Raw genomic sequence first — 144,179 nt, forward strand, 5'->3', positions numbered from 1 at the left:
TAAGATCGCATAAAGGATGTCTACTATCCGCATTATTATTTAACATTGTTCTGAATTCTGGCCATTGAGGCAGGTAACAAAAAAGGAGGAAAATAAATACTTCACTGCAAAATTCCTAAACGTTTATCATGCAGCTGGGTTTAAGAAAACACTACTTGAAAGACCACGTCTTTCTTCCAGATCGACAGTAACTATGCGGACAATACATTGCAGGTGGTAAATATGTAATAGTGCAATAGAAGGAATAACGTTCAGAAGAAATGTGAAGGACCTAGACCCACAAAATCATAAAATTTTTATATATTCTGAATATAGTGTTCCAAAATTAGTTTATGGGTTTAACTCAAACCCAAACACAGTTCCACTACTTTTACTTGACCTAGTGAGTCTCAAGATTCATCTGAAAGGACAAATAAATGAGAATGTTGTCTATAAAAATGTTTGGACAGAGAAATGGGAATAGCGTATATAGATACAAAAATGTACTACGGAGGCCTAATCACCAAGATGTTGAATGGAAAGGAGTAATAGTAAATGGATGAAACATAATTTAGAACTCACTAATAAAAAAGTTTAATATATACTAAAGGACACAACAAAATTTCATGAGAAGATAATAGTGGATCAGGTATCAAATGGTGTTGAGAAAAACTAAAATTAAAAAATTAAAAAAAAATCAGGGGCTCCTGGGTGGCTCAGTTGGTTAAACATCTGACTCCTGGTTTTGCTCAGGTCATGATCTCTCGGTTTGTGAGTTCAAGCCCCACATCAGGCTCTGTGCTGTCAGCATGGAGCCTGCTTGGGATTCTCTCTTTCCTCTCTCTGCCCCTCCCCAACTTGTGCTATCTCCATCTCTCTCAAAATAAATAAATAAACTTAAAAAAATAAATCATATGAAATCTCATCTAATGTCACACACCAAAATAAAGTCCTAAAGAATTAATGGTTAAAATTTCATTATTAAAATATAAATGTTGAAGCAACTATAAAAGAATACTTGAATAATTGTGGAATGGGTGAGAGATTTTTCAACAGAAAAGTGATGGAATAAATAAGAAAAGTCATACATTTCACTATAAAAATTAAGGCTTTTGGGGTGTCTGGGTGGCTCAGTTTGTTAAGCATCTGACTCTTGGTTTCAGCTCAAGTTACGATCTCAAAGTTCATGAGTTCAAGCCCCACTTCAGGCTCTGTGCTGGCAGCAGGGAGCCTGCTTGGAATTCACTCTCCCCTTCTTTCTTTTTCCCTCCCCTGCTCACAAAAATAAATAAAACATTAAAATTTTTTTTAATTATTTATTTGAGAGGAGTGTGAGTGGAGAAGGGGCAGAGAGAGGGAGACACAGAATCTGAACAGGCTCCAGGCTCTGAGCTGTCAGTACAGAGTCCGATGTGGGGATCAAACCCATGAACTGTGAGATCATGACCTGAGCTGAAGTCGGCCACTTAACTGACTGAGCCACCCAGGTACCCCAATATTTTTTTTTTAAATTAAAGCTCTTGTGCATAACGTTATCACATAAAAAAATTACTATGAGAAAAGCATTTGTAACCTTGATAGAAAATAGAGCAAAGGCCATAAACAAGTGCCAGAATATATTGACAGATTTTTTAAAAATAATCTTGTAAACGCCATCATGAAGAAATGCAAATAAAAAGGATAATATTTAGGTCTACCAAATTATTACTGGTTTAAAAATAGTAATAGTTAATATTCATTAGTGCTATTAAATTTAAACATTATTATAAACTGGCATAATTCTTTTCTCTGTATTTCTTTCTATACATAGATATGTAGAAAATCAATAACTGCACTAACACAGAAGACTTAGCTGTAGTTATCCCTATGTCATGGGATTATTTTAATTTTATTTTTTATGATTTTTTGGGTTTTAGATTTTATGCTGTGTATACGTATACATACATATATAAACACAGAGAGATTTCTATATCAATATATAGATAGATACATACATACATGCATTATAAAACTACATATACAGATAATACAAATTCAGCTTGGGCGCTGGGGCCCAATATTGTTACCTGTAAAATAAGGAGATTTCACAAGATGCAAAATATTTTCTTTGGTTAAGTAAAATACCAAATCAGCATTGTTTCTGCATGTGTAGGAATTTATTTCCATACACACACACACACACACACACACACACACACACACACACACAAGAAATTGCACTAATTTTAAAAGTCAAAATAGAAGTAAATTAAGTAGCATCAATGCTGACAATGCCCATAAAAGACAATCCTAGTTTTAAAGAGCTGCACACAGCAGTGTTGGTGGCAGGAAATTGACTCTGACTGAGCAGAATGACAATGGTCACTCATGCAAATTTTAGAATACAATTGCCATACAATGAGTTCATGACAGTAGCTGAATTAAAATTTAGAAATTATTGGGCACCTAGGTGGCTCAGTTGGGTAAGCATCCGACTTGTGCTCAGGTCATGATCTCACGGTTCATGGGTTCGGGCCCTGTCTCTGGCTCTGTGCTAACAGCTCAGAGCCTGGAGCCTGCTTCAGATTCTGTGCCTCCCTCTCCCTCTGCACCTCCCCTGTTTGCACTGTCTGTCTCAAGAATAAATAAGCATAAATAATTTGTTTAAAAAATTTAGAAATTACCGAACGTGCTGCAAAATTCCTATTATGATTACTAAATAACATAGCCTGAATGTTTTATCCTGATTCATTTTGTGCTCACAGTTGATACCTAGGAAGCCTCAAAATTACAGAAATACAAATATGCAGTAATCTGGGGCCTCACTGTACTGGGTAAATTAACCTTAAAAGAACTGGGAGAGACATGCCTTCATGTTTTGCCTATGTAATCCTAACATTCACTCAGTTACCTGTTTTACAAGAACCTGGGACTAAGGTGAGGGGAAGGGAGGAAAAAAAGGCAGAAGATAAGATGACAGCTATTTCCTTATTCAATTGCCTAATTCCATATAGCTGTCAAAGGAAGTTTTCAATTAAGCCCTGTTTGCTGCATGAAATATTAATCTTAACAAATGCATTTTTTAAAATATACATTTATAATCTGTGTGTGTATATATCTGTCTTTGTGAAATTGAGTGTGTGTGTGTGTGTGTGTGTGTGTGTGTGTGTGTACGTATACCAATCCAAATCTATATCACAACATCTCATCTTGTTTGGCCATGCTAGGTGTGTCTGTACATTGCTTATGAAGGTTTGTCCCCAGCAGGTGTTAATCCAGTACCCATACAGCACCTGGACAGCTGTCCGTGACAGTAGGTACACATCATGAACAAAAACATTCCATATTGAGTCACATGCATTAAAAAAAAAAAAAAAAAAACAACAACTAGTTCTCTACTGCAGTGTTGTGCCACTTGTAATTATAAAGTGCCAACTGTACTTAGTTTCTGTGCATTCTCGCTGCTGGGCTTCATGTAATGCCATGCTGCACGTTCTATATTTTGTGTTCCAAATTCCTCGTTCTGATTTGGAGTTCCAAGTCATGAATTCTGGATGTGCCGCATGCACAATAAATGTTGTACATTTTACTATCTTGCTTTTTGTTTTTTTTTTTAAGTGAGCTTCAGCTAAAAGAACAAGCTAATTTGTATGAAAACAGATCACTTAGCAAAGTAAAATTAACTAAAGCTATAGTATCAAAAGATAGTTTTTTCTTCTCTCCCTTGTTTTTGTTCATGGTCCCCGGGATGCATTTTCTACTGGAGCTCAGCTAAATTCCTTTTTTTTTTCTTTTTCCCTCACCACTTTGGACCTCTGAACTAGTGTCAAAGGTTGGAAATGACTTTACCTTATTTCTTTTCAGTTGGAGAGGAGTCTGGCTTGAGCAGAAAGAATAGTCTCTAATTTTTACTTTGTGCAATAACCAGATTATACCTCATCTATTAAGGTCACCTACTACAAGAATTTAAATAATGGTCCACACTTATATCCCCTAAACAACCCAAGGATGCTTATAAGTAGATATTACTTGCTGATGTTGCCAATAATTGGCCATAAAAATATAGTTAAAGTTAAAGTACCCAGGCGAAGTCTTATAAAAGGAAGAAAACCCCCTCATTTGAGCTGGCTCCTCCCTTGTTAGGGTTTGGTTAGTTACCCAGCACAGGAAAAAACATAATGCAATTTATCCTCTTTCCTTCATTTCTTTTTCCTTTCTGCCCCCTTCCTTTTTCCCTTTTCCTCACTTCTTTCTCTCTTAGCCCTCCCTTCCTATCCTGAAGAGAGGATATGGTTCTACTAGGTTCATGATTTATTCATAGGCAATTTATTCATAAGAGGAAGGTAATTTTGAGATGAAAACATCTAAATCATTGGCTCCCATCTTTCCGGCCATGACGGAATGCACTCACCTCCAGTGAATAATCATCTAAACAGCTGCTACTCAAAATGAGCTTCAATTCCACCTCATCCCAGAGGCTAATTAAAACTCCCACGGCCCATCTTAGAAGGCCTGATAAGAGTCTACACAGCAGAGTAGCTCCTGGGTTTACTCTCATTTGCCTGATACAGGTTTAAAGAATGGCATTCTAGAATGGAGACATTATAAATGGAGTATCTTTAGTTGTGTAGAGGTCAGTCAGACTGATGGACAAGAAAGATGTGGGGGTGGCACAGTGGGAAAAAAAACAAAACAAAACAAAAACATAGAATCATTTGAAGCTTTGAGAGAATGTTCATTGAACAAACTGCATAGGCTTCACTCATTTCCATTTTGTGTAGAATTGGCTTCTCTTTAGGGACATATACTTTATGGGTCCCTTCTCCTAACTTCTTTGAGCGTAAAGTAATTCTTGTCATAATGGTATACTCTTTGGACCAATGCTTAAAAAGGAAATCCTCTGTCTTCCAACTTTAGTGTAAAATATAGTGAGCTTTGCAGCCAGGCCAGGCAAAATTGTTTTCTTCAGCACCAACTAAGTTAACGTGAAAATGTAATTATTGTGACTTCCAGATTTTTCTATTCCTACTGCAATCTGCTTTTCTTACTGGCTTCCTTTCATATTTTTTGGTACTGCTGGTGTTTTTGTTGACTCTTCTTGGCTACATAAGGTCTTTAGAAGAAAGAGGCATGGTCAATTAAAGATTGGGTGGTAGGAGATCAGAAGAAAATAATAACCCAAATCTTTATTCTATCAGAAAGCCATGTGCCTCTGTGTTAAGTACTTTGAAGAATCATATTCATTCTACAGTTTTTTTTAATTATACAAGTAAAAGTAAAATACTTAAAAGTATTTTAAAAACATTGGTTTATAGTAAAGTGATATTAATATTCTCAATATAATGATTTCCCTACAAGGATAAGTGAATAAAATTATTATTACTCAATATCCAAACATAATATGCTTATCTTTTTACCAGGCTAAATTACTTGCTAATCAACTCCAGGATTTAAATGTGCTAAAGTTTATTATCCTTTGTAAGCCATCAAAGATTGGAAGTTAGAATTACACAAAGTATTTGGCTTGTATTTAATTAAAGTCCAAATGTTTTCTTTCTGCCCCAAGAGGCTGTCCTCATTATCATTAGCAGAACGGTGTTAACATGAAATTTCCGTAAAGAGTTAGAGACAAGCCTAGAGGTGTCTGCTTGTGCATTTGTGGGCTTCTGTAACTGCACCCATGGTGTGGGCTTCTGTAACTGCATCCATGGTGTGGGCTTCTGTAACTGCACCCATGGGAGAGGGTCAGGACTATAAACAGAGTGCCAGGACAAGATGTGGCGAACCGATGATCTTGTCTAGACAGGGGTTCTACAGGACCTGTGTTCTAATCAATGATGTGGTAAAATGTTGAACAACCACCTCTCAGGGTGGCGGAGGAGGTGGATGGGGGGGGGATCCCTGATTTGTATGTACTGTTGGTTTGCCTATTTCCACATATAAATATTCCCATTCCCACAGTGACCAGTCTCAAGGCATCAATGTGACATGGCTGGATGTAGAATTGGGGAAAGATGCACACAATTGATGACTCCCATGAGCTGGTTCCAGCACAGCACTTATCAGTTCAGCTGAGAAATCCTGAGTATGTCATTCTTTCATATTTGGGTTTTACACCTCTAAAATGAAAACAGTCTTAGGTGTGCCCATTTTTATGAAGGCAAGATGAAGGAATAGATGTTAAATTATTTCATAGGTCCTCAGAGAAACATTGTAGTATTAATTGTGTCATGTAACTGTAAAAGTCTGTTTTAAATGATGGGGATTGAGTCCCCAGAGTTATTTATACATTTGTTCATTTATTAACCAATCTGGTGCAACCCTATGATCTTCCTTTTCTCTCAACCAAATGCATATTTAAAAATAGTAGTTCTAATAAATGTTTTATAAACATCCACCTTCCACTAACACTGATATTCACTTAGAACACCTGCAGTTGTTTCTTCCTAGAATATTTATTCCCTTGTGTTCTTATCTGTGCTCTGAAAAGCTTTATGTATATTATATACATTTCATGATCTTATAGCTTTTACATTTCACTGTCAGTTCCTACATGATTTTCTGTCTTCCCATAGACACTTCCATTTCCAATTATTAGGATTACTTTGCCATTAGGTATGTACCAAGAAAGCAGATTCTGTGTTCACACTTTTCTCCATGATGTTAAATCTATTATCTTATTATTACATTTTTTAGCCCAAAAATGACCTTCTTCCATTCCTCCGGACATCATAGTCTTCCCTTTTCTAAATTAGTTTGGCCCTTATTAACTACACCATTTATTTTGCAATAATTGTATTAAAGAATCATGGAGTCTCAAAATTAGAAAGAATTTAAATGGATATTTCTTCCTCCTAGATGTAATAGAAGCTTTATGGGAAAGTACTACACTGGTGAGGTCAGAGTATCCCCAGAAGAGACTGATGCCTAACAATAGGTCTCCCCAGGTAGATTTTGGTTACTCCTTTTTTGTCTCTGAAACATGACTTTGTTAGCACACAGAGAACAAATGTGCTTTTTAAAGTCAAGACTCACACTAGATTTAGAGACTGCTACATAATCCTGAATGCCAGTATGTTAATTCACACTGACAATACAACTATCACACACATCTGAGTACATCCTCTCCTTGTTGGTAGATATTCAGGAAAAGCTGTATCATCGTCAGCAGGATGAAGAAGGTTTGGTGAGGCCTGAACCAGAAAAACAATATTGGTATTATATTTCCATTGTCAAATCATCCTAGCCTGTGATGTCTTTGTACATTCGTTCCAAAAGATGGAGTTCCTATAGAAAGTAGGATCTGTGGGTTAGATCTCTCCTCCTCTTGATTGAGTTGGGATGAACTCTGCCAACTCATGCTTCTCTGAATCTTTTCTTGGGACTTTCATACTTAACCTGCCCCCTTCTGATTTCCTTAGATCAGTTCCATTTGTCAAGTACTGATCTTGTCTGAAGGCCATTCTTTCCATCATGGGAACTTTGAAAATTTCTGCTCTAACTCAGTCTGCACTGGTTTTATAGTTGGGTCAGAGAACAACCCTATTGCCCATTATTTCAAAGCTTCCCCTCATGGTGATTATAAAGGTTATTGCTATAAAATAACCACCCCTAAACTTAATGGCTCTACACAGCAATCATTTATTCTCATTCAGGTGAGGTTGGACATCTCCGTTTCAAGCTTCAGGTCCAACTGGGCTTGCCTCCTTGCTCTGGGCTGGGCTCAAGTCTGCTTCACATGTGCCCATTCTGGGGCCCAGGCTGAAGGGACACAAATATTCTGCGGCAGCAGCAGAGGCACAAGAAGAGAAGCCCAACTACACAAGCACATTTCAGGTCTCTGATGGTTAACACCTCTGCTAAAGTTCCATTAGTGAAGACAAGTCACATGGCTAGGCCCAAAATCAAGATTCAGCAAAGTGGGTGGGTACACTCTACCGACCAAGAGGCCAAACCATGCCATGTAGCTAAAGGTCCACAGAGGAGGGAAGTGTGCTCCTGTTATGAAGGTATGGGGATCTCTGTTCAAAAATGATCACGTAATCTGCCACAGTGGCTTCCGTATACCATATACTTACTTAAATAGTTGTAGGTAAAATTGTAAATCTTCACCTGTGCCATTTGTCTAACTAGATTATAACATCCTTAAAGGTTAAGGTTTTTTTATTTTTTTTGTTCTGTTTTTCAATTTCTGTTAATGTTTATTCATTTTTGAGAGACAAAGTGCAAGCGGGGGAGGGGCAGAGAGAGAGGGAGACACAGAATCTGAAGCAGACTCCCTGCTCCGAGCTGTCAGCACAGAGCCTTATTCAGGGCTTGAACTCACTATCCCTGAGATCATGACCCGAGCTGAAGTTGGATGCTTAACTAACTGAGCCATGCAGGCACCCCTAAAAGTTAAGGTTTTATGGAACAAAGCAAACCAAAAACAAAACAAAACAAAACAAAAACCACAAAAATATTCACACAGAGATTATTAAACTCTAAGAATTAAAACACCAGAATCAAACTAAACTAGGTATGGGATATTTGATAAATTATTCAGTGTATGTGAGTCAAAGCCCATAGGTGTATTATTTTGAATGTGTGCCTGACACAGTGTTGGTACCTAATAAATATTATTCTTTTCACATTCTACCATCTATAACCCTAAGATAATGTCTTGTTCATAGCAGCTTTTCATTAACTATTGACTCATTACCTATACCATCTCAGTTATGGCAAGTCACTTCCTAGCATCTGGAACAGCTTCAGAGCCATAGGGCTTATTAGCTTTTAACTATACAAACCAAATGCTTTTTCTAATTTTAAACATCGTATCATTGTTCCATCCATTTTGAATTATCCAGAGCAATTGTTCTCAGCTCTACTGTCTGCAGATGACTTTGGTCTTGCAAAATATCGTGTGGATCACCTACTCTGTCTGCTTCCATTCACCACGGCAAGAAAAATCCAACTAGAATTAATAGGCAGCCAGGCCCCATTCTCATTGGGAGCATCTGCTTCTTATTAAATATCATAAGTAATTTATTAATTCTTGCCAGAAACAAAAGTAAAGACATTGTCATACTAAAAGCATTACCAGCACAAAAGACCAGCCGGCAGAGCACCTGGAGGACTCTTGCAGACAGCCCCCAGGAGTGTCATCAATCTGGGGACGCAAGATGTCAGGTTTCTTCTGTTTTCTACTGAGGAAGACAAAGGCAGAGTGGGTCTGCACTGCACAGCCCACTCCCTTGCGTTGATTCATGTATAATATATACTAACGGGGGACGGGTTAGGAGGTGGTAGGATGACCACACAAACCCCAGGGCACATCATGCAGATCTCATAAAACCTGAAAGGATGTGGCAGAGGACTGGGGCCAACTTAACCATTCACAGGCATGAACTGAAACACAGAAGGAGCAGGTGACTAATTCAAGGTAACCTGGCCAACTGGTGACAAAACCAGGCCAAGAATCCAAATCCCCTAACACCTGGGTAGGGTTCTGTGCACAATGTCACAGAGAAGTGGACCCTTCCCTTTGAGAGCCAAACTGAGCAACTGAACAGTGATTTGTATGTTCTCTTTTAGCGGTTTGAGGTTCTGCAAAGTGTGCACCTTTCCTAATGCTTGGATTTTGGAAGGACACCAACATGCCTCTTCTATAATGATGATGACAAAATAATAGTGGCTAATATCTTTCTAGTCGTTGCTATGTGCCAGGAGCTATTTTAAGTGCTTTGCATGCATTTTTTTCAATTAACCCCCAATGAACAAAGTCAGTAGGTACTTTTAGAATGCCATTTCACAGATGATGAAACTGATCCTCAGAGTGATTAAATAATTGGCACAGGAAGTAGGTGTTGGAGCCAGGACAGAAGTCAGGCACAATGAACTCCAGTGTCTATTATTCATTCTCTATAAGGTATTGTCTTTAGCCACATTGCACTATGGATGTTTGTGGCTTTTGTGTTAGCTAATTTGTATGTCAGTTTCTGCCAGCATATTTTGCCTTCTTTGGTGTCGATGAAATATTTTCATGTACATAAATTAACTTTATGTATTGATTTGTTTTCTAAGCCACACCCCAAGCTATTGCATTTGCTTTTTTATGTTTAGCATTCTTTTGTTTATCCTCAAACTTGGGCATGACTAAAACCTAAGAGGGCTCACATTTAATTCTTCTTTTTGGAATGATGCCTGAATTGTCTGTCCATTCTCTCTGATGGCCTCCCTTTCCTACTACTCCTCCCCAAACACACTACTTTGAAACTATACCATCATATTTATATCATGAAGAGTCGAAACACTTTGGCTTTATGTATGAAGATGACAGATACAACCTAATTATAATGCACCAGCCTGAATGCAGACATCCATGCCTTAACTGAAATACAAAATGTGGTTAAGCTTTTAAGCTTTAAGTATTTGAGTGGATTACTTTCTTATGAGTAGTTCCTAAGTTCCTACTCACCTTCATTAAGCATCAGTACTGTATTCATCTGGGTCTAAAGGAGGAATGACTCAATGACTATTTCATTTCCCTACAGAGTGTCTATTGAGATCAGTTAAAGTAAAATCTCATTTCCTTTAGGACACTTAGACTGTCAGATGACTTTATGTACTTTTATCTGCCAGCAGTCCAGCCCTTGGTCTTTTCAACGTTGTATCTTCTGATACGTGAGCAGTGGTATCCCAGGATGTTTAGGTGTTTCGTTTTACTTTGTTTTGTTTCCAGCATGATTTTAATTTGAATTCTTATAATGGTCAATGATGCTCAACGTATTTTCTTGTACTTATTTGTTGCCATCTTTACTGAAATGTCTTTTAAGTCTTTTACCCATTTTTAATTGGGTGTTTATTTTCTTACTGTTAGCTTCTGAGTTTTTTAATAGATATATAAGTTTAAAGGCCCTTTGCCAAATATTTGATCTGCAGATTTTTTTTCCCCAAGCTATTCCTTGTTTATCCTTCTCTTAGTGGTATCTTGAAGAGAGAAAAATACCTTATTTTTATAAAGTTATAAAAATAACTTTTTTTTTTAAATGGAACATGCTGTTGGTGTCATGTCTAAGATGTCTAAGAACTCCTTACCTGACTCCAGGTCCCAAAGATTTTCTCTCTTATTTTCTTCTAAAAACCTTTTAGCTTTATGTTTTACACTATAATCCATTTTGAGTCGGTTTTTGTATAAAGTGTAAAGTGTACATCTAGGTTCATTATTTGCATGTATTTGCAAAAACATAGAGTTCTAGGCCTATTAATGTTATTTACTTTATATTCGGCTAGATTTGGGAGTTTTTGATGGACCAAAGGAATTGGTCCATTTGGCCTAAGATCAAATTTGGGTGCATAGAATTGTTTAAAGTGTTCCTTTTTCACCCTTTTAATGTCTGTGGGGTCTGTAGTGATATCTTTTCTTTCATTTTTGATATTGGTAGTTTGTGTTTCTCACTTCTTCCTTTGCCATTCTCGTTGGTGCTTTACCAGTTCTTTTGATCTTTTCAAAGAGCCAGCTTTTATTTTATTAATGTTCTCTTTTCCTATTTTTTATTTCATTGATTCCTGTTTTTATCTTTAGTACTTTTTTCTTCTGCTTGCTTTCAGTGTGTTTGCTCCCCTTTTTCTACTTTTTAAAAGTGTAAGATTAGATCACTGGTTTGAAATATTTTTCTTTTCAAATATAAAAATTACTGCTATAAATGTTCCTCAAGGCACTGTTTTAACTGCATCTCATAAATTTGGATATGTTATATTTTTATTTGTTCAGTTCAAAATATTTTCTAATTTCCTTGGAATTTCTGTTCATTACTGAGAGAAGAGTATTAAAGTTTATAACAGTAATTATGGATTTACTTATTTTTTTTCAATTCTGTCAGGTTTTGCTTCATCATTTGTTTTGAAGCTCTGTTGTTAAGTACATATACGTTTATGGTTGTTTTGTCTACTTAGTGAATTGAGCTGTTTTATCATTATGTGACAGTCCTCTTTTTCCTTGGCAGTTTTCTTTGTTCTGAAGTCTAATCTGATTTAGTAGAGCCACTTCGCTTTTATTTAACTAGTGCTTGGCATAGTGCATGGCACATCTTTTTTCATCCTTTTACTTTTAACCTACCTGTGTCACTATATTTTATTGAAATGAGATTTTTATAGTTATCTATTTTTTTAAATTCATCTTTCCTATCTATGTCTTTTAATTGATGCATTTAGTCCATTTGTATTTAATTATTGATATATTTGGATTTAGTTTTACCATCTTATTTATTTTCTATTCTTTCTGTTTTTAGTTCTGTTTCCCATTTCTTTTTTGTAGTTGTTGTCTTTGTCAAATGTGGAGAATTTTCAGCCATTATTTCTTCAAGTGTTTTTTTTTTTTTTATTGCTGCTTTTCTCCTTTCCTTCTTAATGATACAGATATTAAATCTTCAGTTATTGATCCACAGGTTCCTGAGGCTCTGTACATTTTTTTGGCAATCTTTTTCTCTCTGTTGTTCAGGCTGGATATTTTCTATTGACCTATACTAAAGTTTACCAACTTATTTCCTCTTATACCTCCTGTCTGCATTTGAGCCACCCAGTGAGTTTTTAAGTTTGTTATTTTGTTTCCCAACTCTAAAAATTTTGTTTCTTTTTCACATATCTTTCCTTTGTTGATATTTTCATTTTTCCATTGGTTTTAAGAAAGTTGGTAGTTGCTCTCTAGATCATTTGTATAATAGCTGCTTTAAAGGCTTCTAAATAGATAATTCCACTATTTATGCCATTGAGACATTGGCAACTATTGATTCTCTTTTCCCATGTAAGTTGAGATCGTTCTGGTTTCCTACATAAGCTGATAAATTGTGTATTATATTCTAGACATTTTGAATATTATGAAACTCTTGATCTTATCTATCCTATGAAAAATGTTGTAAGCTCAGGCTGCAAATTCCAACATAGGTGCTATAGGCTGTGGATCCAATGTCAGTTTGGTTGTCAGAGCCTTTGCAACACAAGCTCTGTCCCATGTGTGTGCCACCCAGCAGGCAGTTTGAGATGTAGACTGTGGTCTATTAATTCAGTTCTCAGAGTCTTTGGGGTAATGAATTAGATCAGATCCATGGCGAGCCCAGGGGTTCACAAACACCTGTATAGTGTTGCTTTCCCTGGTTCTTCTCTCTCTGCAATATCCCTATAACATTTGCTTCCCTGATGCTTCTTTTTCTGGACCTGCAGCCAGAAAGTTAGGGTTCTAGTTACCCTGATCTACTATGTATTCCTACTACTGTACCCATATTCAGGGGCCAAGTGGCAAGAGGACAGAGAATAAAGACAAAAGAGATTGGCTCCACAGTGCTGGAATCATAGCTCCTCTGAATGGAGATGAAGGTGCCCTTTCTTCAGTTTTGACTCCTATAGACTCACATTGCTGCAGACTGGGGATATTGGGAGAAATATAAATTATAAACTTATCATTGGCTTCATGGTATTTTGAGTTATGGACTTCTTCTCAATTTGTCTGCTTCTCTTTACTTTCAAGAAGTCTTAAATAGCTGCCTTATGTATTATATACAGGGAGTGGACAGGGTGGAGTATGTTTACTCCATATTATCTGATCATGAACCCCTCAATTCTATTTTAATGTATTTGTCAGTCATACAAATATATTAAACTCTTTTAAGGAATGGTTCCTTATGATTAATTTGGACTTGAAAACCATATACCACATGCCAAGCCTTATCCTAAACTCTAGGGATATAAAGATGAAGAAAAGTCTCCACCCTGGAAAAACTGATAAGCATTCAGTTCCCCTTTCCTATTTCCTTTCGAGAAACCACCTTCTCCCACTGTGAACGTTTTGGCTAAGATAGACAGTTAGATGCTCTGCCCCCCATCTACCAGGAGTGTATGAACATGAAGCAAATTGAGCCAATTGAACCCTTTTTTTCTGATTCTTGAGGCTTATGACACAAGAATGGAAAAGAGCCACTCATTTCCCTTGGCAGTGCCTGGATGCCTGGAACTGTCTATGTACTAGTCCTAGGTCTCTGTCCTTTAATACATTCTGGTGCTACCTAATATCCCCTCAGTAAATTCTCCATTTCATTTTCCTCTGCAAGGTTGGTTTCTTTTGTTTTCCACCAAAACTCCTAACAAATACTCAGTCTAAGAGAGAAGGCAAATTCATACAGAAATTATTGCAATCAAGTATTTAACCAGTGCTACAATAGAGGCTGATACCAAAGTTCTAAGAATATGGAGGTCATACTGAGTTACTTGAAGAAGGTTGTGAAAGATCTTGCAGAACAGATGTCCTTTAATTGAAAATAACATCACTGTTTCAAGGAAAGCGGTGTTAGTCCTGTATGTTTCTTGAGTGGCTGGTGATAGTCCCCTTTGACAAGCCATGCACTGGCATGTAGCAGCAAGATAAATGTTTAGGGAACTTTAAAGACATTTGTATTTAGTGGGTCCTTAAAAATTGAGATTAAGTCTCCAATGGTTGAAGTTCTTCTCACTGCTGGCAAAGAGCAACTTTATGGTTGAAAAGAAAAGAAAAGAAAAAGAAAAGAAAAGAAAAGAAAAGAAAAGAAAAGAAAAGAAAAGAAAAGAAAAGAAAGAAAAGGCATACGAAGCGCTCATACAGCATCTTAGACATCAAATAACTCCTACAAAACAGCATTTTGATGAGTTAAGTGTAAATGAATCAGAAACATACGGATTAAATTTCCCTTGAAATACACAGGGGCTTAAAAATTAAGGGAAAAAGTGCCTGGCAAAACGTGTTTTGAATTTTGCCAAGTCCTAAAGGTTTAAGAAGCAATTCAAGATGTTTTGCCAGGCCACTCAAAACATTGCTGGGTTGTCCCATCCCTTCAAGAACAAATCTAGATATTTTACTCCCTTTGGTCATCTGACTGCCAGTCCTTGGGGGATGGGACAAGGGTGGAGAGTTATAGCACATGTTTACTGCAGACTGCCTTTGTTTTCTCCTGCATACATTGTAATAGGAGCCCAGATATGTGTCCCTTTCACACACTTACCTTCCCTTTCTACAGTCTCTTCCAAAGTCAGGAAGAATGATTTGTTCCTTTGAGTTACCAAAGTATAACTTTGTGGAAAAGTATCCTTCCTATGTCTACTAACATTGTTAGCCTATCAAAATTCTGTGAAGCCTCCTGGTGCTAAATAAATAATGTGTGCTGCATTTCACTCAGAAATTTAATAATGAGGTCTGGGGGGAAATTGGAAATAGACAGCATAGGGGTGCCTGGGTGGCTTAGTCAGTTAAGTGTCTGACTCTCAATTTTGGCTCAGGTCATGATCTCATGGTTTGTGGGATCAAGCCCTACATTGGGCTCTGCTCTGACAGCACAGAGCCTGATTTGGGATTCTGTCTCTCTGTCTCTCTCTTCCCCTCCCCTGCTCACACATGCACTCACTCTCTCTCAAAATAAATAAATAAACATTTGAAAACATGTATTTGTAAAATAAAGGAATATTCAGCAGAAACCAGATATTTTAAAAATAAAAAAAATAGGATGCACCAAAAAGTATACTTTACTGTTGTATTTTTTATGTGTTCAACTGTGTATGATGCAAATTTTCAAATATACGTTAAAATTGAGACAACGGAATCATGAACCCCACATGTCCATCACCCAGCTTCAATAATTATTACCATTCTGCCATAAAGGAAGATTCTTAAATCTTGGGATTTGCAATATGATTTTTTTTGCATCAGTGAGCAATAAATAAATAAAACTGCACTTGTTGAGTATGAGGAATGTATAAAGTGCTGGGGCTCAAAGAAATATAAGAGAATGCTCATAACCTCAATACCTATATTCTAGCTAATGCAGATGCAAAAAGATAAGTGTTAGAAAAAAAATGATCCTCTTAAATATGTAGCATAAATATGTAGATCATAGGTATAAAAAACACTAAAGAGAGTGAATTTAATTATGAGGTCCACATTTACTGAACCCCAGGCACAGAGATGAGAATAGAAAAAAATCCCCACCTTTCAGAAGTTTGATGTTGTGGGGAAGACAGGTAACTTGTTTTGATATTATTAGTGACCACAAAGAGACATTCTCAAAGAGACATTTCAAGGATTGATTTAGAAGCACCTGAACCCCTCTTGCCAGGACTGAGTTACCCACTTTGGTTAACTATTTCAACTCTTGAATAGAATATAGTTGCTATCTTACCACCATGAAACATTCCCTAAAGGCCTGAGAAAAGTGTTGGGAGTTCTTAGATTTGGTGAGAGAAGGTCATCATAAGATTTCATTTCCATAATGGAAGTGGGTAGCCTTCAAGTGGTCACCCTTGAAAGAAGAGAGGCCAGCTTCACCTTAACTGTCCCAAGAGCTTGTCTCTTTTTGCTGCAGACACAAGTTAACTGAGCCTAAACTCTGCCCTCTGGGAGCAAATGCTTTGGGAACTGGTGTGGTTGAAAGCACAAGACCCCACAATTTGATCTTTATGCTACCATATAGCCAGTGTGACTAGTGGGCTTTATATCTCCTGCTTAATTGGGGTCCTTGGGCCAAAGTAACTAGTTATCTGAGTATTTAGAGACTGTGCAGATACTTGGATTAAAAAACACCCTTCTCTGTGCAAAGGGGTACCTGAACTACATTGTCATGGGCTGAATTCTGTCCACTCCCTCCAAATTTGTATGTCAGAGTCCTAATCCCCAGTACCTCAGAAATGTGACTGTATTTGGAGATAGGATCTTTAAAGGGGTAATTAAGTTAAAATAAGGTCATGAAGGTGGGCCCTAATCCACTATGACTGGTACCCTTATAAGAAGAGGAAATTTGGACACAGATGTGTGTAGAGAGAAGAATTTGTGAAGATAGGGAGAAGGCAGCCATCTTGAAGCCAAGGAGGGAGGCCTCAGAAGAAGCCAACCATGCTGACCTTGATTTGGGACTTCCTGTGAGAAAGTTCATTTCTGTTGTTTAAACCTCCCAGTCTGTGGTAGTTTGTATGGCCGCCCTAGCAAACTAATACATACATGATTTTTAAATCTCTTTGAAAATGTGAGGATAACATTTGAGTAAGGGTATTGAGGAGATATCTCACTCAACTAAATGAGAAGTGTCTGTGTGCTCCAGCTTACTATATACACCAGAAGGAGTGATCAGAGATGACAAGTTGGGGTCCTAGACTAACAGTTTTATCTTCTTTCATCTAGTCTGATAACATTCTGGCCAAATAAACAGATACGGTCAAATCCAATTAAGTATATTCAATATTTATATTTGAATATTTAGATTAAAAAATTAATGTATAAAAACCTATCAGCCTATGAAGCACTGTTGACATAAAAAATACCTTTTTGACAAACATGGCTGGTCTGCCAAAGCACTGTAGTATATTTTAAAACACGAGTCTAAAGCTGTCTTATATACAATGAATTAGTCCTGAGAAAGTTTTCATTACAATCCTTTGCTAGAAAACAAATTTTTATTTTTCAGTCTTATCTAATATGTGTGTGTGTGTGCATTCACCCCCTCTCCTTTATCAACAAAATAGGACATTTTTAGTCTTCGAAAATGAATCACAAGAAGCATACTATTGGAGTGTGTGTGTGTGTGTGTGTGTGTGTGTGTGTGTGTAAGTAGCTGCCATGCATGAAAAACATTAATAATTGTTTACTTTAGGTAAAAACAAAATAAGTGATATCATTTGGTTAATTTCAGCCTTAGAGTGTATAGATGAAAAGAGTCACCTTGAGATGAAGTTGCAAGGTCTTTAATAAAAAGGTTTCCTCACATCTTCCAAAACTAATTCTTGTTCTGTGAATACACAATTCATATGGTGGCCTCTAACTTTATATGTATGAAAATATATAAAAATATTCAAAAGAAAACAATATACAGCTTCATCATATGTTGCAGGTCTAGCTCTGACTCAATGCAGGGTTTTGCAATTGCACAAAAGAAATAGTAAATGAAAATGTGCTTTGTGAGACGTTAAGTGCTATATCAATATATAATTATTTAAATATTTTAAATAATGCTGTGCTGTGGGGTATCCTAGAGGTTATTCTAAGACTCAGGGTCTCTGAACAGAGGAGAGAGTTGCAAATTCCCATTAGTATGTAACAAGGGAACAATTAGGGACCCCTCCTGAGGCCTTAAAATTAAGATTTGCTTCAATGTCCCTTTACTGCTACTCCAAGAAACCACTCCCTCTAAAATAGATCCAGAACCTTAGAGACAATAAAATCTGAGTGGAGAGAAAGCCACATCCTCTGCTTCCCATCATCAGTTTTGTTAATAGAAGTGAGTCTTGAGATTAAAATCAGGATTCATTCCAGAACTATCTAGTCTTGTCCCAGTGACAGGAGGAATTCTGGGTAGGCTCTAGCTGGGATGAATAGCCAGCCTCTGGGGTTTGGATTCAGTGAGGTTTGGTGATGATTCTGTGAACCTCGAGTTCCATTTTATTTGTCATGTTTCTGTATAGCTATGTGGATAGACTGTGGCATGTAGAACAAAGAGAAGCTGCCAGCCCCATTAAATCTATTTCATGAATAAAGATATTTGCCTTCACTGTCCACTTTATATATATCAAGGGATATAGATTTGCTGGAATATACCAGGGATATCCTTTCCCCTCCCCTGCCAAAAAGGCTGAGACCAAAGAAGCCTAGGCTGGTATATAAAGATGCTCCCCAAAGGAGATCAGCCTCTTCTCTCCTTTCTAGCCCTCTAGTTCTGTGGGACCAGCAGGGAGAGGAAAGTGAGCCCAGAAGCAAAGTCAACAGCAAAATCTTTAGGATGAGTAGAATCACAGGAAAATTAAACTGTTCTTCATTGTATGGCTCTAGTATTATGAATTGACTAAAATTAGAAAAAAAGATTATTGATCCATTGGTGAAGATTTTTAATTGAACTTTGGAGATGGATTTAAAAGAGAGAGAGAGAGAAGTGGAATAGAGCCAAGAATAATTTGACAGCTTTAACCCTGATGGTAATCAACCCTCTAGAGTCATTAAGAAAGACAGGAGTGGGAGGTGAAACATCTGGAGAAATGTGAGCAGATAACGAATTGGGTGGGTTTTATAAAAGCTAAATGCTATCTGTAGGAAGTGAAGTTATAAAAAAATTTGAGGCAATAACCCCGAGGTCATACAGGGGTGAAGAGGGGAACCTGACTCCTGGGCAATTCTTCCAAGGAGATTGGCTACAGGAGGCACTAATTCTCCCAATCATATCCATGCAGTGGTCAGACATAGGTAGTCAAAAGCAAAAGACCCTATCTAAAAAGAGTCTTGTTATCCTGGCCTCCCCCACCCAACTCTGGTACACCCATCCTGGGCACTTCAGATCATGGCCAGCAGTGAGTAGGTGATGGTATCATGAAGAGAGCACAGACTTTCAAGTCCTGAGGGTTTTGATTCAAAAGATGCTTCTGTCACTCAACTATTTATGGGACCTATAGAGGTATTTCTGTTCTATTAGCCTCATTTTCCTCATTTGGGGAGTTTGGATAATTATGACCACTTTGCATATTTTTGTGAAGATTATATAACGTATCACATCTGACGTAGTATTTTGCACATAGTAGATGATGGCTGCATGTTGGTTCTCAAATGCCCTCATCACTCATTTCATCTGCAATTACCGATTTAGTGCTAATTGTGTGTCCTATGCCAGGCATTGCAGTACAAAGATGAAGACACAACATCTGTCCTGAATTAGGTCATAATTTTGAGAAAGATACACATAAACTGGTAAGTATAATATGCTAAGTAGAAGTGATAGAAATTAGCAGAAGGTTAAGGGACAGAGATAAGGTGTGTATAACTAGGCCCTTGATGGGGAAGATCAGGAAAACTTTCTGAAAGAGGTGGTACCTGTGGTTTGTCCTATAGGATTCGTAAGAGTTAAAGAGGAGGCAAGCCAGGTGTTCCAAGCAGACAGCATGAGTAAGAGTCAGGAGTCAAGGAGCAGCATGGCTCACATGTAGAACTCCCACATCATGGTGTGGCTGGAACCTAAAATATAAAGCAGAGAGCAGTAAAAGAAGAGGGTGTGAAGGAGGCAGGGAGCCAGATCATGAACTACTTGGCATGACATGGCGCGTGGAGATCACCCCCACCCTGGATGCTTTGGCCCCTTCTCGTTCCATTGGTCGTATAGGGTGTATTCTGACTTAGAGAAACCGACTGCCACGAATTATAGTATATGAGCAAATCAAAAAGGTCAAGTAGGGTGGTTGGGCAAAAAAGACCTGCATTGTATCTGGTAGTGTTACCTTGAATGACTTCCGTAGTTATTCCTAGCATGTCTTTCTAGCTTGCAATGCCATGCAACTAGGTGAACTTGCAAATAGTTTTTCACAAAAAGGGCTGGGTTCCAGAACAGCACAAACTCAGCCAGTCAGACCTTATGTATAGGCCAGTATTTCAATGGAGAGCCTGTAACAGTCTTGGCAAGCCCAACCTGTAATGATGACATGATGTACCATGCCAGATCAAACAACGCTTTATAGCCTCTTCCCACCCTGTGAGTTCCTGGAGGAACCCTGAGGGGGGTCAGCGTCATCCCTGGGCCTCCAACACTGTGTCTCCAGGGAGGGAACATTTTCAAACAGCATTGCAGTCCATCTGATCACTTCTCCCTGGGACCAACTGCCATCACTAAAGCCATTCAGAAGTCCTCAACCTCTAAGTCCATAGAACAGCTGACCAACACAATTCAACATTGTTCTCTATGGTATTTCCAGAGCTTTCTATGGATTCTGAGCCGCAGCCTTGAGGGACAACCTCTAAGTCCTGCCAGAATCCATGAGACGTAGTTCTCTTCCTCTGCACTTGAGTAACATTCTGTGGTTGAACATAAGAGAATAAGTGGAATCACTTTGTACAATTATTTTGCAAGATCATTTTCTTATCTGATTTCAGAAATCAGTCATCAAAGTCATAGGATCTGCTAACCTGTATCCTAATGGGGCCAGTCAAGAAATTTAGATATGTGTTATGCATTGTGTAGATACGAGACAGTAACAAATAGCATCACTTTTAGTTGATGAAAGAATATATGCTCCACCAGGAATATTCTGCCTTTTTAATTAAAGCCTCTGAATTGGATCTAAAATAATACTGTGCTGGCCCAAAAGTACTGTTCTATGGGTTTGCTTCCAGCTGTCCTCCAGTTTGTGACAACCTCTCCCCAGCCCCAGCAGCACGTGAGTTACATAGACTTGATCAATCTTCTCCATGTATTTCCTCTGCCATCACTTTTGAACACCATCTGTGTTTCTTGACCTCTCAGTGACAAGCTATATTTGTCACCTTAGCCGACATTTTCCAAACTTGTCTTTTGAATAAATGATACTGATGCACAAGGGTTCCTCTACCGTCCTCCTGTCTTCCCATTCTAGAAATATTTCCTCCTAGGAAGACCCAGAGAGGTTTTCACTGACATGTCATGGAGCTCTGACTCACCCAATCTGAAAATAATTGTAAAAGGGACTGTAAGGCAAGACTAAATTGGAAATTTAAAAGAAACCATTTTAAATGAGAAATGGTGACCTATTAGATAGGGCTTTCAAGAGACATCAACATGATGCACTGGGGCGTAAGGGGGAGCCCTGGGAAGCATATATAGTCATGAGGAGACAGCCGTTTTTATAAGAGAACAGAGATTTTTCAGATAAGGTTTATCATGAAGTTTATCACACCATTCTACAGGGATTTTATAGGAAAGAACGATGATGAGTCCCTTTTCCACAAAAAAAGGACTCCTAGTTTAAGTTCACAAAATAGCAGTCCTGAATGAGAGGATAGAATAAAGTCCACAGTTGACAGAAAGGGGGCAGAAATCAAGAAATGACTTTTTCTCATTCATATCTGCTTATAGGGGAATATTGATTGGATAAGACATTCTGATAAAGCACATGTGCAAACAGAGAAGCAATTTAGATCCCAAAAGTTGACATCGTTGGTTCTCTTGAGTGATGCTGACACTCAGGCCCTGAGGTTACGTCGGTGCAGAAACTCACCCAGGGTTACATAATGAATTCACAGCACTGGTACCCAGCTCTCTCCTCCATCCTACAGGATGCCTGTCTTAGGCCATTTTATGAAGAGACCTTGAGTCATCACTCACAACTACAGATCATTGAAAAAACCGACCATTAGTTTGCTCCAGATTATCTAATATTTGTGTTTATCAACATACACTAAATGAGTCCTTTGATTGTTGGCCAGTCATTCACCATATATATTCCATGTTGACCAAAATACTTACATGGTTTCTGTAAACTGATCATCATTGGCACATTAAAAATAATAGTATGATGATAATTTAAAATTTTTATGGTATCTATTATTGTTCTTTTATAAATTGTACTATATTTAAACAAAATAGAAAATGGTGTATTAAACTTAAAATCCCAACTCTTTTATTTAGTTTAATTTTTCGTTTTTTTTTTTTAACGTTTTATTTATTTTTGAGACAGAGAGAGACAGAGCATGAACAGGGGAGGGGCAGAGAGAGAGGGAGACACAGAATCTGAAACGGGCTCCAGGCTCCGAGCTGTCAACACAGAGCCCGACGCGGGGCTCAAACTCACGGACTGTGAGATCATGACCGGAGCCGAAGTCGGACGCTTAACTGACTGAGCCACCCAGGCGCCCCTACTTAGCTTAATTTTTCTTTAATTCCAGTATAACAAATATACTGAAATATAGTGTTATATTTGCTTCAGGTGTACAATATAGTGATTCAGCAATTCTATACATTACTCAGTGCTCATCACAGTAAATGTACTCTTAGTCCCCTTCACCTGTTTCACCCAGCCCCCACGCTCACCTTCCCTCTGCTTGTTCTTTATATTTAAGAGTCTTTTTTCATTTGTCTCTTTTTATCTTTGTTCATTTATTTTATTTCTTAAATTCCACATTTGAGTGAAATTGTATGGTATCTGTCTTTATCTAACTGACTTATTTCACTTAGAATTAAACCCTCTACATCCATCCATATTGTCCCAAATGGCAAGAGTTCATTCCTTTTTTATGGCTAAATAGTATTCCATTGAATATTCCACTCCTTCTTTATCTGTTTATCTATTAGTGGACACTTGTGTTGCTTCCATAATTTGGCTGTTGTAAATAATGCTGCAATAAACATAGGGGTGCACGTATCTTTTCAAATTATTTTTCATATTCTTTGGGTAAATACCCAGTAGTGGAATTACTGGAAAATATTGGTAATTTAATTTTTTTTAATTTTTCATTTTTAGGAACCTCCATTGTGTTTTCCAAAGTGACTGCACCAGTTTACATTCTTCCCAACAGTGGAAAAGGGTTCCTTGCCAACACTTGTTCCTTGTTTTTCATTTTAGACATTGCAACAGGTGTGAGGTGGTATCTCATTGTAGTTTAGATTTGCATTTCCCTGATGATGACTGATGTTGAGCATATTTTCACGTGTCTATTGGCCATCTGTATGTCTTCTTCGGAGAAATGTCTGTTCATGTCTTCTGCCCATTTTTAATTGTATTATTTGTGTTTTTTGGAGTTGAGTTGTGTAAGTTCTTTTTTTTTTTTTTCAAATTTTTTTTTTCCAACGTTTTTATTTTATTTGTGGGACAGAGAGAGACAGAGCATGAACGGGGGAGGGGCAGAGAGAGAGGGAGACACAGAATCGGAAACAGGCTCCAGGTTCTGAGCCATCAGCCCAGAGCCTGACGCGGGGCTCGAACCCACGGACCGCGAGATTGTGACCTGGATGAAGTCGGACGCGTAACCGACTGCGCCACCCAGGCGCCCCAAGTTGTGTAAGTTCTTTATATAGTTTGGATCCTAGACCTTTAGCAGATATGTCATTTGCAAATATCTTTGCCCATTGTCTTTTTGTTGGGCAAATATCTTTGCCCATAGGTTGTCTTTTTGTTTTGTTGAATGTTTCCTTCATTGTGTAGAAGCTTCTAATTTTGATGTAGTCCCAGTAGTTTATTATTACTTTTGTTTTCTTTGCCTCAGAAGACATATCTAGAAAAATGTTGCTGTGGCCAATGTCAGAGAAATTATTGCCTGTGTTCTCTTCTAGAATTTGTATGATTTCAGCCCTCACATTTGGGTCTGTAATCCATTAAATCCCATCTCTTTACATCAATTATTTATTTATTTATTTGAAAGAGAGAGTTCTAGCAAGGGAGGGGCAGAGAGAGAGAGAGAGAGAGAGAGAGAGAGAATGAATCCCAAGCAGGCTCCATATCCAGGGCAAAGCCTGACATGGGGCTCAATCCCATGAGGCATGAGATCATGACCTGAGCCAAAATCAAGAGTCAGACACTTAACTGACTGAGCCACCCAGGTGCCACACCAACTCTTTACATTAATTTAAATCACATTCTGATCCTACAGGCATGATTTGTGTCCATTTTGTTATAATGAGCATGTCCATATTATCTTGTAGTTTTCACTTAATATAAAATAAGTGAAATTACTTTATTTTGAAAGTTTTCTAGGACTCTCCAAGGATTCCTGTAAAGTATGATTTTTTAAAAACAATTCCAATAGCATCAGATACAGAACTTAAAGCAGACAAGTGAGAGCTTCCTGTCATGGCCACAGTACAAACCCCACCCACCAGCAAACCACGTGATACACAGATCTGAGGCCACATGGGGTGGGCCTAATCCCTGAGGTCTGCCCCAGTTTTCAGCTCTCATCACTGCATGATGTCCAATGTGCTCAAATAAGGCCTGGCCTCAACAAGAAAAATAAATAGGATCAGCCCTCACATTGGGCCAATAGTTTATCCCATGCAGGGTTTGTTCTAATATCAAACCATGATCGTGATGGTGATATCCATAATAAAGCTAATAGTACAAGCAAGTCTCATTTATTGTGCCAAGGATTTCCCTAAATAATATTCAAAAGAAGTGTAGTGTCGTTCATATCTGGAAGCCCGAACCTAGATACTTCAAAGGTGTTAACAGGCTTTCTTGTAAAACTCACGCAGGACCCCTGTGTTCTAAAATGGACTTAACTGGCTGAACATTTTGTATGTTCCAGTGTTAGAACAACAAAAATCCCCAGCCCTGAGCAAATGAGGCGTTTTCACCTCCTTCCTAACGTTTTTAACTCTTTGTGGGCAGAAACTTCCACTCCCACTCACCAAGCCACAGAGGATAAGCTCTGCCGTCCCACCACCCAGGGCCCAGGGTGTGCACCTGGCTGGCGGAGGGTGGAGGCAGCCATGCCGTGCTCCATAGTAGGGCTGAATGCGGGTGCGGTGCAGGGAAGGCTGGGGAAGGGTGGTGCGGCCTTTCTAACACACAGCCTGTGCAAGCCGTCTGCCTTATAGGATGCAAATGCCTATGAGAGACGGAGTCCCAGGCCCCCTGACAAAGTGTCCTGCACCTGCAAAGAACAGTTCTGCAGGCCGTTGCCGGGGGCCCAGCCCTGCTCCCTACTAGCATGCGCCACTTTATTCAGCCTCTCTGGGCCTCTCTTTATCTGTAACATGGAGCTAAGAATAACAACAACAGCAATAACAACAGCAACAACAATGCCTTTCTCCAAGGGCTGTTAGGACGTTTAAATACAATCCTGCATATAAAGCTCTCACAGCACAGCCTGACATATAGCATGCATTTGATAAACATTAGCTATTTTTATAAACATTCAAATTTAAAAAAGCATTTAGCAGAGCTCCTGGCTCATAGTAAGCTTATGTAAGTGTTAGTTTTGTTTCTCTGCTTGATGTTAGTGTTTTCTCTGCCCTCACTGTCTCCTCCTTAGGTATCATGAGAGAGGGTGGAGTAATGTAAACAGTGCAGACTTTGAAGTCAGACCAACCTGAGTTCAAACTCCAGCTTGGCCACTTACTACCCGTGTGAACTGGGAATGTTACATAATGCTCAGAGCTTCAGGTTTCTCATCTATGGGATGCAGCGATTACCTCCTACTTGAGCACGTTAGTGGAGAGCAAAGCCCACAGCTTGGCACCTCCAAGGCACTCAGGAGACCTTCACCAGCTGCTTGTCCCTCCAGGACACCCCGGGTCAACAGTCAAGAGGCAAGGAGAATACCTGGGGCGTCCTCTCTTCTTCTTATATGTGTGTTTCTCTGCTTCTCAGAATCACTGTGTGATGCAGTTAAGAGGGTCCTCATTTTATACTTTTGGAATATAAGGCTCAAACCCTGTCACACAGCACAGCCAGCAGCCAGCAGAACTAGATTCCAGTTCAGGTTATTTTGGTACCAAAATCTTTACCTTCTCACCATCCCACCCTGCCTTTTTGAGATAAGAGCATCTCTCTCTCTCTCTCTCTCTCTCTCTCTCTCTCTCTCTCTCTTTTTTCAATACCCAATTATAACTTCACATCCTGCCCCAGGTCAGCCCCAGAGCAGTAGGAGAATGAAGAGCTTGTTTTTGGGGTTTGCATATCCATACAGGCAGAAGGCAGGGGAATGAAGGAGCACATTCAGAGTGTGTCACCGAAGGGAAACTTTCTGAATCTTCCTCAATTACGTAGAATCCCACAGATATTCCTTCTGCTCGAAAGAGCAAAAATAGGTCTCCCGATGGGAAATATTCTCTTTAGTCTGCTGTTTTGTGAGGACTCTTTAGGATATGAACAAAAAAACCCAATTGAAACCAACTTAAGGGAAAAGTAATTGAATCTGACAGCTCACACCACAGGGGAAGGGTTGATTTCAGGTCTTTACGTGGGTGACAGGCCCCAAGATTCCTCTCTCCATCTCTTGGCCCTACTTCTTCTGAGTTGGCTGCATTCTCAGAATAGACTCCCTTTATGGTGGCAGTAGTGAGTTTAATGGTAGCACCCCAAAAGATATGTCACATCAAAATTCCTAGAACCTGCAAGTGGCACTTTGTTTGGAAAAGGGTTCTTTGGAGATATAATTAAGGACCTTGAGATGAAACCATTCTGGATCACTCCAAGTAAGCCCTAAATCCAATGACAAGTTTTCTTGTAAGAGTCAGAAGAGGGAAAAGATACAGATAGGAGAGGGCCATGTAAAGATGGGAGCAGAGATTGGAGTGATGTACCCACAAGCCAAGAAGAAGCTGGAAGAGGCAAGAAAGGACCCTCCCCTTGAGCCTTTAGGGGGAGCGCAGGCCTACTGACATCTCAATTTGGCCTCTGGAATGGTGGAAAAATAGACTTCTGTTGTTTTGTGTCACAGAGTTTGTGGTAATTGGTTACAGCAGACACTGGAAACTAATACAATAGATTTGGCTGCAGCAGCCACAGGGTCACATTGTCACAACTGCGCTGAGGGACAGAGTCTTCTCCATGTTTCCACAGAAGTTCAGAGACTTGCTCTGAAGCAGTCAAAGTCATCATGTGACCACCATAACAGCCTCTGTGGTCAGGGTAGTCTCAGCTGTCAGTCCCACCTCTCAACCCAGACTACAGACTTGCCCTAGTGGGAAGAACCCCCAAACCAAGCCCAGGGCTGTTGTCTGCTAAATGCTCCTGAGGAGGTAAATGACAGGTGTTGATCACGTGGATACAACAAGAGCCCAGGTGGAAATCAGACTTACTTTTACTTTCCGCATGGTCACTATCACCCTAAATATACTATAAACACACTACCACCATTTTGTTGAATGTTTGTCCTTTTGCAAACATAGATTTTTGACATTGTTTTTGAAATTCAGAAATGTTCTCCCTTTTCAATCCCTCCTCTATCTTTCTTCATAACTCCTCATTCATCAATAATGATGTTAAAGTTTGGGTTCCCTCCACAAATGAATTGAAAGCTGCTTGACTCAATGCTGGGACTCCTCTTAGTTCCACCGAATTGTTTTCACCTTATATGCAGGAGTTCCCATGTGAGGTAAAGTTCAGTTGTGTTCACATGGGGCCTGATGGTTTAACCTCCTCCAAGGACAAAAGAGGATCTCAAGAGACTGCTTTTGGTAAGCTGGAGGTGGGGATGGGTTAAGGATTTGGTGAGTATTCCCTGGAATTTTCAGAGATCCACACTGTTACTGGAGCCAAACAAGGCTAAGGTAGGATTAGAAATCCTGAACGTGAATCATTTTCTGAGTATTAACCTCCCTAGCAGCCCTCTCTTCCCACCAAACCCTTGGGGAATGATATTTTATATTTGTCTGTTTTCCTCTAGCACATTTTGCCAGCATAAATGGTGTGTGTGTGTGTGTGTGTGTGTGTGTGTGTGTGTGTGTGTGTGTCAGGAGACAGAGATAGAAAAAGAAAAGAAGATACTAGGGTACCTTCAAAGTGCCAGCCTCTATGCTAAGTATTTGGCAGACTTGGCACAGGGCATGCGTTTTAGGTATTATTAGTGTTAACATTAATTATTATTACTAGTTAATTTAAGATTGATAGAAACTCTATAAGATAGAGATAGAGTTTATTCCATTTTATATATAAGAAAACTGAGGCTCAGATATTTTAAGTGATGCACTTCGAAGATACCTGCTAAATCAGAGGCAGAACTAGCCAGAATTTGAACCCAGGTCTGTTAAGCTCCAAGCCTTTTCCTGTCTTCTGGCTTTAGGCACTCTGAATTCTGTAATTGCATTGTAAATCACTTAATTTTGTAGTTACTTAATGTTATTTGGAATAGCAGAAAAAAATTAAAAATCTATAAATATGCAATTAAAACTAACAAAATTTCAGTAAACTTTTGGGGTATAATATCAATATACAAAAATCAGTTGTTTTAATAGATACCAATAAAAACAATTAGAGATAGTAATTTCTGTATATATACTATTTATGCTTTAATAATTTATGCTTTAATAATATATATACTATTTCTATATATATATACTATATATATATATACTATTCTATATAGAAATAGTAATTTCAACATTTATAAATGTTGTAATTCACAAATATTTACAAAATGTATAAGGTATATAGAAATACCTAACTAATTATCAACAATACTATAAAGACTACTAACAAGAGATGTGTAAGACCATAGGTAAAATATACATATAAAACTTTGTGATGAAACTAACAGAAGAAACTAAATTAAGTAATATACTATATTCATGAAAAGGACAACTTAGTATCATAAATTTCTCTCTAATGGATAGTAGACTGAATTCTAATAAAATTTTTGATAGGAGTTTAAAATAAATTTGACCAGGTGAATCTCAAATTTATATTAAAGTGTTGCCCAGAAGAGCCAAGATAATTCTTCTTTTTAAGTTTATTCATTTTTTGTTTTGTTTTGTTTTGTTTTTTGAGAAAGAGAGAGACTTGGGAGGGACAGAGAGAGAGAGAGAGAGAGAGAATCCCAAGCAGGCTCCACGCTGTCAGCAGAGTTTGATGTGGGGCTCAAACTCATGAACTGTGAGATCATGACCTGACCCAAACCAAGAGTTGGATGCATAACCAACTGAACCACGCAGGTGCCAGGCCAGGATGACTCTTAATACTACTAATAATGGAAGATGCACCATGCAGAATCATGATTTTTATAAAGCTTGCATAAGAATAGACAAAATACCAATGGAAAGATTGGAAAGTCACAAAATAAGCCTGCTTATATATAGAAACTTGTTTAAGAGAAGTAACATCACAGAGTACAATGGGAGGAACAAAAGATTCAGTAAATGATACAGTAAAAATTAGCAATCCATGTGGAAAAAAGTAAATCATATACAAACAACAATGAATTCTAATGGTTTAAAGACTCAATAATAGCAAAACTTTAAAATTTTAGAAAACAAACATGCAAGAGAATATATTTATTATTTGAGGTTGGCAAATATTTCTTAAACAAGAAATAAAACACAACACACAGCACAAGTATTGATAAATTTGACTAAAAACATAGAAAACAACTGTATTAGAAAAGACACCCTGAACGAAGTTAAAATCAGTAACACACACAGGAAAAGTAATTTGTGATTGTCCTCCTGATTATTTAAAGAATAAGAAAAGTTGACAAAAGATGTGAGCATTTTATAGAAGAGGAAACCCAAATGTCCCCAAACATAGGAAATGATGCTTAACATTACTAATGCTCAGATACCTACAAAGTAAAACAATACCGATATATCTGTTATCACCCACCCTGTCTGTCATCTAAACTTTAGTCAAACATCTAAAAGTCTGGTAATACTAAGTGAGGATGAGAACATAGGGCAAGGAAACACAGGTGCATTTCTAGTGGAGGTGTCCGTTGCTTTAACCTTTTCAGGTGGTCATTTGGCATATCTGGTCAAGTTACAGATGTGCAGACCATACGACTCAGCATTGTCACTTCCTAAAAAGTTCTAGCACACGTGCAGAAAGGGCATATCCAAGGACAATCTTCTATAACATATATAACAGGAAAAGCCAGAAACAACTAAATCTTCACCCATAGAGGCATGAGGAAAATACATTGTGCTTATTAAGAAAGCTGATGTGTAGCATTCAAAATAAAAAGATAAATCTATGTATATCAACATGAATAAAACTTGAAAATAGGTTACATGGACAAAAATCTGTGACAGGCTACTCATAATATACCATGAATATAAGTATCTTTAAATTGCATTTTGTTATATATTATGTATGAACATATATGTGTGAATACATACATGAATCATGCATATATTGTGTATGTGTAAAAGTTAAAAGTCCTAAATAAGAAGGGTATATGAGAGCTTCAGGTTGGTAGCCTTCTCTGGGGTGGGAAGAGAATGGATTAGGTGGGGCTGCAGTGGAATTTCGAAGACTTTTAATGCTTTTTAATAAAAATTTTGAAGCAAAAATAAAGAAGATGCATTTGGGGTAGTGGTCAGAGAGTATATCTTAGAACATTTTCACAAGAAAAGAAAGTGAATTTTCTAGCCTAAAGGTGACTTTTGAGTGAAGTCAAGATCTTAAGACCCATCTCACCCATTAGTGTGCAAGTATGATCATGGTCTTTGTATCAATTTCTTAATTATTTCCCCTTTTCTTTCTGCTTTTTCTTTGACTTTTTTCCCTTAAATTTCTTTCTCAAGAGTTCTTAGACAGTAATTTTTGTCATCTAGCCTGTGGGAGAGGAGACTTGCATTTCAGGGCACCTTCAACTTGCCACCCTATATGCCAAGTACCGAGTAGACAACTAGTTAATTTGAGATTCACAGTAATCTTACAGGACAGATATTGTTTAGCACCACTTTTACCTACAAGAAACGTGAAGGTCAGGGAGATTAAGCAATGCATTCAAGGTTAAAAGGCTAGTCAGCCAGGATTAGTCAGGATTTGAACCCAGGTCTGTTTGTTTCTTGCATTCTGCGATCTCCCCTGGCAACTGTGTCTTACCAATAGACTTATGAACCATGCTGTACACTAGCCAGGGGGCTACTTACTATTTAAATTATTTGTGTGGCACTTCATGTTTGCAGTGTGTTTTATACTTATTTTTATTACTTATTCCTATTTTATAGCTGGTCTCAGTTTATAGCATGCTTTCTACAACGACAGTTGTAAAGAAAAACATACACACAACCGTCTCTGCTTTGCTGGATTGAGTCACTAGGGATATTCACATGAGCATCAGCCATTTTGGATGATGGTTATTAGGCATATTTCTGTTCTTTGCAAGCCTACTGATGACTGGCACAGTTTTCTTCTGAGCAGATAGAAACACTCTTGAAATGGAGAGAGAAAGTACAATACGATCTTCAGTGAAAGTAAGCAAAATACATTCACGTATTACCACGTGTTGGGGCAGATGAAATGATAGATCCCTTTCAGTCCTTTTAACAAGGGACTTTTCATTAAAAAGTGTTGTAAGGATTACTGTGGTCCTGCCTGGCCTGATGGGGGACAGCAAAGGGGAGCCACATAATAACCATTACTCAAAAGCCTAAGGTTCTCTTTTCCTTTCTCTCTTTCTTTAAGAGATTTCCAGGCCTAGGTTTTTCTTCACAGAGATAAAGACAGAGGAGGACACAAAATCGCCCTGAGAATATCGGTAACGGGAGCCCGGAAAAACAATAGGACACTGCTTTTTCCTTCTCTGAAAGAATCGGCAAGCCTTGGCAGATGCCAGAACTTTGCGCACAATCACATTTGGGTTCTCTTTTGGAGAAGGCTCAAAGGTTTTGCTTTTTCCTCAAGGCAGAAAGACGAGGGAGGAGGGTGAGGGATTTCTCAGTTTCTCCAATGTTGTGACCAACTTCCTCACCTCCTCCATCACTGTCTTCATCCACATCCTTGTCATTATTCACAGTGTCTATGGTTTGAGCAATTAATTTGCCATGTTCCTGAGCTAAACCTAAAGTAGTATTCTCATTTTACGGGGAAGGTAATAAAACTGGTTTCTTAACATTATTACACACACACACGCACACACACACACCATGTGCATGCATGCATATGGGCACACACACGCAATATTTTGGGGGGTAGTGCTTTTCAGGAATATGTTCCTTCCTGAGGACGCAGATTTTACAAATAAAAAGTGTTAACAAAAGATTTTGAATGTCACATTAAAAAAAAAAACAAACAGAAGAAAATGTAAGTGAATCCCCTGTTATCCAGCTTCTAGAAGCAGCCACATTCCTTGGATCATGGCCTCCGGCCAGCAATCACATCACTGACCTCTGCTTCTGTCATCACATCCCCTTCTCTGAAAGGCTCTCCTGACTCCCTCTTTCCCTTATAAGAACCCTTGTGATTACACTGGGCCCACCTGGGTAATCCAGGATAATCTCAACTCAAGTCCTTAACTTAGTCACATCTGCAAAGTCTCTTTTGCCAGATAAGGTAACAGATTCACAGGTTCCAGTGATTAAGATGTGAACATCTTGGAGGGCCATTTTTCTGCTTACCACACCTGTTTTTCACATATCAACAAAACTCTCTGGAGACAACTCAATGAAACTTACAAAAAAAAATAAAAAGAGATGGCCCATTAATTATTAGGGAAACGTCTAGGGAATCATAGTATCTTAGTGCCGAGAGGAACTTTGCATTCTGCTCTTGGTTGCAGACATGAGAAACAGAGGTCTAGTAGAGGAAGCCCATTGTCTGGCAGATGCATGGTCAGGTGGGAGTAGCATGGTATCAGGAGCCCAACTTCCAGCTTCTGGCCAATGCTACGAAGGTCTGCATTAGTTCTTAGAGTTCAGGGAAAGACTGCTTATCTGTATCATGGAAAAGGTCAACAGATTAGTAAAGAAATCTTTGTAGAGAAATGGGACTTTGAGTCTGGTTCTGAGATGGAAAAACTCTAAGTTTCTGCCAAAAAGTCATTTGATCCCTCTTATTTCCAGAAAAGTCATTAAAGCATTCACATAATAATCAGACATTATAGTTTTAAATTTGGTGGAGGGTAATTAATTCAGATCTCCCACCTTTCTTGGGATTTATCTGTGCCACTGTTTGAAGATTCAGCCAGGTCTGCTCTGCTAGGAGACAGGATACAGGTGCTGCTTGCCCACACTCAGTGGAATGCATCCAAACTCATGGCCACTGTGTGTGTCACTGGCTTATGATGTTTCCTTCCTTAGAACTTTCTTATATTTACTGTGATAATTACTTTAGATATAAATGTCATCTTAGAGGCCATTTACTATCATACTTTTTCATGGTCAAATTTATTGATCATAATCTCAACCCTTTCTTATAACATGACATGCACTGGAACATTCCTGAAAGGACCTTTCCCTGAAAACAGTTTAGGGCCTGAAAAGGATACATAATGGTTAATGGTGTGCAGGTTTCTCTGAAGAGAAATTCCAAAGCCAACAGGAATCAAGGGAGAAGCTGAGACCACATCAGTACTAATTGTTTTCTATGCTAATAGGGAAGAGCACCTGGGGAGAACTGACAAGAAATGAGGACATTACACTGATTTTTTTTTTCCCTTACCCTAAATTGGATGCCTTTATGGCATTGGAAAGGAGTCATCATAATAATCCAGGGACCAAGATGGTACATTGAAAGATGTTTCTCTCTTCTTCCCATGCAACCACAATAGAAAAGCCCACCTCTTCAGTAGGAACGAATGTCACCCTCTCCTATTTCCCCTTCACCCTCTGTGCCTCTGTGAGAACAATTCACCTGCTGTCTGACTTGTATTAGTGCTATCTGGACAAGAGAGGGAGGCAGGGACTTTGCTTTTTATTTTATTAAAATTCGTTCAAAGGATCCTTGAGCTAGGGCCATTTACTTTGTGCTATACCCCCATAGATGCTCACTAATGCTCTTCTCTCTTCATTCTCTCTCATTGATTTTTTTTTTTTGACAATTACAATAATAGAATAAAGTATTGGGCATAGCACTGGGAAACGTGACCTCTAATTCCTTTTTTTTTAATATTTATTTTTTTGAGAGAGACTGAGTAAAGGAGGCACAGAGGGCAAGGGAGTCACAGAATTCAAAGCGGGCTGCAGGCTCTGAGATATCAGCACAGAGTCTTACATGGGGCTCTAACCCATAGACCGTGAGATCATGACCTGAGCCTAAGTCAGATGCTTAATCCACTGAACCACCCAGGCCTCCATGTGACCTCTAATTCTTATTCTACACTAAGGAGCTGTGTTGTTTTGGGTAATGACTTTCCACCTCCAGGCCCAGGTTTCTATTTTAGCAAATAAATTGAGTGTGTAGGTAAGTCCATGAGAAGATTGACGGATGGTTCTTAAGTTTTTAGAGTTTCAAACTCCTCTGGGAATTATTTGTGGACTCTCTACTTAAAACAACTATAGTCTTTGGACTAGATGCTCTTGAAAATCTCTTCAGTTCTATCAACTATTGTTATAGCAGATGCTAGGACCTGGGTTAATTACTTTTCTGTTTTCTTTCATTTCCTGTTCATAATAAACCTAGGAGTTAAGTATCATTATTTCTTTTGTTACCATTATTTTTGGAGAAAAGAAAATGGAGGCTCAGTGTCAGCCAGCTAGTTAGGAGTAAAACTGGACCCAGAAGCCTTCATGCATGAGAAGCTTCTGTGTACAGGCATGTTGGTGGCTAGGAGACTAGGCTTAAATCCAGAAAATTATACCATACGTATTAAGTTTCAAGAAAAGGGAACACAGTGTGAACACTCATTTATTTTAGTAATTTTGGCAAAAATTGGGCTGGTGGGTGATATTAGAACTTGGTTTGTTAGCCCACATGTGACAGCCAGATTACCTAAGGCTTACTGGATACTTCAAATAGCATGTTCAAGAATGGTTTCCCAAAATGATAATACTGATGGATGGATTTCCATGGCATATGCAAGGAACAAAAAGAGAATGGAATAAATGGGATAAAATAGTCATCCTTACCAAAATTTTTTTCTGCAGAGATTCACTCTGGATTGCATTAATGTAGTCACGTATTTTAGAGCAATTTAAAATCAAAATAGCAATGTATTTCCTGGGAAATCCCATCAACTAAATGAGTGATGAACCAGGCCATAGGAGGAAAGTTCTTACCCCTCTAGTGAGCCAAAATCTTTGTTTGACTTTTCACTCAATTTTATGTTTCTTTTTGAAAAGTTACTGAAATTTGTGATAATGAAAACATTTCCAGATGTCTGAATTCTTTTCTATTTGCATGTTTCCCTACTAGGGACAGAAAGATCAGAGGCGGTGGCCAAAGGAAGAGGTAATGATGAGAGGCTCCTAGTGGTAAAGTGGGGTGAGTAGACAAGGGCAATTTCCTTCTATTCTTGCTGTTGATGACTGTCCCCATGGGACTGTTTTGTTGTTGTTTGTTTCCTTGTTGTGTTTTTTTAGACCTTTTACTCAAGGTCTCAGTCTGGTTTCTCCTCAAGGGTAGTGACCTAAGAATTATGACAGCTGGGAGTATCCCTAGGAGACCTGAGATCTGAAGCTAGATTTTATTAAATCAGAGGCTTGCCCTCCTCAATTACTGTTATGTGCTTTCCTACCTCCCCTTTGCTCATTTATTTCCTGATACCTCACTCTGTAAATTTTAATTAATTACATACAGAATCCTGGACCATCATCAAATTTGAAATTAGGATATACAAAACTAGGATATAATGAGAAACAGATGTCCAAATGACTATGCAAGGAGCAACATCAGTTAAAATCTACAAAATGGGTTATTTTTACCAATGGCTTCCTATAACTCTGACTTCTTGATTTGGGTTTGCTGATGGGAAAATAGTAATACTTGGATTTAGACAACTACTAGACTATATTGAGAAGGGGGGTGTCGTAGAAGCAGAGAATATAGGAGTATGACTTTTCGTGTTATCCCTTAGGACTGGAAGACATCTTGGGCCATTTCTATAACAAGATGCCTTTTATTTATCTACCATAAGGAAGCTGTCTCTGGAACCACATGTTGTCATCCAGTAATGACATAGGGATGGAGGGTGAGAAAGAAAAAGAGAGAGTGACTGATTAATTCTCCCCTATCTAGTAGGACAAAGACCCAGACAGTAGAGTGAACTGTCCTGACAGAATCCTTCAAACAGAATAAAAGGAAGAAAGAAACAAGGAGAGATAGATATTAATGCCTACCTCAGAACTGCATACCTAGCAGATGAATCCAAGAGTGGGCATGGCATTTCCATTTTTAGTCATATCACCATAACATAATGGTTGTATGCATTTGTATGCACAATCAAAACACACTGAAAACTGTGTATATCTGTGTTTGCTGCTGAGGGTACAAAAGTGAACAAGAGAACATCCCTGCCCTCAAAAAGTTCACAGTCTATTCAGGTAAGTAGACACCTTAAACAGGAAGCATGTCCCATCCCATGTGATCACTTCTATAATGGGGTTTTACCAAGGGTAAAATGTGAACACAGATACATCACCTCATCCAGTCTAGGGGAAGAAGAGGTAGAGACATAAGCATAGCTAACTAGAATATATAACAAAAAATAGCACATCATTTAAAATGAGATCAATATCTACAGAACATCTAGGAATTAATCTACCAAGATTTACTAAAGTCCTTTGTGGAGACATTTCCATAAGTCTACAAGCAGATCTAAAAGAAACCCCAATAAATATTTATGAATAGGAGGCCTTCCCATTGGAAGATTCAATTGAAAACCACCAAATTAATCCATAAATTCAGTGACATTCCAGGCACAATTTCAGCAGGATATTGGGGGAATAGAGAGAGGGTTTGACAAGCTCATTTTAAATTTTATCTGAAAGGATAAGGTCTATGTTGCATCCCACCAGATATTAAGATACACCATAATGTCAAGCAATAAATAAAAGATGTGATGTTGGCCATGGTGCATACTTATAGACCACCAGACCTATAATTAGGTTACCACATAGGGTGAACTTGGTACCATCAGGAAACAGCTATATTTCTTTCTGATCTCTGACCTTTAGACACACGGTGTCATCCCTCATCCCAGCCCCTTGGTGACATCACAAACAGATCCCCACCTCCTGCGTAATTTCACTCATGGTTCAGATATTAACAAGTTATATCAATTGTGGTACATATTAATTAAAAAGTGTGTTTCACGCCTAAGTAGCTGTTATTCCTTTTCCATCTTGTTCAGATCTGATAAACTCAGACCTGGGTGTTTGAGCCTCTGAGAACCCACGTGACCGAGAGAATAAGTTTCCAGTTACACTGTCCCTTTGGAATAAGCGACTAAATGTGGTGTCGTAAGGCAAAGCAGCAGGAAAGGATGAAATCTACACACAGCACCGTGGAACAAGCACGAAAACCTCCATATCGGCGAAAAGGTAGAAAGTAGATTTCCGTTTATACACAGTATCACTTGTGCACATTAATAATACATTCATGAGAAAGAACAGCATATGTGTTTCAAAAATACACACAAAAACTAAAGGCCACATGCAGCAGAGAGGGTGCCTGGGCAGGAGCTGTGAGTGGGGGTTGGACGTGGCTGAGGAACACAGAGGAAAAATAAGTAAACCAGAGAAGGCTTTGCTCAGGCTGGCGATGATGGTGAACCATGAAACAAGGGACAAGATAAACTCCACTCCGTGAGGGCAGGGGTGGTGCCCAATCCGAGCCCGGGAGCCAAAAGGGAACAGTGGGCATGTGAGGATGGGAGGAACACTGGGGCCCAGGGAATGGTGCCTACTGTCACAGCGGCTGTCGTAAAGTGCCACGTGCAGTGGGCTGACACCCAGAACCAACTCCGCAGGGAGTGGAAAGAAAAGGCAGATTCGGGAGTGTGAGTGTGACCCTGTGTCACGTGGCATCTCTGGCGGGAGGGACACCTGTGTGGCGAGGTGCTGGTTGCCAGGGAGGAGCCGCTGTGTCCGGTGGTGTGAATGCATCGTGACTGCACGTGGGCCCTGGCCAGTTCTCGCTGCATGCTCCCGCCTCCAGACACCGGAATGGATCCGTGCGCCTCAAACCCGCCAACCCAGGAAACACCTGGGAAGCTTACTGGAAAATCCCAAAGCTGGGAACACAGCCCCGGGGATTCGGATTCGGTACTTGTGGGGAGCACCTGGCATGAGGACCTTATGCAGCATCACTGGTGACTCCAGTTCTTCGGACACTTGTGAGAAAAATACACACAGGTATTTACCGTTTCAGAATACAGATGCTGTCTAGAAATATCTAGTTGTTACATCAGTGCCCTCTGAAGACTGTCTTTGCATTTCTCAAGGACTTCCAGAGAATGTTAACATTAGGACGGCCGGCCGTGGGCAAGGGGAGTGTCCCAGAAGGCCTGAGCTGATTTCCTTGTGCACAGCTGTAGTGTGTATGATCAATACAAGCTGTATTCCAAACTTATTTGAACTCCAGCATCCCTCTTCTTTTCTGGAACGTTTCGCGGGGTTATTGTGCATTAGAATAGCCTGCGGTAAATATTGGGTCTCGTGAGGTTTCCCAAGCGCTTCGTGAAAAGCCCCTTTCGTTACCTTAGCTCTTTTGCCAGTGTCCTCCCTGCCACATGTGCAGACCTCTGAGGATGTCCTCTGGTCTCTGGCCTCCCTCTGCTTTTGGTTAACACTGCCCATCCTTCATCTTCTAGTTTGCCTTATCACTGCTGCCCTCACCCCCTCAACCACGTCCTGTCCTTGCCAGGCTGGTTTTTGATGCTTCTCTGAGCTTTCCACAGTGTTCAGTGCTCTTTCCTAGTCTCTTCTCCTATTACTGACTTTGCCTTCAGAAGTAGTTCATGTGCTAACGTAATTATGGAGGAAGATGCAATGAATTTCAAAGCAATTTTCAGAGAATAGTGAGGATGCCAATATCTGCAGATGTGTTAAAGATATAAAATAAAGATGGGGCGCCTGAGTGGCGCAGTCGGTTAAGCGTCCGACTTCAGCCAGGTCACGATCTCGCGGTCCGTGAGTTCGAGCCCCGCGTCGGGCTCTGGGCTGGTGGCTCGGAGCCTGTTTCCGATTCTGTGTCTCCCTCTCTCTCTGCCCCTCCCCCGTTCATGCTCTGTCTCTCTCTGTCCCAAAAATAAATAAAACGTTGAAAAAAAAATTAAAAAAAAAAAGATATAAAATAAAGAGATAACAAGGGATTGGGCTAATCTGAAAGGTTGAACAACAGATGGGGTTTGACCGCATTCTTAAAAGAGTTCCCGCAGTAGCTCTGTAGCAACCAGCCTGAAGTATTAAGAGGCTCATTAGCCAAGAGTCAGTGATGTGGGTTGTAATTCACTGCCTCTACCCAGCTGAGTGACCTTGGATAAGTCATTGACCTGCGTGTGCCATAAATGCTCACCAGCACCCCTTCCTGTCCTCACTGTCAAAGACTGTTCAGGATTCTAAGTCCTCAGATCCTTCGTGTTACTGGATCAGTGTTTCTAAATTGGGAGAATGGATGACATAAAAGAATGACAACTTTATCTTTTGTCAGGCGAGGACATTTAAAAAATTATAATCTGTGACATTAATATTTTGTTAAATAAAGGATAATTTTAAGTATCCCACCAAATTAAATAGAAACATTTATTTAAATAAGAGGGCATATGTAGGCATGTAGGTAATTGTAGACAGAACTCATTGTGTGCCAATCCTATTGTTTTGTTTCCAAGCTTGCTGCAGTGTAGCTGAAAAGCCTCCTTGCTGAGGAAGAGTAGGTGATTAGAAGGTGATGGTGGTGTTGAGGGGGGGGACCCTAATCCCAGGGCACAGCGTCAGGGGCCAGGAAAGGGTCAGAGGCCTCACCTCCTGGCCCGTGGGAGATTGGGGTCTCTTTCTCCTTGAGGCACTCATCAGGTGAGTTGGAAGAGTTTTCTAAACATCATGATGAAACCAGGAAACACTTTCCTACTCATTAAACTTCTCATATGAGTTTAATACGTTTATTTACAAAACCTTTAGGTAACGCTTTGTCGTAATTGCCGTAGCCTTCTAAAATACAGCGGTCTATGGTGATTCAGGAAGCAATGATGATTTGTATCAATTTAATTGTCCCTTTTGATACTTGATATCCACGGCAAACATCTTGTTCTGCTTTGTTCTAGGTGGCTAGTGTTACTGTATACATCCCATATGGGATTACGGTTGTGGGTGAAGGAATGAAGGAGAAAGCATTCAGGCTAGTCTCATGGGACAGAAATAGTGAAGGGATGAAGCACAAGAGATTTGAAAGGTTTCTCTGGGCTTGGAGAAGAACCAAGTCTGGCAAGGGAGGGAGGAAGAATCTTTAAAAATTCTTTGATTCCCACAAAATTTTAAGGCTCTTGGCTTTCCCTTGAGAATTTTGATACACTCAGTGAAGATGAGAAAGTTGGGTTTTTTTCATCCATACAAAGCACAGTCTTGATTTGGGGAGTTGAGTGGCTATCTTGATTTTGAACTTGTTTACTGCTAGAAAATAATGGCTTCCTGTTTTTGACAAGGGAGCAACATCAAAAAAGGTTTACACACGAAAATTAAAAGGTTTCTTGGACAGCAAATACACCAGCAGTATTTTGGAAATCAGTCCTAAGTGAATCTGAAAACAGAGTAACTGTCCCCTGAAAGGCACATGAGCTTGGTAACTAATGTGAAAATTGTTTAATAAATGGCAATTTAGTCTAAATACAGTCTTCTAATGAAGGGTAGGAATGTCCCCTAATAGCCAGCTCCATTCATTTCAGCTTTTAGGGTAACACAAAGCATGTTTTCCTATGGCAGTCAGTCTTAACAAAAATCTCTGGGTCTCTCTAGAAAAGGTCTAATTTAGTGGGAAGATAAATGCTAATGTTGGTTTGAATTTCAGGTGTTTGATGCATCTTTGTATACACTCAGTTACGAATTTAAGGTCTGTGATGGGCTAGCTTCTGAGGCTTCAGAGATGAACAAGACACAGTCTATCACCTCAAAAAGTTTATGGTCTAGTGCAGAGGTCACTAAACGTTTTTGTAATGGACCAGATGGTAAATAGTTTAGACTTGTGAGCATAAGCTCTTTGTTGCGATTACTCAACTCTGCATTGTACTGTGAAAACATCCATAGGATAATGCACAAGCAAAGTCGTGGCCTGTTTCAATAAAACTTTATTTACAAAAATAGGCAGGATGTAGGATTTGGCGCATGAACTAGTATGCTAACTCCTGGACTAGTGACAGAGATAGCTTATGGGAATTGGCAATTATAACACAAGGTAAGATGTTTTGTAATTAAGCTGCTTTGTGAACTTGAAGAAAGGGGTTGATTCTGTTTGGGAGAAACATGAGAAGTACATTCAAAACTAAATGACATCAAGTTTCATCTTCAATGATGAGCAAGACTGGGCCAGTGAATCAATGACTGTTTACTTCCCTTCTTAGCAGAAAACATCCTCAAGTTTTTCCATAACAAAGGATTTTTGATTATAACATTTTATTGCAGAAATATTTTAAAAAGAAAAAGTTTATTCTGGGAAAATGAGAAACAGAAACCTTACTTAAAATGGAGTTGGGAAGTCCTAGAGGGGAAGCTATCATGAACAAACTTTCTGTGGCATCTTACTTCACATTCCCAGGCAGGAAGAAGTTCAGTTTATGGCCTTGGAGAAGTTTTCTACTTGCCCATAAATAGCCCGGCCAATGAGAAACCATGACTGCCCTGAACTCTTGCTTTCCTCCAATAGACTTCGGTGCTGAACAGCTGGAGGACCAGCTTCCTCCTTTTCTCTCTAAAGTATGCTCCTCTCCTTTGTTCTCTGGGCTTGTCAGTGGTTTTCCGTAGCTTGCATGTCTCAAACTGCAGTTCCTCTGGTGTTCCCGCATTAACTCATTTTGGTGGTAAAATAGCTGCCTATTTTATTTTTAAAGTTAGTAATACTTTTAAAGCAGCCTCTCTACTTGATCCAGTATCAATAAACTGATAAACCAAAGCTTGACAAACAATATCCAAACTAAATTTAAAGGGCCATGTATATGACCATCTGGTTGTAGATGAAAACTCTGAAATCTCAAATATTTTATTGGATTTGGGAAGGAAGAGATAGCAAAAAGAAGGGAAAAAAGTTTTTAATGTTTATTTTATTTTTGAGAGAGATGGAGGGAGAGAGAGAGAGAGGGAGAGTGCAAGTAGTGGAGGGGCAAGAGAGAGGCAGACAGAGGATATGAAGTGGGGTTTGCACTAACAGCGGTGAGCCCAACATGGAGTTTGAACTCACCAACCGCAAGATCATGACCTGAGCCGAAGTCAGACACTCAACCAACTAAGCCAGTCAGGTGCCCCCCAAAAGAAGAAAATTTAACAACTGATCATTTTTAAAAATATTCCAGTGGCCTTCTTTACATGCAAAACAGCCAAATTTTCCAGTTCGGCATGTGTATCAGTTTTCTATTACTGTGTAACAAATTACCACAAAGTTAGGAGCTTAAAACAGTGTTGTGTTTATTATCTCAGAATTTATGTGGGTCGGTTGTCTGGCATGCTCATCTGGGTCCATTGCTCAGGGCCTAACAAGACTACAATGAAGGCATGGACTATACTGCATTCTCTTCCGGAAGCTTGGCTAGGGAAGAACTCATAACCCAAGCACAGGCAGGTTGTTGGTAGAATTTATTTCCTTGCAGGTGTAGGACAGAGGGCCCTGGATTTTTTCAGTTTGTTGGCTACAGGCTACCCTCAGTTCCCAGCAGCCTCTCATGGCTCCTAGCCATATGCCTTTCTCCAACATGGCCTCTCACTTCATGAAGCCCACAGGAAAGTCCAGCTGTAGTCTGTTAAGACAGACTGTCATAAGAACAGAACCTAACCATGTGAGAGATATCTCATCACATTTACCAATATATTCTCTAGATAAAGCAAGTTGCAGGTCCTGCCTACACTCAGGAAGAGGGAACTCACCCCTCCCCCCCACACTGGGAGGTGGGGACAATTGAGGCGGGTAGGGAGCACCTTAGGGTCTGCCTGCCACAACATGCCTACTGTTCTGTGTGCCCAGTGTTTGGTTTTCCTTGGGATTAAATTAAATTAATAGGCTTAATTTAAATTAAATTAAAGGCTTAATTTATGAACATGTATAGCCAATGACCGTGGAGTAGTCAATAAGAACAACCCAGCCTATGGATGCCTGAGTGGCTCAGTCAGTTAGGCGTCCCACTTCGGCCCAGGTCACAATCTCACGCTTCATGGTTTCTAGCCCCACTCGGGCTCTGTGCTGACAGCTCAGAGCTTGGAGCCTGGAGCCTGCTTCAGATTCTATGTCTTCCTCTCTCTCTGCCCCTCCCCTGCTTGCACTCTGTCTCTCTGTCTCCCAAAAATAAATAAATATTAAAAATAAAAAAAAAACAAAAACAACCCAGCCTATGTACTGGACATTAAGATATGTTATCTCCTTTTTGCAGAAGAGGTTATTGGTGCTCACAGAGGTTGAATAAATTACGGAAGATACTATAGGTGCTTAAGAGCTCTGATCTGAACCAGATCCGGGTGCCTTTGAAGGCTTTTCTTACTCAGTATAGCACTGTGTCAAGTTAACTGAAGATGGGCCAAAGCTCTGTGAGAAAGCACACTTCATAATGTTCTGAAGCTGAAGGTTTGCCTTCTGCCCAAGAGTCATATTCCAAGGGATCCTTGCTCACAAAGGACCTAAAGAAAGGATATGAAAAGGCAGTGCATGTTTGTGGTAATTATGCAAAATGAATTTTTTATCATGTGTTTGTGAAGTATGAAGAACATCGTCCTTGTTAATTGAAGATATAGCCTATCTCTTCAAATATTCTACTCCCAAACAGAAATCTGCTGACATGAGTTATTATAAAGCTTTGACACTCATCCAGCTCCCATGACCCATCCTTCTTTTGAAAAAAGGGAAGAAAAAAGTTTGGCTTCATTTGGGAAAGATTATGAATCCTATCAGTCAGGATAGACAAGGCCATGCTGTGGTATCAGCTCCAAATGCTCAATGGCTTGCAGCCAAGGGCTTAATTCTTGCTCACACTTTATGTCCCTGAAGAATCAAGAGGGTCTCCTCTCCTTATCCTTGCATTCTTACTCCAAGCTTCTCCAAATCGAAGGAATAGTTACTATCTGGAATATTGCTTGCCACCATAGCAGAGGGGAAGGAAGCTCCTCTCCAGTGGCGATAGGCTGTTAGCAGAGAAAAGACACATGTCTTTTATGCTCCTGACTTCTTAAATCAACAGCAGCCACTTGACCCTGTCCAACCACAAGGGGGCCAGAATGCTATCATGAACCCACCAGGTAGCAAGCTGGCAATATTCTGTGTACTAATGACTAGCGATGAATTCCCCCAGATTCTCTGTCTTCCAAGTTGAGAGATTTAGACAATGGCTGCCCCAACCCATTATCTTGTAGATAAAGAAACTAAGGCAGAGGCAAATCATAAAGGAAGAACAAAGTGTTAACTCTCAGGTCTCTTTTGTTGTTGTTATTAAGTCAAGGTTTCCAAACAACCATAGGCTCTGGAAATTAACCCAATTGATTTTTTTTTTTTTTTTTTGGTAGCAATAATGTCTGTAATCTGTAATCAGATTTTAGTGAGTTTCAGAAGGCAAACAAATGTGATCGAAAGCAACAAAGAGAAAATGCATGGGACGATTTGGAGTCTAAAAGTTTGTTCTTAAAAGAAAGCCCAATGTGTTTGCAAAGAACAAGAGTAAAATATTCGTGTCCAAATCCGAGAAGTACTCCAGATATGGACGGTGTTCACACTGAAAAGGGATACGATGTTGGCATTAACATTAACACTGAGGTGGTTTTGTGAGGCTCTCTCTGGCTTTTGAAATGAAGCTTTTAAATTGCACTGGTTAATAACTACAGAGTAAGTCTGAGAGCAATAACATATCCCCTTAATAAAACTTTATGTATGAGTATTTTAATGAATTGTTTCAGTATACAGAACTTTCAAAGAGAGCCAAGTTAGTGGTTGAAAACAGAATAGGTTTCAGTCCTTACTAAGAAACTCAATCCTAACAACTGGTATAAGAATTAAAATGAAGAAAGGGGCCTGTCTTACACACTAGAATTTTTGGAAGCCATTCTTTTACACACTACGTTTTAGAATTTCCAGGCATCTGTCTGTTGCTAGAATACCTACACACTTTGTGGAAGCTTTATTTGAAAATGCTGTGTACCTTGTCTAAAGGGCCAGCTGGGATGCCAGAAATAGTATCGGCTCTATTTATGTCTTTGGAGTAATTACAGTGGAATTTAAAGACTTAGTTTATAGATCCAAGAAGAAGATCTTCTGTGTACACTAAAAGGATGAATCCTTTCCAGACGACTTCTCATTTGGCTGAAGAAGAGCTTGAGGAAGCATTTCATAACGTCAGCCAAAGTCGTTTTTAGCAAGACCTGGGTGGGATTCTTGCTGTTGATATCCAAATTTAAAAAAGCCTTGATTTTAATCTATCCAAGGTTACTTTGTTGTAGTTATGAAACCATGAATCAATTTTAAAGCTTTCAGGGATGAAAGGAGATATTGAGACAAGTGCCTGCTATCTTTTGTTGAATGGGGGGAAAATATGTTAACCGATTTCCTGATGACTTCGCCTGGTGGACTTGACTTTTGTTTAGCTAATGTCTTTTTGGAATGCATCTCTGTTTTTTCCTATTCATGCCCTGCCTCTTACCAAAGGCTAGCGTGTGTATGTGTTCAAGGAGAAAGATGCAGTGTGTGTGGTCAGTATGCTTGTCCTCCACTTACGGGATGTAAGCTGGATTCTGCTGGGAGACAAGGATGCTAAATGCTGATGAGAATGAGGATGTACCTTGAGGGAGATTACAGGACTGTATGCTTTCTAGACAAAGGATGAAAGACTGCTTACATATAGAATCTGCTATGCTGCCCCCGTCCCAGTCTTTTTAACTATGAGGATAATAATTAATTCTAAATGTGTCCTAGTATACAACAGACCTTTGAGAGAATTCGTTTGTGTTAACGTCCAAAAAGATCAGGAAAAACTTCACTGGCTGTGCAATCCATCCATCCTCTTAAATGTTCATGTGCGCTTAAGAGTCCCTCTTATTGTTATTATAAGCAATAATAATAGTGATTTAAACATATTGCTTGCTTACTTGGTGTTAGACAGTTTGTGTGGTTTCCAGACTGCAAGGATGAATAAGCTAAACATAGTCTTTGTCCCCATGAAACACACTTTGTGTGTGTTAGACACAACATTGTGTCTAATCTTAAGACAAAACTTTAATATTGGTATCATAAGCCCCACATTACTGATGGAAGAACTGAATCAAAAAGGTTGAGTTTCTCTCCTAAAGCCGTAAAGCAAGAAAGTAATAAAGATTCAAACCCAAGGCTATCCAACTGCCTTGCCACTCCTCTTTCCTTTTGGACAGACTTTCTCTGTAACACAGAATCGAATGCTTTTGGAAATATTCTAGTCAAAATGATCATGGCCCATTTTGTGGAAATTGAAGTCCCCACACTCACCATGCTGCTTTGTTCTCTTGTTGATCCGGTTGAGCTAGGCAATATCACTTCCCCCAGCCCCCTTCCTTCTGTTGTCCCAGGTTAGAGTCAATCAGAAGAGAAGCTTGTGTGAAATTTGGGAGCCATGGTCGAAGCAGGAGCCATTACATTCTGAAGGACTTTGTATGGTTAGATATGGGAAAGAAATATGCAGAGGTGCCTGGGGGCTGGGGTGGGTGAGGTGTCTAGCTTGACCTTGCTGTGTCCTCCTTTCCATGGACAGGTCTTCCTTCAGACATCAGACTGAGAAGCAGAGGCTGTAGCCCTGTCTGATGCTTGCCTGTGGACTCACTGAGGTGCAAGTTACACGGGGATCCTAGTTCCCTATACCTTTCAGCAAATGGTCCTTTCCTGAAGGGATCTGCTTGGCTTCTCAGATTTCCCTGTGAGATCCACCTTGTCTCCCCGTGCCGTAGCTTCCTGTGGGCTGGCAAGGACTTCCTTTTTGATTTCTCAACAGCCTCTTCTGTATCTTCTCTTCCCAGCTCCTCCTACAGTTAGCTAAGGTCCACTTCCTGTAAAACGTTCTTATGGCATAACTCTTACGGGGTTCTTTTTCCCTTTGTGGGCTGGGGCAGACCCGTTGTTAGCTGAAAGGAAACCCCAACCTGATTTACAGGTACTCTCTCAGCTTGACCTCATTTGAAGATGGCCAGCCTTGGTTCAGGTAAATCCTGGGGCCTCTTCAATTTTCACAGCACAATGCCACGTCTCTTGTCAGCACAAGCGATCACATGTCTGTCATTAATCAGGAACAAAAGCCTGAAATCTTTACCAGACAAGCTCACTCACACCGGTTTGCTACCCAAACTTTATTAAAAGTTCTGTTAAAAGGATTTAATTTATAGAGGTTTACCTTCCTATGGAAACTTTTAAACTGGAGGCAGGGCGGGGGTGGGGGGTAATTCACAGACAACTGCATTGGCCTGAAGAGGGTATTAAATATTTTGGAATTAGTTACTAATATTTAAAAATTGGGAGATTTCAGTTACAAGTCTGGATCTCCAATTTCTTTTTTGAAAATGACAAGATCCCATGTCATTGGGCCCACTTTCCTAAATTGCAACATGCACTTCATTTTGCCCCTTGGGCATTTGAACTGGTGACCCACTGGATAGTCCAGGTTTTACCGTGTGGAACGTGGGTCACACTTGACATACACAAGGAGGTGTGCTATAAGAAAAAGCTATGAAAAATCTCCACTGATTGGTTCCAAAGATGTTGAGGATAGCGTCACCTTACGGTTTAGCTTCCAGGGGCCACATTTGGAACAGACCAGTGAGCGATTTGAGTTTCGTGTCAAATCTGTGACCATTCTTCTCCTTTGTCAGCCTGCGACAACACAGCTAATGGGCTAGGATGCTCCCTGGCTCTCTGAAAGCCACCACTACAGGCCCCTGTACTCACCAGCCGCCTGTACACCCAGGCCCAAGTCCTGCTGGCACCGTGGTATAGAGCTTCGCACAGCACACTACCCTGTTGATGTTAGAGCATGGTCTGTCTTGCAGGTTTAAGTTCCAGGCTTGGCTGCAGGGCTGGAGCGTTTCCTCCCATAAATGTATGATTTGCAACACTGTTGACTTTTGTTTAGCTTTCCTGTTTGTCATATCTTGCAATGCTTCCTTTCGGTTAAGAATATTTGGCAACTTTGTTGAAACAGGCTGGCTGCCTTAAATCAAGAATTTAAAAGTTTAATTTAGGTTGATTATTCTCTAAAGAAAAAAAGGGAGATGCTTTTCAGCATAAATTTTCACTTCCTCATTGTAGAAGATCTCTTTATCAGCTGACTTTGTTAATAGAGTTATCTCTGAAGAACATGAGATCTTCGAATATGTGGAGGGATGGTTATAAGTAAAGGATATATATAAACGGTGTCTGGCACAAAGTTAGAATGCAGTAAATATTAGGTATTATTGCTGTATGTACAAGATAAATTATGTAAGTGATTATGTTTCCTATTTTACTTTGGCTTCCAGGAAGCTCCAAAGCCAATTTATGGCTGAACTGTAATTGCCAGGTAGGAATTATACTTATGCCTAATTACTGTATCTTTTGCCACCCATGTGAACTCTCTAACACTAACTACTCCCTGATTCGATTATTTACTTCTCTTTTTCCATTAAGCTCTATTTATTTTTTGTATTTTGTAATCCATTGTGCGATGATAGAGATAAACAGAGCAATACTAATCTTTATTACCTAAAACAAGGATTAAAGCTCCAGTCTCCTAACAGGTTTATTTATCCTTAATCTATCAAAAATTCAAATTAGATTTACAATCTAGAATCCCAGCAATTTTTTTTCTAATACAGAGATTTCAATAGAATTCTAACATTAGAAAATACTATCTCCTGAAAGATCAAATCTAAATATCTTAGCCTGACATTGAAACCTTCTTCACAGTAACTTTGACCTGTTAATGCAGTTGTATGATTCCCCTGTGAAACTTCCACTCCGCCCGTGTTGGCCTGTTGAGAGTCAGCTCTGCAAAAGTACGGGGTACAGTCAGCAAAATGAGGAAGGAACCAAATCCCAGGATTAACCGCCCTCCTGGATTTTCACGGCACTGGTATATGGAGGGCTTTGGGTTTTCTTGGTTTAGACACCATTTGGGAACAAACATGTGCAATGGGGTATTTTTCCAAATAAAAAAGAGAAAGTTTGAAAACTTAAAAAAAAAAAAAGATTAGATTCATTTTGGCTCTGTTTCTTATAAACAACACAAAGTCTAGTTAAGCTCTTTGCTGACCCAGGAACACATCTGTGTGGAACTGTTTTGTTTTTCTTTTTTACAGTAAGGTTAATTTCCAAGCCTACTGACTTCCTGACCTTCTTTCAGTATGCTTCACTTTTGCCTCTGGACAATCTTAGCCCCCCACTAACTTCCTCTCCCTTCACTCATTCATTCATTTTATTAATTCTGTAAATACTTGTTGAGCTATCTTATGTGACAGGCATAATGACAGATATTGAAGAGAGGCTGAAGAAGATAGACAAGTACTTACCTTGTGAGTAGCGAGGAGTAAAAACCAAACCAGCCACGTAAAAAAATAAAAAATTACAAGTTCAGATGTTCATGAGAACTATGTAGATAACTGGTTTGTAAATAAATGTATAACATTAATGTAGACAGTTAAGAGTAAGGTTAGGGGAAGGGTTAGGGAATGAACATGCTGGGAATATTTGGTCATGACAGGCGTCTCTGAGGAAATAACATTTTGGAAGAGGAGAAGGAAGAAACGTAAAGAGAAATAAGTCTCAAATATGTTACATATTATATATAAAGATAAGATGAATGATATATAAATATATATTTCTATGATATATATAATATTTATATAATATATATTTAATATATATAATACATTTAATATATATACATATTATATATAAGATTACATATTATACATAATGATACATATTATATATAAAGATATTATATTACATATCATATATTACATATTATCTATAAAGATAAGATAAATAATATATAAATATATATTTCTATAATATATAATATTTATATATAGTATATATATTTAATATATAATATATGATATATAATTTATATAATTTATAAATATGTATTTTATTTACATAAACATTATAGAAATATATATTTCTATAATAATATATATTATAGAAACATATAAAGTTTATATTTATAAAATATATAAATAATATATAAAATATTATATATTATGTATGTTACATATTATATATAAAGATAATATATAATATATATTATAATATATAATACCTGTGATATACATATGTAGTTTGCACAGACAATACAGTCAAAAAGACAAATTTTAAGCTATTTAATTTCTTTCACATTTTAATTTTCTGTGATTATAAAAATTATATGTGATACAAATCCTTATCAATTAAGGAAATAAACTGCTATTTTCTCAAAAAAAAAAGCAGCTTATTGGATATTGAGATACCAAGCTCAGCATACATGTTCTTCAAGGACGTTCAGAGTGGAGAGATGAGGGGACACAAGACAGAAAGTTCTGTAGGACATAGGGATAGCAGTGAATGAAGTATGCCTATGCAGATGAGGAGGACAGGAGAGGGCAACCTGGTGCTTCAGGGAAAGTGTCCTGGGAGTGAGGGTGCAAGATCCCAATCTGAAGGACGATTAGAATTTAAACAAGAGAAGGGTGACTAGCATGAGAAGAGGCAGAAAAGTAAGCAGAAATTTGGATATGTGAGAATAAATGTTGGGATGAGTCAGCCAGTATGGAATGGGATGTTACTGGCAAGCCAATGACAGTTAAATCCAAACGGATGGTAGTGCAAGGGGCACTAGAGAAAATCTGGTGGAAAACAGAAAATCAAGAGGAAAGAGTAGGCAACCATCTATGTGGTAAAGCAGGAGGGTCCCAAGAATGGCACAGAGAGGGGACACAGAGGACCAGTGAGGGTAGTCTACGCTGGCAAGTGATTCCATGTAGGATGAATGCTCCATGGTATCAAATGTGGCCAGGAGGCCCAGCAAGAAGAGCACTGATGCGGTATCATACATTGAGAGAGAAGGTCTTTGGCAACCTTTCCAAAACCAGTAGGGGCTGGAGAATGATACAGTGTGAGGAGGTGTAGAAGGAAAGGGTGAGTCCATGCAGTGCAGAGTCTTGCATGAGTCTCACAAGAAGTCTCACTGCAAAGGGCAGGATGCCAGAGGGAACACTCACGGAGCTCGCATGATTCCAGGGAGGGCTTTTTTTTTTTTTTTTTTTTTTTTTCCCCTGCTGTGGTTGTTTTGTTTTTCAAGTGTGCAAAGATTTAAACATTTATTTAGGCCAAAGGAAAGACGCCAAAACAGAAGGGATGGTTCAAGGTAAACAATAAATACTATATTTGATCGGTCATAGTCTTAAAGGAAAACAGATGAGATCAAGGGCAACACTGAAGATGTTGGCATTGAACAAGAGACAGGGCATCGTATTCTCTGACCATGGATACAAAATTCAGGGAAAGGACAGATGGAGATGAATTTCTATGAGGTAAGGAGGGGCAGGAGGCAGAGGTACTTCACACCCGATGACATGAAAGTAGGACATAAAATCAGGTGTTCTGGACAAGGCTTGTGGGGTCAAATAAAAGACTCAGGAGTGGTGAAGGTAAGAAAGAGGCCCTGGGACAAGAATGGGAGCCAGCTCAGGCCAGATTCAAGGACTGGTGAACGAAGCTGAAGGTGGCCCAGCTGAAGCTGAAGCCTGTTGATGAAGTGAGGTGGCGATCTGCTCTATTATGTGATTCTGTTCAGCAGAACGCAGCAGTTTAGGAATAGGAAAGAGGAGATGAAATGTGGATCTGAAATTTTTCCTGGAGGATATAACAGGAAGTGGGATGGGGAAGAAGGAACATGAAGTGGGGAAGAGGGTGAGGTTAAACGTGTTCATAGAACAATAGTCCTGGATGTCACTGTTTCATCTGGGATGGATCAAGAAAGAAAAATCACTACAATGGACAGTCAATGAGAAAAGAAATACACTGACTGAAGTTCTCTATGAGATACAGAACAGTGTAGGGGGAGGAAAAGAACATCAAATATTTATGACGTGCCTGAGAATGAAAACAGGCATTTTTAGTCCTAATATTTCGTGTGTTTCCATAAATATTGCTTAAACTAAATCAATTGAGTTGGGAACCCACCAAGGACCAAAGACATCTCCTGAATGAATAAAAGGTTATGCTGACTATTCAGATATTTCCGTTGTCTAATGCTGGTAGTAAGTGGTGAATTTTTAGGTATAAACTATGCTAGCCAAAGACTGATTCTAAAGTGGACTTGTTTAGTCCATTGTCCTTCAAATCATGAAAAGACATGACCAGTAAGTCTGCAGGATACTTCAAATGTGAACACAAGTCTCTCTAGTGAGAAAAGATAGTTTTATCAAAATAATACTGTGGAGGGAGATCCTCAAAGTCTGTGGATGAAATTTTCCCTAATCAGTTAGGACCACACATATGAGGGATTGCTCGTCCTGAGGGCGGGAGTTCTTGAACCCTTGAAGATGATGGCAGCTTGCTGCTCTGGCTCAAATCCTTTGCATAGCAGCAGGGAACATGGTACAGGGAGGATAGTGGGGCCCTCTGGCTATCTTTCACAGGTTTCTAGACTCCGGGATTTTAATTTTTGTGAAAATAGTACATAGACACCAGTGTATATTTATCATTTGTTAATTTCTCAAACTTCAGAGGATCCATTTAATTCCATTGCTGTTTTGTATGCTGTGGAAAAAGAGTCAACAAGAAATTACTGAGCAAGATGGCAGAAAAGTTTTTACCATATTTTCCCCTGACAAACACTGATTTTGATAATTGTTCAAAGAAAAGAATATCTCTGTGGAAGTCCAGGAGTCTAGCAGAGGAGTTTCTGCACATGGTCGGAGCAAAAACATCTGAGATTAGATCCACTGAAGAGGTGAAGAGGACAGTTTCACTTTATTGACATCATCCCTCCCCCAGGGTGGCAGAGCTCAGTGCCCAGAGATCTTGGCCTGTGATTTCTCCCCTGGGGGAACAGAAGAGTGTGTGCATGAGTTCCCAGCTTCCCCAGCTGTAGGGGATGCTGCCAAGAGACCCAGCTCTTTCTTGCACCATCCAGAATACCGAGGTGAGCTCCATAGCTGAGGAGTGTGAAGGAGCAGGGAGAATAGCAACCAGAGCTCGAACATATGAAAGAGAGCTGAATCCTACCGATGACTTATGAGCTCCATCAGGGAGCCTGTTGCCAACTGCTGGGGGATGCCTTGCCTGAAGATCCCCCCTGCACTGGCCCACAGTCACCCCCGATGCTCTGCACCCTTCACACACACTACCCCCACCCTACAGCTGGTTCACTGTGCACTCTCCCACCAGTGATGAGTGCAGGCCTTTACAGATAGCCTGTGAGCATGGACAGAAGGCCAGCCTGGCTCTGCAGCATTGAGAGAACGCATACAAACTTGAGCATTCAGCATCACCGTAGGGAAAGAAAATGGGAGAATGTCAGCATACGACCCTCCTTTACACAATGAACAGAAAGCATAAAATCTTAAGAACTTCCCTGCAAGAAGGAACAAGAAGTATGCAGCATGCATATCGATAGAAAAGGCCTGAGAAAAACTCAGAATCCCTAGCTGGGATGACAGAAGGTATTTTTCCCTTAAAGTCAGTAAAGAATGGAAGATGTGACTACTTCTTCAGATACAAAGAAAACAACACAGGACTTCAAGGAACATGAAAAAAAAAATCAAGGAGACAGGATATTGCCAAAGGAACACACTAATTGTCCAGTAACCAACTCCAGAGAAAAGGGAATCTGCAATTTACACAGAAAGAATTGAAAATAGTTTTGTTAAGGAAGCTGAGGAAGTTTATCACTACTAGAACTACATTACAAGAAGAAGACACTAATTTGTAACATGAAAACATGAGAATATAAAAATGCAGGTAAGCTAAGTATACAAATTCAGAATACTGTAATACTGTAGTATAATGCTGTGTGAATCCTTAACTCTAATACAAGGGTTAAAGGAGAAATGCATGAGAAAGAACTCTAACTACAATAATCTGTTACTGGATATGCAGTATAAAAAGATGCAAATTGTGATATCAAAAACAAAGCTGAGAGGGGAAATAAAATAATAGAGTTTTTGTATGAAGTTAGGTTGTTATCAGCTTAATAGAGACTGTTATAAGGTGCTCACATAAGCCTCATGGATATCACAAAACAAAAACCAACAGCAGATAAAGAGAAGCGAATCAAAGCATGCCACTTCAGAAAATCATCAGTGCACAAGGAAGACAACAAGAGAAAAAGAAAAGTAAAAGGAACTACAAAACATCCAGAAAACAATTAATAAAATAGCATTAGAAAGTCTTTACCTATTAATAATTAAGTTACATATAAATGGATTAAATTTTTAACCAAAGGATACAGTGTGGCTGAATAGATAATAAAACAAGAGCCAACTACATGCTGCCTACAAGAGACTTACTCAGCTTTAAAGATGTGCATAAGCTGAAGGTGAAGGAGTAGAAAAACATATCCCATGCAAATGGAAACCAAAAAAGAGCAGGAGTAGCCATACTTACACCTCAAAAAATAGATTGTAAGTTAAGAACTGTAACAAGAGTCAAAGAAGATCATTATATAATGATAAAGGGGTCAGTTCATCAAGAGGACATAACAATGATAAGTATACATGTGAGATTAAGCAATATTCTGAACAACCAATGGATCCAAGAAGAAGTTTAAAGAGAAATCCAAACATATCTTGAGATACAACATAACAAAACTGATGGAATGAAGCAAAAGCAGTTCTAAGAGGGAAGTTAATAGTGATATCCACCTACATTAAGAAAAAAAATGATCTCAAACAAGTCATTTAACTTTACATCTCAAGAAACTAGAAAAGAAGAACTAAGCTTTAAGTTAGTAGAAGGAAATGAATAACAAAGAGCAGAAATAAATGAAATAGAGAATAGAAAATATCAGGAAAACTGAGTTGGTTCTATCAAAAGATAAACAAAATTGACAAACATTTAACTAGATGAACTAAGGCCAGAAGAGAGAGGATTTAAATAAAATCAGAAATGAAAGAGGAGACATTACATTGATAGTGCAGATCAGGAAGGATCATAAGAGACTACCAGGAACAATTATATGCCAACAAATTGGATAACCTGGATAAAATTGGTACATTCCTGGAGTCAAATAATCTACCAACTGACTTATGAAGTCAGTTGAAATATGAACAGACTGTTAGTGAGAGGATTGGATCAGTAATCGAAAATATCCCAATGAAGAAAGATCCAGAACTAAATGGTTTCAGTGGTGAATTCCACCAAACATGTAAGGAAGAATTAATACCAATCATTTTCAAACTCTTCCAAAAAATTGAGGAGGAGAAAACACTTATAAAATCATTTTATGACTTGAATAACCAGCACCAGACAAGGACACTACAAGAAAGAATTGCAGAGCAATATCCCTGATGAGCAGACATTCAAAAATTGCTCAACAAAATATTACCAAACTGAATTCAACAGCATAGTAAAAAGATCATACACCAAGATCAAGTGAGATTTACTCTAAGGATGCATAGATAGTTCAATAATCACAAATCAATAAATGTGGCACACCACATTAACAAAATGAAGAATAAAAATTGTATGATCATCTCAATAAATGCAGAAAAACAGTTGACAAAATTGAACATCTTTTCATGATGAAGACTCAATAAGTCAGGTATAGTTAGAATGTAATTCAACAAAATAAAGCCCATTGGTGACGAGCACATAGCTTACATCATATTCAATGCTGAGAAGCTGAAAGTTGTTCCTCTAAGATCAAGGATGAGACAAAAGTATATACACTCACCACTTATATGCAACATAGTATGGGGAGTTCTAGTCCCAGAAGATCAGAAAGGAAAAGGTAAAATTGTCTGTTTGAAGATGACATGATAATATATATAGAAAACCCTGAAGAATCCATGAAAAAAAAAACTATTAGAAATGATAAACAAATGCATTAAAGTTGTAGGATACAAAATCAACATGCAAAAATCAGTTGCATTTCTATACACTGACAACAAACTCTCTGAAAAAGAAATTGAGAAAGCAATTCTATTTACAATAGCATCAAAAAGAATAAAATACTTAGGAATAAACGTGTCCAAAGAGGTGAAAAATCTATAAACAAAAGAAGAAAAAATTGAAGAAAAAAATTGAAGACCTAAATAAATGGAAAACTATCTCATCTTCATAGATTCAAATAAATAATATTGTTAAAATGTCCATTCTACCCATGGTAATCTACAGATTCAAAACAGTCTCAACCAAAATTCTGATGACCTTTTTCCCCGAAATAGAACAAATAATCATAAACTTTGTATGGAACTACAAAAAGACCCAAATAGATAAGGCAATCTTGAGTAAGAAGAGTAATCCTGGGGGCATCTCACCTGCTGAAATCAACTATGTTACAAAGCTATAGTAATAAAAAAAAAAGCATGGTATTTCATAAAAACAGACACATAGATCAATAGAACAGAATAGAAAGTCCAGGAATAAATCCATATATATATGGTCAACTAATTCCAATAAAGGTGCCAAGAATAAACAATGGGGCAGTGATAGTCCTTCAATATGTGGTACTGGGAAAACTGGATATCTTTATAAAAGAAATGAAATTGTATCCTTATCATATACCAGACACAAAAATCAACTCAAAATTGATTAAAGAGTTAAACATAAGATCTGAAAATGTGAATCTCCTATAAGAAAACAGGGAAGGGACGCCTGAGTGGCTTAGTCGGTTGAGCATCCGATTTCGGGTCAGGTCATGATGTCACGGTTCTTGAGTTCGAGCCCCGTGTCAGGCTCTGTGCTGACAGCTCAGAGCCTGGAGCCTGCTTCGGATTCTGTGTCCCCCTCGTTCTGCCCCACCCCTGCTTGTGCTCTGTCTCTTTCAAAAATGAATAAACATAAAAATTAAAAAAAAAAAAAAAAAGAAAACAGGGAAAAAGTTCCTTGACATTGGTATTGGACATGATGTTTTAGATCTGACACCAAAAGCAAAGGCAACAAAAGCCAAAATAAACAAGTGGGACTACATTAAACTTTCTGTATAGCAAAGGAAACAATCAACAAAATTAAAAGGCAACCTATGGAATGGGAGAAAATATTTGCAAACCATGTATGAAATAAGGAGTTAATATTCAAAATATATAAGGAACTCTTATAACTCAACAGCAAAAATAAGCCAACAAAACACCCAAATCACCCAATTAAAAAATGAGCAAAGAAACAGATTAGACATTTTTCCCAAGAAGACATACAAATGGCTAATTGGTATATGAACGGTGCTCCACGTCACTAACCATCAGGAAAGTGTAAATTAAAACTACAATAACATACCACCTCACATCTGTTAGGATGCCTATTATCAAAAAGAGGTAACAAATGTTGGCAAAGATGTGGATAAAAGAAAACCTTCAAACACTGTTGTTGGTAAGACTGTAAATTAGTATACCCACTATGGAAAACAGTATGGAAGTTCCTCAAAAAAATTAAAAATGGAAGTTGGGATGAGCACTGGGTGTTATATGTAAGTGATGAATCACTAAATTCTACCCCTGAAACCATTATTACACTATGTGTTAACTAAGTTGGATTTAAATAAAATTAAAAAAAAATAAAGGGTGAAAATCAAATAAAAAAATGGAAGTACAATATGATCCAACAATTCCATTTCTGGATATATATCCAAAGGAAATTAAATCTTTATCTTGAAGAGATATCTGCATTCCCATGTTCATTGCAACATTATTCACAATAGCCAAGGTACAGACACAACCTAAATGTCTGTAGATGGATGAACAGATAAAGGAAATGTGGTATATATAAACAATGGAATGTTTTTCAGCCTTAAAAAAAGAAGGACATCTTGCCATTTGTGACAACATGGATGAACCCAGAGGACATTATGCTAGGTAATATAAGCCAGCCAGACAAAGACAAATACTGTGTGATCTCACTTATATGTGGAATCAAAAAAAGCTGAATTCATATGAACAGAGAATAGAATGATGGTTGTCAGGGGCTGGGGGTAGGGGGCATGGGAGAGAGAGGTTGGTAAAATGGTGCAAACTTTCAATTACAAAATAAGTAAGTTTGAGCATCTAATGCCCAGAATGATGACTATAGTTAATAATACTGTATTGTTTACTTAAAATGTGCTAAAGAAGTCCATCTTAAGTGTTCTCTCTCTCTCTCTCTCTCTCTCTCTCTCTCTCTCTGTCTATCACACACACACACACACACACACACACACACACACACACACACACACAAAGAGCAGCTATGTGAGGTAATAGATGTGTTAATTAACTCGATTGTGGGAATCATTTCACAGTGTATACATATATCAAACCATAGTGTTGTACACTTTAAATATATTAGAATTTTATTTGTCAATTATACTTCAACAAAGCAGGGAGGGAGAAGAATTACCTGGAACAGAAATAAAATGATTTACATATTTTGATAAAGTCTTATTACTTTACATCCAAGATGTATGAGCTTGCAAACTCAAAGGAATATGGAATCTGGTTCATGCTTATGAGACAAGACCTCAGATATGCCTCATTCCTCCCCAGGTGGATTATATCACATCTACTTCCATCCCAGTAACAATTTGCAGTTGCATGTTGGATTTTCCAATATCCGAGGTCTGCAAATGCAACCTACATTCCCTCAGTATCAGCCCCTGACACACTTCCCCAGATTCAACGTCAAAGCATGTATCATGGAAGGTGGCTCTACTTGTCATACCTCACGTGTGTGAGTAGCTGCTGAGTAGGGCTCCTGGATATAGGGACTAAAGCCAATGTAACGTTCTTCCTCCAGTTAGGGTTGAGCGTGAGCACAACCCCAAATGTTACTGGGGCGTCTCAAACTCCTCAGGCTATTTTCTAAAATGTTTTTTTGCTCCACCAAATCTAAAACATTCTCTTCCATTTACTTTTCCCCTTAATTTTTTAAACCCAAGAGTATTTTAAAAGAAAATGTTATCCATATGTTTTTGATTCATTTACACTTAAATCATTAAAAGCCTGTTTTGTAAGAGCTTTTTGATGTCCAGAAAGTTTTTTTTCTGAGTCTTTTTATAAGTCATTTAAAGCTGGTCTCTCTTCCCTTTTCCTCCTGTTCTGTCCCTCACCAAAAGAAAAAAAAAGAAAAAGAAAAAGAAAGAAAACAGAAAGTTGAATTTTGCTGGGAGCAGATGATTTTTAACCCCAACGGATGGGGTCTGTTAAAACTTCAGCCCACACATATCAATTTATTTCTAAACTGAGATGTGTGCACACTCATGCTCAAAAACCCAGGACCAGGTAGTTAAATGTGATGTCTTGCCATGGTCATATAAGTTCATGATATTATGACCCTTCTTGTTAGCAATCTTTCTGCCAAAATAAACGCTACTCTTCAAAGTCTATTTACAGTCCCTCATCCCACACAATTCACAATCATGAGATGCTCCCTCTCCTATTCCCCAGGCCTTCCAAGGACTGTCACGTGCAGGCTGTCAAGTATTCTTCTTAGTCACTTCCTGAATATATATCCGAAACCCAACCTAGCTCAGTTCCTCTAGACATTGCATTTGTGCCCGTGAGGCACTGGGAGGGAGAAAATATCATGCACACAGTCGGGGTCTCTGGATTATTTCCTTAAGTACTGAGAAAAGTACAGTTTGGGAAGAATTGATTACGTGGAGAATGTTATTTGTTAAAACCCCTGTTTTTGTGTGGAGGCAGCGAGGCATTCAATTTTGTAAGCCAATGCCTTATGAGGCTTTCACACTGGGTTTTCTCTTGTATCTTCCCCTAGTGAAGTGGGGTCTCTTGTACACCCTTTTGCCTTTCAGAAGATACCACACTATGGGGCTGAAAAGCTAATGAGTGGTTTCTTTCCCCGTGGATATTTTATGCCAACCAAAACTTATAAGCAAAACATCTATGGTAGTACTAATGAGAAAAAGAATTCTCAAATTATGAACTATTTGTACTTAATAATTGCATATATAACACCATATAGCAGAAGCCAAGGAAATCTACATACCCTGTAACTTGCCTATTTAACTTGCAAAAACTTATGCAAACTGAGCAATGATAAATTAGTATAAAGGTTTAGCTATAAGGGTTTGTTTCTAGTGGTGAAATATTTAAAACAAAAGAGGAATCACTCAATACAAATAATTAAGGTATTGACAGTGAAACAAAGTGTTTCATAAAAAGTAATTAGGTATAACTACTTATAATATGGTTCTAGGAGAACATATAACGATACAGAAAGTTTATAGTATATTGAGTGTAAAATGTCAATTTTATAAGAGAATTACCACATGATTCTATCTTGAACCTAAACAAGGTCTAAAGTAAATAGGAACTAAGATTAGTGCACTAAGGATAATTTTAATTTTTTTATAGACTTAAAAATTTCCTCTAATGTGCCTACAATATTCTTTTATAATATATTTTTATACTAAAAACATTTACAGTGTCTTCTTGATGTCAAAAGCAAATGACAAAAGAGATTTTCAGCATTTAATTCTTAATGGAGGACATGTGTGCATTTTTCTAAGTGTTCAATATACAAACGCCTGCTGATTGTATAAATTTATCCAAATCTCTGTACCAAATGCTAACCTTTCATCTTTGCTAACTTGTGCTGAGACTGAACTATATGCTAATAATTTTGTCTTTCTGTGATTCAAGAGAACAATGCAGAGCCATATCATCAGATGGCAGCATCTATTGGAATTAGTTGAGAGCTAATAGTCCTCCTTATAATGAAACAGGATTTAATCTCTGGCATTATGAATACGTACTAGGACCTTCATACTATATAAGAATCTTAGTATGAATAGTAAATTAGTGACTGGGCAAAATTCCAAAGAGTAAATGCTACATTAAGTAAGGTTCTCTATTGCAAACTTGTATTTGGGGTCCTAGTGCTTTTCTCCCAGGTTCTATTATAATTATTTAATTTTATAATCTAAATAAGAAAAGTGTTTCTCTGGTCCCAGTTCATAAAAGCACTTTTTCATAGAGAAAACACCTTGTTGTATACCATTTACATTGTCATTCCGTCCTTTATTTCTCCTTGCTACTATGAGACTCAGAAATACTAAAGTTAAACACAAGTAACCTGCTCAAGTCATACTTCTGTCCTTCACTCCTCAAAAGAACCCAATGAAGTAGACGCTATTATTGTCCCCATTGTACAGATGAGGAAACTGAGATCCACAAAAACTAGGTAATTTTCCCATTTGGACACAGATAGTAATTAGCAGAAGCAGGATTCAACCTGAGTGCCATCTGAACCCAACTCCCACATACTCAGTCCCTGTGCTGGCCTCCTTGACATCTCGAAAGCAACGATGCATACAAAATGCTTAGCACAGGGCCGGCACTCACCCTGCCAGATGGAATGGGCATGCCTAAGGAATATAAAGAAGGATAAGGGACGGTTCTTTTCCTATCACAGTTTTCTGCCAGGTATCAGCTCTATTTCATTTCCACATCCTTTAATTTTGATATATGATTTCTGACAATATAATTATTCTGAAAAAATGCTATTGCTATAAAACCATTTGGAGATCCTATAATCCATTATAAGATCCTTGCATTACTGGAAGGACAAATATCTGAACAACTAGTCCTCCCACTGAAATTGACTAAAGCATTGCCTAATTTAAAATGTCTCCTTTCGGGGCGCCTGGGTGGCGCAGTCGGTTAAGCGTCCGACTTCAGCCAGGTCACGATCTCGCGGTCCGTGAGTTCGAGCCCCGCGTCGGGCTCTGTGCTGACGGCTCAAAGCCTGGAGCCTGTTTCGGATTCTGTGTCTCCCTCTCTCTCTGCCCCTCCCCTGTTCATGCTCTGTCTCTCTCTGTCCCAAAAATAAATAAAAAAAACGTTGAAAAAAAAAATTAAAAAAAAAAAAATAAAATGTCTCCTTTCAAAAAACATAAAATAAAATAAAATGTCTCCTTTTGTTTGCATAGATTATTTGATGATACATAAGAACATATAATTTTGATAATTGTTTTAGCAATTTTCCATTTCATGCAATGAGAGTTTATATTACGTATAAACAGTAGTATAGATACCCTCCTTGGGTCAGTATTTTGCAGCCCTTTTCTTCACTAAAATCAAGGAGAGAGAAAGCAGAGAGCTAGAATATGTTGCATGATTGCCACATTTGAATCTTGAGTCACGTGTGATCTCTTCTAAGTGCATCAGGATTAACAAAGAATCTATGAGAAGTTCTTTTATAACCTAGAATGGGTATGGTATATATTTTAGCTTATGACTATTATTAAAAATAATAGCAAAAAATATAATTCTTCTATGCCATTATTTCAACAAGTAACATTTAAATACATATGAATAGACACTTCATATTTGAATTACCTTGAGATCTGAAATTTGCAGTTTTTAAAGATTTTGGGTTTTTTAGAGCCGTTTTAGGTTAACAACATAATTGAGAGGAAGGTACAGAGATTTCCGTGTACCTGCTGTCCCCACACAAGCACAGCCTCCTCCATCATCAACATCACTCACCAGAGTGGCACATTTTTTTACCAAGCATGAACCCACAGTGATAGACACATCAGAATCACCCTAAGGCCATAGTTTATCTTAGGGTTCACTTTTGGTGGTGTACTTTCTACAAGTTCAGACAAATGTATAATGACATGTATCCATTATAATAATATCATGCAGAGTATTTTCACTGTCCTAAAAATGCTCTGTGATCTCACTATTCATCTCTCCTCCCACACAAACCCCTGACAAGGATTGATCTGTCTCTAGTTTTTACCTTTTCCCGCATGTCATGTAGTTGAAATCATACAGGATGTAGCCTTTACAGGTTGTTTTTTTTCCTTCACTTTGTAATATGCATTTAGGATTCCTCCATGTCATCTCATGACTTCATGGCTCATTTCTTTTTGACCCTGAATCATATTCCATTACCTGAATGTACCATGGTTTATTTATCCACTCATCTGCTGATAGACATCTTATTGGCTTCCATGTTTTGGCAATTATGAATAAAGCTGCTCTAAACATCCATAAGCATGCCAGGTTTTGTGTGGACAAAAGTTTTCAGCTCCTCTGGGTAAATCCCAAGGAGCACAATTGCTGGATTGTATGGTAAGAATTTGTTTAGTTTTGTAGGAAACCATCAAAGAATCTTCCAAAGAGGTTATACCATGAAACTTGTATTTTCTTTTTTTTTTAATATTTTTTCATGGTTTATTTATTTATTTTGAGAGAGACAGAGAGAGAGAGAGAGAGAGAGAGAGAGAGAGCGCAAGCAGGGGAAGGGCAGAGAGAGCAAGAGAGAGGGAATCTCAAGCAGGCTCTGCGTGCTGTCAGCGCAGAGCCTGACGCAGGGCTCGAACCCACAAACTTGTGAGATCATGACCTGATCCGAAATCAAGAGTTGGACGCTTAACTGACAGAGCCACCCAGGTGTCCCATAAACTTATTATTTTCAAAGGTCATTATACTTGTTACCAGATTTCAGAGCCATCCTTTGCTGATTGGATATGTTTAAGTGAACAAACATCTCTATGTGTTTCATAAATTATTTCATTTCTTCTGCCTCATAGCATCCTTTAAACATACAAGACCTAACTAACTCTCTCAGAAAGCAGCTGACTGAGAATAATCACTCAACAGCAATTAGGTAAAAAGGAAAAGAAAATAAAAGAGAAGAATAGAAAAGAAAAGAAAGAAAAGAAAAAGAACTATAAAAGAATAAATAAGAAAGCTGCACTTCCTTTATTGACGACCAAATATAAAATAAATAGCCAACCACATTGTGTTGTATAAACTTCATTATTACAGCATGAAAGTTTCAGATGCCTCTTTATAGCTTCTGTTTTGCATCTCTCATGATCATGATTCTGTGGTTACAGACTAGCCACCGCACTGCAGCTCCTGTCAGACAACCATTGTGTACAGATGTGGTGTTTACACACAACTGGACTCAGGGGCACCTGGGTGGCTCAGTCAATTAGGCATCCAACCCTTGATCTCAGCTCAGGTCTGGATCTCAGGGAATGTGAGTTCAAGCCCCACGTTGGGCTCTGTGCTAAGTGTGAAGCCTGCTTAAAAAAAAATAGAAGAAAAGAAAGGAACAATGGCACTTAGCCTTGGAAGGGTTAAGGAAGTCAAGTCACTCAAAAGTGGAGGAGGAAAAGGCACAAAGGAATCCTGTTAGGGTCTGTTGAAGATTAACAGACCACCACACAAAAGCCCCAAAGCATCCTTCAACCTTCTAAAAAAAATGTACTAAAAATGTTACCATGGGAACGACCAATTAAATACACCAATAAAAGAGGACAACTATCTATACCTCAACCAAACTACACAAGCAATTTTTAAAAAAGCACCATAAATCAATCAAATTTTAAACGTAGCCAGAAAAGTTGAGGGTGGGGGAAGGAACAGGAGAGAAAAGAAAAGAAAAACCCTTAGCCCAGGATAGTTAAAACGACGGTAAAGTAGCACAAACACAGTCAGCAATAGGGCCCAAGGTTGAAAATAACATCTACGTTGTTAATACAAGTTCACTTTGTATTTGCTGGTGTTAAACAGCCATTTATGATTTTATACTAAAATTGTGGGTCTACATTAGTGAAATTAGAGTCTAGGAACTATTTGTAGTCCCTGCCGATTGACTGTTTCTGTGGGAAGTAAATCACATAAATTCGTGGACATACCACAGTGCTCTCTTTAGGCTCAACGATGCTGTCTGATGGACCCAGAGCTTCTGGTAGATGTCAGGGACAATTCCAGTGCTCCCTAACCTCAGAGAAAATATGCTGGGCACCTGACGTGACCTTGACTGGAAACTATCCATAAGCCAAGGTATCCATAGGCCAAGAAAGTAAATTCTCTTGACCCAAAGTATTTTGAGTACCAAACGTATCTTAAGTCATGGAATCATGGGCCATGAAGAGAAATTGTTTAGAAAGGACTAAGGGGGAAAATAGATGAGGCTATTGCTTATACGATTGACTGATTTAAGGAAAATCCTTATAGAAAGTTTCCCCTTGCCTCTTCCATGCTTTGTAACTGCTGTCTTTAAAGATTATTCATAGAATTAATTAAATACATGCATATGACTTGCAAATTAAATTTGAGAACAGAGATGCTTACAGAGAACAGTAACTGTCAAGCATCTCTGGAGAGGCACATCTACTGTGAGAATTTGGGAAATACTTCCTCGCAGACAGACAGCTCTCACACTTCTTAAAGTAGAGCTCTGACACATCAGAGACACCTGGAAACAGCTGGATCTAGCACAGGAGAATCCAGTCCTCCTTTGCTTCCAGGGGACTCAGTATGATCAACCCATGAGAGAGGAGGTCAGTTTATGTTTGTTTTAATTGGGTGACTATTGTATACTAGGAATTGTAAGTGAAGATTCTCAGTGGCACTGGTTTCTGGATTTCACACAGGATTTGGTTGTACCATTGTCACATCATCTGGAATCTTAGGAAAGTGTGATTTAGTCGTTTCTCTCTCTCTCTCTCTCTCTTCCTCTCTCCCTCCAGACTCTCCACTTGTACTTGGAGATAATGCAAAATTATAGTATTTAATGATGAAAATTTGTTTTGTGTTTTAGGTCCAGGGCAAGATTTTAGAGTACAAGAATTGTTCCAGTTGCCTATTGTGCTTGGAATAAAATGTCATATATTAGTGACATTGTTGTTGGCCATTTCTATGTTCCCTTCATCTCCGGGGCAATGGAGATTTGCTCGGCGGTCTGGACTGAGCCACAGTTGAGGGAGAGACTTGATGTACCTATTACTGTTTCTGTGGAGATACCAAAGTAATTGGGTCTTAACTATTTATTTGTTAGCAACCTGCGGTTCTCAAACAGATGTTATTCTAAGGTCTTCAAGCTTGCCATGTTTGTGGTATAAGGCAAAACCATTCTCTGAAAGGGTGGAGTCCACCTCGTTCTTTGTGTTTACTCATTGTGGGATTGGAAACATTACTGGGGCCCTGTTCAATTAAAAATAATGGAAAACCTCACTTAGTTAGAAGGGCAGTAAGCATGGTTCAGGAACGGATGGAAGAACTTGCTGGGCTATTTTAGCTACAGTTCAAATTTCAGAATCAAATCTAAATTCTTTGGTGTTTTAGCTGCCTTGCCACTGACAAAATGATGTTTACTGCTTCTAAAAGGCTTTAAATTTTAAAAAGTATCCTAAGATCAGATGTCTATTACATGATTATATTTTGATGATTGAGGTGGAAGTGAATCAGAAGCATATGATGAATTGTGAATTTCTAAATTATGGTAGAATCTGTGCAAAGAAACCCACATTTTATTTAACTGGGCAACCTAATAATGTTCAAAAAATTCTGAATTCTAAACTTGGTGTAAGTCAGCCTATGGAATAATTCAGGGAATGATTCACAATGTGAACTCTTTTCCAAAGTAGAAAGTACAGCAATCCAGATGCATCTAAAATAAAAGTAAATGGTGCAAAAGTATTATTTTTGCTGATGAGAAGATGAGACACAATGAACTTAAGCATCATTTTGGACTGAATACACACCTTCAAGAACCCAGGCAGTGGTCAGGCAAATTGCTTTCACATCTCTGTTCACTAGCACACCTAGAAAGGTCTACTCTACTGCCATATTCTGCGCATATGGGATCCAAGTGGACATATGTGTGCATCAAAAATTCCTATTAATCTTCCAGTAAAACTATAAGCAATGTGGAATAATGGGACAATTATATCAACTTTGTTTCAGTTACAGCATTGATTTTCAATCACCAGAGGGTCAAACAATGAAAACATGTCTTTCCGCACAGGTCTCTTACCCTTAACATTATACACTCCATCACAGATACTTTCACGCTACCCATCCTTTCTTTGTTTTTCCTTCTCCTTTATTCCCGCGAGCAATAGTAGAGAATAGGACTGATGCAAAACAATGTCAGGACTGTGAAGCCCAAAGTAGAGCTTTTGTTCCTTTTCTGTAATATCTACAGTACCCACCCAGTGCCATGACTGGCACTTAGGAAGTATGTGGGGGATGGACCTGGCACGGGCAAACAGACTGATGAACTCCTTGAATGTAGTCAGAAGGTGGTGCCTATGACTTACTAAATTCTCTTGCTCCAACTAATTGTGTATCCATAGATTGTCTGTTTAGTCAGGGCCTTCATTCTATATCTATAGTAGTTTAGTTGCTACTGTGGGTAGGATATGCCAGTGACCCTCTGGAGTCAATTTCTGCCCTGTGCCCGTGTTACTTCATTGTCTTGGGTAACAGCTTTGAGGAGGTGGGGTTCCTCATTAACATGTAAAATGTATTAATCTCATTTATTCTTATTTTGTAAGAACCCCATTAGTTAATATAAATGGAGAATAAGAGATTCTGCTATTAATTAAAGAACTAAAGACTGAAAATAAGAGGACAGACTGAATAAATCATGGTACAGTAGTTGCCATATTTTGTTTCCATTAAAAAGCACACTCCTGTAAGCTCTGATATGTAACTATCTTCAAAAAATAAATGAAAAGATTAAGGTGCAGAACAATGTATATAATATGTTCACCTCTGTAATTTTAAAAAGAAGATATCTGCAAGTATGTCTATACACACACACACACACACACACACACACACACACACACACACACACGCATAAACTATCTCTACATGGAGATCCAATAAGAAACTTATAAAACTGATAGCCTGTGAGTTGCAGGGAGAAATGGAAACTGTAAGTAGGGGGAAGAGGGGCACATTGTCTACCATATATGCCCCTTTTAATGATTTGATTGTACCAAGTACATATTTTACTTTTTTAAAGAACAAATGTCTTTGAAAATTGTAACTGATGTACAACTTTATTTCAATACGTTTGAAAATACGTTGGAATGAATAATTTTCTAGGAAAATAAAATTTACAAATTTGTCTGAAGATGATGTAGAAGTCTGATGTCAATAAACCAATCTAGAAAAAAGTAAAATGTTATCAAAAAGCACCAGGCCCAGGTACTTTTGCATAAGCTACACCAACCTTCAGGGACTCATAATTCCTATATGATATATATATATATATATATATATATATATATATATATATATATTTAATTCCAGAGCACAGATGATGGTAGGAAGCCACTCTACTCAACTTCATATGGCCAGCATGGCTCTAATAACAAAATAGACAAAAACAGTGTAAGAAAGTAAATATATAGGTCAGTTTTATGAGCACAGAAGAAAAACCTTCTAAATGAAAAATTAGCCACACTTACCTATTGGCATATTTTAAAAAACATACTAAAGAATGCATCATCACCCAAATTAGAGTTTACCAAGAAATGTCAAGAAGGTTCAATAGTAGATAGAAATCAATGACTGTAATTCACAGATGAAAAGGAAATTTGTTACTTTATTTTTTTTTGCATTTTATTTTTTTCCAAATTTTTATTTAAATTATTTTTTAATTACTAATATTAGTAATCTTGGTTTCAGAAGTAGAATTCAGTAATTCATCACTTACATATAACACCTAGAGTTCATCATAACAAGTGCCATTCTTAATACCCATCACCCACCTAGCCCATCCCTCACCCACCGCTCTCCATCAACCCTTAGTTTGTTCTCTGTAGTTAAGAGTCTTTTATGGTTTGTTTCCCTCCATCTTTTTCCCCCCTTCCCATAAGTTCATCTGTTTTGTTTCCTAAATTCTGCATATGAGTGAAATCATATGGCATTTGTCTTTCTCTGACTGACTTATTTTGCTTAGCATAATATATTTTAGCTCTATCCATGTCATTCAGATAGCGAGAGTTACTCTTTTTGATGACTGAGTAATATTCCATTGTATTTATATACCACTTCTTCTTTATCCATTCATCAGCTGATGGACACGGGCTCTTTCCATAGTTTGGCTGTTGTTGATAATGCTGCTATAAACATTGGGGTGCACATACTCCTTTGACTCTGTATTTTTTTATCCTTTGTGTAAATACCTAGTACCACAATGCTGGATCATAGGGTTTGAAGAACCTCCATACTTTTCTCCAGAGTGGCTGCACCAGTTTGCATTTCCACCAACAGTGCAAAAGTATTCCCCTTTCTCTGTATCCTCACCAACATCTATTGTTTCTTGTGTTGTTAATGTTAGCCATTCTGACAGCTGTGAGGTGGTATCTCATCATGGTTTTGATTTGAATTTCCCTGATGATGAGTGATGTTGGGCATCTTTTCATGTTATTTGCAAAGGACATACCAGATAAAGGGGTTAGTATCCAAAATTTATTAAGAACTTTTCAAAGGCAACACCCAAAAAACCACAAATAATCCGGTTAAGAAATGTGCAGAAGACATGAATAGACACTTTTCCAAAGAAGACATCCAGATGACTAACAGACACATGAAAAAATTGTTACTTTGATAAATGCCCAAAAGCAGTTACTGAAGTTCAATACGTATTAAAGAAATTTTTAAAAAATTTTTTGGAAAACAGAATATACTGAGACTGCTAGTAAAAAATGAGAAATCTTTGGGGTGCCTGGGGGGCTCAGTCGATTGAACAACCAACTTGGCTCAAGTCATGATCTCATGGTTTGTGGGTTCAAGCCCCACATCAGACCCTGTGCTGACAACTCAGAGCCTGCAGCCTGCTTTGGATTCTGTGTCTCCCTCTCTCTCCGTCCCTCCCCCACTCACACTCTGTCTCTCTCTCAAAAATAAACATTAAAAAAATGAGAAAACTTTGAATTATCCCATTAAATTCTGGAATAATCTATGATGAACAAGCAGAAACATTGATGGGAACTTGTAGCTGTTGAGAAACTGTACAGGGGACCTGTGAAGTGCTTCTGTCCACTGTGCAGAAGTGGGCAGTGTGTGTGGGTGGCAGGAGGGGACAGGAAACACAAGACCAGGAGAGGAGGGCTCTGGTGGCGTCACCTTGGCCAGTGTGTGTTTGTAAATCCACATCCTGCTTCTTCTCTTTTCTCTTCTCTCCTCTTCCTTCCTACTTTCCCTTCCCCTCCCTGCAGAACGTTAGTTCAAGAGATGTTAAAATGTTTTTAGGAGAAAAGTTTCCTCGAGTTAAACGCATTTGAGAACCATGCTAAATTCTCTTCATTAGACATTCATAAAACACAGTGGTATATAAAAGATTCTTGAAGAGGGGCGCCTGGGTGGCGCAGTCGGTTAAGCGTCCGACTTCAGCCAGGTCACGATCTCGCGGTCCGTGAGTTTGAGCCCCGCGTCCGGCTCTGTGCTGATGGCTCAGAGCCTGGAGCCTGTTTCTGATTCTGTGTCTCCCTCTCTCTCTGCCCCTCCCCCGTTCATGCTCTGTCTCTCTCTGTCCCAAAAATAAATAAATGTTGAAAAAAAAAATTAAAAAAAAAAAAAAAAGATTCTTGAAGATACGTAATAAGCAACTCTTCCTGCTTTTTTAGAAGCCAGTATTTCACTGCATGACCTGATCATGGAATACTTTCTTGTCCTTGTTGTTCCTCAGTATTTCTTATGACTGCAGAGCCTTGCTCCACGGAATGCGAGTTTGGGAAACATTGCCTAAGACATAGAACATTTTTGTTAATAAACTACATGGAGGATTCCCAAAAACCAAACCACAGAGTTCCTTAGTGTTCTGATCTCCACTGCATTCATGCATGCTTCTCCTCAACGAGGGGCTTCAGTAATTGTGTACCTACGTGCCACCATCAGGACCTTCCTGCCTCTGAAGTTCTCACCTGTATTCAAGTCCTAAAACTCTAAGTGGAGGCTCACCTCCTCTGTCTCCAGTCTTGTTTTTCAAGTCTTAGGAGTGTTAGTAGTCATGCAAGTCTCATGTGTCATATGACATCTCCTCTAAGATTTCTTACAGCATGGCTCACAAACCACCTGACTCACTGATAAAAAGACAGTTTGCTGGAATACAGCAACAAACTAGCCTCTGGAAAACATCAACCCCCAGCCTCAAGGCCTTCTGCTTACCCCTCCTGCCTCTCGGAATCCCTTGGACATCCTCACTGGCTTCCCTCAAGATTTCTGGGCCAACAGTCCCACCCTAAGATTTTGTTCCTTTACTTAAATGTTTCTGTATCTGTGCACCCTCACTTATTTCCTTCCTCAAGGTTCATCTCTCTAGCCTAACCTAATCCCATCTCCTTCTATCAGCAGTGAGGCCGGGACTGATCTTTTGATTAACCCCATTTGACATGTTTTCAGAATGTTTCAGTCCCTTAGCACAAACTGCCATCTTTCCTATCTAAAACACACAGGCACACACATGCACATGCATGCACACTCACCCAATCCCAGCGAACCAACAAAAACCCATCTCCTGTGTGGCATGCCTCTTCTCCCATTCGCAGAAAAGTTCTTCAAAACAGAAGAAAATATTCACTGCTTTAAAAAGACCTATACATCCGTAGAAAACAAAATGGAAAAATCGGAAAACTTAAAGAAGAAAAAAGAATCACTGAATTCATACCCAAGTATCTATTATTTTGTTTGTGTCATTATTTTGCTGAGATCATAGTGTATTTTATGACTTTTAAACATAACATTGTATCTTTGAAAAATGATCACATTATTTTAATGCTTGTGAAATAGTCCATTAAATGGGTGTAACATAACAATTCTTCCTTTGTTGAACGTGTAATTTGTTCCCAATTTCTTACCAGTATAAATAGTTCTGTAATTTACCTTGAGCATAAGTCTTTGTTTGCATCTACAATCATTTCCTGTGACATTTTCCTAGAAGTGGAATTCAGGGACAGAACATGAACTTATTTAAAGTTCTTCCATGCTGCCAAAATATGTTTCAAAATGTGGGTGCTAATTGATCATTTAATATCCGTTTATTGAGTATCCATTGCACAGTAGTTGAATATTCTGATTCTTTAAAAAAAGTAAGAGTGCTAGCTTGAAAATTTTTGTCACTATTACAATTGCGACTACCATTAAAACTCTGGCTATTATATCCTCTAATTAGTCTTTTCTAATCTATAAAAAAATTCTAAATTTGAAGCTAATGATGTGATTTTATGGAAATTCCATGGATGACCATGTGCAGCCTTCCTACTTGCTTTGGGAACCTTATAGCCACAGCAATACTTTTAGAAAGTGTATCTAAATTTAAAACATGACTTAGAACATATAGTAATATAAAATAGTTTACTATTCTATATAATATTATACAATTATAGTTATTTTTCCTTTACCCTTTTATTTATTTTTAAATTATTTTATCTTGCTCTATCATATATAACTTTGTAAGCCATATTAGTCTAATTTTTGAATCAAATGGAACATAAATATCAAATTTGGGGTATTGCATATTCAGCCTTTTACTAAATTCTTTTGTCTCTACTTGATCTTTGTCATATAGGGTAGCACTCTTTTCTTGATTCCAATACCCCTGATCTTCTCAATAGCTGCTCCTCACAGAAGCTGTGTTTAAAGTGCTTTGTTAATGACCAAAAATGGGATTTTTCATATTAATCTGTACGTTCTTTCAGGGTTTTGTTGTTGTTTGATTAAACCTTGGATCTATTCAGGATATATTTCAGCTCGAAGTATAAGAGAATAAGCTTGTTTCTATTTCTTGCAAAAATTATCCATTTTGCCCACATGATTATTAACTTATTCAGCTCTTTTTCATTGATTGGCAATCCTTCCTGTAATTTATACTGAGGTCACAGATATGCATATATGCTATTATAATCAATTAAAATTCTTCCAATGGAAATCTCACCACTTTATTCTTTAAAAACTAGCAACAGCAATTATTTTTGCCTCATTATTATTCAAGTTTAACTTTAGATTCAATTGATATCTATACTTTCAAACAGAATGTATACACTTACAAAGAAAGTATCCAGTATCTTACTGGATCTGCAGTGATATTCCATTTGCAAGTTTTGAAGGGTAGCATTAAACCAGTGTTTTTCAAACTTCAGTCATTATCTTCTTTCTTGTTACTATATCTATGAACTCTTACTTAGTTAATATCTCACGAATCCATGTAAACAAATGAGTAAGCCAAGAGAGGAAAAAGAAGAAAGGAGCGGGAGAGAAGGAATTTGGGTACAAGGGCTTAGCCAGATCTTCCAGAACTTCTCCTTCTACTGGTGACAAACTAAGTTTCCTTCGTTGATTTAAAATTTCTAGCACCTGTCATCATGACTCATCACTGTTGACTAGCTGTCCTTGAGCCCAGGGCGAGCTCCTAAAGCAGCCATCTCTGACTCCCCTGCCTCTCAGGTTAGAGCAGCTGAAGCCAGAGTTTGCCATAAGCCATTCCGTACAGCACTTCTTGAATTGTGTTAGATGTTTGCTCGGTGATTTACTGAATCAGATGTTACTGAACTTTGAGACTTTATGCATTTATATGTTAGCTTCATATTAATGCTAAAAGAAAGAATGCTTTGGCTATAGATCTTCTGTGTTGCCTTTAAACTCATGTTGCATACATAGCTGTGAAGGGAAGAATGACAAGTTGGTGTCTAGGAGAGGAGTTGCTCATTCAGAATCAATCCATTTCAACCAGAGTAGAAAAATTCTTTGGAATTTTGTCTGAGCCCCTTTGACTTAAAATTGTGGTAGTAGCAAAGTAAACAGAGGTGACATTCATTTCTTTACTGTCTAATACTGTAGAGAATAAAGTATTTAAGCTCCCTTGCAAAGTTATAGAAGTAACTTTTCTTTAATTCCACAATTAGTCCCTCTTATAAGTTTGTTTTTAAAGTTTTCTTGTTTATTTTGAGAGAGAGAGAGAGAGAGAGAGAGCGAGAGCGAGAGAGAGAGAGGCAGAGAGAGAATCCCAAGAAGGCTCCGTATCGTCAGTGGAGAGACTGATGCGGGACTCAGATTCACAAACCATGTGATCGTGACCTGAGCTGAAGTCGAAGGTTTAACTGACTGAGTCACCCAGGAACCCCAGTCCGCTTTTTCTTTTTAAATGTTTTTAAGTTTATTTATTTTGACAGAGAGAGAGAGAGAGAGAGAGAGAGAGAGAGAGATAGCACAAGTGGGGGAGGGGCGGGGGGGGGAGAGAGAATCCCTAGCAGGCTCCACTCTGTCAGCGTGGAGTCTGATGTGGGGCTCAAACCCCCAAACCGTGGGATCATGACCTGAGCCTAAGCCCAGAATTGGACACTTAACCGACTGAGCCACCCAGGTGTCTCCACCCCCAGTCCTCTTATAAGTTTACTCAGATCTGTATCCGTATTTAATTGTATTTAAGTTATTTAACCTGTCCATTAAGTTTTTCATTTAACTCACTGGAATTTTTATTTTATTTCATCTTAGAGTCTAGAAATTCTAATTTTTTTCTAAAACTGCCAGTTCTTTTCTCATAGTGTCATATTTTTTTCTTCATATTTCTGAATAGTTTCAAACCCGACTTCTTTTGTGGTCTCTTACTTATCCTGAATTCTGGTGGTGTGGATTCTGATCTTCCTCTATACTTTGTTCACTCTCTCCTCTTTATGGAAGACTGCTTCCTTATGGAGTTTGTGACATTTTGTTAATGAATGTATCTTCTGTGAGTGAGTGAGTGAGTGTGTGTGTGTGTGTGTGTGTGTGTGTGTGTGTGCAATACAGGTGGAAATAGTGTTAGAGAATTTTTTGTATGTGTTGCATCAAGGCATTCAAAAGTAGCACTTATTCGGGATGAGTTTTTACAACAATTGCTAAATTACATAGGAAATGAAAATTTGAACTTCACATCTATATTAGTTTACTAGAGCTGTCATAACACATCACAAACAGAGTAACTTAAAGCAACAACAATTTATTCTGTCACAGTTCTGGAGACCAGAAAGTCAAAAATCAACATCTAGGCAGGGCCATGTTCCCGCCGAAGGCTCTAGGGAGGGATCCATCCCTGCCTCTTCCTAGCTTCTGGTGGTTGCCGGCCATCTGCGGTGTTCTTTGTGGATCCCTCCAGTCTGGGTCACTTCAGTCTCTGCCTCTATTGTCACACGTGTGTCCTTCTTCTTTATATGAGAACACGACCAATTGGGTTTAGGGTCCATTTTTATTCAGAATGATTTCATCTTTGCTTGATTACAGGTGCAATGACTATTGCCAAATAGGTTCATGTTCACAGGTGCCTAGGTTTGGGATTTCACCCTATCTTTTGGGGAGAGGCACAATTCACCCCATAATAACACTCATGCAGGCAATATCATGTTTGGCAAAGATAAGTCTCTCTGATTCTCTGGGTCAGCGGGCAGGATTTTTCCAGCATCCATCAAATTTATTTCATTTCAGTCACTCTCAGCTAAATTCCAAATTACTAACCCTTTGCTCAGGAATGGGCAAGAAGTACATGAATCTAACCAAAATTCATCGTATTATTCTAGTACCTCAATGGGGAACATCAGTGAAATCTTAGAGACCTCATCCTTGTATAAAGGTGCTTAAACAGGATCTATGTCCTGGAAGTGCCTCTTACAAACTGGTTCTCAGAAATGACTCAATTTTAGGGGCGCCTGGGTGGTTCAGTCAGTTAAGTGTCTAACTCTTGATTTCAGCTCAAGTCATGATCTCACAGTGGTGAGCCCACTGTGGGGCTCCACACTGAGCATGGTGACTCGGGATTCTCTCTTTCCCTCTCTCTCTTTCTCTCTCTCTCTTCCTCCACCCTTCCCCTGCTCACGCACACACACACTCTCGCAATATAAATAAATAAACATTAAAAAAGAGAGAGAGAGAAAGGACTCAATTTTAGTTGGTTTGTCCTAGGCAGTTAAGATCTTACTTGAGTGAAATAATCTGAAATATCACTGAAATTACAAAGTGTACAGGGGTTTACCCCAATAAAACCTGCAATCTTGCATAATATGTTCATTATGAAAGGGACCATTCCTTCTGGCAACATTGTTAGAACTTAGAAGAAAAATATTAAAATTAAAGGATCGCATGCAAGAAAAATAAAACTATTTTAAGTGAATTTAAATCTATGTTTTCAGCTGTGGCCACGTCTAGAAACTGTATAATTAAAGAAGTTGTCTATAATGAAGAAAATGAAAGGTGAATTTGGTTAATTGCATGTGGCTAAAACAGATATCAGTTAAAGAAAAACGATTTTTAGAAGTTGGTGGTAACAAATAAATTGGTGAATGAGGCTCTGAGAATGTCAGTATATTACAAACATTAAATATTTTAGAAAGGTCTTTGAATTTCTGACAGCCAAAACTGATTTTTCTTTAAACAGTCACTGCTGGGGTCAGCTTGTGTTTTGAGAGAGGGCAAGAATGGGCAAGCCAGCTGCTGGATATCACTAGTATCCGCTTTGCCCAGAAAATAAAAATCACATTCTAACATTTTTATCTTAGATACCCACAAGCACAGGAAGATTATTGCAAAATGACACTGTGTCTATACGAGATAAAAGAAGCAGAATTGTTAGCAAATCTATTATTTCAAGCTTAACACTTAGCTCGTGGGAAAGACAGCAACTGAACAGCAGTTGAATGCTAGGAAATTCTGGAAAAGGCATATGGTGTTGTGTCAAATGCTAAAGAACTGAAGATTCCATTCTTGCAGATAAATCGGGATGCCAGAAAAGCAGCCTCTTTATATTTAAGTAGATTCCATGTCAAATGGGAGGAAATGTCTAGCTGACTAGACAAGATGAAGACTTCTCTGTGGAGAAGCTCAGGGAGACCCACTTCCAGGGATCCCTCCCAGGGTAAGGACACTTGAGGAAAAGAACCGGGACACGCTTCTATTCCAGGCGGTTCTGTCAAAATGGAACGGAAGGCCACGGGCCCAGAAAGCTGCCCTGCAATGTGTAACAACAGCAAAAGCATCCAGTCGCGTACATTCCTGCAGTCACCGTTTAACCATTTAAGCCTGGGGGTGTGCACAGTTTGTAGAGAAAAAGGCAGGAAGGAAATGTACCAGCTGTTGTTAAAAGAACTGGTTCAGCAGAAAGCCCCGTGCTGGAGCAGCTGGCGGTCGAGACAGCAGGGACACCGGCTCAACCAGGAGCAAAAATGAAGAGCTCAGACAATGGAGTCAGACTGTGTGAAACCCCAGCTTCTCCTTGTGACGCTTTCGGTGATGGATACAGTCAGTCAACAACGAGTCAATAGGCAACATGTATCTATCACTTACTATGTGCAAGGCCTTATTCTAAGTTTATTGCATTAAATTATCACAACAAGCCAAGTGGGAAATGAAGGAATCCAGGGTTCCTTTCCAGGAAGCCTGGCTCCAGACCCCAAGGCTTCACCTCTTTGCAATATGACCCTCATGTAACCACTAAGAAAGAAGCTGGGAGGCCTGTATGACCTTGGGCACGTCCCTACACCTCTCTGTGCCTTATTTTAAAATGGGAATGGATAGTAATAACATTTATTTCATAGAACTGCTTTAAGTTTATCTCTCTCTCTCTCTCTCTCTCTCTCTCTTTTTTTAATGTTTATTCTTGAGAGAAAGTGAGCGCATGAGAAAAAGTGGGGAAGGGGCAGAGAGAGAGGGAGAGAGAGAATCCCAAGCAGTCTCCACACTGTCAGTGCAGAGCAGAATTCAGGGCTCAAACTCACGACCCCATGAGTTGATGACCTGAGCTGAGTTTAAGAGTCAGATGCTTACTCTGACTGAGCCACCCGGGTGCCCCCAAATTGCTTTAAGTTTCAAACACAATCATGTTCACATACTCCTAGCACGACTTCTGACACCCAGTAATCCACCAAAAGATAATTAATATGCTTTTCTCAATAACTACATTACTCAGCTCTCCCAGACTCTTATGCAGCCCAGATTTCTTTGGGCTCCTCAGTTTGTAATTACTGATAAGATCATGTGAACCATAATTATGAAATCTTGCAGGCCTATTTCTCCACTTACTCTGCTCCTTATCTAAAGCCCCCATCCCCCATCCTTTCTTCTCTCCCTTCCGGGACTCCTCATTGCCTCCAGTGTTCTTGGGAGCCTCTCGCATATACTCACCAACAGACCCTTGATGTTTTCCACATGGTCCCATTGGCAATGCCCAGTGCCCACCAAGCCACTTGAGGGCAGCCCCTTGCTCTGTCCTTGAAGCCCTTGTCTCTGTGGATGAGACTGTGGTCCTTGGTGTTAGCTTCCAGGGCTCACAAAGCTACAGACTAGTAAAGGCCATTACAAAAAGAATCTGTGTTTTTCTCTTTAAGCCTCACTGTGTCACTTTGACTCTTAGTCACATCTAACCATTGGTATAAAAAAATCTCCCTCAGGCTCTGTCCACAGTGTCTCTCCGTGGGGCTTAGGCCAAGTCCATGTCATTGGCCTGGGGAACAGACACCATCTGCTAGGCTGAGACCTTGGCTGAACAAGTGTGGGGATTGCCAAAGGCTGCCCCAAACCAGTGAATCTCAACTAGGATTACCAGATGACCCCACTTGCCTGGGTTTGATCGTCCCACTGTCCTCTCCTAGGACAGTTGGTCACCCTCGTTTAAAAACTTCCAAAACATTTTGGGCAGCATCGCTGAAATGGTCCACCAGCATGGGGGATGTGTGAGGGGAGAGCATCCGGCGTGCTGAATGCAAGATCACAGACAACATGAACACCGCTTCCTGGGACATGTGCCCTGGTTTATTCCCTACCAAAATGTTTGTTGTGGTGCAGACATGTGCTTTGTCTCAAGTTGCTGTGTTAGAGAATTAAGACTATTCCATCTGGTTCAGACGAGTTAAGATTATTTGAAAGGTCCTTTCTCAAATCGCACCCTCCTCCCCCCCCCCCTTCATTCCTGTTTCTATCTATTTTCTGAGAATTTCCAATTCTCAACTTCCTTGAACATTGCCTGGAGAGTCCGCCTTCTGTGTGTGTGGCCCGACACTGTCCCACACTGCTGTTAATTGGGGGCCTGTGGTTTATTCGCCCTGTATCATTTCAACAGTGTTTCTTTTTTGGCAAGGAAGTCTTTTTGCATCCCACACTTCCGATTACATGAGCCTCAGACTGGATACATATAGTCTTCCTGCTCTCTGTTTTCTTTTTCCTTCTTTTATTTTCAGTAAATTTCATGAGAAATCACAATGGCTATGGAAAGACATAAAAATATGCCTTGGTTCGCCCCATAAGGAACCGTTAAAAAAAACCAACCAAACAAAAAAACCCGAATCCTAATAAGTTTGAGACAGACGTAACGGGCCTGATACTTTTCTCTGGGTTATCCGCTTACCCCACTGGGTATCCTTCAAGCAGCTGGAGATTCACCCATCTAACTGTCCCATCACTCCCAGTCTGCCAACCCCCGAACCCCTCCACCTCTGCCTGCTGCCAGAGTGAGGGTAGGAGGGCTTCCTCCCACTGTTGTGCTCAGGGGTCAGCCCACCGAGCCAGACCCTGCTCCGTGGAAACTCTCCCCATCCTTGGCTCAGGCGGGGCCAGAGGCCAGGGTCTGGCCCTTTGGGCACAAGGTGGTTCGGGGACCCTGGCAAGGGGTACCTCGTGACCTGTAGACTCAAGACACTCTGCCAGGAGGCGCAGAGTCTGGCCTGGGCCACAGGAAGGACAAGTACCTGACAGTCAGAAGGAGGTCTTGTAATTTAGGACTTGACACTGATGGGAGAGCTGAATTCTTTCTCAGTGGTTTTTTTGATGGGGGAAAAAGAAATTCAAGCTTTAGAAATAGGCCAACCACATAGCCTCCACACCCTCCTAGGCTTGAGCCCCAAAGCATAACAGAGCTTTTAATTTCTCATCCACAATCCTTTCTGAGGGACAGATCCTTCAGGAGGGCCCAGGAGGGCAGGTCTGGTCTAATTTGGGAGGCTTACGCCAACAGATGCCCTCCGGGAAGGGGTTTCTCATTCATCTCAAGAAATCTGGTGCCCTTGGGAGTCCGCCACTGGGGATATCACAGTGGGTCTACCCCCTACCCTCCCCCAGAAGGTAAGCTCTCTTCAGCCTGAGGTGGGGGGTGAGGGCTTATGTCCCAGGAGCCCAGCATCTCGATCTGAGCACATCACACCTTCTTCATCTCATTCCAGGTGCTCTGTGAATACAGTTTCTAGCCACCCCCTCTTCTAACCAGATTGCAGCCCTCAATCCCCTTTGTATTCAAATTCTGAGGTTGTCACTCTCCCCAACTGAATTCCTGTCTCCACCTTCCCTGTGACATTCCTAACAACTCTTCTGGCTACAGAAGCACAGAACACTCTCTCCCCTCCAGCCTGAGCAGACTACCCCCGGGTTCTAACTCAGTTCATTCTATTTTGTTTCCCAAGGTGTTCTCTCAATCTAAAATCATCTTTTGGCTGATATTTCTTGCATATTAGTAACATTTCTGTTCTAATGTCAATCACTGCTTATCACAAGATTTCTAGAATTCATAATGTAAATATCGGTTGAACGTTTGCTTGTTCCACTAAACTTCAGTTATCCTTGGGGTGGGAAGAAAAATGTGGTCTCTCTTCCATTGCTGTATCTTTAGTTCCTTGCACATTTTGTAGAGCATAGTTTTTGTCTAATAGATATTTGTTGGCTGAATTGAAAAAATAAACAAATGATATTATAATTTCACTACAGAAGAAATGACTTTTTAATGGAAACCACATCACACAATTTAAAGACAGTCTACTGATCGATGTACAAGAGCGTTTTCTTTTCTGGAGAGCTGCAGATGTTGAAGGAAATAAGTGAGGCAGCCAACATATGGTTATTGGACCCAAGGAGAGGTCAGGCAGGAACTTGCCTGGCACAGGTTTTGTTACAGTGTATATAAAACAGAGACCAATCATAATTTTGGATCTGTAATTAGGTCTTTGATTTAATCTCTATATACTTCATTTCCTTGCTAAGGAAAATGAAAAGTAATAACCTCAACTGTTCTTTTAAATAGAAACATTTTTTATACCCTTGGAAAGGCAAAGGGGAAACGAAGAACAAATTTGTAGAGGAAGTGCCAATGAATTTCTAAATTGGGAGCTTTGGAGACCACTTTGCTTGAGTTCCACTGGTTTCTTTTTGTTCCTCCAACATAACGAAAGACACTGTTGCCTCAGGACCTTTGCACATGCTATTTCTATGGCCTGGAAATCTCTTGCCCAGAATTTCTGTATGACTTGTTTATTTTTCTCAGTCTTTTATTCTGAGGACCTTACCTAACTCTCCTGTGTAAAATAAAGCCTACCCCCCTGCCTCACTCCTATCAGAAACTTTATCCCTCTTACTATTCTTTATATTGTTCCGTAGCATTTATTATCAAATGACATACAAGCTATTTATTTTTTTTCAATTGTCTGTCTTACCCCACTAGAATATAAGTTCCATGAAGGCAAGAACTTTGTATATTTTACCACTAAGTTCTTCCTTCCTAGAACATTGTTTGGTGCACACAAGTGCTTGGGAACAACCATGCATCACTCAATAAATACCCCTGGAATTAATATTTAAATGAACTTGAGGTGATTGCAGTTTTCTTGCATAAACTATTAGTTTAGTCCAAATGCTGTTGAAGGTCTTCCAGTAGTGCTCAGAATTGGCTCATGGCAGCTTAGGAGAGCTGACTATGTGCATTTCTGTCCAAATCTACATTCACCGACCTCAGACTGGTAACTTAAAACTGGCCATTGTGGGAGCATTTACACCACAGAAATAGGCAAATGCTACACATTAAACCATTAAACCTTTTTTCTTTCTTTTTTTTCTTTTTTCCTGGAGAATCAACTGTGAAACGTGTTCTGGCATGCCATTGGTCTTACCTAGATATTTGCCCAGAAGATGATTATTTACTTAGATAAAAACAGCATTTATAAAAAAAATATAGGCACACCTCAGAGCTAATGTGGATTCAGTTCCAGACCACAGCAATAAAGTGAATATCACAATAAAGCAAGCCAAATGATTTTTTTGGTTTCCCAGTGCATATGAAAGATGTTTACACTATAATGTAATCTATTAAGGGTGCAATAATAGCATTAAATTTAAAAACACAGTGCACATACCTTAATTTATTATACTTTTTTGGTAAAAGATGCTACCCATTGTCTGAGTTTTCAGTGAGTCTGAATCTCTGATCACAGATCACTATAACAAACATAATAATAGTGGAAAAGTTGGAAATATTGCCAAAATTACCGATACCAAGACACAAAGTGAGCAAACACTGTTGGAAAACGGCACAGAGAAACCTGCTGGATGAAGCTTGGCACACAGCTTCGATTTGTAAAAAACGCAATGTCTGCAAAGCACAAGAAAACAAGGTTTGCCTGTATCCTGAAGTTTTGGGCTAAAATGAGTGTGCTCATTAGACACATTAGCGGCTCAATCCCCCTAAGGAGGAAAGGAGTTTCTTAGAGCACTCAGCGATGAAAGAAAAGCTTGATAAAATCAGCAACACACAGAAAATTGAGATCTAAGGAAAACTGAATCTAAATAACTTTGGGGGCACCTGGGTGGCTCAGTCAGTTGAGTGACTGACTCTTGATTTCAGCTCACGTCATGATCCCAGGATCCTGGGATTGAGCCCCGCATTGGGCTCCATGCTGGGCATTGAGCCTGCTTGGGATTCTCTCTCTCTCTCTCTCTCTCTCTCACTCTCTCTCTCTCTCTCTCTCTCTCTGTCCTTGCCCCACTTGCTTGCTCTCTTTCTCTAAAATAAAAAATAAGTCCGGGGCGCCTGGGTGGCGCAGTCGGTTAAGCGTCCGACTTCAGCCAGGTCACGATCTCGCGGTCCGTGAGTTCGAGCCCCACGTCGGGCTCTGGGCTGATGGCTCAGAGCCTGGAGCCTGTTTCCGGTTCTGTGTCTCCCTCTCTCTCTGCCCCTCCCCCGTTCATGCTCTGTCTCTCTCTATCCCAAAAATAAATAAACGTTGAAAAAAAAAAATTAAAAAAAAAAATAAGTCCATAAATAAGTAACTTTGAAAAATAGTAACATGGATTCAAATTATAGAAAATCATTGAATGCAAATTATGAAAAACTGTGCATTGTGCAAGAATATTCTATGTAAAGGATTTGAAATGACATCTAAGAACACAAGAAGGCAGGGGTGTCTCAGGGGCTCAGTCAGTTGGGTGTCCGAGTTCTGCTCAGGTCATGATATCACAGCTCATGAGTTCGAGCCCCACATTGGGCTCTGTGCTGATGGCTCAGAGCCTGGAGCCTGCTTCTGCTTCTGTGTCTCCCTCTCTCTCTGCCCCTAACCCACTTGCATTCTGTCTCTGTCTCTCTCAAAAATAAATAAACATTAGAAAAAAATTTAAAAAAAAAATAACACAAGAAGGTACTGGAAGTATCTGAGGCTCAGAAGCTCAGCTTATCCCTACAGCCTCTGCCCAGGGCCACATACAGGGTTTTCTATAAATAATGAAACAAATTGGAAGTCTTAGATACAAATCAGACTTGCTCTTTTCACTTGCAAGCCAAATCTGTCCATGCTCCACCCTATTTGACAGAAAATTATCCCCTCCTTAGAGATGGAATCACGGGAAGGCCTCTCACGTTCTCTCCCTCACCAAATTTTCACCTCTCTTTCTGCACTGACCTCATACACCTTTATATCCCAACCATTCAAGATGCTCCTGCTGTCTCAGTAAGCCCCATGGTAAAGAGCCCCAGCTCAGAGCTGGATTCCCCGACAGATTCCAGCCTGTCCTTCGGAGCTGCGAGTCTGATCCATATGTTGCTTTCTTGCCAAACCCCAGAGGGGCATCTTGTGACTCTGTTAATATGACACTTGTTGTATTTCCCAGTTCTGCCTGAGTGTACATCTCTTCAACTGGCACACTCCTCATTCTCCAAGACCCATCTCAACAGATGGGGTGCCTGGATGGCTCAGTTGGTTGAGTGCCCAACTCTTGATTTTGGCTCAGGTCATGATCCCAGGGTCGTGGGATTGAGCTCTGCATTAAGCTCCATGCTGAGCATGAAGCTTGCTTAAGATTCTCTCTGTCCCTCTCCCCAGCTCACTCTCTCTCATATATATATATATATATATATATATATATATATATATATGTTTCTCATATATATGTGTGTGTGTGTATATGTATATGTGTATATGTGCGTGTGTGTGTGTGTGTGTGTGTGTGTGTATATATATATATAGAGAGAGAGAGAGAGACCCATCTCAATGGAATTATTGCCTGACTTTCAGTACTTTGGGGATCAAAGAGGAGTAGGTTTCCCAGTTTCAAAATATTTATGAAGCACATCAGATTACAGCCTTTCTATGGAGGTGTGGATGTTAGTGGTGTCATAATCTCTAATCTCTGCTTTGTGCCTATTTCTTTGCATTGTCTTGCTGATCTTAAAATATGTGTGATGGCAGGGCACCTGGGTGGCTCAGTTGGTTAGGTATCCACTTCAGCTTAGGTCATGATCTCATGGTTTGTGGGTTCGAGCCCCTCATAGGGCTGGCTGCTGTCAGCGCAGGCCCTGCTTTGGATCCTGTCTCCCTCTCTCTCTGCCACTCCCCTGTTCACTCTCTCAGCTTCAAAAATAAATAAGCATAAAAAAATTTTTAAATACATGTGATGGGGCAGATATTTCTATTTTTGTAAGTGAAATCAGTCCCTGATCATAGCTAATTATAAAAATTCAAACAATACAGAAATATACTGAATTCAAGTTGAGAGTTTTCTTTCTCATCTCCTAATTCCACTCCACTTACCACAGGTAATTGCTCTCTCTCTCTCTTTTTATTTTTTATTTTTTTATTTAAAAAAAAATTTTTTGTAAAGTTTATTTATTTTTGAGACAGAGAGAGACAGAGCATGAACAGGGGAGGAGCAGAGAGAGAGGGAGACACAGAATCCGAAACAGGCTCCAGGCTCTGAGCTGTCAGCACAGAGCCCGACGCGGGGCTCGAACTCATGGACCGTGAGCTCATGACCTGAGCCAAAGTCGGACGCTCAACCGACCAAGCCACCCAGGCGCCCCTCTCTCTCTCTTTTTAAATTGAAGTAGAGTGGACACATGATGTTACCTTCGTTTCAGGTATATAGCATGATAAGCCTGTATGCTATGTTGTGCTCCCCTCAAGTATAGTGACCATCTGGCACCATGCAGTGCTGTTACAGTACCGTTGACTGCATTCCCTATGCCGTGCCTTTCATCCCTGTGGTTTATTCATTCCCTAACTGGAAGCTCGTACCCCCGCCCCAGCCCCTTCACCCATTTCCCCATCCCTCCGCCACCTTTCCCTCTAGCAACCATCAGTTTGTTCTCTGCACTTATGGGTCTGTTTCACAGGTAATCTCTTAAGAACCAGTTTGGTTCCATTCTGCTAGTTAGTGGGCCTGTGTGTAATTTCATAAACACATTGTTGTCTGTTAATTTGTTGCTTGTTATATAATAGAATCATGTTATATAAATGTATTGTTCTGTGACTTTGGGGTTTGTTTTTACATCATAGTGTACCTTGCCAAAGTTTTGTCAGCACATAGCACAAAGTGTTAAATAATATGTTATACATGGTTTTAGAAAGCCCCTTGTTTTTTTTTTTTTTAAGTTTATTTATTTTTTAGAGACACAGAGATGTGAGTGGGGGAGGAGCAGGGAGAGAGAGAGAGAGAGAGAGGGAATCCCAAGCAGGCTCTGTGCTACAGGGCTTGAACCCACGAAACCGAGAGATCATGACCTGAGCTGAAGCCAAAAGTTGGACGCTTAACCGACTGAGGCACCCAGCTGCCCCTAGAAAGCTCCTTGTTAATGGATATCTTAGCACATGACTTGGGGAACATGTACATGGAGTCTCCAGGGTACGTTTCTGAAAGTGGACTACGTTCCCACAGTCAGTGTGCAAGAAAGAGAACACAAGTCCACTCACCCCTGCTCATAAACCATGGATGTTACCAGCTTTTCAAAACAGAGTGGGTTTGAGACGAGGCAGTTCAGTCGCTCTGTGTTTGAGGCTAAAAGTCAAATCCCTTAGTTTCAGGGTTGGGGTGTGTGTGTGTGTGTGTGTGTGTGTGTGTGTGTGTTTGTAAAAACTTATGATCCATAATTTCTGTGCAACTATAGTTGTTTTTTCTTTTTGGCATCTGGTAGTATCTCCTGCTCTTTAGATAGAGAGCGGCTCTTGGAATTCAGCAGGCCAAGGTTATCACGGGGGCTCTGTTGAGTCTGTACCCCGGTGACACAAGCCATGACTGCGGGACCTTCCCTCAGAAGGAGCAGGTGTCCAGGGTGCAGAGGTCATTGCAGAGAGCAGTGCCTCTGAGCTGGCCAAAACAGTCGTGATGGCGGCAGCCAGCCCTCCCCACTAGCCTGGCTATTTAGTCTGGGAGGACGTGAAGGGCAGGCGCAGACACAGAGGCGGCCCTCCGCATTCTTCCAGGCCAACTCATATATCAGGACTGGGGCTGATTAAGTGTAAAGGGAAGGGTGTCAGGGGCCAGGTGACACGGTGCGTGCCGCCTTTCACCTCCAAGGAGTGAGGGTCAAGTGTCAGCCCTGGACACTCTCCAAGTGCCTTCTCGGGAGGACTCAGGGGCCTTCTTGTTTGGGAACAGAGATCTTTTGTTAACACACACGCACACACACACGCACACACACATACACCGCGAGCCGGGCATACAAATGCTTAGGTGGTTTATGAAAGGAGATACAGATGGAGGTGATGTGTAACATGCCTACGGACAGGCAGTAGTGCACACAAGCTGTGTCCCATTCATGCTGTCAGGGGCATGGATTCCCGTGGAGTCCGTGGACTGAGGGAGGCCACAGACGCTCCAATCAGAGAACAACAGGACGTAGGATTCAGCCCACAGATGCAGTTGCAAGTCTGGTTTTTAAAATTTTCCAAAGGTGCATTTGCTCATATAATAGAAAGGGCAGTCTTAGAGTGTCTTGCTTCATTTCGTTTCCCTCTATGAACAGAGTATGAGAAATGTACATGCAAGAGACGTGATAGTAAAGAGACTTTCTTTTTATTCTTTTTTTCAAAAATGGTTTGTAAATTCCAAATGTATCATTTTTCTGAGGGAAAAAAGATTATGTGTGTTAGTACATGGGTTCTGCCCTGGATTAAGGAAGTCAGGGCATCATTAAGAAGGTGTTTGTTTAAGAACCCAATATCCCTTTATATCTACACTGGTTGTTTAAACTAAACCCATTATCACTTTTTATAAAAGTAGATTGAGTTTCACGACTGTAGGAAAGGGGGACCCCTGCTCTCAACAACTGTCCTGTTACTGACTCAAGGGTGTTTCTATTTCCATTGCAGACTTCTACAACGCTAATAAAGGAACTAAAAATTGGCAAGCATCTCCTAAAAAATAACATATATTATACTTAAATTTTTTTTTAATGTTTACTTATTCTTGAGAAAGAGAGACAGAGTGTGAGAAGAGGAGGGGCAGAGAGAGAGGGAGACACAGAATCCAAAGCAGGCTCCAGGCTCCAAGCTGTCAGCACAGAGCCCCATACGGGGCTTGAACTCATGAACTGTGAGATCACAACCTAAGCCAAAGTCAGATGCTCAATCGACTGAGCCACCTATACTATGCTCTATATTATGCATTTTAATGTACATTTTATGCATTTAATATACATTTTAACATACACGCGTTGTTTTTCCTTTATTGAGTAGTCATTTACTACATATAGTCAATGCACAGATCCTAAAAAGTCCAGTTAGATGAATATATATATATATGTGTGTGTGTGTGTGTGTGTGTGTGTATGTATGTTGTTTTTATTTATTTTTTTTATTTTTTATTTTTTTATATGTTGTTTTTATTTTTTATTTTTATTTTTTTTAATTTTTTTTTCAACGTTTATTTATTTTTGGGACAGAGAGAGACAGAGCATGAACGGGGGAGGGGCAGAGAGAGAAGGAGACACAGAATCGGAAACAGGCTCCAGGCTCTGAGCCATCAGCCCAGAGCCTGACGCGGGGCTCGAACTCACGGACCGCGAGATCGTGACCTGGCTGAAGTCGGACGCTTAACCGACTGCGCCACCCAGGCGCCCCATATATGTTGTTTTTAAACATAGGACCATACTTTATAAACTTTCCTGCAACTTGTTTTTTTTTTTCTCTTTATAGACTTTATTTTTTGGAACAGTTTTAGGTTCCCTACAGAGTGAGGAGGAACGGACAGAGATTTCTCAAAGACCCACGCTCCCACACATGCACAACCCCCCCCCACCCCATTATCAACATCACTCCCAGCATGGTACATTTGTTACAAATGACGAATCTGCACTGACACATCATTATCACCCAAAATCAATCCGTAGCAAATTTTTTCAGAGTGTCCACAGATTGCATGTCATTTATTTAGGCTGCATTGCCACATCACACATCAGTGGCAGAGGGGTGAGCTTCTGGGATTTTTTCCCCCAAAGATTAAGTAGAAGCTAGAAACAGAGATGTGGAATTGACAGCCCAAAGGAGCGGGCCTTTGAAAGTATTGCTTACTGTCTCAGATGGTAATGCCTTTGTTTGTTTCGTTTTGTTTTATTTTTCCCTAAGCCAAATGTACCAAGTACTTTGCTCTGGATTTCTAGGAAGGCCCATTTGTGTGTGTGTGTGTGTGTGTGTGTGTGTGTGTGTGTGTGTGTGTGTTTTCACTAAAAACTTAAGTAAGGAAATGTTTCTAAACACTCTGCTAACGGGAGCTTCTCACCATTCAAGTTGGTTCTGATGTGCCAGGTAGGAGAAACAATCATCTAGAAGCAAAGAAGTAGACAGGGTCCAGATCTCACAAGGTCCCCTGCAGCCACACACACCCCCCCCCCCCCCACCTCATTCTGCTCAGCCCCCATCACATTGTCTTCACTGCTCTCCTTGGCCCACTATTGCCTGTATGTTCTCTGCCCTGTTGCTAGTGTAATCTTTTCAAAACACAAATCCATCAAGTAATTCCTCTGCTTGCTAATAGGATGAAATCCAATTGTTCCGTTGCTTATGAGTTACAAATTTCCTGACGAACAGGCTCTTCATGTTGGTACACCTCTGAACATCCCTTAGGCTGCTGCCTTTGAATCACACCATTGCTGAGCGACCCCAGGCCAGCCTCCTTCTCCGTCCATTTCCATCTCCTCTGGAGAGCTAACTCCTCTTCTTCCTCCTCACTAAAGCCTCCCTCAGCCACTTGGGCAAGGCTAGTTGGCCTCCGTCCAACCTGGGCATCACTGTATTCTTCCCTCTGACCAGAACAGACTACATATTGTGTGCATGTGTGTGCATATCCTGTCTCTTCACTAGAGTGCAAGTTTCCAATGGTAGGCAGTACTCTTTTCTTGTTTTTATAACCCCACTATCTAGCTATCTGCACATGCAGGAGTTCAACAAACCTGTTAGATGAAAGAATAAACAGTAGTATTGCAGAAGTAAGGAAACAGGAAACTGTGGCTTAAGTTTTGTTTGTTTGTTTGTTTGTTTGTTTTAAGCCAGCTGTAGGGGTACCTGGATGGCTCAGTCAGTTAAACATCCAACTCTTGATTTCAGCACGGGTCATGATCTCACGGTTCATGAGTTAGAGCCCCACTTCGGGTTCCGTGCTGACAGTGTGGAGCCTACTTGGAATTCTCTCTCTCCCTCTCTCTCTTCCCCTCCACTGCTCACATTCATTCTCTCTCTCTCTCTCTCTCAAAATAAATAAATAAACTTAAAAAATAAATAAACAAATAAATTACATACATCCAAAAAGCCCAGCTGTAGGTTTGGTGATTGTGTCAACAACTGTACATTAAATTCTTCTTACGTGAGATATACCTGGGGCATTAGTTTAACATACGTGTTCCCAGAGCCATTCCTGGAGATGGTGATTCAGGATGTCGGTAGGAGGACTCTGGCTTATGGACGTTTATCACCTATCCAAGGCGGTTCCCACGACTGTGATTCACACACGGGAAGCTCAGAGTGAGAACACCAGGCTGCACCATTAGTGCGGGTGCTGTTTCTCATTCTCCCAAGGAATCTATCACAAACACATGAAGCATATACCTATTAAGTCCTGACCCATCCTGGTGCTCAAAATGGCCTAATCCTTTTGAACAGCTAAGTCCACCAAAGGTCAGTTCTTTCACAGAGATGCTTCCCGTGTGGGTGAATCGAGAACAGAGTTTGTTTAATCAAATCATATTCTCTTTTCATATCATGAATAGCTCATGTTCTCCTCTCATGTTGTATAAAATCGCTGCATGAATTAAATTCCATGGTTGGCAATGTCGTTTCTGTTGAATATCCTTTCTGGAACTCCCCATTCCCAGCACAGCCTCAAAAGAACAGCCCCAAACTAGAATGCAGTGCTTGCTCTTCCTTCCTTCCTTCCTTCCTTCCTTCCTTCCTTCCTTCCTTCCTTCCTTCCTTCCTTCCTTCCCTCTTTCCTTCACAGAGAGAGAAAGAGAGCAGCATGTGAGAGCATGAGGGGGCGGAGGTAGGGGCAAAGGGAGAGAGAATCTTAAGCAAGCTCCACACGCAGAACTGAGCCCAACACGGGGCTCAATCTCACAATCATGAGATCATGACCTGAGCTCAAGTCAAGAGTCAAACACTTAACTGAGCCACTCAGGCATCCCTTAACAGCTACTTTTGAGCAGCAAAAGAAATCACTCTTAAACTCCACATCTACCTTCCACCATAGTGAAGTTGACTCCTTCATCCTAGCGAGGCTATAGACATTGCTCTGGAGGGCGAACTACAATGTTTGGTCAGATCGGGGCTGCAGCACCAAGAACAGCCCTGAGACAGTGGAGTCCTGTCCCTGGGAGCCTGACGGGTGGGCCTGTAGTCACCTGTCCTCCATACATATCTATTAAAATAGCCACCCTGTGTGTAGACTTCCAGTTGCATGATTTCCTCTTAATTATTGCTCAACGACATTTAGTCCCTTGCGTCATAGAGGCTTTATCCTTATGGGACTATTAGGGGTCATAGCTCCAGTCCCACCTCTTGTTCATTCATCTATTTAGTTTGATGTATTTAAATGGAATTGTTTCAGGAATTAAAAAAATTAAAAGCAGCTGATCATTTTGCAGAGGAAAAGAAAAGAGTCTTTACTGAACCTACACATAGAAGCCAGTTCTTACAGGAGCCATGAGTGCTGTTCAGACGTGATCAGACTGCCCTGGGCTCGCAGAAGTCATGCTGACCAAATGCAAATGCATAACAGACCAGAAGAGAGGGACAGCTGCATCAAAGAGTTTGAAGTGAGGCTGATGGCTTGGCTCTTGCATGAAGTGGGCATTTGGTGTGATTTGAGGGCCAAGGAGGAATTTGAATATTCCATTATTACATGAGCATTACAGTATCATGTAAAGACTGTTGGAAGAGGTAGCCCACTCACATACTTGGTTATATTAGTGTATTAGCTTTGTGAGCTGTCATTTAATCAATAAAGAAAATTCCAAAGAAAGCAGGGATGGCCGTAACATAGATGAATTTTATTAGAGGATTAGATGGGGAACCTCAGGATCTCGGATTATGGTTTGGGTGGAGAGGTGAAGGATAAGGTTGTTCTGGGTAGCCAGAATACAGCCCTCACGCTTTGGTTGTCAGACAGAGGTCACAAAAATTATGGAGGAAGTCTCAACGGCAAAAACCAGGATGGCTTGGTCCACTCAAAACTTACAGCTTTAGTATGATCTGGTTGTTCCATACCTTTAGGAAGAGGTAGTGAAAAGTTCTGAGCAATTAGTATTTCGAAACCTTAGCTGCTCTATGAAATAAACCTTTCACAATAGGAAGTGTTTAAATGGGGAGTAGACAACCCAGTTGGAAATGTTTAAGGAGACTGGTAATGAACAAAATGGCTTCCCAAGATTTTCCACAACTACTTTTCCCTGAAACCTCAAGGTGTTCATTTTTTGGTGCAAGTGAAGACATTATATTTACTCCCTAAAATTTCACATTATTCAATTTTGTCACTCTCTGTAATTTATTCAGATGACTCTTAAAAATCTAATTTTGTCGTTGGTTCTATTTTTTGACCCTCCCCATTTGATTTCTTCTGAAAATTCTGTAAGCCTGTTTCCTTTAACCAAGTAGTTGATAACATTGTTGACTAAACAGATATATATATATAACCAAGAAACTTATACAAATGTGTAATATACAACTGAGAAATTGATAGTATAGTCACTAAGCAGATAATGTTGAATACAGAGCTATTGGTCACTCCAGGAGATACTTCCCTTAAAGTTGCTTCCATTCACCCATCTATTTACTGTGTCACTTCACAGAACTGGTACACCTTTCCTATATATAAAATTGAAGACACCTTGCTCCTCTTCTTCTCATACTTTTCTCATTGTAATTATGTGTCAAGCCAACAATCTATTCTTCAAGTTTTCTTCTTGCCCTACCCATCTATGTCCTCATATGGATGATAACCCATTATTTGAGCTTCATCTTAATAAAAATCTCAGAATTTCCCATGTTGTTTCAGTGATTTTTGGAAGCCTAAGTTTATTTTCTATGTGGGTCCTCCTAACATAACTGTCAGGAATCACAGAAAACTCTATTTTTTATCCTGAGCCCAACTGAGAACAAAATTTCCTAATATCTGCATCCACAGAAGTGCTAATTCACAGTCAACACCACTGGTTTCTTGGTGTAATAAGAGCAACAATCATGTGCAAAAAATTTTATTACTTACACAGGTCTACTATATATCAATTGTTTTCTACATATTTAGGGAGCAGACAATCAGAAGAGTTATGTTGTTCTTTACAGGGCACCGTGAGATATTTAATTCCATAATACAAAGCAAAATTATTTGTCAATAAAACACATAAGATATTATGCATATGAAATATCAGGTCATGTACACAAGTACTCACAGAAAAAGGTATTTTATCAAGTGTGACCCACTATTTACAAACGTTTCTGTGAAAATTCATTTGCTACTGATTTCATGGAGCTAGCACTAATTTGTAGGAAAATTGGAGTATATATGTTATACATTTTTCTGTAAAAATATTTAAAGGAATTCCCTGGAAAGAAAACTAAATTGTTTTTACATAACCTCCCTATTTTATGTTTGGGTCATTCTGAACAACATTATTGAATTTAGATAGTATAACCTATTAGAAAATCAATATCTTTCCCAGTGTCCAAATCAGAAAATTAGTGAACCAAGTTGTTAAATAATTTGTTCCAATCTGATACCGGAGCTGAGATTCTCATTGCCCTGTGGCACACCTCACGTTTCTTCTTCACTGGGATCATTTGTAATCAGATGGTCGGAATTATGCTTCCAAGAGCTTCTAACCAGGATGGACAGCAACCTGCTGAAGTGGTTAGGAAGCACAGACCCTCAGTCGGACTGCTTGCATTTAAATTCCAATCCTGCCGCTTAGCACCTGGATGATCTTGTGCAAGTTGCTTAATCTGAGTCTCCGCGTGAGAACAGAATCATAAAACAGTAGCAACTACAGTACAGGGTTGTTGTAACTACTAAGTGGGGTAATCTTGGTAAAGGCTATAGAAAAATGCCTGGCAGAAAATATGCCTCTGATGCCAGCTCTGACAATTGAGTCACCGCTACTTTCTGCCACATACTATGGAACCCTTATTTCTCTCTTTTACTTTTTAATCTTCTTTATAACTTAAAATACGTGTCTTAGTATAGCCAATCTCATCCTCACTGGTAGTCAAAATTTGCAAGATACATGGATGCACTTTCTCACTTCTGATCCCCTCCTCTGTAGCATCATCTCTGAGTTCCAGGGAGCAATTAGCAGGTGCAAACAAAAACTCAGAAACCCAAGCCATGCCAGATGCTGGGCTTTTGCAAGACCAATGTGTCCAGGTGTCCTGAGGGAGAGATTCTACATCCCTACTCAGTCCTTCCTCTATGCCAATTCTTTGTCTCCATATAAAAACTACATCTTCCACTGCCTTCTTCTGTGCCTGTTGCCTATTAGTCTCACCATAATACATACTTGTCTTTATTTGAATCTGGTAAACATTTCCAACATGGAATTGTAATATGGACTTTCATCCACCCTGCTCCAGACCTATAAGCAATGCTGCAAACAAATTTCAAAGTGAGTTCACACCAACCCAGACTTTTTAAAATCTTATTTCTTGATCTCTTATTTCTAATTCTGCCTACTGTCAAGGCACCCTTTAAGATAAGACATTTTCTTCCTTACCTGCATAAATATTTCCTATTAGGCAGGACCACCTTCAGCCCCCTTTTGAAATTAGTGTGAAACATTTCTCTACCCTAAATGGAACCAGTAACCTTAGGGAAGAACGAATTCTCATCCTTAAAAGTATGTGATCTTGGGGCACCTGGGTGGCTCAGTGGGTTAAGCACCAGACTTCAGCTCAAGTCGTGATCTCACTGTTTGTGGGTTCAAGCCCTACATCTGGCTCTGTGCTGACAGCTCAGAGCCTGGAGCCTGTTCAAATTCTATGTCTCCTTTTTCTCTCTGCCCATCCCCCACTCATGCTCTGTCACTCTCAAAAATAAATAAAACATTAAAAACATTTAAAAATATATGACCTTTAGATATGTAAGATGGAACAAATTTATAAGTGCATTCTATGTATTTCCAAAGAGATAAATTAATTTTCTCACTCACTTATTCATTCATTCATTCATTTATCAATCAATACTACTCTGCCACAAGTAAGCAAGGACATTGTTTTGGGGAAAATTAACAGGCAGGAATATGGAGTTCAAAAGCAGTTCCTGGTAAAATATGCTGTTTGAGGGCATGAGTAGAAGCCATGGGTTGAAGAGAAGACATCACATCTTCAGCTTCCTGCTATGCTTCCCATTTCTCTTGCACTTTGGATGGGGTTCAGTTGCCCATAAAACAGAAAAGCTAAAAACATAAATCACATTTTTTCTGTCTTATCTTTTAAAAAGCACAGGTATCATGAAAATTATAAAATATAAAATATAAATTTTAGAATATAAAATATAAAATATATATAATATATTTGTATATTTTATATTTTATATATTTTATATATTGTATATATTTTATATATAATATAATATATAAAATATAAAATCATAGATTCTAAAAATTGGAAAGATCTTGAAGGTGATGTAGTTAATGCACAGAAATGGAATGTTCTTCAGCATCATGCAAATTTGTCTATTCTTTTTTGGGGATTATTTGTAATGGGAGATTGAAGTTTTGTGTACATCTGTCTGTTTATCTCATCTTTAAAACCTACTTTATCCTGTTAAATCTAGTTTCTTTTTTTTTTCTTTTCCCATGTAAAGATAGTTCAAGGAGAGGAGGGTCACTGCAGCTGGGGACAGTGCTTCCTGTTGAACCATATCAACCTTCCTCTTTTAAAAAAAAAAAATTAGAGTTTATTTATTTTGAGAGTGAGAGTGTGAACAGGGGAGGGACAGAAAGAACAAGAGAGAAAATTCCAAGCAGGCTCCGCACTGTCAGTGTGGAGCCCGATGCAGGGTTTGATTCCACAAACCATGAGATCGTGACCTGAGCCGAAACCAAGAGTCTGATGCTTAACCAACTGAGCCACCCAGGCGCCCCTCAATTTTCCTCTTCTTTCTTTTTCTTTAAATTTTTTAAATGTTTGTTTATTTTTGAGAGAGAAAGAGACAGAGCATGAGCAGCGGAAGGTCAGAGAGAGAGGCAGACACAGAATCAGAAACAGGCTCCAGGCTCTGAGCTGCCAGCACAGAGCCGGATGCAGGGCTCGACCTCACGAACCACAAGATCTTGACCTGAGCCGAAGTCGGACGCTTCACAGACTGAGCCACCCAAGAGCCTCTCAACCTTTCCCTTTTAAGAGCATCGAGGGAGGCCTTTCCTCTTCAAACACATGGTGGTTTTTGATAATTGGTCAGATGCAGTGGCAGCTATACTTGGGGAGTTCCGTGGTATGCCGGAAGCCACCAAACACCATGCCTGAAGGTTTGCAGATGAAATGGCAACCAAGACACGGGTGCCCATTGGTGGAGGACAGAAATGCCAAAGAAGAGCCAGTCATCAGCCAACGGGCAAAACACATTCTCAGTTCAGTGAAATCAAAACCAGTTGTGCCTCGCTGAGAAAAATAGCAATTATTTGGTTCCTTACAAGAGCAGGCAGAAGAGCCTTCGGGCCACGTTCTGATGTTCTTGTCTGAAGGGGGTACCCTGTGGAAATCATAAATCAACACATTTCATGGTTAAAAATATCTGATTTCACGCCTACTTACATTTATACAAATGTCATATTGAAGCTATGAGGTGTGTGCTGGGGCTGGGACACCGAGAGGCTCCCCTTACCATTCTCCTGTGAGTGTTGGTTTCCACGTGATCTCTCAAGCGGCTTGAATCACAGCTATGGAAAAATGCTGTTTAAAAATTCTCTAGCTGTTTCCAACTTTATGTGAAAAAACAGATTTGAGTATTTTAAAACCGATCCCTAAACTATTCACTTTGTGACACTGACATGGGACCAGAAGGGCTGCTCCTTAGTCTCCACCTAAGAAGACATTCTGTATACAGCCTGAGCTTTCCCAGAACTGAAGGTACAATGGAAATGATCTGGTTAAAGTGGTTTAATCTCCTTCAGCAACACTTCTTTAGCCTGAGGACTCTTGAGATCCTTCCCTTGTGAGTCAAAAGGCTCTGTGAGAGGGGTGCCTGGGTGGCTTAATCAATTGAGCATCTGACTCTTAATTTTGACTCAGGTAATGATCTCATGGTTTGTAGGCTAGAGCCCTGCATCAGGCTCTGCACTGACAGTGCAGAGCCTGCTTAGTATTCTCTTTCCCTTTCTCTCTGCCCCTCCAGTGACTGCTCTCTCTCTCTCTCTGTCTCTGTGATTGCTCTCTCTCTTTCAAAATTAAGTAAACTTTTTTTTTTTTTTAAAGGCTCCATGAGATTTCTTACACACCGTGATGAATGTCTACAATATCCTGGTCTATTTCTTCTACCCCTTGGTATCCACTATTTTCTTCATGAACCTCCAGACAAATTGTCTCCTAGTGAAACACACTGCCCCTTTCCCTCTGAATTTTGAGGTCACGGGGCACTCTGGTGATGATATAATTCCATTTCTCCTGCATTATTGTTAGGCACTATTTTGTTTTGCTACAAATGTCACAGCTATGAATAGGGGACTAACCCTACCTACTATCACATATTCTAGTACCAACACAACAACGGAGAACGTTTCACCCCCATCCCATCTCTATCTCTGATGGAGACTTCTGTTTTCACAGGGCAGGACTGTAAGTCAATCAAACATCTGATTGTCCCTCCTCTCCAGTGGTCAGTCAGTCAGTCATCAGAACCTCCCCTGAATCCCTTTTAGGAATTCTGCTGAAGTGATCCAGAGATGGCTGTGAACCTGTGACCTCTTAGAATAGTTTTCTTAGAAAAGTTCTTAGAATAGTACCTTCCCTGCAAGGCAAGATTGTGGGTCAAGACAGCAGAGTAGTTCCAGGAGTGGCCAAGTACACCTGAATAGACTTAAATACAGACGGTCACAGCTAAGAGAACTCTAACTGTCTTCTTAGGCATGGATGATGACTTCTGAATTAAAAAAAAAAAAATATATATATATATATATATGTATATATTTGAATGTCTTTCCATTACATCTTAATTAGCTAGGGTATGTCTTACCAATGTGCCACAGGTCTTGCTATTCCCCATTGTTTATACCTTTTCTTTACCTGGCATGGCTCACTCATTGGCATTCCTCTGGTCCTTGAAGCCATTCCATTTCCTGCTCTGAGACCCTGTGAGTTAGCGCCTTAGCAAATGCCAGCTAAGGAAAGAGCACAGTGTTTGGCACACATACAGTATTTAATGTATGTTAATGGATTGAATTCACCAAGGAATATTCTTGTAGGATACACACACACACACACACACACACACACACACATAATTAGAAAATAAAATGTCTTCATGTTCTATGATTAGTGAGAGCCGGAAGAAAAATGTAATCAAATTCTCATGTTATTTCTGATGCTACCTAGCGATCCAGCAAGGAAAAAAAAAAAAGCCAAACAACTCTAGTGTGGAAAGGATTCACAGTTAAAAAACAAAAACAGATTTTCTAATAGCACAGAGCCAAGAACCTTTTCATAGATCACGCACACAAGAGCAGTACATGGGGATGAGGTCCTGGGCAAACTGTGCTAATGGGTCCAGCTGGGAACCCCCCAGACTGGTGGGGCACGGGTGCTGGCTGAATGGCAGCACCATCAGACCTGGGAGCTGTAGGGTTCTACGCAGTGTGAGAAGCCCCTTCACTGGGTTGAATGACCCTTCCCTGAACCTAGCCCTTCAGTGGTGGTGATAGCAGTGACAGCCCCAGCCAGGATCGCTGTCCACAATTCTGAGGGTTTTACCTGTTTGTTGTGACCTTCCAATTTAGCACGTGGTGCTGGGAGGGTGGTGCTACCCAAGAAAAAGAAGATCACGGGACCAGAAGTGTCTTATGAAGAGCCCTAAAATGATAGGAAAAGTTTCCAGAAGAGGAATGTGGTACTGTAAGTTTAATCCTTTGGTGAACTTATTGATCAGATACTTTGATAGTACTTAACATGTGTCAGGTGCTGTTCTAATCTCTTAAAAATATTAACCTTAATCATTACAACAAACCTGTGAGGTAGGTGTTATTATTATTCCCATTTTCCCGCTGAGGAAATTGAAGAACAGAGAGGTAAGGTAACTTGCCCAAGGTCACACAGCTCTAACTGATAGATCCAGGAAAGGAATCAATGCCATCTGGGTGCTTACCCAACGCCTGTGGCTTTTTCCCAGTGAAGTGCCAGGTCTGGTGGACAGGAGGCAGGGTTGGTTATAATCGGGAGGGGCAGTCCTTTTAGAATGGGACTTGATGATCTTTCCCCCTGATGCTCCATTGTTTGGAGAACGAGAGAAGAAAGTGAGAGAAGAATGTCTTCTCCCCACCCTCCTCTGACTGACTCTACCCCGCCTCCTCATTGTCTCCTCCTCCCTCCTTGGCTGGGGGTTCAGCTATTTGATGCCAAGGTGTAAATACTTATATCAGAAATATTTCAGGAGTTCCCCAGGAAGAAAACTAGAGCAAGAATTCTGACAATTGGATGCTAGCATTTCCTCTGCTTCTAACCAGCTGTGTGACCTTTGGAAAATCAGAACCTCTCTGGACTCATGACTGCTCATCTGTAAAGAGAAGAGAATAATGCTAAACTTCCAGAGTTCAGATACTCCATGATTCTATGATATAAACAAACCAAATATTTTAGCAAATGTTCCTAAAATGTTGATAAAACAACTTAAATTGACTGTGTTAATTTCAATTCCATGCATTTCAAAAACAAGATCTTCCCTCGTTTTTGTTTTCACTCTTGTTTTTTTGTTTATATAAATGTTCTTACTTGTTATCACAGGAGGTAAGGAAAGCTTCCTACTGCCTGACCAGGTTTCACTCTATTTTATTATTTTATATTATGTTATATTATTTTATTGCAGTCTGAATGTCATAATACAAATCAGAATAGTCCAAAATAGTGCAGAGCCTGTCAAGATTTTCTTGAGGAAATTCACAGGAACTTCCTGTATTTTCACAACCACTTAGCATACGCCAGATGGAGAAAATAATACATTGCTTCCCAAGGAAGTGGGGCATTTAGTAAAGCGGGTTTTCACACATAAAAATACTATCTTTTATCTCTGAGCAACCCGTGGATCTATGAAGGGGAAAATGGCCCGGCATCTGCACTGCTTTTGTGGTGGGAGGAAGTGGCTTTATAAATGGGAGAAGGACTTATTCCAGCTCTGTTACGTGTCAGTGCGTTTGTAGGTGTGGTGGGGACTTGGAGAAGAGACAAATTAGGTTTCTAGGAAAGGCGGAGTGAGCACTGTGGGGTAAGCTGTGTGCTGATGGCGAATTGAGCGTGGCCAGGCCAGAATTGAGCTTGGAGGCCACCTTCAAGGCCTGTGTCTGAAGCCACTGGCACCTTATAAAACCTGGGAACCAGACTGGTTGGCTCAGAGAATCCCTGTGGGGTCTGGCCACCACCTTCTGCTCTGGTTTCTGATCTTCTAGATAGAGAGTGAGCACCTATCTCGCTGCCTGGGGCCGGGATTCCGCCTCCCTGCCCAGCGCTCTGCACAGGGACCTCCTGAAGGCTGCCAGGCCTTCACACGGGACCCGGACGCTGCCCTACCCAGAGATTCTCTCCTGAGCTCAACACCCGGGGGCTTCCAGTCATCCCTGACTCCCTCTCACACCTCATATCCAAGCCTCAGAACATCCTCCACCTCAAGACACATGAGGAGTCTGACGCTTCTCCCCATCTCTGCGCTCGCTGCCTATTCCAGAGATCGGCTTTTAGGTAACCAGCCTCCCCCCAGACGCGCTGATTATTACTGCTCGTGGTTCAGTGGGGTGGCCTGGAACTCAGCTAGATGGTTTTCCTCCGGGTCTGTCATGTGGCTGCAGCAGGTGGCGGGCACTGGGACCATCCCCTATGGCTTCCAGCACAGGCCGAGGGGGCTCCTTAGCAGGCTCAGCCTCTCGGGGGTCCCTGTGCTCAGCCGGGTCTGTCGCGTAATCTTAGGGCCTCCCCCTCTTCATATGGTCTTTCACGTGGGGTTTCTAACCTGGTAGCCTACTCCTAACATGAACTCTCAGGACTCCTGCAGCGGCCAATGCCAGAGCTGCAGGGCCTTGGTGAGCTCCAAAGCAGGACTTCAGTTCTAGAAAGCTGGCTTCTGCAGAAAGCCAATCAGGCGACCACGGTTGGGAGGGCTGCGAGGGCGGGGGCGGGGCGCTCCGCTGAGCCCCGCCAGCTCTGCAATTTGCCAGGCTCCGCCTCTGGGAGTGCTCCCTCAGACACCTCCGACCTCCTCCCTCTCCTCCCCCACGTCTTCCTACTGACCTTGCCTTCTCAGTGCCTGCCTGGCTCCTGTCCAGAACTGTAACGCCACCCTCCCTAATCACTGTACCTTCTCCTAGCTTTATTTTCCTCCTGTGGACCATACCCATTAAACAAAGCATATATTTTACTTTTTTTCCTATTATTTGTATTGTTTTTTTATTTGTTTTTGAGAGAGAGAGAGAGAGAGAGAGTGGGGGAGGGGCAGAGAGAGAGGGAGACACAGAATCCGAAGCAGGCTCCAGGCCCTGAGCTGTCAGCACAGAGTCTGGTGTGGGGCTCCAACCCATGAACTGTGAGATCATGACCTGAGCGGAAATCGGAAGCTTAACTGACTGAGCCACCCAGGCGCCCCTGTATTTGACTTTTTAATCTCATTCTTTTCTTGTTCTGGCCACCTTAGAAGAGTAGGGAAAGAAAGTAACGCCACAGCAGCTGGGTTTTGCTGGTTTAATTCACTGCCATCTCCCCAGTCCCCAGAACAGTGCACGGCAAAGAGCAAGATTCCACAAATATGTATTGAATGAGTGAATGCTGGCTCCCACCTCCCCTTTTCTGACTCCTGCTGGGTGCCCCTCTGAATGCCTGGGCCCTATTTTTTTAGGGCCTGTTTGTCAAGGATGACTGCCCAGGGCAACTTCCTGAAGCAGCTTTGGAAGACAGGGAGGGTAGGAGAGCATCCTGGGTGTTCTTGGTGCTGTGCTGGGTTGTGCATGAATGGAGGGCAGAGAACAACCTTGCAATGGTGAGCCTTAGGTGACAGGAGCCCAGGATTCAGTGGGAAAGTTGTAGAAAATCACACTGCCTAGGTCCTGGATTTCCGGACTGCAGAAGGCTATGAAAACCAGCATCTCTCCCAACAGGACATCGGTACTCTGAAACTGTAAGGTTAGGGGATGGATTATTTCAGATAATGGGGTCAGTTATTGGATGCCTATGAACTGGGCAGTATGGTACCTGCTTTCTATGCATCACTAATCCTTATGGCAGTGCTCCAGGAAGGAATTACTACGCCCGCTTTCCAGATGGGAAAACGTAAGTCACATAGCCAGATCTAAGGTAAAATAAAACTTAATTCACATCTCCCCGTGTTCCTTATTTTACATAATCTTACTGTCTAACTGCTTTCTTACACTCTTCACAACAGAGATACTTGAGACTGAGGAGAGACCATGCAAATGGTTTTCAGATGGAATAATGAAAGAATCTATTATCTCCTAATTCATCTGTGTGCCGAGCTTCACAAAGTTATTATTTAAAGGTATTAATAGCCTCAAGTTATCAAGAAAGCAGAAATTACTATTTATATAACATGTCACCACACACGGCTTCATGGACTACTAAATTTTTTAAGGCTTTTAAATCTCGACTTCCAGTCTCTACACGTTGCATTTGGCAAGTAGGGAAATGAGCTCTTTCATACAATGGTGAGACACTAGTATTTTATATCCTTTGGTCTGCCCACATTCTTGATCTTTACAAGGGTAGGCCCGTGGATTCTCTAAGAAGCGGTGGGCTCCACATGACCAAAAGTATTCACCAGAGAGCTGGGGATGTTCAGGGGCCCTGCATCCCATGGAGGCAAGGTGAATTGACCTCCACTGTCACTTCCAGCTTGACGATTCCTCATCGTTCTAAGATCTCTCTTATGTGTGCAGGGTTTCCAAAGAAAACTGTAAATAATTTGGTTTATTTAGAGCACAAAATATATAGGGTGGAGTAGTTAAAAAAAAAAAAGACTACATGGGGTGCCTGTGTGGCTCAGTCAGTTGAGTGACCCACTTCTGTTCAGGTCATGATCTCACCGCTGGTGGGTTCGAGCCCTCCGCTGGGCTCTGTGCAGACAGCTCAGAACCTGGAGCCTGCTCCGGACTCTGTGTCTCCCTCTCTCTCTCTGTCCCTCCCTTGCTCACACTCTGTGTCTCTCTCTCAAAAATGAATAAACATTAAAAAAAAATTTTAAGAAGGCTACAAAGTGATAGAAGGCAGAGTAAAATGGTCTATATTATATATTTAAGCAAGTAAAGGCTGGAAGGCTTCCAACAGAAAGCAATTTTAAGCAATATAGAGCTCGGAGATATATAAGATAAAATATATCATATAAAACACATCGTTTGGGTTTGATTTTATCAGATTTATGAGTCTTTGTCCATCCCCTATGGCATTTCTTAAGAAGACTTTTAACACTTTGTGATCACATGTTAATGTGAAAAGATACAGTATCTTAGTGAAACTTTTAAAATATCCGTTGAGGTGTTGTAAGTTAAGGTATCATATGACCTGAAGAGAAAGAGATGAGGATTTTGACTAACTTTCTGTCCTCTCTTAGAGAGTGTGAATTGTTCACAGAAATGCCCTGTTGGAAGACTGGATAGTCACATGCTAAATAATGGAATTGAACCTTTATCTCACGTATACCATTTGCAAAAATTAACTGGTAAGACCAGAAACCATAAAACTACTAGAAGAAGACCAAGGGGGAAAGCTTTTTGATGTTGATCTTGGCAATGATTTTTTGAATATGACACTAAAAGCACAAGCAAACAAAAACAAAAATCAGTAGGGAGATCACAAAACTGAAAAGCTTCTGCACAGCAAAAGAAGCAATCAACAGAACAAAGAGACAAGCTGCGGAATAAGAAAAAATATTTGCAAACCATTACATCTGATAAGGGGTTAATATTCAAAAAATATAAAAAACTCTTACAAACTAAAGAAAGAAAAACCAAATAATCTGTTAAAAAATGGACAAAGGACCTAAATAAACATTTTTCCCAAGAAGACATACAAGTGACCAATAGGTATATGGAAAGGTGCCCCACGTTAGACAACACCAGGGAAATGCAAATCAGGATCACAGTGAGCTATCACCTCACCCTGTTAGAATGGCTGTTATCAAAAAGACATGAGATGGTAACCACTGGTGAGGATGTGTAGAGGTCAATTAACCTGTGCACTGTTGGTGGGAATGTAAATTGGTGCGGCCATGATGGAAAACAGTACAGAAGTTCCTCAGAAAAACTGAAAATAGAATTGCCAAAGTTTCCAGCAATCCCACTTCTGGATATGTATCCAAAGGAAACGGAATCACTATCTTGAGAAGATATCTCCACCTCCATGTCACTGAAGCATTATTCACAATCGGCACACATATGCACAATGGAACATTAATTGGCCCTAAAAAATAAGGAAATATCATGCTAAGTGAAATAAGTCAGAGAAAGACAAACACTGTATGATCTCATTTATATGTGGAAACTAAAAACATAAAAACAAATGAACAAGACAAACAAAAACTTTATCTCATGGAAACTAAAAGTAGAATGGTGGTTGCCAGGGACTGGGAGATGGGAAAAATGGGGAGATATTTATCAAATGGTACACGCTTCCATTTTTTTCTTTTGAGAGAGAGAGAGATTGCATTTGCATGTGTGTGCAGGAATGGTACAGAGAGATAGGGAGAGAGAGAGAGAATCCTAAGCAGGCTCCATGCTGTCAGGGCAGAGCCCAAGTGGGGCTTAAACCCAATAATTGTGAGATCATGACCTGAGCCAAAGTGTAACTATACTTCAGATCTATACTATCGACCTGAACTCTACTTTGAATATATACAGTTCAGTGAGTTTTAGTAAGTTTACACATAGGTGCAACTATTTCCACAATCCAGTTTTAGAATATTTCCATCACCCTCCCAAGTTCTCCCAGTCCATTTCAGCAACCACCTTTGGCCCATGGCAAACACTCATCAATTTTTATCATTTAAAAAAAAAGTTTATTTATTTATTTTGAGAGAGAATGCATGCACAAGCAGGGGAGGGGCATAAAGAGAGGGAGAGAGAGAATCCCAAGTAGATTCCATCCTCTCAGTGAAGAGCCCAGTGCGGGGCTCAAACCCATGAACTGTGAGATCATGACCTGAGCCAAAACCAAGAGTCAGACACTTAACCCTTAACCAACTGAGCCACCCATGTACCCCTTATCATTACTGCAAATGGTCTGATAGAGAGCATGGTGTTTCATAAGCCATGTAACATTTTGTGTGTCTGAGCATGTATAAGAGAATAAGGCTAAGAGTTACACACACACACACACACACACACACACACACACACACACACACACACACAGAGACAGAGAGAGAGAGAAATAGAAATTACAGACAGCTAAAATATAAGACAATGAAATAATTCTGTATACGTAACTTTTGTCAGGATGTGTGCCTGCTAATTCTCTCTTTTAAAAAACTACTTTTTCAAATGTTGTAAAGAAGGGTTTTTTTTTCTTCATTTAAAAAAAATTTTTTTTAATTTGTGTACTTAGTCTTAGTTGTTTTAAGGAGTGGGTTTCAAAGTTATTTGTTTGCAATTAGCATTGGGACCTCATTTTTCAAACAAAGTCTCAAACTGGGCCCCAACATATAAAAGAGAAGAGATCCAAGCAGCCATTGTGCAGGGGAGAAGGGGAGCCAGAACACCAGTCTGTTGGACTTCTCCCCTCTCCCCTGTCTTCTGTCCTTCCCTTTCAGCGCTGCTCCTCCTTGCCAGGTAGAACCTCTAGGAATATCATTTAAGAGGGCCTTCTAAAAGGTCCACACTCCTAGAGGTGTCTTCTTCCTGGCTGGGCCACATGCCCAGATGGTTCGAAGGGTAGAGTGGGAGAGGTATCCCAGGCATACCTATACCCTCTAGAAACCACAAAACCCTTCACTTTGTTGATTGTGGGTGAGGGATATGCTCGCAACCTTTATTCACCTATTTGCAGCTAACGCCTTTAGCGTTTACTTCCTTAAAAGGCAAACCATATCTAGTGGTTTCAATTTATGCTTATTTCCCCAATACACAAATTGTTCATGAGCACCTCTTTGTGACTTGCAATTACTACTAAAATGACATTTCATATCGCAGATATGATTTTGATGAACTTTTTAACGTCATGTTAGGAGATTTTTCTACTTTGGCCTATTGATGTGATATATTTTATTAACTTATTAAACAATTAAACACATTCTGGTTTTCTGACATAATATTCATTTTGTACATTGTTAAATTTTATTCCTGATCATTTCTTAACTACTATGCTTCTATATCTGTGTTGATATTGTTCCGTTATTTTTTTCCTTTTTTTTTTTTTTTTTGCAAGTGTGCAGCATCAGCTTTTAGTGTTATGTTCACCATGACTTGGAAAGCTTTTTCACATTTTTTCATGGAAGAGTTAAAAAGTGTGGGAATTGTTTTTTCCTTGAAAGTCCAAAAGAATACTTCAGTAAAATTCTCTGGACCTGGAGTTATTTTTGGAGATAATTTCTTGGCAAGCTCTTTTTGTCTCTTTTTCACATTATTATTGACCCCACTGGTGTTCTGTTCCTTCATGTTCTGTTTACTGACTTATATTTTCCCAGACAATTATCCTTTCAATAAAATTTTCAGATGTATTGTAATAAATTTTGTATTACTTTCTTTTATATTTTTAAAAAATTACCCATATCTATATACTCTTTTATTTATTCCTTATTATGAGTGCATCAGTGCCTTTTTCTTTTTTCCCCCTGATTAAAATTGCCTAAAATGTGTCCTTTGTTTCTTTTTTGTTTTAATTTTCTCATTTTTTTTTTAGAGAGGGAGAGTGTGAATGGGGGAGGGACAGGGGGAGTGAGAGAGATAATCCTTTTTTTTTTTAATCTCTATTTATTTTTGAGGGGGGGGGGAGGAGGAGGGGCCTAGAGAGAATCCCAAGCAGGCTCTGCACTGTGAGTGCAGATCCCTATGCAGAGCTTGAACTCAGAAACTGAAATCATGACCTGAGCCGAAATCTAGAGTCGGACGCTTAATGACACGGGCACGCTGGTTCTCTTTTTTGAAGAACTGGTTCCTAGGTTTATCAGTTGACTATTTTTCTGTTAGCTATTTCATTATTTCTAGGTTGTATGTATTATTTTTTAGGTCTGATTTACATTAGGCTCATTTTGTTATATATTTTTAAACATACGAATTTAATGTTCAGTTAACTTATTTTTTTAATTTATGTTAATGATACTATTAAGGGCATTAACTCACCTCTGAAAAGAGCTTTGGTATGATCCAATATGATTTCATGTGCAGTGTTTTTATTTTCATTTTAATTGTTTTCTAAATAGTGGGTAATTCTATGCAAGAAGTTAACGATTTTATCAATTTTATTAAGCACGCTGATTTTATTTTCATTAAAAGAAATGGACACTTTTGGGGCGCCTGGGTGGCTCAGTTGGTTGAGCTTCTGATTTCAGCTCAGGTCATGACCTCGCAGTTCATGAGTTCAAGCCCTGAGTTGGACTCTGTGCTGACACCTCAGAGCCTGGAGCCTGCTTTGCATTCTGTGTCTCCCTCTCTCTCTACCCCTTCCCCATTCATGCTCTGTGTCTCTCTCTAACAAAAATAAACAGTAAAAAAAATTTTTTTTAAATGGACAATTTCGTCCCTTCCCCTCCCAATCTGCAGACCTTCCCCCCCCCCCCAACCTCTTGACAGTCTGTGGGCAGTCCAAGGCAGACCTGATGTTTATTCCTTATTAAGCAGCCTGCTTTCTCCATAGCCCTATTGCAACTTAAAAGTCATAGAGTCATGGTCCATGTGGCTCTGCGAAAATAACATTTGTTATTATTAGTTAGTCCAGAGGACTAATGTTATTTTCGCAGAGCCACATGGACCATGACTCTATGACTTTTAAGTTGCAATAGGGCTAAGTAGCTTGGCCTTTGCCACCTTGATTAAAGAATGTATTCCTTCACTCCATGGGGCAGTAAATGAGTCTTTGCCATAAAAGGTAGACAAAACCACAGTCTTCTGCCTGTGCTTCTCTCTGGTTCTTCCTGTGTCCCCAACACCTCAATGGCCTTCTCACTCCAGGAAGCAATGTGCCATTTGCCAATGCCTTTCGTCATTCTGCCATTTGCATTCATGGGGGCTATGATCTCCAAATGGGCTGTGGAAGATGTACAATGGTAGATGTGGACTGGGGACAAGAGGTTGTCACTGGCTGACTCAGAATGTATTTCTCTCACAAATTAGAGTGTTTCTGTGGGGCTCTTTTGTCCAATAATGTTTCATGTGTGTGAGATACAGGAATGCGGGTGTGAGAGTTTTCCTGTCTGCTTCACATCATGTCCTCGTATGTTTTCTCTTTCAAAGGGGACATGTGGCAGCTTCAGAAGGTCTCTCAATCCCACCCATCACTCATGGAACTCTTCCTATTACTTTCAGATGAAGGAAAATTATAGATGAGTTCTCTCAGGGTCTCTGCTTTGGCAACTTTCTACCTCCCCACATGTTTCATGGACATTTCGATGGAAAGTTGAGGGAGAATAAATTAGAACAATTAACTAGTTGGCACCACAATCCTCAAGTCATAAAGAGTCTATGAATGTCTCTATTTAACTTGATAGACCCTTGAGCTAACTTTACAGTCATTTCACCCTCACTGATAACTCACATCACATGTTCAGAGGCTCTGAATGCTAGGCTTAACAGTGATTCTTCCAAAACTTCCTCCTCAGAAATGCTGGACTGCTGGGAATCTACCCTTACTGGCTTCTTCTCAAACAACTGGCTCATCTATTAAAACGTTTGGCCTATGGGGCGCCTGGGTGGCTCAGTTGGTTAAGTGTCTGACTTCAGCTCAGGTCATGATTTCATGGTTGGTGAATTTGAGCCCTGCATCGGGCTTTTTGCTGGATCTTCCGTCCACACACCCCCCCCCCCCCCGCCTCTCCCCTACTGGTTCTCTCTCTCTCAAAATAAATAAACTTAAAAATAAAATACAATAAAATGTTGGGCCTGATACAAATAACTTGTAGCTACACAATAAAAATATTTTTAAAAAATCTATCACTAAGAAAAGCACCAAGTCCTGCCTTGTCAGATCTGCACACCAGTATAACAATCATTGCTTCCTTTTCGTCTCCATTGGGAACTTTTAACATAATCATTCCCAAATTTACATTTGACATAGAAATTTGATGAAAGTGAGATAAGTAAGATTTGAACTTTGTATTTCACGGGGGTAAAAACAAAAACAAAAACAAAACAAAAACAACAGACAAAAAGCCAGTGCAGCCTGCCTCGTGGTTTAAGTATCTGGAATTCTAAGCAATCTAATTCTTGGTTTGACCAGTACAGTAATAATTTGAGGTGAATGGACAGAGGTGAATTCTCATTTGTGGGATTAAGGTATAGCCCCAAGTTGTTGACTCCAGCTGTCTTTTCATGTATTTCGCAGTCCCTTACACTAAGTCTGCCTGCCCCCTATCCTTCCTCCCACTGCTTTGTCCAATGTGGCCTTTAATATTTCACATCAATTTAATTTTTAAATTTAATTTTTAATTTAGTGTTCTAAGTATAGTAGCCAGATGATTGCTCTTGGTAAAACCTGCACCTGATTGTGAGAACCTTCTAGTGGCCCATCTCATACAAGTGAAAGCTGACTTACCGTGGCTTCCGAGGCCCTCCACATCTGGTCCCTCTCACTTTGTGTTTTCATTCGATATCAGTTTCCCTGTCACTCCCTCTACCCCAGTCAGGCAGGCAGTCCTCACTGCCACTTTCTGCTTACGGTGGGGGGCAGACATTTGCATTACAGCCTTTGCACCTACTTTGCCCTTCTATCGAAATGCTTTTTTTCTCAGGGATTAACCAGTTTTGTTTTTCATCAGTTTCCAGTCTTCACTTGTGTTACCTTTTCAGTACGGTCTTTCCTGGCATCCTATCTAGAATTGCAATTGTCTTCCCTCAATACCATCCCCCTCCCTGGAATGTAGACACCAGAAAGAACGGGATTTTATTTTAATGGTTATTTATTTTTAAGAGGGAGGGGCTGGGGAAAGGGGCAGAGAGAGAGGGAGACAGAATCCCAAGCTATCAGCTCAGAGCCCGATGTGGAATCTCAAACTCACAAACTGTGAGATCATGGCTTGAGCCAAAACCAAGAGTCCGATGCTTAACCAGCTGAGCCACCCAGTTGCCCCAGAAAGGGATTTTTGTTTCTTTTCACTATTCTTCATCCCCTCTCCAGTGCCTAGAATAAATAAATAATGCGTGGTACACATATCTGTTGAACAGTACATACCTGTTGAATATTGAGAGAAGCTAGTAAATAATAGATAACCACACTGAAAACAATCCATAATTTAGTTTGTATTTCCATTTCTCATTTTGATCTATGTGGTTTCCCACAGTATTTATAGATATATATAAATATACCACTTTAACCAACTCTTTTCTTATTTTAAAAAGCATATCTATGGATGAATGATTTTTCCTAAATTCTGAAAGTCAAAAGCCAGACTATGTCATTTTTAGGGCCATCAGAAGTTGCCTCAGAAAATACATGACTCTCTCTTCTTCAACAAAGCTCTTATTCAATCAGCATGGCCTTTTTGAGTAGTATCAAAGGAAGTCTCAGATTTCCCAGGCCTTTGAGATGCTGTGTCTATCACTCAAGGATCAATATGAAATCACTACAAATTAGTGTCATTACTACTAAAATACATGATATTGACATTCCCCCCCTAAATTTCACAAAAGATTGGCAAGATATCTAAATTTCCGACCGTAAAACTCTAGTGTGAAGACACAAAAACGTGGAGAGAAAGAAGGAATAGCAACCTCAAGGTGAGGGATGGAGCTGTCAATTAATTTGAGTCAGTGAAATAATTGGCCCTTCTGGTATGCCTGTCAACCATTGGAATACTATGGGAATTTAGGAAGGAGGGAGATGACACGGGTCAGAGTTCTTTAAATGTTTTCCAGGAAAAGGCAGACATTCCAGAAGGCATTACAAAATCAGTACAACTTGCAGAGAGGAGAAACAGAAAGTATATCTTAAGAAGGGAGCTGACAAATACTCCCAAAAGCATGCCTAGGCATGGTCTACTTAGGCAACCAGGAGGATGTTGGTTGGGCTGAAGTAAAAAGTTGATATTAGGGAGCATATTGAAATAATTTTGGGAAAGGGGATTTGGGATTGCTTCAGGTGCAATGCTGGGGGCTTTAAATTAGGCAGACTCAGTATTGCGTAATGTATAGAGTTGTAGAATCGCTGTTGTGCACCTGAAACTAATATAACATTGTATGTCAGCTATACTTTCATAATACATTTTTTTTCAAAAAGCATCATCATCCTCAGAAAGAAATAAGTAAAATATATAAATAAAATAGGCAGTAGACTCATTGAGGCTTGAATTCATAGATTAGAGAGAGCTCTATAGAAACTCGACAAAGGAGTGCCATGGTTTCATTTCCAGGGAACGGAAAGAAAAATCTTGACCCTCATGGTAACATCTGGACTTGAAAAGGAGAATAAAGTGGAGAATCAAATTAGAAGATAATGTTTAACATGATATGCTGGATGTGAGGTCATCAGACCTTAATTAAAGGTAAAAGAAATTTCTAGAAATTCTGAAATTACATAAATGTAAGAGACTATTAAAAAGCAAAGGAGTTCAATTGAAATTAGGAGTTTTGTAAGTTTGAATTCAACTCTTTACTTTAGTGTAACAAAGTGTATTAGACCTGACTTCATTTGTTCATACATGAGGATTTGTTGCATGTAAAATCTGAAAGCCTTTTTTATTCAGAAGCTATTTTAAAATGTACTCAGTAAATTTGCTTTTATATGTTTTTAATTGTTTTACAAATGGACACGCATGCTGCTAAACTCATTTCTCCAAAACCAATTTATGGGAAACAGACATACATTGAGGAGAGTAAACCATCCGCATTATTAGTAACACAAGGAAAGTTATTTTGTTTTCTGGTTGTAGTGTTCTCTACCATATCGAACAGATAGAGAAAGCAATAGATTTCATAATGAATCTAGGGGGAAAAGGAAAGGGAAACAAAGAATTAGCTAGGATAAAGCTTAGGGCATGTGCAACCTTGTCTAAGTGAGTCCTATCTGCTGAATAGTTGCTAGTATCTTCTGATGCTTCATTTGTACCAACTTTGCAATCTTCTGAAAAGTCAGAGTTCATTCAGATGCTACTTCTCTTTCATATGTTAGCTTATTTTTAAATATTATGTGACTATTTGTAGGTGAAGATCAAGTCCTCTCATCTGTTGTAAGAAATAACCCTACATGGGGAGGAAGCAAAAATGCCCTGTGCTGGCCATTTTGAAGGCTGCTCAAGAGCGGGAGGTGTGGTTGGAGCATCGCAGTGGCTCATTCGGTTAAGCGTCAGACCTCGGCTGGGGTCATGACTTCACCAATCATGATTTTGAGCCCTCCAGCGGGCTCTGTGCTGACATTGTGGAAGCCTGCTTGGGATTCTCTCTCTCTCTCCTTCTTTCTCTGTCCCTTCCTGACTTGTGCTCTCTCTCAAAATAAATTTAAAAACTTACCAAAAAAAGAGTGGGAGGTGTGGATCCTGGGTAGATCCTGGGTGAGAATTCCCCATTTACCTCCCTACTCTGTGATTCAGTCTCTCGAAGCCACAGTTTCCTCAACTGTTCAGTAAGAATAATAATACACCATGAGAATTTCATAATGTTGTGAGAATGTAATTGAAATAATCCACTTAAAGCCTCATCCGGTGTGTGACACATTTTTTAGCTCTTATAGTTACATGCTCAGGAGAATCTCAGACCAATTTATATTGCACCCCTGGAGAGGCTCTCCATTTTGAACATAGAAATAACTTTTCCTATGCAGTTGTTAAGTGGACTTCTTACTCTGCATCTGTTTTTTTTTTGAAAAAAAAATTAAACATGTTATCTTTCTTTGCATTTCTGCTTTTGAGTCTATTTAATAATATGAGAGAGCTCACAGAGAATTTCTTACCAATTCTTAATATAATCTTGTTTCGGTGTTGTCCTCACTCATAAATTAAGATATACCAAAACAACCAAACACATAGAAAAATGGGCGATTGGTTTTATTAAGGCTGTTAGTAAAGAATGTCTCCTACAGGGGCCTGTCCTGTGTTCAGACGACAGATGCACTTATATTTGTTTTCACTTTGTATTATATTTTTCTTGTTTCATAAAAGAGGCAGCTATTACAAGAGTAAATTTCGTCCATTTCTGATCCCTTTTTTCTTCTCCGTAGACCTGTTGGGGAAAAAGCCCTTTTAAGATCCCGGAGAAGATTCCATTGCTGCAGAATGAAGTGTGGCTGCCTGTCCACTGCTCAGTGACTAATTCTATTCCACCGTCAGTAAACAGACAGATATTTTTTTCTGTCCTCCGTCTTCTGTTGGTGGACTGATATTCCCTGTAGTGTATTTTCCATATCCTATTTTGTTCTTTTATTAAAAAATGAGTTAAGGATCCATTCTTACGGAATTGTGTAATTCCGTTCCTCTCTGACATTGTCTGGCCATAAATCTGGCATTTACAGCGGTGCTGCGTTTATTCTCCCTTCCACCCACACCACCAGCCATTCGTGTCCAAATGCCCGCAGAGACCCACTCCCAATGCTCTTTGGGGAATCCCGCTTCCTTGCCTCGGTGTTGAAATGTTCCCTGACAGCCTCCACAAAGACAAGCCCCAGGGGGTGGGGGCGCCTGCAAGAGGTTGTTTTGTCCTGATCTTCAGGTATCATCTTGTCTACAAATGTCATTACTGCAATCCTTGTCTGCTGGTACACAGCTGCTGGCAACGTGTGGTTTTTTGAGGGACAATTGAGCAACCCTTTGTGACGAGGCTGATGATCCAGAAGCCACAGCTGAAGGTCTCCCTGTCTGTCTGGAGCAATGACTGTTGGGATGAGCTCCTTGCACTTCTTCACCCTGATCATTTTTAGCCACGGAGAATGTTTAAAAAGACAACATCTGTAAGATCTTCTGACACACAAGGATGTGTTTGAACATCGTAGTAGCATTTGGAAATGCCTGTTTCTTTTGACAGAATTTGCAAATCACATCCCCCCCCCACCCAGAATAACTTGCAATGTGGAAATGCTTCCATATGCTACAAGTTGTTCTCATCATTTTGCTGAAGGGGAACCAGAAAGAAGAGAGCCATCACTGAGTTGGTGACTCGTACAAAGCGCCAGCTACAGCAGGTGCAAGCTTCCCGTGCACCTCCAGTTGGGTCTGACACCAGCCATGTTGGACTCAGAGGTCACACTCCCTGCTGAGGCCTGGCATGTAGCCTCTCTCTTTAAAAGGTCACCTTAGCACAAATTGATTAGTAATTCTGGGAGTTATTACTATATCAAATGCTGCTCAGTTCATTTATCAGTGAGAAAAAAAGTCAGCGCTTCTGTGCATCACAGTCAGAAAGCTCCAGGTTCCAATGGCCTTGTTTTGTGAAAAACTGGCAGAGAAAAACTCCTTGTTCATATGCTTGTACCAGAGTCCATTTTACTAATCATCACGATAAGAAAGCAGCCACTTTCTAGGTGCAGAGTCAACAAGGGCCTCAGTTACATGGAAGTTTTGTGTCCCCTTCCTTTCGCTTCTGAGAATGGTCTTGATCCATTAGGGTAAAGATGGAGGAAAGAGTTGTACCATGCATCTAAAAGTTCATTATGAGGCATGATTTACAAGAGTATGTCAAAGCATGGACGTAGGGTTGAAGTATGATAAGGAGGCGATTCTTACATCAGTGTTCAGGGCTCCAAAACACTGATGTTCATTGGTTCACTTACCATCTCGACAAAGATTTGAGCGTCCACTATGTGCTGGGCCGGAGATACCAGATGACTACACTGTCCCAGAAATTGAAGAGCTTATATTCCAAAGGAAAAAATTAGAAAAGCAACTAATGACAAGTCATATTACAAACAGTACCTACCCTACAGGACAGAGGACAGGGCGGCTAATTCTGCCTGAGGAAGCAAGCAAGGTTCATGGAGAGAATCACATCTGAGCTGAATTGAAAGGAGAGAAGGCACTTCTCCAGGAGTGACATCGAGGTTGAATATTCTGCTCAGAGGGAAGAGCACAGGCAAAGATGTGCCAGTTGTGATGCTTTCAGGGAGCAGAGAAAGGCCCTGAGTCACTACAGCAGAAAGCCGTAGGAGAGCTACTATAAGGGCCATTCATTGAAAAGGATCAGTAGAGATCATTAGTCAGAAAAGCAAGATCACTGGGATTTTTATTGTAGGAAAGTGAGTACAGAGGCAACATGAAGAATGAAACAGTAGAGCAGGGCAATAAGTAGCTGATCGGTTAGGAGCTGATGTAAATCTACATTAAGTCTCCTATAGGTCAGTTTATCCCAGCTATACGTGGCATCATTTGTTTTTAAAGAATGATAAAAAGCTTCTGCACAGCAAAGGAAACAACCAACAAAACTAAAAGGCAACCAACGGAATGGGAAAAGATATTTGCAAATGACATATCGGACAAAGGGCTAGTATCCAAAATCTATAAAGAGCTCACCAAACTCCACACCCGAAAAACAAATAACCCAGTGAAGAAACGGGCAGAAAACATGAATAGACACTTCTCTAAAGAAGACATCCAGATGGCCAACAGGCACATGAAAAGATGCTCAACGTCCCTCCTCATCAGGGAAATACAAATCAAAACCACACTCAGATATCACCTCACGCCAGTCAGAGTGGCCAAAATGAACAAATCAGGAGACTATAGATGCTGGAGAGGATGTGGAGAAACGGGAACCCTCTTGCACTGTTGGTGGGAATGCAAATTGGTGCAGCCACTCTGGAAAACAGTGTGGAGGTTCCTCAGAAAATTAAAAATAGACCTACCCTATGACCCAACAATAGCACTGCTAGGAATTTACCCAAGGGATACAGGAGTACTGATGCATAAGGGCACTTGTACCCCAATGTTTATAGCAGCACTCTCAACAATAGCCAAATTATGGAAAGAGCCTAAATGTCCATCAACTGATGAATGGATAAAGAAATTGTGGTTTATATACACAATGGAGTACTATGTGGCAATGAGAAAGAACGAAATATGGCCCTTTGTAGCAACATGGATGGAACTGGAGAGTGTGATGCTAAGTGAAATAAGCCATACAGATAAAGACAGATACCATATGTTTTCACTCTTATGTAGATCCTGAGAAACTTAACAGAAACCCATGGGGGAGGGGAAGGAAAAAAAAAAGAGGTTAGAGTGGGAGAGAGCCAAAGCATAAGAGACTCTTAAAAACTGAGAACAAACTGAGGGTTGATGGGGGGTGGGAGGGAGGGGAGGGTGGGTGATGGGTATTGAGGAGGGCACCTTTAGGGATGAGCACTGGGTGTTGTATGGAAACCAATTTGACAATAAATTTCATATATTGAAAAATAAATAAATAAATAAATAAATAAATAAATAAATAAATAGTAAAGAAAAAAAAATAAAGAATATGGTGACACTGGCACAGAGTATAAATTCTTTATTATGAATCATCACATTGAAAGTGAGATGACCCAAATATTCTTCTTTTAAAGGTAAGAATCCACTTCCTTCACTCAATTCTCTTCCATTGCAATAAAACACAAATTGAGAAACTGTATTTTATTTATTTATTTATTGTAATGTTTATTGTTGAGAGAGAGAGAGAGAGCAAGGGCGAATGGGGTAGACACAGAGAGAAAGGGAGACACAGAGTCTGAAGCAGGCTCTAGGCTCTGAGCGGTCAGCACAGAGCCCCATGCAGGGCTCGAACTCAAGCGCCTTTGTGAGATCATGACCTGAGCTGAAGTTGGACACTCATCTGACTGAGCCACCCAGGCAGTCCAAGCAACTATATTTTAAATAGGTTTTTGTAGGTCTTGGAAAATAAGGACCATTGCTACTAATTTTCTTTTCTTTTCTTTTCTTTTCTTTTCTTTTCTTTTCTTTTCTTTTCTTTTCTTTTCAAGAATTTTTTTTTTTAATGTTTATTTATTATTGAGAGACAGAGACAGAGCATGAGCATGGGAGGCACAGAGAGAGAGGAGGAGACACAGAATCCGAAGCAGGATCCAGGCTCTGAGCTGTCAGCACAGAGCCCGACACGGGGCTTGAACTCACAAACCGTGAGATCATGACCTGAGCCAAAGTCCGACGCTTAACTGACTGAGCCACACAGGCGCCCCTCAAGAAATTTTTAATACCAGAACCAGTAGTTGGGGATTTAGAAGTCCCAGCTCAACCGCAAAAGCTGGAGATGTGATTTTTGAATCTGACACTTCACTCTGGAGGCTCAATTCAACAGGCAAGTCAGTAAACGTCTTTGTGTCTCTTGGACAGTTGAATGGGTTTTCTTTCAGGTGTAGGCCTATCATTTGTTCCTTTCCAGAACCTCACCTCTTTCCTGCATGTGTTGTCCTTTTTGATTTGGTGAGACAGAGCGTGAATTCAAGAAATTCTTGGGGCGCCTGGGTGGCGCAGTCGGTTAAGCGTCCGACTTCAGCCAGGTCACGATCTCGCGGTCCGTGAGTTCGAGCCCCGCATCAGGCTCTGGGCTGATGGCTCAGAGCCTGGAGCCTGTTTCCGATTCTGTGTCTCCCTCTCTCTCTGCTCCTCCCCCGTTCATGCTCTGTCTCTCTCTGTCCCAAAAATAAATAAACGTTGAAAAAGAAATTCTTAAAGGGAAGGAGAAATAAAAGGAGCAACTGGTCTTTTTTATTAACGGAATCTCAGGAATCGCTTCCAAAATGATGCGTTTTGAAACAAATAAAATAAGGTCCATTATCACAGCGCACTTTTGAATTTGAACAATGAATTGCTTGACTGTTACCCTAACTTATGCTAAAAGCAAAACCAAACCAGAGAAAAACCTTGGCTATAACTTCTGAAACCCAGGTGAACTTGATGGGGAAATGAAAAGCACTTCGACCCTGAGAAGGCATTTTCTGCTTGTGTTTGAGCCAATCCCAGCATTTGTGATGCGATTAAATTCTCTGAAACTTGGTGCACCATTGAGCGGGGCCCTTCCCCATTGTCGCCGGCCTGGGTGTGCCCACGTGAGAAGTGCAACATGAGGCATCAGAATGATGAGAGATACAGACTTCAAGGGAAGGAGAAAGAGCTAAATGGTGCTCTTTGTTTTCAAAGCACATGGTACCAAGATAAGCCATTTCATAAGCTCCATCCTGTGGGCAGAGGAGGGCGATTCCCTGCTCCATCCCCAGTCTGCCATTGAAGGCTGGCAGGTGGATGGGCAGTGTGGAGCCACGCCCTCGGGCTCTCCGTAATGCCTCCTGACAATGAACTCTTTGATGGGGGCTATGTTCTCATGACAAATCTAGTTCAGACGCTGAAAATGATAGCAATTTAATTCCGCGATGCCACGTGAAGCCCAATTCAAATGGGTCTCCCTGTGAAAGACAACGTCATATGAGTGGCAGAGGATCCGCGGGAGCGTAACTCCTTTTCCTCTTCTGCTCTTTGTCCTTTCCACTGGTGTCCCAGAAAGAACCCTCAGGAAGCAAAGCAAGATAGAAGGAAAAGTGCGTGCTACCATGGATGGAACAAAAAGAAAATGAACAAGCATATGGCACCTGGAAAAGAGCACGCCAGCTCAGTCCGCAGTTTGCGGACTCCCAAAGTTAGCATAATGAGAACGCTTCAGGCTGAGTTCTCAGCAGATGTGACAGGATTCCGGATTCAGCCACACGATTCTCATTAAAGGTCCTGGGAATCCTGCTGTGGAAACCTCAGCCCTGTGCTGAGAATTCTCTCCATTGTCTTATATCCCCCGAAGTCATAAACGGTTGTTATGTAAATGTCGTGTTGCTTAATTCCCAATGTACCTTTATTCTCTCTAATCTTCTGTTAGACATGGATGTGCCCATCCAGCTTGTCCAGATCTAGCTCACAAGGAAAACACACAACCAGAGCTGAGGGAGATCGGAAGGTTAATATCCATTTACCTCCTCTGTGCTTAGGGAGTTAGGAAAACAGGTTGTGCAGTAAGTGCCCCATGCGTGCTGCTGAGTCAGGGGTGGCTGACCCTAGTTTCCTAACACAGGCTGGTGTGGCTTGCAGCCTTTCTAATAAAATCATCACTGAAATGGGCAGAGAGAGAGAGAAATAAAAACCAGTTCACAAAACTCTTAGTACAATGCCCCAAAGAAATGACTATGCCATTGCTAAATAAAGACACAACGGGAACACAAAGGAGGAGCTGTGTCCGCCTCAAGCTATCCTATTCTGAGTTGCTATTTTCCAGCAGAGACCCAGGCACTGACCACTCTGTCCAGATCCTAGCCCGGCCAAGTGTCTCGGCATGCAGCACATTCTTCCCCTGACTTCCCCATGTGCGAAAGGGGATTGCTGCACGGAGGCAAAGACGCACAAGCTGGAAGTGTCAGCTGAGACTACCTGGGAACTCAGATACCTGTTGATGGAGAAAAAGGAGCCCTCCAGGCAGAGTTTGCCACTTTTCTCTAGAGGGTTTAAATTAGGTCTTAGACTGTTGGAAGTGGAGGGGTTGGAGAACAACATGCAAAATTTGCCCCATCTCCTGCAAAGATATAAAACAGTGAATCATGAATGTTAAGCCTAACAAAAGCCTGTCCCTTGTTACAGAATATCTGAACGGGAAGGGATCTTAAGGGTTAGATTGCTCCAACCCTCCTTTTACAGGTGGGAGGCAGAATTGGAGGTAATAAGAGACCTGCTCGAAGTTGTCCAACTTTAGATGCAAAGGTAGAAAGGACCTTTGGTTCATACTCCAGCCTTCTTTTCAGTAATCTAGACACAAGAAATTTTTAAATGCTTTTGATTAACCCATAATTGCTCAATCTAACTCTCAAGTTTGGATATAAAGCTCCTTTGGCACAGTCTTTATTTTATTTTATTTTATTGGATCATTAAATTGGTGGATTTCAGAATCTCGGATTTCTTTTTCTCTTTGGCTTTATAGTCCTTTTATGAATAAATTTGAATCCTGACAAAATGAAATAATATAGGGAAACTTTAACATAATGAATATATTTCCATTTGTCAGAGTTGTTTGACTAACTTAAATGGGAAGCGTAATTTCATTACTCTGATAGAATTTGACTTTCCTATGCTGTAAGTTTTTTCCAGAATTTGGCCTGCACTGGGCTTTTATACTTGGAAGCTAAGGCTTTGGAATCAGGAGAACTTGAGTTTAAGTCTCTGCTGTCATTATAAATGTGATCTTGATTGAATTATTTAATCACTTAGAGTTTCTGTGGCTTTCTTTATAAAATGAGAATGTTCATGTTGTCCGACTTTCAGGCTATTGTGAAGAATAATTGAGATGACATAAACAAAAGGCTTAGGAAAGTGCTCAATGAATGTTGGTGACTTTTGATTGGTAGAAACGAGCTATGTGGTCATACTTACAAAAAGGAAAGATTTGTCCCAAGAAATTCCTAGCTTTGAACAGTTTATCGTATATTAGCTGTTCTCATGCACCTCTTTACACACACATAACATGTGCGTGCACACACACACACACACACACACACACACACTCACAATTTTTCCCAAAGTCTGAAAGTAGGTTCTATCACAGCTGGTCAGAGGAACAGAGTAAAGACAAGGGAGAGGGGCCAGGATCATTCAGGCTGAAGCCTTTCCCTCTGCTCTTTTCTATTTTCCCATGTGCAACCTAAGAAATGAATAGCCACCTTTATTTCTGAAGTTAAAAAGGAAAGAAACTTCATTACTCTGTCACAACAGTGACGTAACAGCATTGGGAGGACTTTTTGGGGATTTTCAGGCAGGAGAATAAATATAGGGCCTTTCACAGTGCCTTGCAGTCGTTAAAATTAGTCAATTCATGTTTGCCTACTGTGTTTGTTAGTTTGCTTCAGCCAAGTCATAACTTTGTCTTCAGGCATGCCAGGCTCCAAGAGCCACAAGAAGGGCAGTGTCCAAATGATAAGCCAAGAAGCTATTGTTCTGCCTGGTAAGGAACCCCTCAGTGGTTCCCAACAGTCTCTTTTGTTTTTCCAAATGTCACACTCTGCAAGGGCTGGATCACTGTCTCTTGATGATGACTCAGCAGCCAAGGCTTCAAGTACAATCACTAAGGGATGACTTGCCCCAGGCTTTGGACACTTGCTGCCTGACGTAGCACTTGCTTCTCTTCTTTTCTCTTCTCCTCTCTTCTCTTCTCTTCTTTTCTTTTCTCTCCTTTCCTTTTCTTTTCTCTTCTCTTCTTTTGTTTTCTCTCCTTTTCTCTTTTTTTTTCTTTTCTCCTCTTTTCTTTCTCTTTTCTTTTCTCTCTTCTTTCTTTTCTCTCTTCTTTCTTTCTTTCTTTCTTTCTTTCTTTCTTTCTTTCTTTCTTTTTTTCTTTCTTCCTTTCTCTTTTTATAACCTACCCTCCCAGAATTTTCTTTCCTCCATTTGTCACCCACACTGATTCAATGAGAACCAACATGTCTAATAAATTCTGAGCTGCTGATTTTTTCAGTATTGCTATTACTTGTCCTTGACTTACTTTACAAATTATATACAATTAAGTAAAGCATTTGCAAATCCCAAAGCTACTTCAGAAGCATACAGATTAGGTAGACTTAGCTGAAGAAGGTGACCTTGGATGTGATTTGTACCATTATGAGTTCCATGTAGATTATTTCTTTTGCTTCCAACCTTATCACAATACAGCTAAAAATTCTCACTCTTTCTTATTATTTATATCTGCATTTATCTGATTAAAAACTTTACCTGCTTATGCCCCCCCAAAACTTCAAGTTATATCTCCCATCACATACAATAATATACTCAAAATGGATCATAAACAGAAAACTATAAAACTGCTAGAAGAAAATAGAGGAGAAATCTTTATGAGTTATACAAAGATTTCTTAGATACAGTACCCAAATCACTATTTATCAAATAACAAACTAACAAATTAGACTAACAAAATTAACATTTTTTTTTTGCTCTGCAAAACATACTGTTAAGAGAATGAAAGGATAAGCCACAGACTTAGAGGAAATATTTTCAATTTATTTGTCTGATAAAGGACTTCTGTCCAGAATATATAAAGAACCTTCAAAACTCAACGATAGGAACAAATAATCCCCCTCCAAGAAATGAGCAAAAGGTTTTTTTTAATGTTTACCTATTTATTTTGAGAGAGAGAGAGAGAGATAAAGCAAGCAGGGAAGGGGCAGAGAGACAGAATGAGAGAGAATCCCAAGCAGGCTCTGTGCCCCCGTTTTGAACTGACATTTCACCTAAGAAGATATGTAGATGCAAAGAAGCACATAAAAAATGCTCAGCAGCATTCATCATTAGGGAACAGTGATTACCATCAAAGTGACATCCTACTATACACCTGTTAGAATGACTAAAATTTTAAAAACTAATCATACCAAAGTGTGAAGATATAGAGCAACTCAAACATTCATGCCCTGCTGGTGAGAATGTAAAATGATACAACCACACTGGAAAATAGTCCAGCAATTTCTCATAAAGCAAAACACATACCTACTATATAATCAAGCCACTGATACTTACCCCAGAGAAATGAAAGTATGTCTATTCAAAATCTTGTATGTGAATGCTTACAGAAGCTTTATTGGAAATGGAACAAGATTGGAAACCCAAATGTTCATGGACAAATGAACTGACAAATAAATGGGGTATACCCATAAAATGGAATACTACTTAGGGCTCAAAAAGGAATAAGCAATTGAGGCACACAACAGCATAAATGAATTGCAAAATAATTATGCCCAGTGAAAAATACCATACCAAAAAATAGTATATACCATATGATTCCAATTATATACAATTCTAGAAAATGTAAAATGATCCACAGTGATAGGAACCAGATCAGTGGTAGCCTGAAGGAAGAGGTGATGAGAAGGGGTGGGAAGGACAGATGACAAAGAAGCATGGGAAGACTTTTGGGGGTTACTGATGTGTTCATTTTCTTCATTGTAGTGAAGGCTTCATGAGTATATACAGATGTCAAGACTTACCAAATTACTACTATAAATGTGGGTAATTTATTTTAGGTCAATTATACCATAATAAAGCAATTAAAAATAAAAATAAGGCAAAGAAGATTCTAGTAGTTTAGGAGGTGAATCTGATTAAAGGATGTGTGAAGAGATCTTAGCCAAAAGCAGGTGGCTTTCTCTGCCCCTTAGGCCATGAATAACCCTTAAACAGGTGAGTGAAAATCTGAGAAGGTGGGAGACTTGTCCCAGGTGCCCAGACTCGGGCTGGGATCCTGTGACCCCAAGTCCAGGGATGACTCTAGAAAGTCTTTTAGATGTGGTGGGTAAAACATAAAATTCTAAAGGAGGCTCTTTTTCTCCCACTGTTCTTTGTGTCTTACCCTTTGGCTTCAGCCCACCCTCTTTCCTGGGGATTGCACCAACACTTTTGCTCTACTGGAGTTCCTTTCATCACTTTTCAAGCCATGGATTGGCTATCAGTAGATCAGTCCATATCAGGTTAATGAGCAGAAAGCTGCCCGATTGGCTCTCAAGTGCTTGCTGGCCCTCCTTATCTTTAAAAGCCTTTTAAACTTCATGTAGACACACAATCCTGAGGCAGGAGGGAAACGTTTTGGATTAAACAATCCGGTACAGTTTGTAAACACTTGCCTTATATAGTCCCTGGTATTATGCATGGGGTACAGGCTACCCCTTTGTCCTATAAAAGGGACACACAATTCCCCTGAGATTAGAACAGCTTTAAAAGTTCATCAGTTTCCCAGTTGTTTGCTGCCGCTGCTGCTTTTTTTTTTTTTTAAGTACAGCAACTGTTTCTTTAAAAAAGTTTGCTTTTTACCTTCTGTTGACTCTGAAAAGTACATTTGTCTATTTCATGTAATTTTCACTCTCCTTATCCTCTCCTCTGGTGTGATCTATTTTACAATGAAAACCTTTTCAAGGACTGTTAAAGGAAAAATGATACCCTGAATGGTACTTGAGTATTAAGATTAGCATCGAAAGGTGTGAAAACTCCCTCCCCGCCCCGGGGAACAAAAAACTGCACAATCTGCGGTTTCTGCAGTGGACTAGTATGTGCTGTTAGAATTGAGTGTGTCAGAGAGACTCAGGGGTGAGAGCAGTGATCACGCTTGCCCTCGCACAGACCAGCAGTGCCACTGGCTTTCCATCAGAGCAAACGTGCCAGGAACTCTTCTCTGAGCAGTAGGAAGAACTTGGCTCCTCAGGGCCATTGAGTCCATCCTGGCATATGACCCCATTCCAGATGTGACCTGTGCCGTTCAAGAGAGCTCATGGGCCCACGAGGAACCGGACCTTCGACCTGAGCATCATTCCCCAGCAAGAAACAGGCTCTTGCAACTTGAGCTGACCATCCATGGACAGAATGAAGCGTGATGAGATTGGCCACAATTCAGGCACTTAGGTTGTAACAGGACAAAGGAACTAATCGTGTCATTGACAGTAGCCCTGATGGGAGACTTCTGACAGTAACTAGTTCTGAGGGCAACTAGTATTTTGTTGGTACTGTACTTGATGTAATCAGAAAGGCTATTTTCACAGTCAGCCTACCCAAACTGACCAATAAAAACATACAATTAAGATTTTCATTTTACTTTTGTAATTTTTTAAAGCACTGGGAAGGGTCTGGGGAGAATTTGACTACCGTGCTTCTGGCATTTTTGCCGCCGTTCTGTGGGTCTAGACTGGTCTCAGGTTTTCCTGTGTGCAGCTTTCCAAAGGGCTATGGCTTTACACTGAGTCTTTCTTTTGAAACAGTAGGATTTGGGCTCTGTTCCAGGTATACGCAAGTATTTATTATTAGTTCTCGTAATCATAATCACTATAAACATTAATGCATTTTAACAATCTGGCAGCCAGTATCTTAAATCCCCAGGAATCTTAGTTAAATCCCAAAGAAAACTTTGTAACAGTTGTTCGGGGGCATTAGGGGTAGCATTTACAAGCAGTGGGAAAGACCAGTTTTCCAGTTTCAAAAAGGCCTGATGGATAGTTCAAGATTGAACCAGCATTTTGGTTCTTTCGGCCTTTAGACCATTGCATCATATGAGCACACAAAGAAGATGTAATTGGGGCACGTATAATCCAAATACCTCCCGGCAGGATTTTTTATGAAGGGCCATAACCTGGAAAAGAGGCATGTGATTGCAACAGAGTCAACGTGTTTGAGTTTGCTGCGGGGTCTGCCAAGCTCACAGGCCATTTGAATTTCATGGATTCATAGTATTGGGCCTTCGATGACTTCTTTGCTATCAGAGGTCATTCACTCTTGGTTCAATCAACTTCCTGTTGACGAAAAAGAAAAAAAAAAAAAAAGCCCTAAAGGTTTCTTGGACCTTAACAGCTCTAACAAAACAAATTATTACGATTTAAGTATGTATGATTCAGAAACATATGGATTAAATTTCCTTTCACATACATGTGGGTTCAAATATTAAAGGGGAAAAATGCCTTGGAAACCTGTGTTTGGGGGTTTTATCCAGTCTTGTGTATTTGACTTGTAGCTTTAAACATGCTGGGTAGGGAGAGTATGCTGAAAACCACCAAGCAGGCACTCCTTCTCAGCTTCCATTACACATGGAGATGCTTCATTATGGCAATTAGTTATTGCTTAGAGCTAGACTGTTTTTCTCTATGAGAAACTTCTCAAGGGCAAGGACTCTGACTTTTTCTCTCTGGCTCTCCATAGCACAATATAGTGCATCCTGAAAATCAGAAGAGCAAAAAAATATATAGGGGTGCTTGGGTGGCTCAGTCAGTTAAGTGTCCGACTTCAGCTTAGGTCATGATCTCGTGATTTGTGAGGTCGAGCCCCACGTCATGCTCTGTGTTGACAGCTCAGAGCCTGGAGCCTGCTTTGGATTCTGTACCTCTGTCTCTCTCTCTGCCCCTCCTCTGCTCATGCTCTGTCTCTCTCTGTCTCTCAAATACATAAACGTTAAAAAAAAAAAAAAAATATATATATATATATATATATATATATATGTGATACAGATCAGTGGGCACATGGATTAATTAACCAATCAACTTAAACTCACTCAGCCTGGCCTTTTGCTGTCTGAGTTTTGGTGGCCACGTTGACTCAATCTCAGCAAGCTGTAGATGGTCAGAGGCACTAGCTCATCAGGGTCCATACCACAGGGTTTCAAAAGTTTCAGCAAACCACACGTGGGATTGAATTCCCAGGGGGTGACTCTCACTATGTCTTCAGCTGTCAATTGTCTGAGACTATTTTCTTTCCCCCAACACTTTGGGTTTGGTAAAACTCAGAACATGTTTTCCCAAGAACATCCCCCCCCCCCGCCCCAACAATCCAAACCCATGTATATTTTAAGGGAAATGTAATCCGTGTGCCCCTCAGGCCATTCGCACAGATCATCAAAATGCTTTTTAGTAAGAGTTATTGTGAGATTTTGGTGTAAATATTTTTTGCCATATAACTATAAAGTTGTATTTTCCCAGTAATATCTGGGGCAGGCTATGCTGACTGCCTATGCAACAGTCTCCATTATTCCTTCCTAATTGAATCTCAATTCTATTCTGATATTGGGAAGCCACGTGGTCCAGACACCTCCTTCCCAAGCTGGGCAGCGATGAGAGTGGGTTGGGGTGAGGGGTTGGGATTTATTAGGCTAAGCAGTGATGTAAATTTCTTCCCTGACCAGTTTGAGCAAGGGCACCTGACCAGCGTGTTCTACAGGACAAGTATCTGCAACATTTTCCTTACTCTTAAACATGATTGGACTCTTCCTGCCTTGAGGTGTCATCTAAGAGGATGTGGTCCCTGGACCTGCTATAGCCATCATGAAACCAGGAGAAGAAGGACAGGGGAACTGCAGAGAAGCCGACTTGGAACCCCGACATTCTTGGGCTTCTGAATTTACCAACTCTGGAAACAAACTGCCTCCAGACATCTCGCCAAGTGAAATAACAAATCCCATATCTTTGAAGCAATGATTAGTTGAATATTTTATTGCTCACTGCCAAATGCATTACAACTAAATACAACACATAAACTACGATTTCAGAATTTCTGGATTGGTATGAGACATGTTAGAACATACTTGCAATGAAATTGTTCGCTCAGGGGCCACAGTTGTGTTTTTACTTTTTGTAGTTAACAGCCTTGTGAGATTTCTTGGGAATTAAAAATTAATCTTAAATAAATAATGAACAGTGGAGGATTCTGTGTGTGTGTTAACCCTTTCCTCATTTGCATGTGTCCAATTGCTGGTTTTATCTTTCTTAAATAAAAGAAAGATGTGAATTAGTGTAACAAAGACAAATTCTTGGATCCCTCACTCCTATTCTTTCCCTTAAAAAAAATTTTTTTTTTTTTAACATCTACTCGTTTTTGAGAGACAGAGAGCGCACAAGTGAGGGAGGAGCAGAGAGAGAGGGAGACACAGAATTGGAAGCAGGCTCCAGGCTCTGAACTGTCAGTACAGAGCCCCACGCGGGGCTCTAACCCACAAACCATGGGATCATGACCTGAGCTGAAGTCAGTGCTCAACTGACTGAACCACCCAGGCACGCCCCCTACTCTTTCCTGAATCTTAATCGGGCAACTATAATTCATAAATAAGCAATTGAAATGAGTTGAACTGTTTAAAGTAGATTATTTAAAATGATGAAAATAATGAACATAATTTAATCCCTCCCGTCTTCTTTTTATGCCTTGCTCTAAGCCAAATTTTCAAATGCTCTGATTTTTTAGGATCTGTTTCTCTACTTACTTGTTGACCTTCGGTTAAAGCAGAGTCATTCGAAATAGTGGTACAAATTTGGAGAAAACAGAAATCAAAATTCATTTAGTTAGGGCTTTCCTTGATTAGATTACAAGCTGCATGAGACAAATCTAATCCGATCATTTTCTACAACCTATAAGACACAGGGCCTTGCAGGATACTGATTAATGCAACATAACCATCCAGCTAGAGGTTGTCTGGTTTTCAAAAGTAAAATCCTATACTGTAAGAGGCAAAAGGACCAACAGAGGTAAACTCATCCAGTGGTTTTCAAAATGTGAATTGCTGTGGTTGAGCACATAACTGCACTCTTCTTGGTGAACTGGCCATTTTATTTGCGACGCCAAATTTGCACAAGGGAGGTCACTAGAGAGTAACACCAAAGAAATGTCTCCATGGTGTGGTTTAGGCAACATGTATCAGAAGAAATACAGTGTTAGGATTCCTTTCGAATCATGAAGCAGTCCTAGAAAAGCAGAATTTGATCACGTGGCAAAGAAGAGCAGGGACCCTCACGAAGGGTGGAATAGCATGTGAAAAGTCACTTAATGCAAAAGCAGCCTTAAGTGTGCACAGAGGCTTGTTCTGTGGAAGGGCCGAGTTGACGCTGGGGGATAGTAAAGGTTGGAAGGGCAGACAGGGCTAGATTCTGAAGCAGGTTAACTCTAAAGGGCTCTACTGATTCTCAGCCTTTGGGTGAACCAGTCAAACCATGGACTCTCGGATTACAGAAGAGAAATCCCCTGGACATCTTGTTAAAATGCTGATTCTGAGTGAATGGTGCAGGCAGGACCAGGAGTCTGCATTATTTTTTTAGATTTTTTTAAATTTTTATTTATTTTTGAGAGAGAGACAGAGTGTGGGTGATGGAGGGGCAGAGAGAGAGAGAGACAGAGAGAGACAGAATCCGAAGCAGGCTCCAGGCTCTGAGCCATCAGCACAGAGCCCAACGCGGGGCTCAAACTCACAAACTGAGATCATGACCTGAGCCGAAGTCGGTTGCTAACCAACTGAGCCACCCAGGTGCTCCTGGGAATCTGTATTTCTAAGAAGCCCCCCAGGTAAGAACTATTGCTACTGGGCCAAGGACACACGGAGTGGTTAAAATTAGGCCAATGTTGCAGAAGCTAGTCAGGAGTTAGGAATGCTCTTAAATTAATAGTGACAATGGAAAGAGAGGAAAGTTTGAGAGGACCAGAGGATGAAAATCTCAGTATTACTGAAAAAAAAAAAAATGACAACAGTTGGTTTTCCTACATTAGCTGTTTGTTATGTGTTCCTGGAGTGAATTTGCGTTGCACGCTGTGTAGTTGAAACCCACATAGTCCAGGGGGTGAATCTTGTTTCTGCTATTTCTGGTCCAGTGCTTCCCATGTTTCCAATCTACTGATTGTGGCTAATAATTTTATCTTTGGACGGCTGTTGGGGTCATTATACTGATTTATGTGTCCACCAGGCACTCACCAAATAGCACTGTTATTGTTGTAATTGTTGTTGTTGTTATTTATGAATCCTACAAATCATGTGAAAAGAATTTCTAAACATCCCCAAGGAGAGTGGATAACTGCGGTCCTCAAGATACCTTTATTTCCATAGAAAGCAGGTTAGCCTCTGCTGATCGTCTTAGGGAAAACATTAGGTGATGATATCAAACAGGATTTCCTTGTAACTGGAAGAATCTAATTACTTCCATGTGTAGGTCTGACGAGGTGAAAAAAACATTCATGGATCTGAACCACTTGCAAATGGCCAGAGGTGGAATAGCTAATTCCCACCAGTAAATACATGGCATAAAACTTCCAAGTGATGAAGCTCTGAGTCCCTTATGAAGGCCCCACCGCTCACAAGGGACATAAATGTGCTATCGCGGTCATTTAAATGAGTTATTTAATCCCATTCCTCTTTCTTTGAAAACTATATCCGTCTTCACACACCCCCTTCATCTTACGCCCACCTCCCTCGGGCAGCGCACACTCCCAGCCGCACCTACAAACACCCAGGGCCCTCGCACACTGAACAGAGCGGGGTGGATTGTGGAACTGGAAAGGATCCTGGAAGTTATTACGGTGATGATTTCATTTCATAAAGGAGAAGATGGAGGCATTTACATTTCACGCGTTCACCCAACTCACAGAGAGGGTTACAGCGTCCCCGTGGTTCTCAGGTAAGCATCCAAGAAATGTCATGAAGCAAGGAAATCACACCCCCTTTCATGATCCCTCTTTGGAAAACCGTTTTTCTGGTGTGTAGTTTTGGTCATTCGAGGCAGTGGTTAAGGGTGCGGATTCTGCCTGTTTCACCTCCTGCCCTACTTCTTGGCCATATAACCTCGGGACTGTTACTTAACAGTGAACCTGTGAACAGTGAACCTGTGAATAGTGAACAGTGAACCTCGGTCACTTGATCTTTAAAATGGGATTCATAATACAGTCCCCCTTCGCAAGGTAATGTGGCTCCTGTTAAATTAGTTGATGGATATCCGGTGCTCGGAGGAATACCTGGCCCATCGTAGACCTTTTGCAGCTGGATATTTCTTTGGTATAAGCAAATGGAACACACTTTTTCATCGAGATTTGGCTATCATTCCAGTGATTCTTGTTCTTTTTGTTCTGGTTGGAATAAGAAAGATCACCACATGATAGGTGTCATGGAGCATTCTTCAGATGACCAGAAAATCAAAATGCAACCATAATGTAAATAATGGGTAAACTTTTTACTGGGAAACATTTGGCAGAGAGTAGACCTTTAAAAGGCAAATCCTATATTTAAGGAAATGGCCTGATGTAAAAATGTTTTTAGATACTATCAACAAAACCAACTTGTATAATCCCACTTGCCTACTCCATTATATCCTCATTGTTGGTCTTCCATCAAAAGCTAGATCTGATCTCGATTTTTAAAAGAAAAGTGTCTCTCAAGTCTGCTTTCCACTATCTCCAGAAAAATCTGTCTCAATATTCAAAGCTCATGAAACAGTGAAAAGAAAAATGTCAGCATGATCCACTCTAGCTAAAAGTGCTTGAAGATTTTGTGGCACATTCTTGCCAAGAACATTGCATCGGCACCGTGCCCCTTTATTTTGCATTTTTAACCACCTGAAAAGTATCCTGCACGTTACTTTGGAGCCCATCCTGGTCTGGGCACATTTCCCTGGAGGGAGATTTCCAAAGCTGAGTTCATTTGCAGCCACCCCTCTGTTCTTGCTATCAGCCATGTTGTGGTAGGTGGAGAAGGAAGCAAGAAGTTGAGTTGATAACTATCAAAGCTGGCAATCAAAAGGCTGCACGATTATTCGCAAATACTTTCTTCTTCATAAGTTTCTACCATCTGGCATTCGGCACAGTAGAATGAAAACAGTTTTTTGAGCAAAAAAAAAAAAAAGGAATAATTAAAGAAGAAAACCTCCCTCTCCCACCAGATCAGTCAGAACATCCTCCAAAGGATTAAGTCTGATGTTCGTGCAAAGGGTATACTGCTTTGATTTCACAGCAGTTTCTGATATTACTTCTTAAATCAGCTTCTCAAATGTTGTTGGATACAGTCCGAAGAGGTTGAAAAAATACAAGTGAAAACTCGTAACCGTTTAGTTTCTTACCCCCTAAAGAACAGCCACTCAAGGCCAAACATCCATCTTGCAAGGTTGCCTCTGTTTTCATTCGAGCAAGACCCAGGACATGGGAATCTAGCAAAATGGGGGAACACCTAAAGACAGAGAATTTGGTTGTTTCTCTCAGAAGCCAAGGATCTAATGCATTTTAGGCAGGAAGATCATTTTTTAGGTTTTCTTTAACAACTGATTTTTCCTGCTTTATGGGTAAATTTCCCAGTCCCCTTATCTATGGCTGCTGGAAAAGGGGTGCATTATTCATTCATTTATTCCTTGGGTCTGAGCAAAACAAACATGGTCTTTACCCTATGATGTTTCTCATCTATCAGGAAAATAGATAACGATCACAAAATACACAAAAATATTTTAAAATTATAAGTGTGATAAAAGGTCCAAAAAGGAAGTATAGCATAATATAAGAATTTTAGGCAGTGTGATTGAATTTAGGAGATATGGTAGAGGGGAATAGAAGAAAATGTTTACCCCTGCCCTCCCTCTCCCCCCATTGTGACTTACAAAATTTTGGTAATGGATCCACCTGCTTTTCAGGAATGCTATAAAAATACACCTTATAAATATGTATCATTGGTTGTAGGTTACAAAGCAAGAAGTTCATTCAACAAATATTTTTTTAATGTTCATTTATTTTTGAGAGAGAGAAAATGAACAAGGGAGATAGAGAGAGGGGTGAGTAGCACAGAGGATCTGAATCAGGCTTTGAGCTGACAGCACAGAACCCAATGTGGGGCTTGAACTCATGAACTGCAAGATCGTGACCTGAGCTGAAGTCAGACGCTTAACAGACTGAGCCACCCCAGTGTCCCTCCACAAATATGTTTAAAATCTCCTACAGCAGAGATTGTTCTAGGTGCTAGAGGTGACACAATCACCAAAACATACAAAACCCCATGGAGCTAACATCCAGGTTGGGGAGACTGAAAATGAAGAAGACAAAAAAATAAAATGGGAATTATGTTAGAAGGTAAAATATGTCTAGAGGAACAGAACAGGAGAGAGGGACAGGAAGTCAGCAAGAGGAGGAGGAAGGAACGTTGGGACTTCAGCTGAGATGTCCAGGGAATGCCTCACTGAGTAGGTGACACTTGAAAGAAACATAAAATTGGGAGGGAGAGCCTTCTTGGTGTCTGGGATTGGGACGGGCTATGAGGCTAGAGATTTGGCAGAGGCCAGATTAGGGAAGGCCTGTTGGCTCCCGTTCAGCTGTTCTGGTCCCCTGGGAAAGACACAGTCAGCCTCACATTTTAGAAAGAGTGCTCTGGCTGTTGTGCCGGGGCAGATAGGACAGTGACAAGGAAATTGTGAGAGATCAGTAAAGAGACCTCTAAAATATTATAGACAAGATAAGGTAGTAACTGGGCTGGATTCCAACAGTGGAGATGAACAGACTCGAATGAGTTTAAGATGTTCTTAGAGGAAGAAACCACAGGCCTGGTGGCCGTCCTGGCCCAGGGGATGGTGGCTAGGGTACACCTGCTTCTTGTGTTTGGTCCAGCCTGGTACCAAGACGGCTCTGTCTGGCCTCAGTCTTTTTCCACAGGGTATGGTTCTTATGGCTGGCCAATGTATATATTTTTACACTTTAGCAAAAAGTTATTGCAAGTGGTTTTCAGCCAGGTACATACTCCGTAGGGAGATATCAGCAAATGTGGCCTGGCTGTAATGGAAAGGTTTATAAGCACGCCTGTGTGAAGGTTAAATGCAAAGAGAGTCTCTGGAAGGGCTGGAGCCTCACGCTGTCATGAGATGTTCATAGCATGCAAGGCGGTAAAGATCTAGAATCTCTAGCTCAGTTGGACGAGGCAGGAGGCAGAAACGTATATGCAGAGGAGCCTGCCAATGGTTTATTGGCATTAAAAGAACTCGACTTCCCTTGCTCCAACTGGAACTGTTAGTGCAGAGGTTTCTTCCAGCAGTTTTAAATATGTGCTAGTGAGGCTTACAAAAACTAAAAGGAAGGTGTAAGTTCTTGGTTTGGACAAAATCTCTTTATAGTTAGGAACCCCCAAAACGGCAATAGCCCAAATGTCCTGGGATTGGATAATGAGAGGAAGGCCGCTTCTGTGGGGACAGTGGCTGTTTCAATAAAGCTACAGATTTTGTTATTAAACTCAGCTGGCATGACGCTTGTTCGGTTCCCAGGGGGAAAGGCATACGCAATCCCAGGCATCTCACATGAGGCCTGTGGGCCCACTGGTGCCTAACTGAGATAATTTAGCAACACATGAGGAAGCTCATTGTCTGATTCAACTGGCCAAGATTGGTAATGGCCGACCACTGCTCTGTTGTGGCCCTGAGCACCTTTGCTGGCAGGTTTGGTCAAACAGCTGAAATTGAAGGCAAAGATTAGTTATTATGTCACCTAAAATGAACTCCACTAATATCAAGAAAATGAGATGAATGGATTCTGATATATTTATAAGATGGAATTCAAGATGGCCACTAAAAATAAGTAAAAACAAAACAAAACAAAAAAAGACCTGGGGGGAAAATAAGGTTATCATCTCTGGGATTGGCCCTTTTTCAAAGAAAATCACACACACACACAGACACACAGACACACACACACACACACACACACACACACACACACACACACAGAAACAGAGACAAAGACAGAAATGACAAAGATACACACCTAAGTAGTTATTCCTGATTTCAAGGATATAGGCAGAATTTTATTCTTTTTAATACATATCATTTAATAATAATAGTTTTCTGAAGTGTCTGTGTTGAACTGTTATTACCTTATAATAAGAAATAAGTATATAAGGGGCACCTGGGTGGCTCAGTTGGTTGAGCATCTGACTCTTGATTTTAGCTCAGGCCATGATCTCATAGTTTGTGGGATGGAGCCCCATGTAGGGCTCTGTGTTGAGCATGGAGCCTGCTTGAGAGTCTCTCTCTCTCTTCCTCTGCCCCTCCCCTGCTCACATGAGTGCACACTCACTCTATCTCTGTCTACAGGAGATATTTAAAAATTAAAAAAAAAAGTATGTAAATTTACCTCATAAAATTGGGACATTATAAAAGATAATTACAAAAGGAAAAAAAAGAAATATGTTTATATATCTCCCCATTCTCTATTCAGAACCAGAACACTAATGCTCTTAACTCACTTCTTTTGTTAATAAAATGATGACTTGGTCTGTTGATGACTGTTTTCTGTTCATGAGGTTCACCACCGAATAAAGGAACACCTCTCCCTCAGAAGAGGAGTCTGTTGCTCCCATAGGGACAGTCTTCCTAGCACGTGCTGAGAAGGTATTATTTTCTAAAACTGTAGGGGAAAGCTTGCTAAGATTATGAAACCCTGAAGATCAAAAAAGAACACCTCAAGTGGGCAGTCTCTGAAATGTGAGAATCAACACAGACACATTCCAGCTATGCCTCCCCGAGAATGGGTGGCAAGGGAGACCATGGTCCCCACACTGAAAGAGACACAGGAGGCATGATAGATTCAACATTTGGAAGGATGGGTTGGCAAGATCTCACTAAAGACCCCTTCCAACCCTGCAATAGATACGCATCCAGATTATTACTCATGAGACTAAAGAATCAGAGAGGGGATCATAAAAATGGTCTAGTCAGATCTTCTCATTTTAAAGATGAGAATATGTGAACTCAGTGAGGTTAGGTCACTTTCCCATGGTCCCATTATTGCCAGTGGCAGCAGCAGCAAAGTCACAAAGTCTTATATATTGTTTATTTTAAAATGGATTGAACAGTACATAAATGGCGTCTAAGGAGTTCCTACAGCCAACATTCTTATAGACAGAGCATTCAAGGGAATAAAAGCTCCCAAAGTTAATAAACAAGTGGAATGCAAGGAGAGGATGGTTTAAATATGGTTTTAAAAAAGAGAACAAAGATTAGGATGAGTCAGACACTTGCCCTTGAGCTGTCTATGGAGGAGAATTTTTTACTCCTCTTGGGAAGATTTGTGGCCCTATTGGATAGACAATATACATTGTGATTACCTCATGTTCTATGTGTGTGTAAAATACTATTGTGCACACATACCCCAATGTTTCTCAAGGTTACTTTTTCTGATCACCTAGTTCATAATCATCAGATATAGGTCAGATCATTATTGATTCCTGGGATCCACCCAGGATCTACTGAATCAGAACCTTGAAGGATTGTTTTTGATTGTCTAGGATTTTTTCTAGCCCCTTGGGCAATCCAAATGAGCACAAAACTTGAGAACCACTGATACAATCCACAAATAATCTTGGTTCTTCCCATTTCACCCATTCATATTGAAACATGTTGAATCAGGCTTCCTACGGATGAAATGATTCAAATACTTGCCTTGCACACCATCTCGATAAACACCATATTTATTCCGGGACAGAGGCTATCACTGATTGAATCTTCCAGGCAGGTGTTATACTTCCAGTTCTCAGACAAGACCATTGCCAGAGCTCACAGCATACTGCCTTATCTCTTGTCTAACTTAGAGTTCTCTATCCACTTTGAAATTTTCAACCTTTCCTCAGAGCCAGGCAAGTTCCAAGACCACTGCTATATCATCACTCCATTCCCTCCTTTCCATTCTCATTGCCACTAATCTAATTCAAACCCTCAACCTTCCCATCTAAACAGTTCATAGCCTTGTCAAGAGTACCTTTCTCCAACTCTTTTCCAATGATGACATTGGCCAAGTGAGTCTTCCCAAAGGCCTATCATGTTTCCCCCCTTCACGTAAGGTTTTGCTGGTTCATTCCTAAGAGAGTAGTCAGTGGAATTCAGACTAAAACCATTGACCTGGCTTTCAGGCTCTCTGTCTGCCTGATCCCAACCTAAATCTGCAGGCTTGATTTCATTGTTTTCCTACCTGTATGTACACTGAACTCAGCCTTGCCTGCCAGTGCACCTTTGCTTCTACCGTTAGAATAACAAGAACGTCGTCCCTCATTTCTACTAGTCAAAAGTTTAGCCACCCTTTTGGACCTCCTTCAAAAGACACCTCATCTGTAAGGCCTTTATTATTTCCTCCAATTTAACATTCTCCTGCAATTCTCTCTACAGTGTCTGCTTTTTTGTTCCTCTCCTGGGAGACTTTCACACTTATCCTTATAAAAAAAATTATTTCTCTAGTTGTCTCATCATCTATAACAACCAAATCAGCATGTTTGCTCCATAAATTTCTCTGAATACATCTCGTGTTAAAGTAACATTTCTGGGTGACTTGTTCTTCTTTCCCAGCATATCTGGAAATTCTGAAATGTGGGATAAGTTTCTCTTCCACTAACAATGCGAGAAGAGGTTTTATGGAAGCCCATTGTTTTGTGCTGGCCTCAGCCTAGTGATAGTATTATTATCTGCTAGAAATGCCTGGGGGTACTCACCTGGGCCCTGGTGAGCTTCCCACGGACATCTCCCCTTTCCAAACCAATGTTATTACTGGACCAACCCTTGTGGTTCTTATTACGATTGCAAGACTCCCTACAGCAACAACCATCAGGAACCTCTGAAAACATAAAGGTTTATTACTTACCAGGCCTGGAAATTACACAGCACACCTGGGGCCACACAACAAGGTTGCAGGTAGAGAGTGTACACGTGCTTGAGTCAAGGATGGGGGCTTAAGGTCTCATGGGCTCACTGTCTATCGGTGAATTTAAAACACGACAGTGGGGGGGCGCCTGGGTGGCGCAGTCGGTTGAGCGTCCGACTTCAGCCAGGTCACGATCTTGCGGTCCGTGAGTTCGAGCCCCGCGTCGGGCTCTGGGCTGATGGCTCAGAGCCTGGAGCCTGTTTCAGATTCTGTGTCTCCCTCTCTCTCGGCCCCTCGCCCGTTCATACTCTGTCTCTCCCTGTCCCAAAAATAAAATAAAATGTTGGAAAAAAAAATTATAAAACATGACAGTGGGAATTTAAAGCACAGGAAAGGACAAGTGGCCCAAATGGTCAATTATCAAAATTAACCAAGCTCTCTAAAACAAGGGCCTCAATGGGAGAGGTAGATAGCCATTTTTGAGGTGGATGCCTCTTTGAAATGGAGGACTTGGCAAGTAAAGCTTTAGTCAGGCACTTGCATTATACCCCCCCCAACCCCCCCCCCCAAAAAAAAAAAACTAAACCAAAACAAACAAACAACAACAACAATCTGTCAGGACTTACACTGTAGATAACACACACATCAAACATGAGGGCATGCCACAAAAAGTATTTAGCCTTTCAAATGTACCCATCACACTTACTGACAAGGCCATGAAATACCTCTAACCTTGAAATCCAAGAACCAGTGTTCTGTGGGACTCCATCCACTGCAGAACTGTCATTCTCTCTGAGACCTATTTTGGACACATATTCAGCTGGAGTACTCACTCATTCCTAGCATGAGTCCTAAGATTCAGTATCCAGAGGGCAGAAAACCTTGGATCCAACCACGTAGAGCAGACGAACTTGTTCATGATGTTCAGCATGGCCGCCTTCTGGGAACCAGATTGGCTTTTGACCTTGGGCTTGACATCATTGAAACCTTATTTATTTTGTTGGGTGTTGCTTCCTTTCCTTTTCTTCTTTATGACTTTTTTTTTTCCCCAGACGTCATTGACAAACTTGATTTATTTTCTCCCTAGAGAGCCACTTTTCGGGATCCTTAAAAGTTTCTCTACTCCCCACACCAGTTCCGGTTCTTCAAGGACTTCTCTCTATTAGACATTACCCAGTGAAAGGCTCTCTGCACTCTTTCTTGATTGGCAGTTTTATGAAGGCAGGGACCGCCTTTTACTGGGGTTCATATCCACTACAGAGTGGAGCAGTGCATTGGAATGTATTTGTTCTCAATATGTACGAAGCAAAATCTTAAACAAAATCTCTGAAGTTGAATGCGATGTGAAGATAGAATGGAATAATACATGTAAGCTTTTTTAATGTTTATTTTTGACAGAGAGAGAAACAGAGCATGAGCAGGGGAGGGGGGGAGGGTGAGACAGAATCCCAAGCAGGCTCCAGGCTCTGAGCTGTCAGCCCAGAGCCCGACGCAGGGCTCGAACTCACAGACCGCGAGATCATGACCTGAGCCGAAGTCAGACGCCCAACCGACTGAGCCACCCAGGAGCCCCTGGAATAATACATGTAAAGCCCTGTACCCAGTACAAGGAAGGCACGGAGTAAATGGCAAATGGTACCTAAAAATCTGACAACATTGGCCCCATGCCCTTCTATCCCACACAACAAGCATACTGATCCAGGCATCTTGCTCTTCTCTTTCTAGTGGCTTCAACTGAAAGCCAGTGCTTTCATTGATTATACATCCTAGAGATTCCAATGACTTTAGAGTCACATACTCACTGGCAGGCTTGTGGCTTGTGGGGAGGCATGGCAGTTTTGTAGGTGAACTTACTAATAGGACACAGCTGTGAACAACAAGTCAGTGCTACATGCAGCTTTTGCTGTGCTGAAAACCCAGGGGCTGGGCAGACAGAGTGGAATGCCATTAGACAATATGTTAAGAAAAAGTTGCCTGAGGAAGCCAAATAGTTTATATTCACTATTGTCAGGCATGCCTTTGGATAAAGCTTTTAAGAAAAGCTTCCTCCTTTCCAAGAAGTAAATCCTGTAAGTATCGGTGTCAAGTATGCTGGCTCTCTTGTCTGCCGTTGTGATTTTAACTATGAGAGAATATTATTTGCCCTTAAAAACTTTTCTTTCTACATAAGCTTAGAAAATTAGGTCGCCGCTGCCAGAAGGAGTCTGAACATCCATCCTCAGGAATTTTCATGGGGAACTACTCAGAATGCATGATTTGAATACTCATTTCTTAATCAAAACATGTAGGCAGAATATACATTTCTGCAATAACCTTACAAGAGAATATCAACAGGCAAATTCTTACTTGTAAATAGAATGGCACCAAAGCACGTTAAAATCTCATGGGTCCCATCACCTCCAGTGAACATAACACCATCTCAAAAGAAACAAGAAAGAAGAATACCAAACTCATTGGTGATTTGTTGGTTCTCATAACATAACATAAGATTCAATATGTTTTTGTAGACGATCTGCATTGGCTACATATTATGGATTCAGCTGGCTCAGTCTCCCTTTGTTGCAATGACCTAAAACAAAAGAGATAGCATGGCCTGTGGTTAAGAGCATGAACTCCGGATCTGATCTGTTGCCATTCAATTCCCAGCCTTGACTTGTCCTACTTGTAGGAGACCATCAAGCTAGTCAATGTTTCTGTACCTCCTCTTTGTCATCCATAAAATGAAGATGATGGTGATAATACCTAGCTCACAAGATGGAACAGTGATTAGGTTTCACGAGTGACACCTAGCCCATTAAAAGATTTCTAGAGAAGCCTAGCTGTGGAGATGATGGAAGAATAAATCTTGAATGAGAAGTAGTTGAGGGAGAGGGTGATCCAAGTACCAAGTAGTAGCACTTGGGAAAACAGCTAGAAAAATATAGTGTGATCTGGAGAGTGTGGAGAGGTGGTGTGCTTAAGGAGAATGCCCAGCAAGGTCTTAAAGACCCACATCAGTCATATTATGGACCTTTAATAGCTTTTGAAGACGATGGAGTCATCCGAGTGCTCTGAGCAGGAGCACACACCCCCACGGTAACATGTAATTCATGACCATGAACCTCATGTGAAGCCCGACTCTCCCTATCATACCTTGCTTCCCAGTACACTTCCTCTCCCACTTACTAGACCTCTATTTTGTATTTCCTCCTTCCCTCAGACTTCTAGCACCCTCCTCCATATTCACTCTGCACTGAGAATCTTGCTTTCTACTCTACTGGGGAAATAGACGCAATGGAGAGAGAACTTCCATGAGCTCCTTTGTATCTGCTCCCCTACACTAGTTGAAGCTTTGCTCTGCCTGTCCCTTCTGTTTGCAGAGATGAACTGTCCATGTCCCTGGATTAAACCATCTTTTCATTGGTGCACTGGATGCCACCTTCCCTTCCCTTACTTGCTCGAAGACATCTCTCCAGGCATTTCTTCTGCCTCTCCTGTGTCAGCAGACTTCCCCTCTCAGACTATTCCGGAGCATACAAACTGCTTCTCGTTTCTCTACATCTTAAAGAAAATGTTCCCTTGACCCCGCTTCGCCCTCCATCTGTTGCCCTATTTCTGGCCTTCCTTTCACATAGAGAGTCCTTGAAAGAGTTGTCTGTTGATGAGTCCAATTTCTCTCCTCCCTTTCTCTTTTAAACCGAGTCCAGTTTGGCTATCACCCCAACCACTCCTCTGAAACTTCTTTTATCAGAAGGACTGATGACTTCCAGTTTGTTAAATCCAATCAACTGTCCTCTATCATCTCATCTTAGGTGACCTATAAGCAGAATTTGACAGAGTGGATGACTGTCTCCTCCTTGAAACTGTCTTTGTTTGGCCTACAGAATGTGTATTTGCCTGTTTTCCCTCCTTCCTCTACAACCCCTTCTTCCCAGTCTCTTGTCAGTTCCTCCCTGTCTTCTGACATCTTCATGATGGAGCGCCCAGGACTTTGCACTTTCTTCTGGTAACCTACTCGGGTGCCAGTTACTCCAACATTCATATCTTCAGCCCAGACTTCCCCCCTGAATTCTAGATTCATATATGCAGCTGCCTACTTGGTATCTCCTTTGGTTATTCCATTTCAAACTCAACATGCCCCAAAGGGAACTCCTGATCTGCTCCCAAACCTGTTCCCTCCTTAGACCTCTCCGTCTCACAAACAGCCAGCTCCATTCTTAGTTGCTCAGACCAGAAAGTTTAGTCATCCTTGATTCCTCTCTTCTTTCACACCTTACATCAAAACATCAGCACATCCCTTTGATTCCACTTTTTAAAATATTCCCAGAACCCAGCCTCTTTGCAGCCTTCCAATCCTGCTCTTCCCCTCACTTATTTCCCTCTCTTTGCTCTACTTTTCTGCCAAGCACTGAATAGCTTATGATAAATCATATAGCATACTTGTTCTATGTACTGACTTTCTCCTCCATGAGTCTTAATTTGTTTTGGTCTCTCCTGATAACCAAGGGTGTTCTTTGATTTGATTCTTCTATTACTGTTTGTCACTCCAGTGGCCTGTTTCTAAAGAGGCTCACCTAACATAGTGTAGACATTCACTAGATGTTTGCTGAATGTCTGTGCAGTGAATGTGTACATTCCATTTATTTTCTTGCACCCTTCCCAGAGATGCCCAGAATTGTGCCGACCTTTGTGTGTGGCTTCAATACACAAGTCGTTGAATGTAGGAAGAAGTCCAGTATTCTTACATTCTTTCTCTGGTTTATAGTTGATAGTTTGGTATTTATTATTTTATGAGTCAAATTTAGATGACTTTCATCTAAATTCATGTCTTTCCCTTTGCCCACACTGAAGCGTATCTAGCCCTCTCCTTACCACCCACATGGTGTTGTGGTGTGACCATTGCGGGCTTGGCAAATGTGCGAGCTTAATACCATTTTCAGAACTGGAAATTCCATTGTACGTTTCATCATCAAGATCTCCTACTTAAAAGATTTCAGCCCTGGAGAATTCTGTCGTTTCCATTGTCATATTCAGAACATTTTCTACATCTCCTTACCATTTGTTTTTGTCAAATAAAAGATTTCCCTATACGTAATAAAAAAACATAGCCCTCTATGTTAACTAAAGTTTCAAATGTATACACCCTTTACATATCTTAAGTTTAGGCTTTGGTGTTCTATATGTTTTGTCACTATTGTAAATAAGACCGTTTCGTCCCCACTAGGCTATTACACTGGTCAAGGAACTGGAGCAAAATCTATATAGGCTGCAAATCTATATAGTTGCAAACTGCGAGGAGGCAACCACCGGAAGAGCCAATGAGTCAGTGGAGTGGCTATTGAGCCACTAAACTATTGTCACAGCCACAAAAAAAGTGGCGTGGTGGTGAGGACTGGATACTCTTCAATACACACGGATACAGTTTCACAAAACCCAGAGCCCAGGCCACCTGAGGCTTCTTCTGGTCCTCAAGAAACCTAACAGGAAAAATAACCCGGCCATCTCATTTACTTATCTTGCTCATGTTAATACTTGGTTCATTGGTTTTTCACATTATTCCATTAGCTTTTTTATGTAGACAGTCATGCTGTCCGGGACTCGTAATACATTTGTGGCCTTCTTTCTAGTACTTGTAATTTGATTTGCATTTGTTGTCAAATTAAAGGTAGTAAGTGAACAATTTCTTTTCTCCCCTTTCTGGTCGCATTTTGAATATTTTGTCACTAGTTCTCTTAATGTTTATTTATTTTTGAGAGAGAGAGAGAGTGCAGGGGAGGGGCAGAGAGAGAGGGAGACAGGATCCGAAATGGGCTCCGCTCATCACTAATTTTTTAATTGCATGTGAATTTGACATACATATTCTTTGTCATGCTATCGATGTATTCTTATGTTCCTAATTGACAATTAAAAAAAATTGATGTTCAACTCAACCAAATGCCTCCTCAGAATCAATTCAGATAATCATATGACTCTTCTCTATTGGCTGAGTAATCTAATTAAATTCACAAAATTCTCACTATTAATTTCCCTTGCTTTCTTGCATATATCCTATTTGATTTAGGAGCATTCTACTTTTAAAATGTATTAAAAGAAATGTAGCTACACTTGGGACTTTTTTTAATAATACACATAATGTCTGTGTTGATAAGTAAAATTACCTTCAGTTCCCTTCTTTTGGTGCGTGGTATATTTTTCAGGTGTTTGTATCATGTCTCTGCTAGTATAAAAAAAAATGAGTTATAATGTGACTCTTCCCTTAAATTTTGTGCTCTTACACAATTGACAAAGCATTAGAATATTTTTCCCGTGAATATTTAAAAGAACCTGCCTATCCTTCTGAGTAATGGGTACACAGAGTCTTTTGAGAGCAGAAGGAGAAATTGAGTAGTTTGGAAAATTTCAAACTCGTGTTTATGTGATTGTTTTCTTAGGCTTTCTACTTCTCGCATGACATTTGTTTTTACATATTGTGATTTTCAACTTCATTTCTAATGAACTGAAAACTACAGCAAGAGCCACATCTACAAAATTAGCACATCTTTAATATGATAATGCCTTTTGAAATTCTTTAATGTTTATTTTTTAATTTATTTTTTAATGTTTATTTATTTTTGAGACAGAGAGAGAGAGACAGAGCATGAGTGGGGCAGGGGCAGAGAGAAAGGGAAACAGAATCCGAAGCAGGCTCCAGGCTCTGAGCTGCCAGCACAGAGCACGATGCAGGGCTCGAACTCATGGACTGCGAGATCATGACCTGAGCTGAAGTCGGACGCTCAACCGAATGAGCCACCCAGGCGCCCCTCTGATAATGCCTTTTGTAAGCAAAAGTCATACCAAAGGGATATTTACGTGCAGTGCCATGGCAGTGTTAATTTTTACAATTTTTCTGAAGTTTTTTTTTTGCAATTTTATTAAAAAAAAAAAAAAAAACTTAAAGCAATCACATTCTCTGACCCAGTAATCCTATTTTTAGAATATATACCAAGGAAATTATTCACAAACAGCAAATAAATATCAATGTATAATTATTTTCATCTCAGTGTCATCAAGTTAATTACTGGAAACAACACAAATGCTAATAAAGGAATGATGAGTAAATTGTGGATTATCCAGATAATGCAATACTATACTGATTGTTAACATTGTTTGTGAAGAGTTTTCAAGGATATGAGGAAATTCAAATACTATAAAGTTGAGGATAAAAAATAAGGCAAAACCTTGCATGCACAGTGTGACCTCAACTTTAAAAAAATATGCATGGCACGAAAACCACTTGGACAATTTTAAATGAAGGGTTAATGGGTAGAAAATGTAACTTTTCTCTCAACATTTTAATATTTTTCAAAGTTTTTAAGCACCAAAACAATAATGAACAAATATACTTTTTCTTTTAAAAAGTAAACAAGCTTTTTTTTTCCATGCAATCTT

The 144,179-nt window shown here is 40.1% G+C and overlaps 1 long non-coding RNA gene across 1 annotated transcript; it reads left to right on the forward strand.

Moving 5' to 3' along the window:
* The first annotated feature begins 35,461 nt into the window (after positions 1–35,461).
* LOC147583350 (uncharacterized) lies at positions 35,462–98,689 on the forward strand. The gene is made up of 3 exons (XR_015243062.1): positions 35,462–35,532; positions 37,400–37,589; positions 98,575–98,689. It is a non-coding gene; the product is annotated as an uncharacterized LOC147583350 (long non-coding RNA).
* Positions 98,690–144,179: the final 45,490 nt, after the last annotated feature.

The sequence above is a fragment of the Puma concolor genome, chromosome A2 (genome assembly GCF_028749965.1).
Source record: "Puma concolor isolate L17-30 chromosome A2, mPumCon1.1.hap2, whole genome shotgun sequence".
Taxonomy (NCBI): Eukaryota; Metazoa; Chordata; class Mammalia; order Carnivora; family Felidae; genus Puma; species Puma concolor.